The sequence below is a fragment of the Pongo pygmaeus genome, chromosome 1, assembly GCF_028885625.2.
Source record: "Pongo pygmaeus isolate AG05252 chromosome 1, NHGRI_mPonPyg2-v2.0_pri, whole genome shotgun sequence".
Classification (NCBI taxonomy): Eukaryota; Metazoa; Chordata; class Mammalia; order Primates; family Hominidae; genus Pongo; species Pongo pygmaeus.
This window is the reverse complement of record NC_072373.2, coordinates 167089305-167233483: the sequence shown is the minus strand read 5'-3', so window position 1 is coordinate 167233483 and position 144179 is coordinate 167089305.

Sequence of the window (144179 nt, the reverse complement as noted above, 5' to 3'; positions counted from 1 at the left end):
CCGCTACCAGCCCGCGCTGCCTCTGCCAAGGGCCCGCTGATGGAGGCGAGGGAATTAGCTGGTTTTGCAGAAGCAGATAGGAAAAGCCGCTGCCATGGCTACCCCGCCGTCTTCCCGGGTTCCTGCGTCCCATATTGAGCCCGGATACCTGCACACACGCTTTATATTGGTCTAGAACCCTACAATTTCATTCCATACCACCAGTAGGTGTTGACTGAGTTTCTACTGTGATAGAGAGTTGCTCGGCCCTTCCTTCTGCACACCTGGGCAGAGGTAAGGCCACACCACATCCCCAACCACACATGCATTCCTTTCATAGAACTGTGAGCCTGCTCTACTAGAGACTCAGACCCAGGCCACAACCTCAAAGAGCTGGAAGTTCAATAAGGATACGCTCATGTGGACAAGTAATGACAATATAGAGCACCAGAGAGCTGGGTACTGGGTGCCACGATGGCACACAGGAAAAAGTGGTTAATTCAGGGAATAAGCAGAGCGTTATGGAGGAGGGAACGTTGGAATTTGATCTGATGGAGGGAGTAAAATTTGTCTCCTCCTGCCCCCTCCAACAATAGAGCATATATTTTGCTAACATTTTCATCAGCCTTTTCACAAGGAAGGCATAAGCTGAGATGACATTGTCAGTACAACTAAAATTCCAAGATTTATTTCTTCTGCTTAGTGACTCCAAATCAGAATTTCCTTTAGGCTCTCAATGGGTGAAGATTGGCCCATTTACATGGACAATTCTGGGACAGCTCAATGGTTGAACTCAGAGTCCTTTTTGGCAGTGGCCAAAGAGGCTTCTGCCTTGAGGTCCAGAGAGGTAGAATGATGGGGGTCAGGGACAGTGAGGTGCCATGGAGACAGAGACAGAGGCTACACTAGCAATCCTGAGGAGTTCAGGCTACAGGAACTAGAACTCTCCCGGTGCATGGTGAGGTGGTAGAGCATGGGGACGTTTCTCTGCAGTGCAGCCAGAGCTATCTACCCAAAGTTACAAGCATCACTGACTCACTCTCCTGACCAGAAGCCTTCTGTGGCCCTAAATAGCCTTCAAGATAAACACAAGGATGTTTGTGATTGAATCTGTCTGCTTCTCCAGCCTTATTTATTTCCCTCCTCCCTCCCCATCCCTAACACACATGGCCATCTGAGTACATTCACCAACATGTGCACACCACACACTCTGCATACATTTACTCTAGCCAGACTGACCTATTCGGGAGGGCCATATGAAAAATTGTCATTTGTATACGTCAAAACCAGCTGAATATCAGTGATTTTATATGAGTCAACTGAAAATAACATATTTGTCATCTTTGGCTCTTCATCTTGCCTCTCTACTGAAAGCACCTTTCTTTGCCTGCCAAAACCACACTCACCCTTCAGAAGTCAGTGTATCTAGACACTCCTTCCTAGAAAAGTCCTCTTGGACATTCCCACCATCTCCTCCACTTTCCACCTGGGCTTCACTTTGATGACACTCTTCTGTATTCCCAATGTACCCTCCACCTGCTTTCTTTTTGATTCTTGTTGCACTACATTATAATGGTTGCCTTACCTTTTATCCTCTCTAGTCTGTGGCCCCTTGAGGGCACAAACGATCCTATTTGAACATGTATTCCTAGGACCTCGCCCAGGACTGGCATATTGTAGATTCTCAGTAAGTTTGATGAATGAATAAATGAGATGAATGAGAAGACGGTTGCACAAGATAACAGGGTAAGGGAAAAGAATCATAGACAGGGGAGCTGGGGCCAAGATTTCTATGGTAGCCAAGGAGGAAGGAGTTTTCATTTTATTAGGAGGTGCATAGGCAAGATGTTGGGAAGTACTTCAGGGGTTCTATGAGATGCTGTATTGACCAAAGACATTCTCAGTCTCTGCTATTAAAAACAAAACAAAACACCTTTTTCCCTAGAATATATTTTTGTGGCATAGAGTAGACCCTCAATAAACAAATAAATAGTTATTGAATTTTAAAAGTGAATATGGAAGGACTATTTAAGATTAGTTTTACCTAAGGGTAAAGCAATTAACTAATAAGAATAGTTTTTTTTAACTGAGTAGTTTTATTTTACATTATTTTATCCCTACAACTGTGAAATTTGAAAATGAGAAAATTGAGGCTCAAAGAATTGTGTTCTATTCAGGATCACCCAGCTAGTGAGAAAGAGATTCAAACCCAGGTCTCTCTTGCCCCAAAGCCTGTGTTCATGCCAACGATGCTACTGCAGGCTCTCCATCCCCAGAGATCTTCTTGAGCTAGAAATAACCATATTGTCTCAAAGATTTTGAAATAGCATAGTTTAGAATCAGGGCCAATCATATGTGACAGGAGTATCTTCCAAGTCAAGGCTTTTATGATACTTCCTCTTTAAAGTATGATTGCTTCCTCTTTAAAGCCTTAGAGTCTTTTAAAATGATGTTTGGAGATATATATTTGTAGGGTTTTGGTAGGTTAATTCAGTCATTCAACAAATCTTTAGTAATCCCTTACTGTGTGCCACGTCTCATGCCAAGCTCTGGAGATACAGTGTTGAATAGGTGTGTTCCCTGCCAACCTGGAGGACTGCTCAGATTCTGAAGAGACAACATCAAGCCTGCAGGTGCCAGATGGGCATCTTAGCTGAGAATGAATCAAGCAAAGATGAGGGAACAAGACCGACTGCCTCCATGTTTTGAGTTTGAATGCGCTTTAATGACAAGCATAATGAGTGTTCCGATCCTCCTGCTGTTACTGACAGCCCCAATCTTATAGGTGAATTGAATATCAAATATAGGAGCACACACACATGCACATACGCAGAAGACTAACATGTCAAAAAGAGATACAATCCTGAAGATCTATTAATCCATTTATTTATTTGATCTTAGCACTTTGAACACCCACATGAGTCAGGCCCCATGCTGGTGCCAGCTACCACACAACTACCAGTCTCTGCTCTTTAGGGGCTCACAGAACAGTGTGGGAGATGGTCTGGTGTGTAAAAAATTATACTTATTTATGATCAGTACACTAACTAAGGGAGGAATCAAGTGTTCCAGAGGAGAAGAGGGAGCAACTAGTTCAGGCTTTGGAGGGTGCAGGAGAGCATGTAGATGAGAAAGGGTTTCCCTAAGACAGCATTGTGTTAGCTGGATGCTAAAGGATGCATGGGCCTTACAACTGGAGAAGGGGTGCAAGACAGCCTCACCCATGGGAAAAGGAAGATGAAAAAAAGACAAATGCCCAGTGACTAGATGCTAAAGAAAGACTATTGGTTAAGTGGAATCATTCATTCATCCATTCATTCAGAAAACACTGAAGCCTACCATGCTGTTACAGACTGAATGCTTATGTCCTTCCCTGCCCCCTCTCAATTACTATGTTGAAGCCCTAACCTTTGTGTGGCTGTGTTTGGAGTAAGGAAATAATTAAAGTTGAATGTGAGGCTATAAGGGTGGGACCCTCATCCAACAGAATTAGTGTCCTTTTGAGAAGAGCCACCAGAGAGCTCATACACACTTTTTCTCTGTGCACAGGCACTGAGGAAAAGCCATGTGAGGACACAGCATGAAGGTGGCCATCTGCAAGCCAGGAAGAAAGCTCTCGCCCAAAACTGACCTTATAGGCACCTTGATGTTGGGCTACTAGCCTCTAGAACTGTGGAAAAATAAATTTCTGTTGTTTAAGCCATCCAGTCTATGGTATTTTGTTATGACAGCTCAAGAAGACTAATATTCATGCCCCTAGCACTGTACCAGGTTTGGAGTAGTCAAAGACAAATAAGACCACTCACTTCTCTCAAAAGCTCATGGCTATAAAGAGAATATGTTGATCATATTCTCTATGATCAACAAAGAAACAATGGCTACAGTAAAACGGGTAGTATATTAAGTGAACACCTGCTTGAAATCATCATGATTTATTTTAAGTGAACAATTTTATCTGGTCTTAGTTAAGCATGTTGAGTACGATTTAAGGATTTGATGTGGGAGCCACTCATGATGTTTACCAATATTTCAATTTCTTCTCATCCTCAGCAAATTCCACTCCCACACCCCGGCAATTAAAGTTAGTTGGGGCTATGTGATTTGCTTTAAAAAATGAATTGTGAACAAAAGTGACAGGTATCACTTGCAGGCAGGAGCTTTGAAGAACCAGTGAGTGGTTTGCCAAGTTCTCTTCCCCACATAGCAAACATCAACATTCCAGGTGAGGGAGGCTCCATCAGTCCAGATCTGAGTGAGAAAATCAGGAGCAGAAGCCTTAAGACAAACAGGCAGCATGAGTAAGAAATGAAGCTTTAGTGTTTTAAGCTACTGAGATTTGGGGTTTATTCATTATTGCAGCACTGTATAGCCTAACATGACAGATAATAAGTAAAGAACAAGATGTTACTCATTCTGACCCTGGTAGACATTTTGGAATATTAGTTTTGCCACTTGAAGCCCTAAGAATGACCCACTATCAAGAGACTGGACTTCCAGTTTCTACTCTGTGTGGGTGTTGCATTCATCTACCATCAGGTTATAAAATACATTAATGGATTTCCTTATAAGCAATGAGCAGTTAGGATTTTACTTCCTCATCTACCTTTGCAGTGTTACATCCTTCAACCTTCATATAAAACCTGTTAGCAAAGAGGCTCCTGTGTGAAGCTCTGTCCTTTACAGACTCAAACTGTAAAAGAGTATGGTTTTCTAATCTTCAGAGGATTTTTGACCTTTCATGTCCTGTTTGTAGGCCCAAGAGCAACAGACTCTGGAATCAAGTGTTCAGCTTTAAATCCTGGCTGCACTACTTTCTAGCCATGTGTCTTGGAAATGTTACTCGATCTCATTAAGCCTTCATTTTCTCACTTGTACAATGCAAATAACAATAGTACCTATCTCATAGGGATGTTTTGTGAATTGAGATAATGCACATAGAGCTTAATAAACAGTAATTATTATTATTATTGTTGGTGTTATCATCATTATTTTACCATCAGGATAGGCTTAAAATAAATGTCAAAAATCTTTATCACCAAAGCCATGACTATTCTTAGAGAGTTTACTTACAGATTAGCTGGGAGATAGGGGTTTGCAGTAAAGGAACTTCCAGCTTGTGCCCAAAGTTTTTGATCCTCCAGCCACACAGAACTTCTTAAGGGTGATCAGAACCTCTCAGAAAGGTTCTATTCCAGTGGGAGTCCTGCCATGAGAGGACCCGAGTTAAAGCAGGTGTGGACAGAGGGTATGCAGCTTCCAGGAACTCTGGGAACCACCCTGCTTGTATGGCTTCTCTTTTGGATATTTAGCAACTGACCCTTTGGAGAAAGATTATCTCCTTTTTGAAAGTAACCTGACCACCTGTGAAAACTGGATTTGTGAGAGGAATGGAGAGGCTAGCCCTGGGCATTCTGGCCAGGCTCTCACTTGGGTCATGACACTGGCAGGGGCTGCTTTACTCCACATCAACTTGGCTTCTGGTCCCAACCCCCTTCTGAAGCTCTGATGATATGACCGAAAGAGCTTCTGGGATTCTCCCAAGACAGCCAAAGAAACAAGAAGTGTGATTGACATAGAAGCTCTGTGATGATCACTGTGATTAGGGAAAGGATCTTCTATTTGAGGAAAAGTGGCAACCAAGAAAATAAGAAAAATGGCAAGGGCACTAAAATTCTGCCCTAAGTCCTTTCTGTCACTGACAATATTCTTGATCACCGGAATTTAAAATAAAATGATTTGATAAACTTCTAAAGGTGTTTACCACGTGCAGGCCATGTGCTGTGGACGAGTGGTACAATGATTCTTGAGGCCTTATCTTTCTCTACAAGGAGCTCATAGTCTTTCAATAACTCAACGATAGATTCGTTCAATACTTTTACTGATGCCCACGGCATGCCAGGCACCACTGTACTGGGTATATAATGGTGAACAAAACTGAAAGCTCTCTGCCCTTATGGAGTGTAGAGTCTAGTGACATATCTAGAAACAGTAAGCACAAATAAATAAACAATAATGTATTAATATTATTTTTACGTCAGCAAAGGAAAACAATGGGTAGCATAACAAAAGACATGTGATGAGATTGGGGAACAACATATCAACCAATACCAGCAGTGCACTGGGAAAGACACACATACAAAAGGCTTTCAGAGTACGAACATCGGTGTACCTACACTCCTGACTGCAGGCGCAGACTGTGTGTGGGGAGATGCTCAAATAAAAACCCAGGTACTCAGGAATATACCAACACACATACCTCCTGGAAGTATTTTCTCAGACTACAAACCATTAGGGATGTAAATTTCTGACAGTGAAAATTTTATTTTTTTTTTCATGTTTCTGTAACTGTATAGATACATGAATTATTTTGTAGTTCAGTTATTCTACAAATACTAAACTGTTTTACAGCATGATTCTTATTGAAGTAAGCAATTAACACATCTTGCCTCTTCTTGCAAGCTCTCTCTGACCACCCACCTACACCCTCCGTGAGTCTTCTGTGATTCTCTTCTATATTCCATTATTCCTTATGCATGCCTTTATCATCACGATTTTCACACTTTTATAATCACTGATTTGTTTTGCTTTTCTAATCTTCTAGATTGTGAACATCTTGAAGCCAGAGACTGTCTTAATTTTCTCAATATGCCTAGGGCTTAGCTGTCTTAGTTTGGGTTTCACGAAAAGCAGACCCTGAGAACAGCATTCAATTGCAAGCAGTTTATTTGGAAGATGGTCCCAGGGACCACTAGGAAGGGAGTGGGGAGGGGACAAGGAAGGGGGCAAAGCTCATAAGGAGCGTTTTATTAAGCAAGTTACCAGGTTCCCTCTGGAGAACTCTGGGAAGCCACATGGACCATGTCTCAGCATTATTGGGGTATTTCTCCACCTTCCCATCTGTTTTTGGTTGAGGCCTGCTCCCACGGGTAAGAACCTTCCAGCATGTCTGGTTTGTTTTCCCCACAGGCCAGGCATGCTTGTACAACCTGAAAAATCCCTTGGGCAGAGTCACAGGTGCTTTCTATAAGCAACCTTCGGACCATGGAGGTGAGTGCGAAACGATATGAATGGGGTGTTGACTAGTACCTGCTGGCACCCCATGGCAGCTTGGTAGGCTTTGATGGCTCAATATAAAAAAATAGCCAAGCAGAGCACATTGTTAAGGGATAAATTTTAGTGTGGGCTCCATGGGCAAATCTCATGTTACTGACATGGTGTTAAGCCAGCAGTGAAATGTTAGATCTGGAAGCAGCCTGAGATCATTTGCTGGGGATGTTTGTTTGTTTGTTTGTTCCTTTTTTTTTCTTTTTTTTTGAGACGGAGTCTTGCTTTGTTGCCCGGGCTAGAGTGCAGTGGCATTATCTCGCGATCTCAGCTTACTGCAACCTCTGCCTCCCGGGTTCAAGCGATTCTCTTGCCTCAGCCTTCCGAGTAGCTGGGATGACAGGTGTGGACCACCACGCCGGGCTAATTTTTTTTTTTTTTTTGTATTTTTAGTAGAGATGGGGTTTCGCCACGTTGGCCAGGCTGGTCTCGAACTCCTGACCTCAGATGATCCACCCGCCGCAGCCTCCCAAAGTGCTGGTATTACAGGCGTGAGTCACCATGCTGGCTGGAATGTTTGTTTCTGCAGCCATCATGATCAGAACTACTTTGAAGAGCAGAGTGTTATTTTAACCCCCCCACTCGCCTTGGACTGGTTCACATGTAATGAAATCTCCTGTTAGTGCTGTGATTCCATCTGTGTTTTCTCACCTGCAGGTGTTGGGGGCTCAATTACCATACTTGCTAATATGTTGTTACTTTCTGAAGATGTAAATTATAACAGGTGCTACTTATGAATTATATTTAATAGCAATGCATCCAGCTCATTTGTTAACTTACACACAGTCAGATGAGGCCTCTTCATTTGACCCTCCAGAGAGAGGACGACCAGCCTCCTTGGGGCTTCCATATTTTTGGAAGTCTCTTCTGGTTACCCTTTGTGTTTAAAAGTGATAGTGATTATACTAGCCCAGGACTTCACCTGAATTTGAGCTTCTTGTGGCAAAGTGTACATGAACAACCCCATTCAGGACCTAAACCAATAAAATATTACTCAATATATCCTATGCCTTCAAGAAATAGGACTCCAGAAAAATAGCACAGTAATTCCAGTGTGTCCAGTGTTTTCATTCCTGTGACTTTGCTGGAGCAGTATAATGTAGTGGATAAGAATACAAACTGCCTGGTTTCTGTGTCTCCATTTCCTCAGCTGTAAAATGGGGATAATAATAGTTCCCATCTCTTAGGGTTGAATGAAGATTAAATGAGTTAACACATGTAGAGAATTTTGAGCAATGCACAGCTCTTTAAATAGTTCCCAGCACTATATTAAGCACTGACCCAAGAATAATTGATTCATTCAATAAGTTTTTTTTCTTTTTTGAAACAGGGTTTTGCTCTATTGCCCAGACTTGAGTGCAGTGACACGATCATGGCTCACTGCAGCCTTGACCTCCTGGGCTCAGTCCTCCCACCTCAGCCTCCTGAGTAGCTGGGACTAGATGTATATGCCACCATGCCCCTAGTTTTTTGTTTCTGTTTTCTCTAGAGATGGGATCTCACTATGTTGCCGAGGCTGGTCTCAAACTCTTTGGTTCAAGCGATCCACCTCCAATCTCGGCCTCCCAAAGCGCTAGGATTAAAGGCATGAGCCACCACACCTGGCCTCAACAAATACTTTTGAGTGCCACCTCTGTGCCAGCCACTGTACCAGGTGTGGTGATACAATGGGGAACTACATAAACCTGGCCTTAGAGAATTTGCATTTTACCTGGGGAACACAGACTACTACGATAGGCAAAGACCCCCAGCTGACAGGGAAGCTTCCTGGATTTGAGGACTACACCAAGGCCCTGGAGACTGGTTGTAGCCAGGCAAAGGGTGTGCCAGGAAGGTGATTGCATGCACCAAGTTCTGGAAGTATAAGATGGCATAACAGAGACAGAGTAGTTCACTGCGGCTGTGAGATGGAGAGAAAGGGATGGTGAGAGAGGAGGTAGGTCACAAAGGGCTTCTTAGCACCATTCAAGTGCAGCTGTGTCTCCTGGGAGCAATTGAGTGGGAAGGAGAAAGTAAACGCCCCATGCTTAGACTTGACTACTCTTTTGACACTTCTCCCACAGGGCCTTACATTGTAATCTCTTACAGCACAAGGTACATGTGTACTTTTTTCCATTCACATTGTGAATTCCTTGAAGGCAGAAACCACGGGCCTTTTATTTCCTCCAACCCTCCCTAGCCACTGGCAGCTTTGTTGGTATTTGAGCCCTCACTACCCATCTCTTAGCCCCTCTGGCATAATGTGATTCCAGATCATTCTTGATTACTTGCTGAGGACCCCAACACCCTGTCTTGCTCTTGTGAGACCTCCTCTGCACTCTGTCCTGAGGTTACTACCAAAGTTTCTGATGGTCTTCTCCTGGGACACCTCCTCCTGATCTCCCATCCTCATTCCCTGCAGCAATTTTGTTCTCACTCACCAGACTTTCCCTCTCCCCTCAATGTGAATGGCTTGTCTAGCCCAGCTGTTGTGATTTTTCTACTCTCTAGATGCAGTGCAATGGACCAGCAATGGCTTTGGAGCCACCCAGATCTGAGCCTGAATCCCACCTCCTAGATGTGTGGTCTTCAGCAAGCTATTTAATCCTTCTGGGCTTCATTTCTCTCACTTATAAAACGAGGCTAATACTACTTAGCTGCAAGGTTGTTGTTGTAAGGATGAAGTAGTGGTTATATAACTAAGACGCTCATTAAATGATGATACCCACGTCCCTGCCTATAGGGACAGGCATAGTTTCCAAGTCCTAAACTCTCCACGTCTGTACTTTCTTGTTGTGGTAACTGATTCAGTTCCCAGAAATCTTGTGAAAGAGTCAATTAGGGTTAATGAAAGATAATTCCTTGGCACAAAGTACTTCCTTTTCAAGAACATCCTGCATGTAAGTTACTTTCATTCTAGGCTGTTAAGACATTTTTCAAACTTACCTGTAGACAGTAATCTCAGACCTAGGAGACACATCAACAGTGATAATGAAAAGAGAGCAAGCGATTCTGAAGTTGTTTTTCTCTAGAGTAACATGTGTACAACATCCAGAACAATTAGACCCTGATTGCCAGGCCAAATTTCCATCATGACACTGATGAGTTACAAACCCCTGGAGCATTGCATCCAGGAAACAGCAGCAGCATCCAAGCCCTTTGTTGGAATCACAACCTTATAATTAGTATAAGTCCATTCATTATCATGGGTCTGGGTGTGTGCATACCAGGGGAGAAGAGTGAGGGACAAGGAAACAAATTAAAAAGCATAAACTGAGAAAGGAAAAGAAAAAAAAATACTCACTAATATAATTATAGGATCTTCTCAACTACTGAAGTTTGGGAAACCCAAACTGATTTCAGGGAGACACTGAATATAGATACTAGCTGCAGGGCTGTCTTAGAACTATGAGGTGAATCATGTCTCTCTTCCTGCCCTTTGCCAACTGTCCGTCTGTCCCCTTTCTGTGTTTTTGCAACCTGGGCATTTAAGAGTGAGGACGAGAAGAAAGGCACAAAGGAATGGAAGCAGGAGGTAAGGAGAGGGAAAGAAGAGAGGGAGACTAACGATTCCTGGAGCACCGTTTGTGATACGTGCCCAGTGCTCCGCCGGCTGCTCCCTATCCATTAGTGTGGTGTCAGGAACACAGGCATTGGCAGCAGACAGACCTGGTTCAGAGTCGGCCCCTGGCTGTCTTGGGCAAATGGCCTCAGTTTCTTTATATGTAAAATGTTGAAATGATTGGGGGCGTGAAATAAGATAATATATATGAATCCCTTAATACACAAAGGACATAGTCAATTGTCTCTTAAAATTATTTCATTTTTCTCCATAAAAGGGTAAAGTGGGTCTATTTTCCTCATTTTATGAATAAAGACACTGGTGGTAAGGGACACCCAGTGGATCATGAGCTCCATGAAGGTAAGGACCATGCCCACCTTGGTCACTGCTACAGCCAGCACTAGGCAGTTAGGCCAGGAAGGCTTCACTGTGGTTGGGAGGGAGTTAAAGTTTCACCCATCTGGATCCAAGGCCAGGATCCTTCCCAGTGCCATGTTGCTGGCCCCAAATAATCTCCTGTCTCTGTGGGTAGATGTAGAGTAGTAAGAACAGGTTTGAGGACAAAACAGCCAGGGTACAAGTGCCAAGTTAAATAACTTGCTTTGTGGGCCAACTATTTATATGTTTCTGATCCTCTTTATGTCCTCCCTATCATGAAAGAGTCCCTTAGTTTTCTTGATGAAAGACTCTCAGAGGGAGCTGAAAGAAAAGGATTATTTTAGGGCCAGAGCCCTAAAGAAGAGTCCTATCCCTGCAGGTCAGTATACTAGTGACAGAAAAGAAAAACCTCAGGGAAAGGGTTAGGATGGTTTGTCTGGGGTTTGTTTTTTCAGATAGGAACGGAAAAAAAAAAAGAAAAAGAAATATGGAGAGGGAGCTAATAATTATTGAGCAACTATTGTGTACTCATTGTGTTTGGTGTTTTATACCTAATGTCTCATTTAATCCCCATAAAAGTTCTGTAAGAAAGATTCCCATTTTACAGATAAGAAAACTGAGGGTTAGAAAGGTTAAGCACTTTGGCCAGTTTAACTGATCTTGTTAAATGGCAAAACAAAACTTGTTTCCAGGTTGGTTTTGCTCCAAAGCCCATGTTCTTTTCATAAGTACAGCTACTTCTCTTTAAGGTAAAAGAAAATAAAAACAGATTTGTCAGGCTCTTAGGTTTACCAAAAAGTTTCATCTTCTGTTGAGTGTCCACTGAGAAGTGATTTATCTTTGTTTGGAAACAACACCCACACCTGTGCTCTGCTCTCTCTTCACCTGACCTCTTTTAAATGCTACCCACCTATCAATGCAATGCAGAGTCCGCAGGTGCCTGGTCCCTGGAATTTTATTTCATGGTCAGGCTAAAATTCGTGACTACTTTTAAAAATAATGATTTGTGTTCAATGTGAGTTTTTGTAGCAGATATATAAATAAACATATTCTTTCTATTTTAAAATACAATATTGATTCTGTTTCTTGTAATAATACAAGAGAAAAGCAAGTGAGAAGTCAGAGTGCTGGCTTAAAAATTAAACCCTGTAAAGTTTACAGGCAATCTACAGTGAAGGTAAATCTAACAGCCATGAAACAAAAAATAGCACAATCACTTTACAGGGGTTTTCCGGGCAACTCTGGAATTCAAGTGTTCAAGTTCAGCCCGTGTAATAAAAGGGAGTTTATGATGGTTTTGCAATTGAGGCAGAAGGTGGAGAAAAGAACACTTGTATTAGGTAGGGAGCATCCTAAAACCAAAAGCCTCATGAAGAAAGTTTGCTAGGTGTAAAAATTTTGTTTTAAAGAGAAGGGATATGAAACCATAAGGCAAACAAAATATCTCATTAACCCAGGCAGCCCTAGAAACATTTTGCATGCATGCATTCATCACTACAGCAAACTTTTATTGGGTGCCTACTAGAAGGACAAGTAGTATGTCCAGCACAGAGGATGCAAAGCATACAGGCATACTCCCTGCCCTCAAGAATCTTATCGTCTGAGGGGTGGGGCAAATATGTGAGTAGTGATTATGGCACAAATACTATATTTGAGATTATATAAGAGCAATCATAGCTGATATTTGTTAGGTGCTTACGACAACGCCATACTCGCTTTTAAGCCCTTTCTATGTTATTAACTTAATATTCCTCACAAGGGCTCTATGAAGTAGGTACTGTTATTAATACCATTTTACAGCTAAGGATGGGTAAGGTAAAGGACTTGCTCAAGGCCAGACGATAACCAATGCTGAAAGCACCATAAGAGTATGTTGGAGGGATTGATGGGCTTTCCCTGAAGGCAGAAAGATGCATGCAACCTGGATCTTAAGGAAGGAGGAAGAGGAGGAGTTTTCTGGATCTTAAGGAAAGAGGAGGAGTTTTCTGGATCCAAGGTGAAACAAGGAAGCACGTTCTAGACACGGGGAGCAGCATGTGCCTGAGTGTGGTGTATCTGGGGAACTGAGAACCTCCATGCGTGACAAATGCAGGACCCGCGATGCATGGAAGTCAGAGATGGGACAGACTGAGAGGGGCTTTATGAGTCATGGTAAGGAGTTTAGGCAATAAGGGTGCAAATGAGGTTTTTAAATAAGGGACTTAAGATAGCTTTGGAGTTAACTTTGTCAGAGTGTTCTACAGGTGAGAAGATTTGAGGTAGGGACATTAGATAGGAGGCTAAGCTAATATCCAGATGAGTGGTGGTGGCCTGAACGAGGCCAGTGATTGGGAGGATTCTTGAAAGGGAATTTGAAAGATTTATGAACAACGCACTTGTATTTCTGTAATTATTTTTCTGCTTATATTTCTTCATACTATGTGGGAAGTATCAAGACAACAATCCTTGGATTGGTGGGTACTAAAGAAACTTGTCAAATGACTTTATTGAATGAATCTGGACTCAAGCATTCATTCTTACCTAATAACAGTAGTACATATTTTTAAAGGGCCTTCTAAAGTACCTGGTACATAGTAGATACTCAAAATTACACACACACACACAATATTTTAGAAGCCTAATAATTTGGGAGCCACCCTGAAACCTCGAAGCTAAAAGTCATTTATTTAATTGAGCACAATTTTTACTAAGCTGTAAGGTGCCATCTTGATTTACTTGTAAAGAGTTGATTGTGTTCAGTTTTAAGGCAAATGAGAGTTAACTCTTTCTTTGGCATAAAACATTACACCTCACCCTCTCATTGTGCTTAATAAATTACCTCTGCCATCCCCTTTTATTGACAGGAAAACTGGGCACCAGAGGACCCAAGCCGCCTGCCCAAAGCCACACAGCAAGATGATGTAGAAAAAGTAAAATATTTACATATCCACCTTGCGGCCCCCTCTAATGTTGCTTCTCCTCCACTTTAAGAGAAAGTTAGAAAATTGTGGCTATAAAGGGAAAGCCAATTCTGCATAAAAGAAAACATTTTTTAAAAATACAAATGTGGCCTAATTTAATTTCCAATACATGTCTCCACCTTCGGCTTTGAAAAAAGGTTAAAATGCAATTCTCCAAAACGAAGTTATTCGATAGAGGAATATTAACCTCCTCGCCCCTTGTACTTCGACTCGTTTTATCTCCTTTTCATTTTTGTTTGTGGGTCTATTCATTTTGGTGAGGCCAGGCACGTTGCTAGGTAACGGGCCCATCACGGGCCAGCATGTTAGTTTGCCTGGGTGGCAGACTTCCCTAGCGCTAGCTGCCGGCAATGCAGTCTCTCACAAAAAGCATTTATCACTGGGCAGGCACAGTAATGGCCACTCAGTGGAGGGGAAATTGAGCTGACCCGAAGGCCAAAGCTGTTAGGGAGACTGGTGGGAAGGGTAAGAGGGTCACAACACCCTTTTCCCACCCACTTAGTGGGCAGTAAGCGGTAGAACAGCCCAGCCACTGTTTTCACTAACATATCCTGAGGCTTTGCACCTGAAATAAATGTTTGCTTGACATTAACGATAAAAAAAGAAGAGGCAAAAAAATAAAATCGGTTTGTTCCAAGAACAATGAACTGAACAATGAACAGTGTGATTTAAAGTTAGCCAGAGTTTCCTCAAAATTTGATTTTGGTAGTTATGCTGAAAGGGAGACTTGCAGAGAAGGGGGGTCCTAAATAATGAGTATGTTCTGATAGTGGTCATCCAAACGTTTATTTATCTAGCTCCTTGAATTTGAAAGGAGAGAAGACTAAATATGTGTGCTTTTTGATTTTTTCCCCATGAATGGCATCGGTTTTACAAGTACTAATGTTGGTCATCACCAAATTGATATTAGTTTGGAAATATCCTTTCAAATTTCTGTGTAACTAAATAATGACACTTACCTTCCATATTTATTTATGCTTAGCATGAGATAAAGTTTAACATGCAAACCAGACATTTAAAAAATGTACTTAAATATACTTTTGCAATGTTGAGTAACAACATGTATTTGAATATGATGCTTACCTATACAATGTTATGGATTTGTCTGGAAACATGATTCAGATTCTATTGCCTTTTTTCAGAATTATTTTACATGAATGAATACAAAACAAAGAAAAGTGTCATTACAAAAACAAGAAAAGCATAAGTAATTCATGGAAGGATAAATATCATTGTAAACAGCACGAAGGTTATACACAAAAATATTTTATTTTAACAGTGTAGAAATCTTGGCAAGATTCAATTGTGGAAGAAAAGAGAAATTCCTTCCCTAGACCATTTATTTTTTGCAATCAACTATAAGTCATGCCATTTTGTGTTAAAACTTGAAAAATTATATGAGGGGTTTAAATGCCCTTGTATTAAAAAGTAGGCACTAAATATTATTTAGCATTTCATTTAAAATTATCTGTATTATTAAACATTATGCAGTTCCAATATTCTACTTTACTTGAGTGCAAACTCTTATTTTCCAAATGAAGAACACATAACCATCAGAAATCCTCATTTCAAATATTATATCAATATTTTGACCAAATATTTTGCTCTCTCTAAGCCCCAGATTTCCCCCAGAGGGGAAGGTAAAATGCACCCCACCTACCTCCCTGAGTAATCATGACAATCAGATGAGATGTTAGCTGTGAAACACCATACAGATGTAAGACGACTATTTTGTGAAAAATAAAACTGTTTGGAGAAACTGAAAGAATGAGAGGTAGGTTTTCAATAGCACTCAATATTCTCTCATTTTTTACAGAATTAGGCTTCTTGCCTCTGTGCAATGCCAAAGTTATAAGCCCATTAGAACCAGTGTGATTTTTTTTTTTTTTTTTGACCAGTTAGCCTCACTTTGTACATAGACAAGAGGAATTGCTGCAGCTTTTCTTCAGAAATGGAGCAGAGTTAAGAGCACAAGAAGAGCCCTTTTCTTCACTCTGGCTCCACTGCTTTCAAACAACAATATTTAACCAACAAAAGAAGAGACCAAGTCAATCTCAGTTTTAGTGATTCCCCTGAAAGTCATCAAATAAAAATGTGAACTTTAAAATTGATCAGGATTAATTTCACTGACACTGTATCATAACATATACCTCTTTAGAGACTCATTTGTTGGGCTGCAGATGCAAAGAAAGTAAGGAAAGAAATAAATCAGAACACAATAAGGCAATTAGACTTTTGCCATTGATAGAATACTAAAAATGTCTGATTTATCAAAGCATTAACAAACAGAAGTAAACACAAGACTTATATTTTCTTACAAAATACCTAGAGAGAGGAAGATTAAAATAATAGCCAAGACCATGTGTATCAATAAATTTAATTTATAAATATTGCCCCATTGCCAGATGATGCTATTTCATTTGCTAATCTGAAGAGTGCAACAGCGAGGGATGATTTATCGATGCAAGTGCCATTGGTAACTGCTGATGGGTAACTGCTGTTCTCAACTCTGTGGACACCTTCTCATGCAGATGAGAGAGTTTTAGTGAATCGGAAGTACAGTTTAATAAGAAAAGTTATTTAAGCTTTCCCTGTAGTTGTTACCTTAATCTGAAATTAAACAAATATTTTTATAGTATTTTTCTTCACAGTGAACTCAATCCCAGGGTGATTATAACAAGAAAAATAGTTACCAGCGCAGGTCATCACACTAAGTGCTTATAAATGTTATCTCATTTAATCCTGACAATAACTCTATTAAGTGGATATAATCATCTCCATTTACAGATGAGAAAAGTGACTCTGAGAAAGGTATGTCAACTCGGTGGTTTTGTTTGTTTGTTTGTTTAAAGAGATAGAGTTTCACTCTGTTCCCAAGGCTTGAGTGCAATGGGGCAATCACAGCCCACTGCAGCCTCAAATTCCTAAGCTCAAGTGATCCTCCTGCTTCAGCCTCTCAAGTAGCTAGGAATACAAGTGCATGCCACAATGCCTGGCTAATTAAAAAAATTTTTTTTTTTGTAGAGACAGGGTCTTGCTCTGTTACCCAGGCTGGTCTCGAACTCCTGCCCTCAATGATTCTCCTACCCTGGCCTCCCAAAGCATGGAGATTACAGGTGTGAGCAACCACACCTGGCCTCAGCTTGGTTTTAGTAAATGTCAGAGTCAGCATTTGAACCTGCTCAGCTCCAAAATATGTGCTCATAATCACAATCATATAATTACTTCAAAATATGTGCTTGAAAGTCTTGGGAATCAAAATTCTTTTAAGACAAACTATGATGTTAATTACAGAAGCTGTATAATTTAACATGTGCTAATATATGGAAAGTTAAATTTTGATCAAGAATTTTAGCAGTGAAAGAACCTCAACAGCCATCAAAATCAAACCTTCATCTCTGAGATAAAGAAGCTGAGACTACACAGGATGTGATGTACCTAGAGGCACATCTAAGGTTATTAAACAGGCACATGATTGAGTGATTGTTCCACCAAATAAGTCACTGCAAACTTGCCTCAAATGGCTAGTATATTTAAAATATCATTCACTACACAACATTTCTACCTACACAAAAATGTCAAGGAAACACATCTGCTGCAAGATGAGATAGAGCTGTATATGCATACCTCAGAGATATTGCAGGCTTGGTTCCAGAATACCGCAATAAGGCAACTATGGAAATAAAGCAAGTCATAGGATTTTTTTGGTTTCCCAATACATGCAAAAGTCATGTTTATATTATCCTTTGTTGTCCTCTCAACAATGGTATAGCATCTTCACCAGAAGTAGATTCCATCTCAGAAACCACTTTCTTTGCTCATCCATAAGAAGCAATGCCTAGTTTGTTCAGGATTTATCATGAGATTGCAGCAATTCAGTCATATCTTCAGCCTCTACTTCTAATTCTAGTTCTCTTGCTATTTCTGCTACATCTGCAGTTCCTTCCTCCACTGAAGTCTTGAATCCCTCAAGGTCATCCAGGAGGGCTAGAATCAACTTCTTCCAAACTCTTATTAATGTTGATATTTTGACCTCCTTTTGTGAATCACAAATGTTCTCATGGCCCCTAGAATGGTGAATTCTTTCCTGAAGGTTTTCAATTTACTTTGCCAGATCCATCACATGGTTCACTATCCATGATAGCAATAGCCTTATGAAATGTGTTTCTGAAATCATAAGACTAGAAGGTGGAAATCACTGCTTGATCCATGGGCTGCAGAATGGATGTTGTGTTAGCAGGCATGAACACATTTATCTCCTAGTACATCGCCATCAGAGCTCTTGGGTGACCAGGTGCATTGTCGATGAGCAGTAATCTTTTGAAAGCAATCTTTGTTTCTGAGCAGTAGATCTCAAGAGTGGGCTTAAAATATTCGATAAACCATGCTGTTAACAGACGTGTTATCATCCAGTCTTTGTTGTTCCATTTCTAAGAGCATAGGCAGAGTAGATTTAGTGTAATTCTTAAGGGTCCTAGGATTTTTGGGATGGTAAATGAGCATTGGTTTCAACTTAAAGTCACCAGCTACACTAGTCCCTACCAAGAGAGTCAGTCTGTCCTTTGAAGCTTTGAATTTGGGCATTGACTTCTCTCTAGCTATGATGGTCTTAGACGGCATCTCCTCCTAATAGAAGGCTGTTTCATCTACATTGAAAATCTGTTGTTTAGTGTAGATCATCAATGATCTTAGTGAGATCTTCTGGACAATGTGCTGCAGCTTCTACATCAGCACTTGCTGCTTCACCTTATGCTTTATGTTACAGAGATGGCTTCTTTCCTTAAACCTCATGAACCAACCTCTGCTAGCTTCCAAATTTTCTTCTACAGCTTCCTCACCTCTCTCAGCCTTCATAGAATGGAAAAGAATTAGGATCTTGCTCTGGATTAGACTTTAGCTTAAGAGAAGGTTGTGCTGGTTTGATCTTCTATCCAAACCACTCAAGCTTTCTGCATATCAACAATAAAGCTATCTTGGTTTCTTATCACTCTTGTGTTCACTAGAGTGGCACTTTTAATTTCCTTCAAGAACTCTTCTTTTAAATTCAGAACTTGGCTAACTGTTTAGCTCAAGAGGCCTAGCTTTTGGCCTGTCTCAGCTTTCGACATGCCTTCCTCACTAAGCTTACTCAAATCTACCTTTTGATTTAACATGAGAGATGCAGGACTCTTCCTTTCACTTGAATGCTTAGAGGCCATTGTAGAGTTATTAATTGGCCTAATTTCAATATTGCTGTGTCTTAGGGAATAGGGAGGCCTCAGGAGAGGGAGAGAGATGGGGGGAATGGCCAAGTCGGTGGAGCAGTCAGAACACACATATTTATGGATTAAATTATCTGTCTTATATAGACATTGTTTGTGTGCTCCAAAACAATGACAACAATAACATCAAAGATCACTGCTTACAGACCACTGCAACAAATGTAATAATGGTAAATAAGTTTGATATATTGTGAGAATCAGTAAATGTGACATGAAGTGAGCACATGCTGTTGAAAAAATGGAGCCCATAGACCTGCTTGATGGAAGGTTACCACAAACGTTCAATCTGTACATCCACAATGTCTGCAAAGCACAATAAACTGAAATGCAATAAAACAAGGAGGTATGCCCGTGTTAGAAATCGGGGGAAATCCATCAGTTTCATGCCCTGGCTTCCCGTATGTCAGCCCCTATACTGGGCACTGTGACACCAAGATGAAGAGTTCTTAGTCTAGGCTTTGCATGGTAATAAAAATAACACAAATTCTTATGAATTTTAAGTAATACACTCAAAATTTAATTTTGAAAACTTACAGGAAGGCTGAGGTTAATCTAAGTAATTTCTATGTACACTAAAACAGATACTAATCTGAGTGTGGCAATGCTCAGTCCCATAAGCAAAAAGAGACTGTGTCTGAGCCATGTTCCTCTTGGAGGTAGGGATGGAAGCAAAAGTACTTAGACTATATTGTCCATTCCGAAAAACAGTCTACCAAAGAAAATATTGAACCACCTTGTGGTTCTGTCCCCAAATAGCTAATCAAGCAGGATTTCCTATAGACCTTTTCTAATCACATGAGGTAGGCATCAGAAAATCATGAAGTCAACCGTATTTGTATATAAAAATAAATTTTAAAAACAGAAAGTGGAGTAATTCAACAAATCTATAAGAGATGGAAAGAGAACTTCTTATCCTATCAATATCAGTATGCATAAATTCAACAAGTGCAATTTCCTGGTGAGCAAATCCAGATAATTTTGGGGTTTTGCCAAAGGTCACACAGCTTGATAGGGGCAGAGCCAGGTCTAGGACCAAGAGCTCTTGACTGTGGGCCTATGCTTTTCCCACTACATCAGATTACTTGGGCAAATGTCAATGCACAGTACACACACGAGAAAGATAGGAAAGAGTAGAAAATTGGCATACTCACTTGATTATTTGTATCTCCAACATGGAATAAAATATACAGTACAATTTCAGACCAATTTTGATAACAAAGCTACCAGTTCTAGTTTCAAAGTTACTTTGAACTTGTTAACAAAAATATTTTTATAATATCCACATAATGCGACATACGGTCATAACAGCCATTTACACAAACATGTGAGCATTTAAATGTAAGACATAAACTGTTCAGTATACTGTCTCTAGTATCTAATATGTTACTCCCCACAGTGTAGAATGCTCCAAATTTGTCATTAGCTTTATAGGTCGCTCATTGTAAATGCCCTCAAACTTTCAAATTACCCTGCTGTACCTGATATGTCATGAAAAGTCAAAAGAAGAAAACACAAAGACTGAAAATATTATGATATTTTGAAAGTGACAGTTTCTTTGGGGTTTGACTTTCTGTACTCTAAATTCCTCAGGATGGAGATTTGCTTCTTAATTTGGCATATTCATCAGCTGGCACCTGTTACATGACTATGTATAATAGTAAGAAGAAATCGTAAGCACATAGGACAGATACTGACATATAGTAAGAAATTCAATAAGACATTTGTTAAATGAATGAATGAATGAATAATTCTTATTTTCTTTGACCACTTCCCCAATGATATCAGGCAAACTACATTTACAAAAAAAAAAAAAAAAATGGCAATATCACTTTAAACAGGTAAACTTTGAGCTTTTTTGAGGAGAGTAAATTCTCCATTTCTATTTTGCACATTCCCAAGTCTACTTTGAAATATTATAATTCTATGTTACAATAACATAACTATTACTATTATATAAAGTTGTTGTGTCACACTTTTTTAAATAGGATTTAATTTTCTTTATGCTACTTAATGAAAAAAATTTCCCTTAAAAGAGCACAAACTGGAATTTAAAACATTGTTGGAAATACTTCTGGGTTTTAGAAGAGGCTAATCTTTCCATAGACTGAAATAGAATTATCCTACACCTCCGTAAAATATCAACTATTAGGACTCCAGTTACAGTCATGCACTATGTAACAATCAATGACAGACTGCACATGGACAGGGGAGCCGCCCTATACATATATACTATTTTTAATCTTTCGTATCATATTTTACTGTATCTTTTCTATGTTGAGATATATTTAGATACACATATATTTACCATTGTGTTACAGTTGCCTACAGTATTCAGTACAGTAATGTGCTGTCCAGGTTTGTAGCCTAGGAGCAATATGCTGTGCCATACAGCCTAGATGTGTAGTGAGCTACTCCATCTAGGTTTGTGTAAGAACACTCTGTGATGTTTACAAAATGATAAAATTGCCTAACAAGGCATTTCTCTGAAGATATCCCTGTTGTTAAGTGATGTTTGACTGTACTTTTAAAATCTTCACTATAGGAATGAAGTAGATATTTAAGGAATTAATTCTTTAAAAAACTGTTTTTTATTTTTTAACTTTTTTGTAGAGATGGGATCTTGTTGTGTTTCCCAGGCTGGTTTTGAACTCCTGGTCTCAAGCAATCCTTCCGCCTTGGCCTCCCAAAGCACTAGGCTTACAGAAGTGAGCCCACTGTGCCCAGCCTAATTCTTACAATTCTGGCAAAGAAATAGTCATTAAAGTTTACTGTACTTTGATATGGCATTCTTGGGCAATAGTTCAGTTCAACAAACATTCCTTGGGTAGCCACGAAGTCCCATGGCAAATTTAAAAATTAATAGTACCTGCCCTCAGAAATAAACTCTGCACTATTCCAGTGAAAATAAAATAAGTATGATGACATATATTATAAGAATTAGTAAGGCAATGCTATACCAAGGGATGGGGATGGACAATGGGAATGGTCCACCCCAGGTACAAGCACCATCTGCAGAAAATGTAAAAGCCTGACCACATCTTGGTTTACTTCTTATTATCACCATGCAGTAGCAACTCTAAATGACAACTATACTGGGTTGAATAGTGTCCCCCTCAAAATGTGCGTCCTTCCCCGAACTTTGGAATGTGGCCCTATTTGGAAACAGGGTTGTTGCAAATGTAATTAGTTAAGATGGGATCATACTGGCATAGGCAGGGTCCTTAATCCAATGACTTGTGTCTCTATTTTGTAATGGTGTCTTATTTCTCCAAATGAAGAAGAGGAAAAGAGACAGAGATAGACACAGACAAGGAGAGAATGCCATGTAATGACAGGGACAGAGACTAGAATAAGGTGTCTATAAGCCAAGAAATGTCAAAGATTGCCAGCAACCATCTGAAGCTAAGACAGCAGCATGGAACAGATTCTCCCTCAGTGCCTTCCAAAGGAGCCAACCCTGTCAACACCTTGATTTCAAACTTCTAGCCTCCAGAACTATGAGACAATGGAATTTCTATTGTTTTAAGCCATCCAGTTTGTTGTACTTTGTTATGGCAGCCCTAGGATATGAAAACAATGACCGTTCCCAACACAGCACCTTCTTGCTACATCACTGATAGTAAAAATATAATGTGGTCATTATTAAAGTATATATTGTAGCTTATAGTTAGTAGACTAATAGTCTGGAAGTGGAGACAGACATGTAAATATGGATTTCAACACAGCGTGGTAAGTGCCATGATGGAGGTGTGCACAGGCATCTGTGGCTCACAGAGAAGGTCAGGGTTCAAATACAGCTGTCCAGAGCAGTGCAGATGGTGCATTCAGAAAAACACAAATGAGTCCAGTTTGGCTGGAACAGATCATTGTGTGAAGGAGAAGAAAAGAGTGGAAAGAAAGGTGAAGCTCTGCTCATTGAAGGACTTTGAAAAATGGACATTGATATGGTGCTTTAGACTCTCACTCATCAAAGTGTAGTCTGTGGACCAGTAGAACTGGCATTACTGGAAGCTTGTTAGAAATGCAGACGCCACTCTGGGAAACACTGTGTAGTGCCTTACTCCTTCAAGTGTGGTCCTGCAACCAGCAGCAGCAGCAGCAGCTGGAGGCTTGTGAGAAAGCCAGCCCCACTCCAGACCTGCCAAATCAGAATCTGCATTGGGCAACAGGATGCCCAGATGATTTGCTTATACACCAAAGGTGAAAAGCACCATTCCAGGGCATGTTAGCCCTCTGCTGAGCCATAATGACAGGAAGTAAGTGGGTGAGAAGATAGCTGAGGTGGGAGGTTGCAGAAGGTGGTGAAACACTATGGCATGAGGGAACAGTGTGAGCAAAGACATCAAGGTGTAAAACTGCAGCTCAGTTTTATTGCACCAGGTACTGTGCTACATGCTTTCTATGCACTCATCTTTTGATCTCCATAGTCACCCGGTGTTTTTATTCCAACAGATGGAGGGGTAGAAAGGTGGATAACTGCCAGGTGCAGTGGCTCATGCCTGTAATCCCAGCACTTTGGGAAGCCGAGGCAGGTGGATCACTTGAGCTGAGGAGTTCAGGACCAGCCTGGGCAACACGGGAAAACCCCATCTCTCCAAAAAATACAAAAGTTACCCGGGTGTGGTGATGTGCACCTGTAGTTCCAGCTACTTAGGAGGCTGAGGTGGGAGGATCATTGAGCCTGGGAATTGGAGGCTGCAGTGAGCCATGATTGCACTACTGCACTCCAGCCTGGGTGACACAGTGAGACACTGAGAAAGAAAGAAAGAAAGAAAGAAAGAAAGAAAGAAAGAAGAAAGAAAGAAAGAAAGAAAGAAAGAAAGAAAGAAAGAAAGAAAGAAAGAAAGAAAGAAAGAAAGAAGGAAGGAAGGAAGGAAGGAAGGAAGGAAGGAAGGAAGGAAGGAAGAAAGAAAAGAAAGAAAGAAAGAAAGAAAGAAAAGAAAGAAAGAAAGAAAGAAAGGAAGGAAGGAAGGAAGGAAGGAAGGAAGGAAGGAAGGAATGAAGGAGGAAGGAAGGAAGGAAGGAAGGAAGGAAGAGAAAAGAAAGAAAGAAAGAAAGAAAAGAAGGAAGGAAGGAAAGATGGAAAGGAAGGAAAGATGGAAAGAAAGGAAAGAATAACTAGCCCAGCACCACTGGACACGAGGTGGGGATGTAAACTCAGGATTCCTCAGCATCCTTGAAATACCCCAAGCCTTCATGCCTTGCGTAGCAGATTCCCTCTACAAGGAATTGCCTCTTTATCTGTTAAATCTCATTCATTCTTCCAGATCCAGCTCTAAAAGTCACCTCCTGTGTGACCTCCCACCCAGTTTCTCCCGTCATTAGTTGCATACTCTGTGATGCTCCTGAACATCTCTTTCATACCACAATGATAGAATTTGTCATGGTCTGGCTTATTTGGTGCTCGCCTCTGCCCTGTTCAACCCCAAATAGAAGGTGATGTTTTTGGAAGTGGAGGAGGCATGTCTTATAAATCTCAGTCTCCCCAGTGCCTAGTTTGGTGCTTCATGCCTAGTAAACACGAATATGGGTTTATTAAAGGTGGACATGGGTGCCAACTCTGGCTGCATTCCTTACCAGCTATATGACCTTGAGCACATTCCTTAACCTTTCGAGCTTCAGTATTTGCATCTATGAAATGGTGATCATGAAACCTACTCATAAGGTTGATATGAGATATGTAAAAACGCCATGCACACTGCAGGGCACAGAGGAAGTATGTGATAAATATCTTTTAAGGGATAGAGTAAATGAGTAAGGTGACCTGGTGTAAAAGCAGATGGTAACAATAAACTACTACCTATAGAGTCAGTACCAGGCACTATTTAGGGTAGATTATGTATATTACCTCCCCATCTTTCAGATGCCACCTATTGTTATCAATATCATCATTTTATTTTAATAAGTAATTAAACTGAGGCCTATCTAGGTTAAGAAGTTTCCTTAAGGTCAAAGAGAGAGCCAGACTGGGACTCTGATCCAAGTGGGTCCAAAGTCTAAGCTGCCAGAAAAAAAAAAAAAAAAGACCGAGACATGACAAAAGAACCTCCCCATTGATACAGTGGCCCATCCAAAGATCACACCACTGTACCTTTAACCTCCAGAGATAGAACTGTTTTATCAAATTTGCACCAAAACCTCGAAAAAATCTGAGCACTTTTAAAATTAGATTCCTCAATACTAGAAAAATACAGCTGTTAGCAATCACATGAGAGCTGGCTGTTCTTCATGAAATACAAGCTGTGTTAATGGGAGGTATGTTAAAGCTGTTTGTTGCTGTACAGCACTGTGTGTATAACTAAAACAGTCAGGAGCTAGCTTCCCACGTTCAATGAAATGTTTACAGACAGACAAGTTAATAGGCATAAAAACTATATCCAAAGCATGAGTGATATTCTTTTGATGTTAGCTCCATGGAATCCTTCCTGTTACAGTAGTAAGAATTTTTTAAGGAGATTATATTATAGAATTAGAAAGTGCTTTTCTTTACTGTATGCCATTCCTGTTTCTCAGTTATAATGGAAATGAATTTAGAAGTTTAAAAAAATCAAATTGTTTATCTTAGTGTTCCCTGAAGTTTGCAAACTGCTGAGCAATGTGGTGCTTTGCCCTGCATTCTCCTCATTGAGTCTATCTGGGTAAATTAATTACAAGACAATCCTTAGGAATTAAGTGTATTTTAAGTTCAGAGGCATCTGCTTAGAGACTTCTAATACCGCTAAATAGTCCCTTTGGAAATGCACTCGTTAGTATGAGTGGTATAATTTTCATTTCCGCTGGCACCATGGCATATGACTTCTTCAGTTTCAGCTACCCTCTGATTGACCTGTCAAGGGCATAAACCACTCTGAAGATATTCCAGCACCATTTGTGCTTCTCCAGTAGGTATAAGAAACTGGATTGATTTGCTCTACATCAAGGAATAATTTAAAAGATAATTTTTCCTGGTTTTAATGTGATACATTCTCTGTGTAAACACACAGACACACACACACACACACACACACACACACACACACACACACACACACTAGCCTGAACTTATAATAAGCTTATTGGGCAATAGAACAAAACAAATAAACATTTTCTTAGATAACAGATATTCTATATGTCCTAAGGACATGAATTAGGAAAAAATCCATGGTGTGATTAATCCATTATGTAAAATGAAAATGCATTTTTAAGTCGAATGCCAATAAGATGTTGGCAGGGGATGGAAGGGGGGGTACTTGGAACACAGAGAACTGAAATTTACATTTGGGATTTTCTTTCCTCCCCTCTGAAATGAGAATGTGGTGAGTTTTATCACTTGATTCTTGTGAATCTGCTGTGTTCTGGTTTGGAAGAATTCTGAATCAGGGTGATTTTAGGACAGCTGCTGTTTCCCAGGCTCAAAACAGATAGAAGCAGAGTGTGGCCAGCTCTCCATAATTCCCTCAGTTATCATCAACATGGCTCTGCAGGGGCATCCCTAGGAAGACACAGGAGAGCCACTCACCATTCAGCCACCGTGTCAACAGATCTAATTTGGAAGGATCGGGTGTAGAGAAAAGAAAACAGTTCTTTGAATAAAACGGAGGCCAAAAAAAAAAATGCACAAAATAATCAGAATTTTTAGATGTACACAGAGCTGGCGTTCAGTTACCTCCAGAAGCACAGTTGACCCTGTGGAATGTCATCAGGTCAATCACTTTCTGATAATGATAGTAAACGGACATTTATACAGTGCTTTAGTGTTTATAAAACATGTCTATATATCGTGTATATCATTTGGACCCAATAACAATCCAATGATGAAGGTTATTATTAGAACTGTTAAGAACACAGTCTTTGGAGTCCCGAAAATTAGGTTAAAATCCTAGCCCTCAACGTACTAACTGGACCACCTTGGGAACTTACTTACCTTCTCTGATGCTGTAATAAATGAGAATAGGAATAAAGGAGATCACATAGGGAAAACATTTTCCCAGTGCTTGACACTTGGTATGCTCACAATAACTGGTAGTAGTTGTTGTTGTTATTATCTACTATATTGTGTTGCCTGCTTCAGTGATTTCAAAAGCTCATTCTTTTCCAATCCAAAAATATATTTCTCAAAATGTGGCTTGGAAACCAGTTTCTGAACCTTCTTAAGCAAATATATGTATACATTGAATGAATGAATGAATGAATGAATGAATGAATGGAAAGAATTCTAGCTCAGGATCAACCAGAAAGAGAATAATGCATTGGGAAGTATTCTATTCATTCAGCAAACATTTATGTCTGAACTTAGTATGGACCAGGAACTATCATAGGCCAGCACACTTAATCTTCTTAGCAATTCTATGAATTAGGCATTGTCTTCTTCACAGATTACAAAAACAATTAGTCCAATAACTTAGTTAACTTGCATAGAGACACACAGCCACTACATGACAAAGCCTGGGGTTAAAACCGGGTCTTTGGATTCTTGGTCCAGTGCTTATTCGCAGCACCTTGGCCTCTTGATCCATCGCAGGGATGACACATCCTGTTCATTTCCACATGAGCAGGCTCCACATTGAGGCACCATTTTTTTCTAAGCCTAATTCATTTGGCTATTCAGCATGACTCTTAGGTATATAAAGCTATGTCATATCTGGTGACATAGTAAAAATGTTGATACAATTAATAAACCTTTATGTAAAATATAGTGTCAATCATGGCATACAGAAAAAAATAAAATAAAGAGCTGACATGAACTCCCTCCATGATCCCCATTCTCATGCTTTCATACAGCCACTCCCCACACCTTGCTTACAGATTTAGAGGAAAAGGAGGAAAGAAGATTGACAAGAAAAAAGGTTAGAAAAGGAAATAGCTAACACCCATTCAGAACTGAGAACAGGTAATTAAAACCTTCAAGAAAAGAATGGAACCACTGCTCACCAACTCCAGCTCTGAGTAGGACATATTCTCTCGTTGGCCATCTTATGGGACCTTCTACAACCTCATGGGCAAAGTGGGCTGTTGCAGTGGGCAATAGATTAAACAACTAATTAAGGTATAGTTGTTTTATAGTTGCTTTAGCCATTGCCTCCCAGTCACTTGCTTTACCTGTGTTAATTCATTCTTTCATTCCATCAGTATATTTATGGAGCATCTTCTCCATATCTGGCATATAGTAAAAGTTAATAAATGTTTGCCAAATGAATTTAATTCTTCCCATTGCAGTGAGCCAGATAAACCAATCTCTACCCCCAAGGGACTGACAGTCTACTTTGGATAACAAGTATCAAACAAATAATTACACCAATAATTATTTTCAATTGTATTAAGTGCTTCAAAAAAGAAGTACAGTATGTTAAGAGAGCAAATAATACATGACATTATTCTAGACAGGGCATAAAGGAAGACTTCTATGAGCAAGTGACATTTAAGCAAAGGAAGGGCACCAGCTTTAAGCAGAGAGTAGGGGCCAGGTCATTCCAGGCACAGGAGCAGCAAATCCTATCATGGCCTGCAAGGCTCTGTGACCTGGTCCTAGCTTCCTTGTGACCTCATCTCTTACCAGTCTCCCTTCAGTCACCCTTCTCAGTTCCACTAGTATTCTATTTTTAAAATATGTCAAATTTGTTCCTATCTTATGAGGCTTTTGCATTTGTTATTCCCTCTGCTTGGAATGCTGTTATCCCAGCTCTTTACATAACTGGTTCCATCATCTAGATCTCAGTTTGACATGTCCTGCTCCTAGAAGCCTACCCCATCCACCATATTGGATGCAGCCCCACTCCTACTCCACCAGTCACCATCTACCATATCTCAATGTACTGGTTAACTCAGAGCATTTCTCAGTGCCTGATGACTTGCTTACTTGTTTATGTTTCTTTTCGCCAACTAGAAAATAAGTTCCATGGGAATCAGAATCTTGTGTGCCTGACACAAAGTAATCACGCAATAAAAATTGAATAAATGAATAAAGATGAGCATTTATGAAGACTCTATGTTGGAAAGGGATGTGACACCTTCTGGGACAGAAAGGTCAATGTGGTTAGGAATTTAATGTTTAATTCAATAGTAATTGTTTTTCAAATGTATACGTCTGTGTGTACAACATATATGTAGATAATTTCTCCCCAACCATATTTTAATCAGCTTGACAGTAATCACAGGTGTCTTCTTAGACATTGTACACATCTTGCATATTGTAGCCACTCAACAAACTTTTTTTTTATTATACTTTAAGTTCTAGGGTACATGTTCACAACGTGCAGGTTTGTTACATACGTATACATGTGCCATGTGCTATTCAACAAACTTTTGACTAATTGGAAAAATAATTCTAGTCTGTTAAGGCGCCACTATGTTATCTTTGCATATCAAATATCAGCTTAGAAAGTAGCTTCCTATCATTATCTCAATGGATCATTCACTAATTTAGCCTTGCCAATGAACAGAGAGCTGATTGTACCAGCCCTAAAGGAGTGCACTTATCTCTTTACAATTTGGTTCTGGGATTTAGACAAGGCAGGGGAAAATACCCCTTGGTAACCCCAATTTTATACAGTGTGCCCTAAAGACTCAAAATAGAACTAGAATAAGCTCAGCAAATAGGAATATATGTTTTGTTTGCTCTCTGAATTCTTGGGTAGGAAGGTATTGTTTCTCAGCACTAACAGATATTTTCCAACCTTCTTGCTTCAGCTGTTTGCCCCAGAAAGTAAGTGCTGGTGGGAAGACTGATAGTTAAATAATTAGGAATAGCAAAGTGTGGAAAAGGTATTTCATGTGCATGAAACCTTCTCCCCTCCAGGAGCAATTCCAGAGCTCCCTAACATACCGATTTTGAAGCCCATGTGGTTTGAAAACAGAGCCTCGTAGGGGAATTTTACTGTAAAAGATCTCCCTGGGTCCCTAGGTCAGCTTTTTCCTGTTGGGCCCTCCAAAGCAAGACAGAGAACTAAGAAGTAATTGTCAGGTAGTTCTCATCCTTGCACATTCTACACAGGCAAAAACACTCCATATGTTTAAGATGGCTGTCCAGGATCAATTATTGGATTAATTTTGGGAGGAGAGATAGACAATCCACACAATCCTAGGACCTACAAATTCAGGTCCAAAAAATAAAATTTTCCCTCTCTTAATTATAGAAAAACTGTCCCTGGTAAACCTAGACTAGTTTGGCTAGAAATCCCTTAAAGTCAGGGACTATGTTTAAGTTTTCTTTGCATTAATCAATTAGCACAGGTCCTGGAAAGTCATATTTGGATAAATAATAATGAATGGTCATCAAAAATCTATCTATCAATTTCTGCAAGATTACGGTTTAAAAACAATCCAATCACACTAATTCAATGTCCTCCTAAACAGGTCTATTAGATTGAGGAAAAATTGCAGAGGTAATAGATCTTGTCTTTATCAAGCTTTTGCAATTAGTAGCTTTTGACATTGTTGTCAAGAATTAAAAAAATTAATCACCATGTAGATGAGCAAGTTTGTTAGGTTCTTTGGTTGTAAGCAAAAGAAACTCATTCTGATTAATTTCAGCAGAAAAAGAATATACTGGAAAGGTACAATGTACGGAGAATCTACTGCATGGCTAAGGAAGCAGGTTTGGAACAGAAGGGCAGCTCCAAAAGTCTCTGTAGCAGGCTGTCTCTCAAATAAATGAATGTCAACCATTTTTTTTTCTGTTCTCACAACCCTCCGCTCAAGATTCAGAGTCCTACGAGAAACAGACTGACTGCCCTAGTCTAGGTCATGGGCAAACCAAGGGGTAAAAGGGAACCTTGATTTACATCCCCATCAACAGTCTACACAATGAGAGAGAGGTAATACCCAAAATAGATATGGGGGAGGCTTTATTCAAAAGGAGAATGCTGTGAGGCTGAAAACCCACAAATGTCCGCCATAGTAAATGAAGAAGAGAAAAAAGGAATTAACATTTCTTGGGCACTTGTATATATCAAGCACATCGTGTGTGAATTACCTTATACATGTATCTTATTTCATCCTCAGCTGTTCTGAAAGATGGGCATTTTATCCTCATTTTACAGATAAAGAAATTGAGGCTCAGAGAGATCAACTGACTTGCCCAGCACCACCCACTTAATAAGCATTGGACTGAACATTTGGACCAAGGTTTATCTGATATCTCCACTATACTGCATGTCTCAAGCTTAAATAATAATATGCGTGGGTTGTTGTCAGCCCTGAGGGTATAATAATTTTGACATTGTTGTCAAGAATAAAAAAAAATTAATGGGATTCTAGAATGAGATTCTAGAAAGGCTGATTCTTACAAGAGAAAATTTAATGCTTTATTTACTGACTTGGTTGGTGAAATAAAGTACATTTGCAAGGTGTGGTTAGTGAGAGAACACAGGACTGAGAATGGGAAACACGGAGTTCCTGTCCTGGCTTTGCTACTTTATAGTCATGTAACTCTGGGGGTCTGAGGTGTGGGTTCTTCAGCTGAAAGTGGAGTACAATATCATCTAATGAGTACACATGCACAGGCTTTAGCATTTCTACCAAGTTTTTTAACCTTTCTCAGTCTCTTTTTTTTAATGCAAGATAAGGATAATATATCATAGGAATTAAATGAGACAGCATGGATAGATCTTGAGTGCAAGTTACAAGTGCACAATAAGTGTCATTTCCTTTTCACCCTAAACGGTTCTCATGAGGATCAGAGAAGATAATGTACCCAAAAATGTTTTAAAAGCTGTGACATGCTATATAAATGTTAGTAAATATAACCAAAATGCTAATAATATCAAGTTAGGTAGGACAATTTAAAAACCAAACCACAATTTTTCAATGGTTTGAAAACGACAGCATGGATATTCATTTGGATAGAAATTAACATTTTGTAGAGACGAATACAAAGTGTAGCAGAGCATGGTTAACTGTTCACTAAACTCAATTCCTCTTCTTCTCGGGTACATAGCAAAACAAAAATTTCCAGGTCTCCTATAGCTAGATACAGCCATGTCACTGAGTTCAGCAAATGAATATGGGTGTAAACTTAGTCCATACAAATCTCCCAAGTGCAATTCTTCATAGGCTTTTTTCCCAGCACATTTGGAAACCATGTATTCAGATTTCAGAGCCACAAGGTAAAAGGAGCCTGGGTCTCTAAATCCCTGCTTGCAGGAGACTATTGATCAAGGACATACGTTTTGACTTTACATAAGGAAAAACACAAGCACCCACTGCAGTAAATTACTGAGTTTTAGCATTTATATATTTAACATATGCATGATGTAGCATTACATATATGTTAAATATACATGTAATGTTACAGCCAACATTACATTAACTTTGGGTTTCTCAACCTCAGCATTATTGACATTTTGGACTGGGTACTTATCTGCTTGGGGGGCTGTCCTGTGCATTATAGGATGTTAGGCAGAAACCCCTGGCCTCTACACTCCAGATAACAGCACCATCCCCCTTCTCTGTGGCAATCAAAACTGTCTCCTGAGGAGACATTTTTCCAAATGTCCCCTGAGGAGAAAAATTGCCTATGGTTGAGAACCACTACCTTAACTATACTTAAAAATTAATTTACTTATTTAAAAAAAATCTCCACAAGACCATGAGATTAAAGTAGAGGAATGACTTTCTCCCAAAGTAACAGTAAAACTGCTAAAGACCTTAGCCTAGCAGACTAGTGGTTAAAACTGTGTGTCCCTGAGAAAATTTGTTGAATTGAATTCTAAAAATCAAAATTTCTTAACAAAATAAGTTTCCAAACCTGCCAGTGCTCTGCAACCAGATCGGAAACACCATCATCAAAGACAACACCTGGCACATCTGGCTACTCTGAGATTCTCAACTTCTGCAATGCTATTTCTCCAGGTGCTTTTATTCCTGTTTTTGGCAATGGCCCTGGAAGAGAAGTATCTTGGTCTTTTATCAGAGTTATAGTCTCCTGCTTGTCCTCAGTGTATAGGAATATAATGATCTCATAGTGTAGATGATTTAACATAAAAATCCTCCCACTGCACAGCTTTCAGAAATCATTTTGGCGGAGTAAAAGCCAAGTAGCAATATATGAGCACTTTCTCTTAAACATTTTATTCATCATTCTAAAAAAACTCATAATGCAAAATTTTTCAACTTATAAAATGTCCACAAGATAAAAATTTGTTTCATTTTCTTTCTCTTTTTCCCCTCTTTCAAAACGTTTCCTTTCTGAATCACTGTGCTAAAAACATATTAGGCAATCCACAAAGGCCTGCTGACCCGATTTAATCTTGGCATTATTCTATCGCAAATGAGCATAGCACACAAAAAGATGTGCTAATTTATTTGAGGAGGCATTTCCCTTTCAACTTTGATAAGGACAACATATTCAAATAAAAATATTAAAACATAAAACAACAAACTTTAAGAAGGGATATTGCTTTTCCCTCCTTTTCCTTGGTTTTCACAGCAACATCTATCAACCCATATCCAACAGTAATATATGTATACTGAAAGCTGCAACAACAGAAAAAGTCATGCTTACAATGAACAAAATCATGAACTTGATGGAAACTTGGAGTTTTCTGTGAAATTCAAGTTTTCATATTTTCCTTTTAAAAACCCTGAAATTCATAAAGGCTATTCATAATAAATCATTTTAACTGTTCTTTTTCATTTTTATATATTTTAACTCTCTTTTTGAAAGTGTATAATAAATTCAGAACTGAGATAGGAGGCAGACATGTGTGAAATTTTGGAATTTATTATTAAGATATGAATACTGATACTTCAATTTTTTTATTTCTAAAAAGTACCACATAAGACATAATTTAAAATCTCAAAACCAAATATGTATATAAGTGATATATCTCCCTATTGCCAATAACTATTAATTTGTTGCTTGGAGCCATTGGCCTCCTAACAGCATAGGCAGGTATAAGCTGGCTCTCCTTAACTGCTACTTCTCAAGGGACAACATGCCAAATTGGGAAGAAAAGGTACTTTGTTGTATGTGTTTTGATCTGAAAAGAATTACTAGCATTAACCAGTCAAAGCTCCTGGGAAATCAAAGTATCATCACTAACTATGAGCAGAAACCCCTAAACTTCCCATACAAATATTGCCTGCCACTGCAAGTAACCTTACAGCAGATAAATGGAGCTGCTCTTGAGTCCTCTTAGTTATCATTATATTATATTATGATTTTAGTTAGGTGATTCTGTGCATACACTGGAAATACATATGTACAGTAAATCTCTTTCTATAGCTGCATTAATATTCAGCATATATATGATAAGCTAGCAATAGCACAACATCATTCATTTTCAAATCTGTGTGCATTCTTGTTAGGCATTTGCACAGAAAGCCCATGAGTAATCCTTCAAGGAAAAGTTAGCAGAAGCTGGGTTTACTGTGTGAATGGGAGGAGGAAACATCTCTAAGAACTCAAATTACCTCTTTGTTGTGCTCATTGGAATCCAGAGAAAAATGCACATCAGCTTGCCAGGCTGCACATTTTGCTGTAGCCCTGATGGAAGCGGTAAGTCCAGAGCCTGCTGCCTAGGAAGAGTTTTTCTAGCTGGAATTTGGGAATCGACTAAAAAAGTCCTTCCCCTGAAAGATGGATTAAATTGATCATTTTTTCCTAGACATAGTGCACTTCAGGCTCATTTTGCTTTGTAATTAAGAAGAAAGCCAGAAACATCATTTACACATTAAGAATTTAATAGATATATTTTTCTAGCTTTATGCATTAGCGCAGGACAGCCCATTAATGAAATAAGTCTTCCTTCAGGGTCAATTTAGATGGCTGTAATCTTCTGCAAATATATTGCAAATGAGGATCATTTAATGATCTTAAAACTAACTGCCAGAAGAGGATTGTTATAACTCTCCAGACAACAAAAAGAGACTTGGCATGGCACGCATATCCTTTCTTTAATTTAACAAATGTTTAAGTTTCTGGCCACTACATTTTTAAAAATTGCAAATGTTATCCTCTATTTAGGTTAGTCTCTGGCTTGCTGACCTGGGAGGCTAAATCTGACTATAAAAAGCTCAAGCCTGCATTAAATGATCAATTAAAGGATAACAGTGTTGCACTGATAAAATATATCTCTTGCCTTGCTGATATGCCCATGATTGTCAAACTCTGCTAAGCTCCCCTTGTTCTGGTCCAGCTCATCTTTTTCTCCAGAACTTCTTTGCCTGACTTCACTAATCCCTATCTATTGATAACCACTGTTACAACAATACTTAGCATGTGTGCAGCATTCAAGTATTTTAAAAATTCGTTCACATGTGTGATCTTATTCATTCCTGAAAATAATATCACATACAGGTATGGAGCATGCCATTTCCCCTTTCATAACAAGTAAGGAATCTGTGGTTCAAAGAGACTGAATGCTGGGCTCAAGCCCACTCTCTCATTCTATTTCCCCTACCTTCAGCAAGTAAGAACTAAAATTCAGGTCCTCTGATTCCTGATTCAGTATTCATTCATATCAACCTGTAACCCATGGTACTTGGAAAAGTACGGACCTAAAAGCTATGGAAGCCTGGAGGGAAGATTTGGTACAACACGAACACCTCTATGCCTTCAGAGAATGTAGTTGGAGAAACAAAACATCATCCTTTAAAAATATAGCATATATATGTGTGTATGTGGTGATTATTACAGGGATGAAGTACATAGTAAGTGTTAAGAAGTTCATGGAAAGAAGAAATTCCATGGGATATAGAAGTCAGAGAAGATTTTTTGGAAAAGGTGGACTTGAAAGAAGGGCAATAACTGTATATGAGAAGTGAGAACCGTCTGGCAAGAGGCAGCACATACTGGGCTCACATCCTGGCTCTGCCATTTATCAACTGTGCAACTCTGATCACGTTATTCAATTTCTCTGAGCCTCAATTCCTTGTCTGTAAAATAGGAATAATTATTAGCACCTACTTCTTAGAGTTGTTAATCATAGATGAGAAAATGTATGCCAAGAGCTTAGTATAAGTGGCTGATACAGCATCAGTGTTCATTACTAAAATCGCTTGAGCAAAGGAATAGAAATGAGATCTAAGAAGGGCAACAGCTAATGTATGCTGGGCTTCATACCTAGGTGATGGGTTGATAAGTGCAGCAAACCACCATGCCACTTTTACCTCTGTAACAAACCTGCACATCCTGCACATGTATCCCAGACTTAAAATTAAATTAAATTAAATTATTTAAAAAAGAAGGACTGCCAAAAATAATGACTAAATTAGTCAGGTCTGAGTAAACTTTGGTAAAAAAAGAATAATGAGAAAATATTAGAAAAAATTCAGACTAGATTATGGAGACCTGTAACTGCCAAGAAAACGAGTTTTGCCTGGTGGCTTTCTATTTCTATTTGCAATTCAGCCTACTTTCTAGAAACAAAATCTTATAGTCAATATGTAAAAAGATACAAGTAGAACTGCCCTAGTTGGAGCTGGTGTCAAGATTCCAGAGCCCTACCTGATAAGTGCTCTCCCTACCAACCACAGCATCCCCTGAAAGACAAGTTGAACACCAAGTGTTTTGATGACAGGACGCTATTGAAGTCTTCTGCTCAGGGAAGTGGTATGAAGAATATTTACCCGGCAGCAGTGAACAGATTCCAACAGCAGACAGAGACACCAATGACTACTTAGCATCCTGTTGTAGTTGTCAGGTGATGAGGGTTTGGAACAGAATAGAGCTGTGGCAGTGAGAACAGACAGAGAGGGACAGGTGCCAAAGACATTACAAAAGACAACTTGATAGGTCTTTGTGAGTTGTCTAGGTGGGGAAAATGGGGGGAAAAGGATCAAAATTGAGTCATGGGCTACAGATCTAGGCAATCGTTGGTGAATTCCTCAGTGCCACACTTCAATTTCCCAAAGACATCTTTTTGTTGTTGTTGTTTACTTGAGGAACAGCCTGTCCAAGGACATCTTATTAAACTCTACTATAAAGTAATGATGGCTAAAGCCATTATTTATGATTTCACAAAGTTCTGAGTCATTTAGAATGACAATACCTAAATTATTGATTGGGATTATAATGAATATTAATTGGTAGGGGGCTAGAGTGAGAAGTGAGGTTCCTGGTCAAAAAAATGTAGAAAACACTGAGTTGAATAAAGTTAAACAGGATTTTATTTTATTATGTTTTGTTGTTGTTGTTGAGATGGAGTCTGGCTCTGTCACCCAGGCTGAAGTGCAGTGGCATGATCTCTGGCTCACTGCAACCTCTTCCTCCCGGGCTCAAGCATTCTCCTGCCTCAGCCTCCTGAGTAGCTGGGATTACAGGCATCCACCACCATGTCCAGCTAATTATTTTGTGTTTAGAGATGGGGCTTCACCATGTTGGCCAGGCTGCTCTCGAACTCCTGACCTCAAGTGATCCACCTGCCTCAGTCTCCCAAAGTGCTGGGATTACAGGCATGAGCCACCGCGCCCAGCCACAAACTCCTGATTCTTTAATATTCTGATGGGCAGTTTGAACTCTTACGCAAAAAACGGAATCAGAGGCTTTCCCCAAACTTATTTGACCAAGAACCCCTTTTTAAGAAACATATTTATGGGATTAATGTTTCTTGGAACCCATTTTGGGATATGCTGTTCTGTGAAAGCCAACAAAGGACACCTGAACTAAGATTCATCTCAATTATCACTCACTGGAAATATACTATGTGTCAGGTACAAGACTTCTGTCCTCAAGGAACTCAAAGTCGAGTGGGGGAGGCTCACATATACCCCATATTATATACCCACAATATATACAAAATGCATGATGTGTTTTGGGAACAGCAAGTGGCTCATGTGGCTACAAATAAGAATGTAGATTGAGTAATGAGAGTGGCAGGTGATAAGGCTGGCAAAGCACACAGAAGTAATTATTACTGATGTTATTAGCTACCATCTATTGAATGCATGCTATTTGTTAAGCATCATGCTAAGTATCTTACATGTATTACATTAATAAATCCTCTCTGTAATCTCATAAGGTTGGTACAATTATCATCCACATTTCACAGATGCAAAAACAGAGGTTTAGAGAAGGCTAATAGCTTACCGAACGTCTCATGCTATCTGAATGGCAAAGCCCATACAACCCCAGACCTACCAGAGCCCAGGTCTGTGTGCTTAACCATTGTGTTAATGGGCTTCTTAAACCTTGTGAGCTGTTTTAAGAATGTGGACTCCACCAGGAAAGCCTTGAGGAGGCTTGGAACGTTCTACATCTTTTCCTCTCTTATGACAAATCTTCAAAAATACTTTGAGTCAGACCCATACACAAAACAGAAGAAAACGACACTTGCTAAACTACCAAAACCACAACCGCCTTGCAGAGATGCTCATGAGTCAGAGCCTCCAAATTGCCTGGGGATTTTCCAATGAAAGGCTCTTCTGTGTCTGCAAGGAACTATCCTGCTGGGTTATCTTCTTTAGTCACTGTTTCTTAGCATTGCATTGCTGCACCATGAAAATCTTGCTTCATTTTACCTTCTTCAGAGAATCCGCAGCTCCACATTCTGTCTGTCACGTGGGTTTACTGAGAGCTAACTTTCAAAGTCATGCATTCTGTGGTAAGTGTATTTTAAACCATGCAGCGTCACATTAAAAAGAAATGGCAGTCATTGTGCCCTGGAAACTGTTCCCTAGCATGACATTACTTTAATTCACTGGCTCCTTGTAATCAAGATCTAATAAACAGCACCTTTAAATAAGTCCTACACACAGCCTGCATTGTTACCATCAATTGAACTACTTAAAAAAGAAAACCTCTGGGGCTATCTGGAGGCTGTGCTTCCCTCTGCTTTATGGCACAACCTTAGACACGATGTGTAAAAAGGTCAAGACAGCATGTAGGCTTTTGCATTAAACAGCAGAACACTAATTAGTTTTAGTGACAATGGGGTTCTGTTAGTGTGTTCTAATATTTTGATGCTTAGTTTTGTTTGAAACCTCCAACCATAATACACAAAAGTTCTTCTATCTTCCCGTTTTTCTTATATCTTGACTTTTCAACCCCATCATCTGTTTGAACTAAGCATGTATATTTTCCATTTCTTGATTTCCATTAAAAGCCTGTTCTAAAATTTCATTTCAAAACAGCTCACTTAAAAGATAATTTAATGTGGAACCCAAAATTCATGTGGAACCTAATATTTTTCTATTAGTTTTAACCATGTTTTGAAATCTCACATGTAAATTGTGTTAAAACAGCTGTCAATTGGCTTTAATATTTATGCATATTAACTGTCCAGAGAAGGTATACTATGCTATAAATAGTATAGCATTTATACTATTTATATATATAAACTGCTGAGTGTTAAAATTTTTTAAAAACAGATTTCCACATTTCTGAATTCTATTTTAAATTAGTAGGAGAAATAATATAGTTCTTGAAAACCAAAGTGTTATTATTTTTATGTTTTCTTTACTACATTTGTATCTGTATTCTTATCCTTTTTCTAAATATAGGTAATTACCAAAAACATTCTCCAGGAGAAAGAATGCAACTGAAGAAAATAACACTATTTGACACTTTATTAACAAGTTGATATCTCTTCAAAATACCCAAAACTATAAGTAATTTTAGTACAGTGTACCTTTCTATAAAATAAATGACAAACTGAATGAATTTTCCTCAGCTAACTTAGGAATTACCAGTTCCTTACAAGACAGATTTATGCCACATTTGGTATCATTTACTGTTTTTTAAAAAACAGTTTGAGGCCATAAGCTTACATTGGTCACCTTCTTTTCAAAAGGTTATTGGGCTAATGCTTTAATAATATCTTCTGATGCTGTTCTCCTATGGGATTAAAAGCAATCAAATCTGTAGGTGGGAAAAAAATTCACATTTTTCTTTGTTCCCCTTAGCCGACTTGGCTATGGTCTACAGAAGCTGAACTTTCATTAAAAGAAAATAAAGTTTCTAGCCCTTCATCTTATAAAGATAGCATCTTTATACCGTAAATCAATACACTGCCATTTGGTTTGCTCTCTGGCTAGACAGACCAAAACAATATAGCATTAAGGGAAGTGGGAGCATCCCTTCCAAGCCATTTGTCTTAATGGAGTGTCCACTTCAAAACTGACTTCTTACTGCTTCCATGATACCAATTTAATTGTTATCAAGCCAGACCAAAAGAAACAAATCCAATTATAAAGCCAATTCTTTGTAACCAAAATGGGATATATGTGAGTGTGCTGTAGACTGCTTACCATGTGCCAGGCACTGCACTAAACACATAAATGCATTCATTTATTCATAAATGAATAATTGCCTTATTTCATCCTGTTAGGTAGTTATTATTTCTAATTTCCATTTTATAGAGGAGAAATCTGAGACTCAGAGAGGTTAAGTAACTTGCTAAGGTCATAGAGCTCATGAAGTGGAGTAGCTGGGGTGCGAACCCAGATCTGTCCAACTTCAGATTTTAGCCTCCTAACCACAATATCATGTTGTCTAGCAAAAGCAATAAACTAATTCTTATTTCATTTAGATTCTGTGCAATTTCTAAACAAACATTTCCAAGAATTTGCCCAACAATAACTATTATGAAACAGAATAAAATGGTATCTTTTGGCCCATATATTTTCTGTATGCAACAAAAGTGACACTCAAATCTTGAGGCATCTTTACTTCAAGGAATAGGGAAAAGCACACAAAATGTAGGGTCAAACTAGCTGTGTAACTTGGGCAAGCAACCTCACCGAGATTTACTTTCTCATCTGTAAAACGGTGGTAATAATAGCTATCTACCGGGATCACCATTTGGATTATAGCTAAAAATTGATCAAACACTAACTCCATGCCCGGCACTGTGCAGGAACTTTGCTCAGATTCTCTTTTCTACAACTTTTGTCAATTAAATATTTTTTTAAAGAGTAAACTATATTGTCTCATTTAATCCTCACAATGACCCTCTGTGGATTTACTTATCCTGACACATATTCGTCCATTCATTCAAAAATATTTACACCAACTGCTGGGTGTTAAGAATGCAACATTATTCATGAGAAGCATGGCCACTGCCACCTCGATTGGCAATAATTAATAATGACAACAATACAACTTTGGTGCTTCGGTTTTTCCTAGGTTTTTGATAGGGATGGGAGCCTCAGTTTACAAACTGAAGTTAAGGATTCTCTACTTGGCCTGCCAGTCTTTCAAGCAGTTGATACAGAGTACAACCATGTTGGATAAATGCTGTACTTGAGTTTTTATTATTGTCTGAAGCCTTTTACCTACCACAAGCAACGCTTCCTGATAAAAGCCTTCTCTATTCGCTAGGCTAGAGTAAATTCCTTACCATTCCTCCAAAAACCATCCCACACGCCACCCCCAAATTTGTTTTTTGTTTGCTTGGTTGGTTGTGGTGTTTTTGAAACAGGTTCTCACTCTGTCGCCCATGCTAAAGTACAATGGTGCTATCTCAGCTCACTGCAACCTCTGCTTCCCAAGCTTCAGTGATCCTCTAGGCTCAGCTTCTCAAGTAGCTGGGACTACCGGAGTGCACCACCACACCCGGCTAATTTTTGTATTTTTGGTAGAGCAGAGTTTTGCCATGTTAGCCAGGCTGATCTTGAACTCCTGAGCTCAAAGCCTTCTGCCCACATCCGTCTTCCAAAATGCTGGGATTACAGGCATGAGCCGTGACACCAGCCCTGAATTTGTTAATTGGATACTCTCTGCCTGAAATTCCTTCCCGTCCTTCTCATTTTCCAGATCTACCCATTGTTATTCATTAATCTATTTAACAAATATTTATTGAGTGCCTACTGTCTGCCAGGAACTGCTCAGGGTGCTTAGGATTCAGCAGCAAGAAAAAAAAAAGTCAGAAAAATCCCTAACCCCATGGAGCTTATATTTTTGTGTGATAATTAATCATCCCTTAATCATTCTTTATACACCTGTAGCATAAAATGGCACATTCTGAATATTATATCCTCAGTATGAACTGAGGATAGAAATGGTTGATGGCCACAAGGTTTCAAACACAGCACTAGTAATACGTTTGTCCATATTACTCACTAGAGAAACCCATTTCTCTAGTGAGGACATACACAGAACTCTGGTTTCTGAATAACGATAACCTTGTGAAATGGGTAAATGGACTAAGTCACCCCACTTTTGGCTAAGTCAAGGATAGGGGAAAAACAGAACTAAAGATCCTACCATGTTTCTGCCATTCCCCTTCCAGGCAGCCACCCTGTCTCGGCAACTTGATGATTCAATCCACTTCCTTTCTGGTCCTATGTCATCATCACATGGTGCTTAGTGCCTCAGCCATACTCCCCCTATGGTAAAGGGGGACAGGAAGTGGGCATGCTGAAATATACCTGGCTCTGAAAATCTGGATTGGTTTTTGGAAAAGTCTGGACCACCAACTTAAAAACAAACAAACAAAAACCAAAAACAAAACCCACAAACAAACTGTATTTTAATAGTGACTCAGTAAATTATTTTTCAGGAATGTAACTACTAGAGCATCACAATACCCAATATGTCTTGGTTCCTAACTCAATATTTTTAATTACTTGCCTTTATTGGTCAGATAAAATGTAGAGTCAAGTTTCAAGTAATACCTTTTATTGGACTAATGGTGGAATATTGACAGATAAGCTTTGGGGATATAGAAAACTCCCCTCTAGGTCAGTGAGGCATTGACTCTGAGGAAAGGATTTCTGTAGGCAGAGAAGCCTCTCTGTCAATATTGTACAGTTTGTCCAATAAAAGATATTACTCAAAAGATGGTGGGTGTTTTGCTTTGACATTTAAGAAAAAAAAATGAGTCTTGTGAACTAAAGATGTTATTATGTAGGACGGATCTTATAGAAGTCATCTGATTTTTCTAAACCTCCATTTCCTCATCTTAGAATCTATCCATCTACTTCATAGGGTTATCAGATGTCATTAGCTAATGTTTGTAAAAACATTTTTATAATTGGAAGGTATGATAATATGTGCTATAGTTATTGTTCATCATTAATATGACTAAACAATGAATCCAATAAACTTAATAGATATCAAAGAGATGCTAATACTGAAAGTTACCACAGTGAGAGTCCTTTCAAATTCCTATCTCAACACTGATGATTCATAGTGTTTGTTCAAGACAACAAAATGCTTCTGAGTCCCTACTATGGGCTAGACATTAATGTTCCATCAGCACTTTCATTTAGAGGAAGAAGCTGTTTATAAATAAAACATGTAAAATGTCATGCATGGGGAAAGATAGCATGCATCCTATAGCCTTGTAGCACCTGTGAGGCTCTTTCCTTTGTTACTGTAGAGGCCTTCCTTTTCCAAGTTGTCGGTATAAACAGTTCCATTGATAATCCCTAGTAATCTGAAAAAGAGCATATCTATGGTTCCTCAAGGCCATTCACAAAATACCAACAAAAGCTCTGCATTCTGTTTCAAAAAGAACAGTTGGATTCTAAATAGACTCTAATTTTGGAAAACTCAGGATAACATTAATTCTCTTGGCTTCTTTTGTCAAATCCAAATAAATAAACCAGTACTTGCAATGAGCTATAGGCATCTAGACTTTTCTATGCAGACTGATAAATACCTTATACTTAAAGGACCATCCTCAATCACACAAAACATTAACCCTTTAAATAGCAACTATTTAGACCAGTTTCATGTATTTGCCTAAATCCTCATCTTCCCCAAAGTAATAAAGGGTATATCAGCTATTGTTTCTGCTAGAAAGCTGTTATTTTAAAAACAGGTCATCAGATAAGTGCAGTCAGGACCAGTTAACTACTTCTTGACAGTGTCTTCTCCTATAAGATGCAGTGAGTCATAAGGATGAGTTTTCTAAGGAACCTTACACCACCAGATGGAGATCTCTGAGAGCTCAATTTGAGATCTGTATCTACAGGGGACCATTTGTACTGAATCAGCTGAGGACTTCAATGAAACAACTGGCTTAGGGCATTGTTTTTGCTAAAGGAATCAACAGATTCAAATGTATTGGTGTCTTAGTAAATGAACCCAAATTTACCTAACTTATCTCATTTCTTCAATAATTCATTCAATAACCATTTGCTGAATACCTACCATATGCTGGCCACCGTGGTATATGTCAGGTTGCTCATAGTCTATGAGAGAGGCAGGCATAGTAACAAATGCAATGTGATGGTGTTGGAGACACAGATGTGAAGGGGAAGCAAGAAGGGCTTCCAAGAAAAGACGAAGCTTGAGAAGAGTTGCGAGAAGCAGTACGAGTCAGTCAGAAAAAGATGGAGCTTGTGGAGAGGGGAGTCCAGAAGGAAGAGCATAGGCCAAGCCCAGGGGAAAATGAAATCAAACCTCATGGTTCTCTACTGCAAGATGTCCCTTGAGGACATCTTGTAAGCTTGTTTCAGAGCTGCGCAGGCTGACTCAGGAACCCAGTGAAGTTCTCTGGCTGTCGCTCTGTCAGAGGTTCCTGCTTGGAGCTTCAGGTGATTTGGGTGCCTCAGCAAAGCCTTTCTCTAAATGCAGGAAGGAAGGCCCAGATTCTTCACACCTGAGGAAAGCAAAGGCCTTTTCCAAAAAGATTTGGCATCTGGGAATCCCAGTCCTGGAAGGACAGAGGGAGTCATTGGGGAAGTTGGAATAATATTCTTCAGCCTTAGTATCATACTCAATCCAAAATTTATCCTTGGTGAGAAAACAGGTCTTTATCCTCACACGGAAGAGACCTTGGCTCTCTCTTTCACTTCTCATGTCACCCCAGGCTGTTGTCCAGGGAATTTCCAATCCCAGACAATACTTGTTGTTCAAATGAGAAAAGGAAATAAAGGTAAGTGAAGACAGAACTGGGAGCAGAGGCTTGAATTTTGCTTTAACAGAAGAGTGAAAGGAAGGAAGTTTCCAAACTTGAAATATCAAGAAATCAATAATTCCACACACAAAACTCAATAGTACTATTTTATATTCAGGTCATTCACCCTCTCTGGCTACTATTTGGTTCAAGATGCCTTAAAAAAAGGCAGCAATAACTAGAAGCAACTGTTTTCCTTTTCCATTCTCATTTCACCCAGTGGTTGGACTGAGGTTTGTTGTTTGTGTCCACAGGCAAAGACTATGGGGGCCAATGGGGATCTTTGTAATGGAGTTATACACCTCTGAAAATAGGATTTTATTGCTTAAAAAAATCTAAATGCAACTTTCATTATAGAGACACAAACACAGAATTAAAGGTAATGTTACCTGGCTGGGCACAGTTGCTCATGCCTGTAATCCCAGCACTTTGGGAGGCCGAGGCGGGTGGATCACTTGAGCTTAGGAGTTTGAGACCAGCCTGGCCAACATGGTGAAACCCCATCTCTACTAAAAATACAAAAAATTAGCTGGGTGTGATAGCAGGTGCCTGTAATCTCAGCTACCTAGGAGGCTGGGGCACAAGAATCACTTGAACCCAGAAGGCAGAGGTTTCAGTGAGCCGAGATCGTGCCACTGCACTCCACACTCCAGCCTGGGTGACAGAGCAAGATTCCATCTAAAATTAAAAACAACAACAACAACAAACAAAACCACAAACAAACAAAAAGGATAATGTTATCTTTGGTTAGCTAGATAAATTGAAATATGCAAACATGGTGTCATCATTTTTTGTTCTTCAAGTTCTCACTATCAATTCAGAATACACAAAACTGCTCAGATTTAAGTAAATCAATGTTAACTTCAAGAATGCACTCTTTTCTAGTCATCTGGTAAGTCAGTATGCATAAGGTTGCTTCAGAGAGATGTGTAATTTCATAAACCACCATAAAACTTGTCAGTTTACTTGTGTTTTTTTAACCATCTCTGCTTTTCATTAAAAACGGATAAGATCATTGTCTATGAAAAGCCCAGCCCCAGAAGTACAGTCATCAACAATTAAAGAAATATTTTATTGCTGAATAAACTCTTTCTCCTTCATAAGAAATGTCACAGGGCTATTTTTTGCTTTTGAGAGAAGTGATGTTGTGATGACGTGTCCCTTTGAATAACTGCACACTCTGTTCCCCACTTGCACCCTGCAGAATGTAGCCTCCCTAAACACATGAAACAAGTCGTCCTTAAACCCCCTTTGGGAATCTCTCTGATTAGCTGCAGAGAGAAACTTTCCGGTTCTGTTGTCATTAATTATGTATTCCTTCCATAAATGCTTGCTAAATACCTATGATACTCCAGACAGCGTGAGAAATTCTGAGTTCACAAAGGTGAAAACGATGGACTGGCCCCTGCCCTGACACAGTGTGTAGTCCAGTAGCTGGAGATACAGATAAGGAAAAAGACAATCACATGAGAGTGTGGGATGTATGGGAGTGCTCTAAGCAGGGGCCCTAATCCAATCTGAAGAGTTTGGGACACTTTGCTGGAAGATGGGCCATCTCAGCTGAGTGCTGAGCCAAGAGAAAAAGTGAAGAGATGGGTGCAAAGACAAACAAACAAACAAATAAACAAACAAACCAAAAAAACCCATGACTTTAAGAGGTGGTGTGGATGGCCGGGCGCAGTGGCTCATGCCTGTAATCCCGGCACTTTTTGGGAGGCCAAGGCGGGTGGATCTCCTGAAGTCAGGAGTTCGAGACCAGCCTGGCCAACATGGTGAAACCCCGTCTCTACTAAAACTACCCAAAATTAGTTGGGCATGGAGGTGCATGCCTGTAATTCCAGCTACTCAGGAGGCTGAGACAGGAGAATTGCTTGAACCCAGGCAGCAGAGTTGCAGTGAGCTGAGATCGTGCCACTGCACTCCAGCCTGGTGACAGAGCGACACTCCTCAAAAAAAAAAAAAAAAAAAAAGAGGTGGTGTGATGGCTGATTTTATGTATCAATTTGACTGGGCTAGCTAAGGGAAGCCCAAACAGCTGGTAAGACCTTATTGCTGAGTAATGAAGAAAACAATGAATTGGTAGACAGAGAAATGAAGATTAGCCCTCACAAATGTGGGTGGACTTCATCCAATCCATTGAGGGCCTGGGTAGAGCAAAAAGACAGAGAAAGGGTGAACTTGATCTTTCTTCTCAAGCTGGGACATCCGTCTTCTGTTCTTGATCATTGGTGCTCCTGGTTCTCAGGCCTTCGTACTCAGGCTGGGAGTTATGCCATTGGTTCCTCTGCTTTTCAGGCCTTCAGGCTTGGCCTGGAACAACACCACTGGCTTTCCTGGGTCTCCAGCTTGCAGAGGGAAGATGATGGGACTTTTTAGCCTCCATTATCATGTGAGCTGATTCCTCATAATAAATCTCTTTATCTATCTATCTCCTATTGGTTCTGTGTTTCTCTAGAACTTTGACTAATACAGATGGATTTGGATGAATTTCAACAATGACTTAAAAAAAGCAAACAAGATTGAAAATAAGCAAGCTGACCTTTGAAGCCAATCATTTAGAATGTGTCTGTAAGAGCTTGTCTAGATATATATGGCATAGAACAGTAGGAAACAAACAGGATTTGGAATCAGAAAACTGGTTCAGGTCTAAGATTCTAATTCTTATATGCTATAGGACCCAAGATAAATCACTTAAACTCTCTGGGGTGTGGTTACTTTTTTCTCATCTGTGAAACTAGAATTACAATGTACCTGCTGTGCCATTCTCAGACAGTTGTTAGGCTCAAATGAAATATTGGATGTAAAAATTCTTTTTAAACTGTAAAGCATTACACAAATGTTAGTTATTATTATTAAAACAAAAGTAGAAGTGGGCTAGTAGAATTAATAGGATTTAGATACAAGAAAAAACAGAGATTATGAATATAAAGTGAAAGATAGCTCCCTTTCTTGCTGGGGTAATGGCCAAAATTAATTTCTCAAAGCCTGGGAAATTTGCCAGGAATATGTGAAGGAGGTACAAATTCCTATTTTTAAAAAAGGAAGAAATTTTAAATGTGATTTTAAAAAAAAGCAGTGCTCAGAGGTAGGGAAGCTCTGCTTCCTATTTAAGGTGTCAGAGAGGAAAACAACATGGTAAAATACACTATCAAGAAGGTTCTTAAGAACGTTAATGACCATATAGATATTTTCAGCAGCTAAAGCACTTAACTGAGTGCATAGATTTTAAAGAAAAAGGAAATGTAAGCCTACTGGAGTGAAAATGAGGGTAAAAAGTCAAGTTGAGGTGAAATGACTGTACAAAAATCAGATGACAGAAAGATGTGTAGGTAGAGCAGGGCCGTGAAAGAGGCCAGGAACGTTTCAGCAAGAACACAGACATCCGTTAGTAGCAGCAAACATACTGAGCATTTTCTCTCTGCCAGGCACTGCGCTCTGTACTAGGGGCAGATAAGGTGCGGTTCCTGTTCTCCAGGGGCTCACAAAGCACTTGCAGATTTCAGTGCACTTTAGAAGCGAACAGAAGGGAGAGTGATAATGGGCATAAGGCCTGACAACAGATGGACTTAAGACGGTTCTGAAAGAGAGATCAAAGATACGGGAGTTGTTTATGGAGCTGTTTGAAGCAAAAAAGAAAACATCTACGGCTCACAATACAAGCTGCATGATCACAGATGAAGAGGGGCCGGCCGTACTCTCTCAGGTCTGAGAATTACACTGCCGAGCCTTCCTGGGCCGCATGCATTGTCTGCAGAAACTTCCTGTGCAGCTTTCACTGGAGTAAGGGAGAAGTAGAAAGATGCTAATTAGGACATGATTCAAAGGAGAGAGCGGGCATATCAGGAGCTGTGGCTTCCCAAATATTATCTAAGACAATGGCATCATCTTCATGATTGATCTCTTCATCACGAAAATAATAATTGCCATTTACATGCCAGGCATTATACCACATATTTTATGTATATTGTGCCATTTGCAACTCTGTAAGACATACATCATTATTCTTATGAAGAACCTGAGGTTCAGAGAGGTGAAATAACTTGTCCAAGGTCACACAGCATCTAAATGGCTGTATGATTCTAAAGACCATGATCTTTCCACGGGGAACAGAAACAGGTACCAGGCTAAGTGTTTCACATAGAATAAGAAGCTGATTTGAACATGTGGCTAAGAACTGTGTCTGTGAACAGTGAGAACACACTGAGTCCCCTTCTTATACAACGTTTTATACCTGGGCCGCAGATACAAAGGAACTAGGCCAGGAGCCATTGCCCATTGAGTGGATGGACAGGAAAAACTTGCTTCAAGCAAGTCAGCAGGAGTCCTCATGGTATTATGTGACTGGTCATCCCCATATAATAAAATGTATTCTTGAGTGGAATAAAAATATTAAAAAGGAATGGTAATGTGAAAGCTGTAAGTAGGAAACATCATTTCAGCAAAAACAGAACACTATAAATATTTTCTACCTACATTTTGAAGCCCAGTTCAAATGTCACCTCCTCCCTGCCACTTGTTAGATTCAGAATAATCCTGGCTCTGCCACTTTACTATGTATCCTTGGGCAAGTTATTTAACCAGTATGAGGTTCTGTTTCTTTCTTCATTCATTCATTTGGCAAATATCATCAATGTCTAATATGTGACAAGCACTGTCATGGGCAGGGAAAGGGGCAGAAGAAGTAGACATAGTCCCTGTGCTTAAGGAGCATTTTAACAGGGGATTAGAGACAATGACAAATATATGCGGTTAGGGGTGCTAAGTGATATGAAGAAGAAAAGTAGGGTTTGGGGACAGAGAGTGACAAAGGCGTGATATTGTTTGTGATTATTAGGGAAGGCTTTACTGATAAATTGAAGTTTGAGTAGAGATCCGAATGAAGTGAGGGAGCAAGCCATTCAGAGATTTGGGGAAAGGACATTTCAGGTAGAGGGAATAGCAAGTACAAATCCCTGAGACTGGAGTGTGCACATTGTGTGTGAGGAATAAGGGGTCAGCATGGCAAGGAGGGTGCATTTTGAGGGCAGACTAGTGGGAGATAAGATCTCAGGGGTAATTAGGGCCAAAATTGTGTTGGGCCTTCTTAGCCATGTTAAGCTTTTGACTAACATGTAGCATTGGGATGATTAAATGAGATACTGAAAGAAGAGTGATATTAAGTGCTCAGAAAGTGGTAGCTATTATCATTACGCCTTTCCCGACAATTGCAAGTGGGCGATAAGAAAGGGCATCAGAATTTTTTAATCTTTCTTAGAAATAATTCCCAAATGACAAATGGAAGAAAATCCTAGATCCCAAATGGTACTTCCTGTCCCCAAATTCCAACTCCTTATCACTCTGGGACACTCTTGCCAGCTATGCTGTGTTAGAATAGCTGCTATTATACTGAGCACGAGAGACATAAACGTACATAACGATACACACAACAACCCAAATGTGAGAACCAATGTTTTTCATCATAACTTTTCATTTTGTGGCCACAAGTAACCAATTATTTGGAATCATTTTTAGTAAGTTAAAACTATATTAATATTTTTACTTTTTGTTCCATATATGGATAATATTCTTTCACAAGACCACTCTGCTTCTCAGTGGCTCAAGAATAGTAACAGTTTGAGAACTGGAAAATGATGAGGTAATTGCTAACTTTTCAGTGACTTCTTTTTCATAAGTTCTTTATTTAAAAATAATAAGTGAAACCCACATAATAGAATGAGCAGTGTTAGAAAAGGATTTCTTATATATTATTTCTAGAGGACTTGCAGTTGCACTTTGTGATTCAGAGTTTAGTAGGCACAGAATTTAGAATAACTCTGTTTATCTGCACAAACTTTCCTTAGCCTGTTGCAACTCCCCAAGTCCAACTCTTACACATGGGTGTTGGGTAGAATATACTGAATAAAAAGTATACAAAGGCTTAATTTTTCTCCTGCCTACAAAGATCTCCAAATCTTTACTATTCTGCACAGCTGCCTAGAATAGACAACAGTAGAGCAATTGTCCGTGATTCAAGCTGAGGAGGAGTGAAAATACCATTAACCCTTAAAAACAGAATTATCTTATTCTTTTGATTTTGCTGCACACTATAATGTGTTTGTGGCCATATTTGGATCATATCCGGTTAGAACCAGAAGAACACAGGAATAATAGATATCATTCAGATAATAATTAGCCATGTACTTGCAATAGCGGGATGTGAAGTCAAAGGAAAACATTAAAAATGTTGTTTTTTTGGACCATGACAAAGAGCTTTTTAAATGAGTTTGAGCATTTTTTATGGCTGACTCATGTCTGGAGGCCTCACTGTGGTCACCAATGCTTCAACTTTTGTACTTTCAATTTCTATCTTTGACAATTTTAAATGCTAACTAACACAAAGCTTCTTATTGCCTGCAAGCACATATAATTTCTCTTTGTTTCCTCTGTTTTCTTTTTGTAAGCAAATGCAACAATTTTAGATCACATGTTTTAGTCATTGTTGCTGATTAAAGGAAATTATAATATGTCTTAGGACAATGAACCCTATAATTTCACCACTGATATTTTAAACTTATAAAATCAATTCTATAAATTCTGGCCTACATTTTTCAAAAATGTGGCCTAAATTATGTATCTTTTATACTTGGTAAATTAAAGTTCCAATGACAGGAGAATGAATAACTAAATTATGATAGCATGACTATTTACAGAAAAAAGACTGGAAGGAAATAAAACAAGATGCCATCAGTGGTTACTTTGGGGAGGTGGAAGTATAGGTGATTAATTTCTTCTTTGTACCTTTGCACGCTTTCTAAATTTTCCTCAATGGTCGCATATTGCTTTTATAACCTTAAAAAGGTTTTAAAAATTTAATTGTAAAACACAAAAACAAATCCAGACATCTTGGTAGATGATTAATAAATTAAAATCACCTAAAATGTGCTTCGACAAAAAACAGACCTTATCAAGGGAAAGTAATTAGTTTCAAACCTTTTCTTTCTCAAAGGAATACTTAAGCTTTGATTTGATAACACAATACAAAATTCCACTGGGCCAGATACTTCTTGGTAGCGCAGTACAGGAATTTTATTTCATGCGTATAGAGAAAGAGAACTGGGAAATTCACAGTTAGCTTTGACTTCCCCACCTTAGTTGAGATGTCTTAAAATACCCACCCATTCTTCACTGTTCATGCACCATCTGGACGCTTAAGTCAGAGGAGGGGAAAAAAAAGTACATTGGACCATTTTGTGGCAAAATCTATCTGCATGATTGATACTGGCTGCACAGAATCAATCTGCTGGGCTACGTTTTGGCATTTTAAGCATGGACCCTTTCCCTCCTCCTATCTGACTCTTCAGAGATAAATTTCTAGGTCTAGAGCTTTACTGATTTTTAAAAGGAACAGCCCAAGCTTCCTGCCTCTCAGTTTGACTACTTCTTCTGCCCTCTTGGCAGAGTGGCTACCCCTTGACTCCTCAGGAGAGCCAAGTGACCACTTTAAGACACTCCTAAACAGCTGACCTCCCAGAATCTGGCAGTCTGTGCTCAACTCTGTCCGTTTCCCTAAGTTCTCTTCTGTGGATTGGGCTCCATTTAACTTCAAAGACAAATACTGGGCACAGAAATAATACAGAGAGGGCAGGGGGGCATGAGAATTGGGTCTGGAGCACCTAAGTGCTGAAACAGATTTTCTTTGTTTTTAACCAGTGCCTAGCTAATTGTTGGTGCTTAGCAAATGTGAAATAATAAAAATGTTACTATTAAAGAAAATAGTAGGGTTATAAGCAGAAGGATGTTTGGGAACCATTGTTCATGAAAAGCTAGGATTCTGGCATCATTTCTTTGATCTTTCCAACATTCTAGTTTGAAGAAATTTGTTAAAATATGCCTCCCTTATGGGGTAGAGGAGTATAGATCAAACAGGGTAAAGGGCGTAAAAAGAATTTATCCTAAAAAGCAAGCCTTCGAACATCGAATACAAATGTGACAAACTAAACTTAGAAGACTAATTATTATTCCTGCTCCAAGTTACCTCTTCCCTCTGCCTCAGTTCATTTTGGAGGGTAAATTATCAGTGGAGATGGAATATTAGTCAGTAGCAAGATAAACCTAAGTTGTCCTCATAATGGTACTTTGTTTAAATCTAAAACTAAGAAGGGAAGAATTCTTGAGTATTTCCAATCACTTTATTCTTCCCACTTGAGAGATACAAGAGAACAAGCAAAAAAAAAAAAAAAAAAAAAAAAAAAAGGCATCAACAAGAGTGTAGGTAATTATAAAATTGAGTGACAGGGCATTCATTATGGTATTAGCTTTATTGTTGTATATGGTTAAAATTGTTTATAATAAAATGTTTTTAAAAAGTGAACAGCAAATGATAGGCACTTGTGTCCTCGCTTGGCCACAGAGTAAGCTGTGTGATCTCTGGAAAGTTCCTTAACTATACAGAGGAAGTTTTGGTTAGTGCAGATAATCTATAGGGTGTTCTTCTCCCGCTATTGATTTCTATAACACTTTCTTTTTTCAGTTACATTATTCATAGAATTTTACACTCAGAGATCTGGGGGAGACCCAAGAAATCAGTCAGTAAGATCGGGACTTAAATTCCAGGTCTCATACACACTTGCTTTGGATAAGTCACTTAAATGCCTGAGGCTCAGTTTAATCCTCTGTAAACTAGGAATAATTGCTATTATTTTTCAGCAGTTGGTAAAGACAAGATATGGAATGCGCTTAAACGTAGAACGTAGACCCAGCACCTTGCAGGCACTTGATAAATGTAAAGAATTGCTGTTTTTGTGGTGGTGGTTTTTGTGGTCATGGCCATTCTCTTACATCCTGCAACATTTGTTCTTGATTTACCTTTTCTGACTAAAGAGCAGGGGAAAAAGAAACAAACGATGAAATGAAGTTAGAAGTGGCTGCTGGTGGATCTTGGTGATGTATGTTTTTTGTTGAAAGACTGTACTTGCTTTACATAAAGTGCCAAGAAGTCGAAGTAGAGTACCACACTCCTACACATGATTTAGACACCAGAGTTCCATGAAGTTTTCTTTCTTGGGCTGTGACTTTTTTTTCTCTAATAGGTGTTTATATTATGAAAATTATTTTATTAAAGCAATGTAAGCAGAAGTCTGAGAGCACTCTTCCTGGTTTAATTTGTGCTTTTTCTTTGGAGGTATAAGCAATAGCTCCAGGGATATTAAAGACCTAGATATTTTGTTTAGCAGACTAGTTAACAACCCTATGGATTTCAAAGCTAAAGATCAACTAATATCTAGTCTGGACAAAAATGGCTTCAGGAAAAAAAATAGTCCTAATGATTATTTTACAGAAGCAACAGAATTTCAATCATGCAATAAACCATGAGTTGAGCACCCACCATAAGAATTCACAAGTATTATCTTTATTTTTCAAGAAGCCCTAAGTGACAGGTATTATTAGTCCCGTTATACAGATGAGAAAATAGAGGCTTGGCAAGGTTTAATGGCTTGTCCAAGTCCACAAAGCTTGTATGAAGAACATAAATTCTGCCCTCAGAAGCCACACTTGTAGACCTAATAAATTAACATCATCTTTTCAAATAAAAAAAAGAAAGAAAGAAAGAAAAGAAAAGAAACTCACGGAGACATTTTGCCACAATCTCTGCTCTGTTCCAAAGCAGCAAATGTTCATTACATCTCAGGTTAAGAATGCAATTAGAATACTCACAGTCATTCTGTTTTATGAATTACACCCTGGTCTTTAAAAATCTACCCAATGTAGCTGGACTTTGTCAAATAAAGTTCCTAATGGTCCACATGATAGTGGAGGCATAATCTTTAACATCAACATTTAAAACAAGACTCTTCCCTTGAGGTTAAATCGCATCTGACCATTATCTGGTAGCTTACGAATGAAGCTGGCAGGAATGATTAGGCCAATGCAAGCTGGCTGACAACATGGAAAAGGCTACCCATTCTTTGAGGTAGCAGGAAAGACACTATGCATGGTACAGGGTTTTTAACCTTTGTTCTTTAGGTCTTTACAGGATGACTTTGACCTGGGGAGAGTGCAATAAAACAGACACTCTTGTGACAATGGAAATGTAAACTTAAACAACCATTTAGAAAATAATTGTTAGCAATAGGCTGCAAAAGCCTGAAAAAAGTGTTTTTGCCCTTGGACTCTAATTCTTCTTTTTGAATCTATGACAAAGACATTTTCAGCATTATGGGAAAACCTTACGTCCAAATATGTTCATCACAATGGCTTGCATTTATAATAGAAAAAAATCCAAAACAATTCAAGTGTCAAGTGGTAAACCAAGAGCTAGGTAAATTAAGGAATAAGTAGACAATGAAATAATATGTAGCCATTAAAATATATGTTTACAAAGCCATTACAAATTATGTCAACATGAAAAATGCTTGTGCTATAGTGTCAAATTGAAAAAAACCTCTCTGTGCCTTATCTCTTCATCTGTAAAGTGTAACTAATTATAATATCTTCTTTATTGAATTGTCATAAAGATTGAATGTTAGCAGAGAAGTACTTAGAGTAAGTACTAAATTTTAGCAATATAATACAAATATTATCATCTTTATTTTTATAGGTGACCTCATTTTATAGATGACCTCATCTATAAAAATAAAGATGATAATATTTGTATCATATGGCTATAATTGAGGCATGAGAGGGTAACACAAGTAGAGAGGTGGCCCAGGAGCAAGTAGCAGACTGGACTTGAACCCAGATCTTTCTGACACCAAGCCCCATGCACTTAACCGCTATAGAATACCACCTTCCAGAAACGAGAAAGTCACAAAGGTAAGACAAATTGGAAAATAAGTTATCACAGTTTTACGAAAAAAATGAGTTTGAGATGACAAGTTGTTCAAAAACTTATACCAAAAAGTCAGATCATTATTTTGAACTTCATATTATTTTGTTTCTATTTAGTGTTTTCTAAAGAAAAAATAAACATATCGCAACATCGTTCTGCAGAATTAAATGACAAGTATTTTCTTGAATGGAAGAGGGGCGAGGAATCCCAGGAGAGGAATCAAATGTTTGTGGAATCAAACATTTGTGGAAATAAAACTCACATCTTGAGAAGAAGGATGAAAAAGACAAGAGAAGAGAGGAATTGGAAAATTATTACCTAAAAAAATAAGAGAGAAAAATGGGTGCAGTCTTGCTCTATAAATTCCTAAGGGAGCCTTACACACAAAGAATAACATGGGGGAAGGAGGGAAGCGATCAGAAGCTGGGTGAGGGAATGAATGGAAGATAAACACCCTTAGGACAGGAAGGTATCAGCAAAATAACTGAATTAGTAGAATCTTCATGGTTATAGTTGAGGTTTCAAGGGTAACAGTGGCTTTGAAAAGAATGAAACTCATCAATGAAAAATTGTCAACCATCTACCAGGCATGTGACTCAGTGTCTCAGAACTGCTGTGTATATGTCTTTTATATTTCGTGTGTATAAATAAATATTATATATATAATAGAAATGGGCATAAAGTAAGTGGCCTGAGAAATAATTCCTCAGGGAATTTAGAAAGGAGATAGATCTCACTTTCCTTTATGATTTTTAAAATATTAATATCTAACTTGTTATTCATTTTAAGGATGACACTTTATCTAATTTCGCATAATGTGTAATAGGTCATCTCAGGGACTCTAAAGATTCAGGAGGTTTTTTAGTGCAGTGGTTTAGAATATAGGCTTTAACCTGGGTTTGAATCTCAACTCCAACACTTACTAGCTATGGAATTTTGAGCAAATTATTTAACTTCTTTAGGCTTCAATTTCCTCAGCTGCAAAATGAGAATAAAATAATACCCAAAAAAAGATAAAATATGCATAATAAAGTATGAAACAATGCCTGGCACAAAGAAAGCACCCAGTAAATGTTAGCTGGTATTATTTACAGCAACACATTAAAAGCCTCTAAGCTCTTTGAGGGCAGTGACTGTGTCTTTTTTCATCTTGCATACACACTGCCTCGCACAATTCCTGGGACAAAAGAATCAGGCCTGACTAGTGATAGTTGGGCAGCTGAGTTTTAAAAAAAAATCAGGCCTTAGCTAAATAGTTATGAAATTACAGAAAAGAAGGAAAGGAGGAAACAGAAAAGGGGAGTCAGGGAGAAGTTTACCATACAAGACAATGTAAAATGTCAGATGAACTGTAATCCCAACAAGAGATTTAAGTGGAAAGTGTTTATTCATCCTTCATTCACATCTTCAATTCATTCATTTATTCCAAAAGTATGGAGTGAAGGCTTATACTGTGATGGTGCCGAAGAGACAGAAACAGATTGATGGGACAGAGTCTCTAGCATCCCATTATTTACAATCCAGCAGGGGATACAGACCTTCAGATAATAATTATGGGAGGCAGTGGGCAGAGGGGCTAAATGTAGATTGTTTTGTTTTGTTTCAATGTAGGTTCTGCAGAGTCTAGGAGCAGTGGGTAATAATTCAGATCTGAGTCTAGAAAGAAGAGATCACAAAATTAGTTAATCGCAAAGCCAATGAGAGGGAAAAATAAAGACAACTTGTGTCTCTTGTCCTCCTGCCCCTCCAGAATAGTTTGGGCATGTAACAGACTGGACTTGCACTTTCCTTTGCCTGGCTTTTGCTTGTTGTTTACTTTTATTGTATTTGTTGTATTAACAATCACTTACATAATGGTTGTTCTCCTTGTCAAAGTATAAACTACATGTGACTGAGGACTACATCTGCCATGCTCTTCATAGAATCCCCAGCAAAAGTTTCTGAAAAAGTGTTGTCTGATATGGTAGCCACAGCCACATATGGTTATTGAACACTTGAAATGGGACTAGTCCAAATTGTATAAAATAAACACCAGATTTTGAAGGCAGCTAGGAAAAAATCTTATTAATAATTTTTATATTTATTATATATAATATTTTTAATAATTTGGGTTAAATAAAATATATTATCAAAATCAATTTTACCTGCTTCTTTTTCATTTTATAATGTGGCTACTAGGAGAATTTAAATTATATATGCAGGTTCCATTTGTGGCTTATTATATTTTATTGGACAGAGAAGATGCTCCAGAAATTTTTGCTGGATGAGTGAATGAATGAACAATCAAGGAGGCATATAGAGTGAAACCAGCCTGTTTCTTATAGAAAGATGCCTGACATCATGATGACATACACAATCTCCTTACTAATAAGAAAGTCAACAAGGGTGATCTGGGTATTATATCCCATGTTCCGTGGTAGCTAAACCAATAATAGGGTTTTGTAAGGCATAAGGACTCAAAATACCCTATATTTTTTCCTGTCAAAAAAAAAAAAAAAAAAGGAAAGAAAAAAAGTGACAGTCAAGTGTGGAAAAGCAGAGAAGATTACAATCTTATTACAAGATTAAAACTTCATAACAGAGTACACCCAAGCAAGCCAAACCAAAAAGGATATGGAGAACATGCATTATATTAAACCATGAGTTATTTTATGCAGGCCTGAGACTGTGAGAAGGAAATGAGAAGGAAAATTACAGAGGCAATAGAAGAAAACGGAATTTTATAGCATTTGGAGATAATCTTTGAAGAAAAATACTAAAAGTAATGCTTTTGATGAGAAGAAAAAATGCCCAAGGAGCCAATAATTTTCTAAGCTGTCTGAAATCACCCAAAAATCTATGAGAGGAAGAAAAAAGGAGGAAAACAAGGAAGAAAGGAAAGAAGGATGGAAGGAGGGAAGATAGAAGAAAAAAACCCACAAACTGGAAACTTATATTCCAAAATGGCAACAGTGATATTCTCTAGATGGTGGGATTGCAGTGGAAGCTGTTTTGATTTTTCAATGTGCTTATTCTTCCTTTTCTAAAATTTCTATAACAAAGCGCTGCTTTGTAATTTAAAAATGTAATAAATTTTTTGTTTCTAATTAAAAGGATAAAAAACAGAATGAAGTTTGGCATAGTAATGGAATGACAAGCCAGAGAGAGAATGGGGAATCTGGAACCAAAAACCATCAGGTGGCTGGGCACAGTCTGACATGTAGAAAACTGAGAAGATCAAATAGCTGCAAGAATGATGGAGTGGGTACCAGCAGGGAGTAGGCCAATGAAAGACCACATGCAAGAAATCAGGACCCAGTCTTCGAAGCTTGAGGTGACAGAGCTAAGGGAACAAGACAAATGAACGAACTTTCAAAGATAAAATGATGATGGATAGACCAGGGATCAGCCGAAGCCTAAAAAAGAAAGAAAGGTCCTGAAAAAAGTCCTGAGTTTTATCAGGTTCTTTTCCTGAGGTTGCCAGAGAAAGCAGAGTGTGATCTCATTAATTGGATAGTACCTGTAAAATGTTAAGCTGTTCAAACACCACAACCTACTGAAATGCAAGGAGAGGTATGGAGACTTTGGTCTCTTTCTGGTAAGACTGCCTGTACATGAGCTTAGGGAATTATTCATGCTACACATACTTATTGAGAACGTACTCTGTTCTAGGGGCTAGGAGGGAAAGGACTAAAAGAGGAACCCAAAAGTTCGGAAACAATCTCTGGCTGCTCTGGTTTCCTGTACTTTTGAGCTAAACAAATGGAATGGACATTATACGACAGGATCCAAATTATCAAAGCATAGAGTACTGTCTTGGTATGAATGTCTGAAGACATTTTTAAAGTTCCTGGTGCCTAGAATATATTAGATATTCAATAAAAGTCTAATCCAAAAGAGTTTGGGACCACTGAAGAAGCTGTAAATGATAGTATGGTCCCTACAGAATACGCATTTTTATCAGATTCTCTTTTTTTTCCAACTACAAAGAAACATCAGAGCTTAAGAAGACCAGTAGAGTATGCAGTTTTCAGTCATGCTCATGTAAACTCATATAAGTCAGAAAAAAGGGGAAAAGTACACTCAAGCAGGTAAATATGGACCTAAATACCATACACTTTCTAAATAGTACTGTCAAATTTAATTGTGTTTGTTGACATACATCTCTTTAATCCATATTTAAATAATGTAGCTTTTTAATAAGCATCCTTCAAATATCTAAATCCCTAAATCTCCTTCCTGTAAATTGTTCATGTGACTTCCTTGGCAAACCTTCATTTTGTTTATATGATATAAGCTGTATCAGATAAAAGTTCAACAGTAGTGTAGAGATCATCATCTTACAATCATTCACAGACTTAGTAACAAAGCACCGTAAGGATGAAAATTCAGGAAAACCCAAGACACTGAGTGGATACATCTCAAGAAAGAATGAGAATCCACTCCTGGATAGCATGACTATCAAATCTCTTGAGGATGACCCCAAGACACACCTTTAAATAACAGAATAGCCACATCTTCCTTTTTCTATTAATTTTAAATTATTATTTATTTATTTTTGCTTAAAGAAGAGTTTTGTCCATTAAGTGGTTAAAACTTAAGGTTATCCATCCAAGGAGTAGGAAATGAAGGTTCTTAGTTTGATGGACAACAGCTCAGAGATCCCTGATGTCCCAAAATATTAGGTTTCTCTTCTAATAATGTTGGAAATATTGCCTACTGTCATGATTAATCTGAGCCACAGCACAAGCTGATTGTAGGTGACACAGTCACAGAGCAGTGCCCGTGTTGGTTTCCACACACCGTCAAATCTGCTACAAATGCAGGGGTGAATGGGAGAGAACTGTGATACCAGGTTTCCTGGTGGCTAATAGATTGTGACATGAAAGAAGGAAACCTTTATTTTAATTCAAAAAACAAAAGCCAAATAGCAAAACTTATGTACGTGCTGAACTTTTTTTTTCTTCCTCAAGTGGAAAACATTGACTTGCTAACAACTCTTGGCTGGCATCAAGGGAAAGTGGAGGTATTTGCAGATGTGGAGGAAGACATACAAAACATTTTTCAAATAAAAGGCTTGAATTATTGCACTGGGTTCATGAAGTTTCACAGGCATCTAGACACACCATTGTTTTCACCCTGGAACAAGCTGCCCTTTCTTTCAAGAAAGAAAACAACCCAATGTTTCTTACAATCAGATCTGTATGTATCAGGGAGCTATCTATATTTTGAAATTCTTTGCATTGTCTGTGGAAGGGTGTGCTGTTTAGACCTGACAATGGTAACATTGATTTTAAGATTTTTGAATTTTGGTTGTACAGAGCAAACAGTGAAAGAAAACTGCTGGCTTTCAGAACTACAACAGTGTTCTTACACAAACTTGCTTCTCTCCTGGCTGTTTTACATAGCCAAAGATCAATACTGCTCATTCAGCCAATGTTATTAACCCCATTTATCAGCTTCTCTTTAAAAAAAAAAAATTGAAAGGATCTTGCCGCCAAAGTTATGTCATCTTCCGCTCGTTCAGTTGCAGAGTGGATAATTCACTTTGTTGTGCACCCCCAACAATTGAGCCTTGTTTATGAACTTACATTTATTAAGTGAAAGTATTTGGAAACTGATGGTACATTCAAGCTTGGTTGCCATGGGCAGTAATCATGGCAGAAAGTCATGACCTCCCTGTTATGCAGCGAGTAACTAATTGAAATGATACAAATTACTCCGATTCTCTGTCTGCCAATTTAGAGCCTGGTTCTGGTCAAGGGTCAAATGAGCTCCTATTCATGAAACTATGTTTGAAGTAGCTGCTACCATAGCAAGGGGGTTTGGTGTAACCATTGCTGCTCCTTTAGACTTTACCACATACTGTGAGGAGGCAGTAAAGCAGTAAGTTCCAAAGCCTACCTTAGCCAACACATCAAAAGCTTGCTGTTGTCACTCGGTTTGTGCTACTTGTCAACAGCACTGGACATGGTTTGCTAAACTTTACTGGCCAGAAATAAATGTTGTATTCAGAAGCCACTTAGGGAATTCATCCTCTTTAGCCTGCACATTTCATCAGCTCTCTGATATGCCCTTGGCAGAGAAAACCAAATGCCATAAACTCAATATTGAATGATTTTCAACTTATCAATTCCCATCAAGTGTCATCCTTTCCAGCTTCTCTCAGCCCCAGCACACATACACATACCTGCCAAATAAATAAGATAAATTAAAAGCCTAAAAGGTATATAACATGCAAGTTCTTTCTTCAAAGCATAATTAGGATGATTATTTCTGTTTGAGAAATGACACTAAATGTTAATCTAATTGAATCTGGGAAATGTGGCAATAAAAAGTTAATAATTTACAGAGAAATTGTTCTTCAGAAAATTCTAAGTGAATGCCCCCTAACTGAATTTCAGGAATTTTGCTCAAAGGCTTATAGGGTATGTGGCAAATCCAATGGCTTACTTCAAATATGTTTTTTACACTACCAAAACTATTTGCTTTAAAGAAGCATGCCAGCACATGTGTGTGCATGGAAGCACACAGACTTTGTCTGCAAAATACCTAGAAAAAACATGGAAAAATATCTCCTTAAGCCAGCTAAAAATATGGAGAGGAAGTTACCTGAGTGTTTAAACTTTAGCCTAAAGATTGCCTTCAGGGGATATACCTCACACCATTTCTAAAATCACGTGTCCCTATAATATAATTAATGCATAGAGAAAATGTCTCATTGATTCCCCTTGAATTCTGTCTTCTTTTTTTTAATAGCAGATATTTCACATATAATTTTTAAGGTGTATAAAATTTATAAAGCAAGAAAGTGCAAATTTAGGCTGGACATCCACTGTAACCAATCCATGCTAGCACCCCAGCTAATCCCACCTAACTTAAAATATCTCCCATCTCCAATCTCAGCAATCTCAGAGAAAGGCAGAACTTTGCTGAATCCACACCAACTCTGCCACTTACTATGAACTATGGGCAAATAAACATCTTAACACAATGTTTGGCACAGAGTGAGTGCCCTTATCAATGGTAGCTCTATTATTACAGAAAGAAAAGATTCTTGCTAAAAAATACAAACTGGAATAAAATCCAGAACTTAAAAAAAAAATCAGTTAAACATTCCCATCAATTGGGTAGCTTACTATTATAACAGATATAGAAATTCACAAATATTTCATTGCAAACATTCTAAATCTCAGAAACAAATTTCATTATTTATTTATTTGTTCATTAGACAAACGTAGGCCCTGGAAGTACAACAGTGAGCAAAACCAACATTTCCTGCCCTCATCTAGCTTATAACCTAGCAGGTGCAAAAGCCTCAAACCATGTAAATCACAAACACAGTGAATGTCGAAATAGAGAATGTTGAAATATGAGGTGTTATGGGAGTTCAGAGCATGGGAGCTAATCTGTTTAATTATGTTCTGAGTAGAGTTTTTACCACTATTAACTAGAAAAAAAAAAGAAAGAAAGAATTTGCGTTATGAGTTTTCCTCCAAAAAGCCTTTTTCAATTCTAGAGTAACTTTCCCCAGGAACTAAGCAAGGCAGGTACATTGAAGGTTCTTTCCACAGTGCCCAACCAACTCTCCAGTCTTATTTCAAGTTGGGCTACAGGCCATTCCCTGACCTTTTCTCCTCTGCTTTTCCTCAAGCCATCTCATTTCCTCTTCCAACCTGTGGTACTCTTCACTATTCTTCTATCCTAAAACATCCCAGTCCTCCAGACTAATTTTCTATGCCACCTCCTCCTTTCCCAATTCCCCAAGCAAGATGTTGTCTTCCCTTCCTCTGGATTTCCCAGGCTCATGAATTGGGAACCACTGTCTATATCACTCTCTCATTATTTGACTTCTGAGTATCGTCCTTATATAGATAGATCCCTGTGTCTAATATCTCCAGATAGATTCATAAGCTGCCTGTGGACAGCAATCAGGTCTCATGCCCAAACACCTAGCATAGTGCCTTGAACATGGGGGAAATTTAATAAATGTTTGATAATTATGATGATACTCTCTCTTGTTTCAAACTTGGAGTTTTCAGATGACCACCTCAAGGAACTCAGCACTAAATCACCAGGAACAGTTAACAGTCAGTGATTCTCCTGATTCTGAAAGAAATAAACAGATGACCAGCATTAACAGAGCTACTTCACTCCTTCTAATAAAAACCACACATCAACCAAGTCAGTCATTCAGCAAATACATACTGAATCTCTATTATTTACCAGAAATTGTAGCAGAGCCTAGGGATGCAATAACTCATAAAGTCTATAGTCTTGGATGTAAGACACACGTTTAAAAATGATTAAAACTACCACACCCCCAATTTTTTCTTTTTTCTTGTTTCTTTTTCTTTTCTTTTTTTTTTTTTTTTGACAGAGTCTTACTCTGTCACCCAAGTTGAAGTGCAGTGAAGGCTCACTGCAATCTCCACCTCCCAGGATCAAGCCATTCTCCTGCTGAGACCACCCGAGTAGCTAGAATTACAGGCACCCGCCACCACACCTAGCTAATTTTTGTATTTTTAGTAGAGATGGGGTTTCACCATGTTGGCCAGGCTGGTCTCGAACTCCTGACCTCAAGTGATCCACCTGCTTCGGCCTCCCAAAATGCTGGAATTACAGGCATGAGCCACCATGCCCAGTCCAAACCCCAAATTTTTAAATAGACAAAAGACTTGAGCAGATATTTCACAAAATAAAATTTACAAATGTCGAACAAGCCCAACATCATTAGACATCAGGAAAATTAAAATTAAAATTGTGATATACCACTGCACATGCATTACAATGGATAAATGATAGACAAGACCTAGTGTGGATGAGGATGTGGAAAAACTGAAACTCTTGTATACTGCTGGTGAGAATGTAAAATGGTACAACCACTTCAGAAAAGTTTGGCAGTTTCTTGTAAAGTTAACCATACTGTATGACACAGCAACTGCCCTCCTAGGTATTTACCCAAGAGAAATGAAAATATATATTTACCAAAGACTGCACTCAAATGCTTATAGAAGTTTTATTCATTTAACTAAAAACTGAAGCAAGCAATCCATATTTCCATTAGCAAATACATGGATAAACAAATTGTAGTATATCCATACAGTGGAATATTACTTATCTATAAAATGGGCAGACTACTAAAATACAACATGGATATATCTCAACGTTATGCTGAGCAAAAGCAGCAATGCACAAAAGAATACACATAGTGGGATTTCATTTATATGAAATTCTAGAAAGAGCAAACTAACCAATAGTCCCAGAAAACACATGGAATTGCCTGTGGCCAGGTGTCAAAGGGAGGGATAAACTGCAAAGGGGTATGAAAGAACTTTGGTATTTGACATAAATGTTTTGTATCTTGATTGTGGCAGTGTATAAATTTTTCAAAACTCTGAATTGTATACTTAAAATGGGTGCAGTATGTTACATGTAAATTACATCATAAGACTTGATTTTTCATTTTATTTTATTTGATTTTTGGAGATTGAGTCTCACTCTGTTGCCCAGGCTGGAGTGCAGTGGCATGATCTTGGCTCACTGCAATCTCCGCCTCCCAGGCTCAAGCGATTCTTGTGTCTCAGCCTCCTGAGTAGCTGGGACTACAGGCGTGCACCACCATGCTCGGCTAATTTTTTGTATTTTAGTAGAGACAGGGTTTCACCATGTTGCCCAGGGTGGTCTTGAACTCCTGAGCTCAGGCAATCCACCTGCCTCAGCCTCCCAAAGTGCTGGGATTACAGGCATGAGCCACCATGCCCAGCAAAGATCTGATTTTTCAAAAACTATCATGAACATTGTCAAGAAGAAATACAGGATGCATTGGGAGATGAACTAGATCTTCAAGCGAGTAAAAAAGTCTAACTATCAATTACTTGGTTTTAGTCCGATATTATCTTTTAAAAAATAATTCCCAGTATGTGTTTCTTCCATAACTAAAATATCACCTCTGTGAGGGCATAAGAGGAAAGGAAATTTGTGTTTACTAAATATTTTCTATAAGGCTGGCATTGCACTAAAAAATTTATGGAGGATATCTCACTTAATGCTAACATTAATCCTGAAAGGTATTATTATCATCACTTTGTAGTTAATGAAACTAGGTTTCAGAGATTAAATTACTTACCCAGTTTGCAAATGGGGGAGCCAGAATTTGAACCCAAGTCTGTCTACCTCCCAAGGCCAAACTCTTTCCCATGAAGCTCCCTGAGTGGCCATGGTTGACATTTTTCTGTGACTGTGCTTCTTCTACTTTTCCTTCCCAGAACATCCCTCTACCTCTTCCTTTCCGTCTGATTTTTTTCCTCATCCTTCAAGATCCAGTGTAGGGACCCTATCCCCCCAAAATAGAGACCTTACCTTCTTCTGAAGTTCCAGACAAACAGCCACCTGTATGACTCATTTTAACATTTAATCCTAACATGCCTTATTTCAACATCTAATTATTTTATGGTCTTGTCTCCCCAGCCAGCCTGCATTTTTTTTTTTTTTTTTTTTTTTTGCAGGCGGGAACTATACTTGCTGTAGTTACATATAGATGCTGAAGTCACAGTAGCTTAAATTAATTTCCCACTCATGCAAAGTCCAACAAGACATGGTGGAAGGAGTTCTCTGAAATGTTGGCTTAACATGGTCCCATAGGTCTAGCTCTCTTCATTGCACATATGCTATGTACTATCCCTGAGCTAGGTGTGTCACAGATATTAGTTCTTCTTTTAATTCTTTAAAAAAATATTTTAAAACGGATTTACCAAGGTATTATTTATATACCCCAAATTTGCCCATTTTAAGTGCATCATTCAGTAAGTTTTAGTAAGCATGCAGTTAATTGTGCAACCATACTCCAGGATCCTGTTTTAAAACATTTTCATTATTTCAAAAAGATCCTTCATATCTATTTGTAGTCAATCCCTCTTCTCATGCTCAGCTCCAGACAACCACTAATTTACTTTCTCTATATATAGATTTGTCTTTTCTGGACACTTCATATAAATGGAATAATATAATATCTGGTCTTGTGTATCTCACTTCTTTCATTTAGCATAATGTTTTTGAGGTTCATCCATGCTGTAGCATGTATCAGTAATTTATTCATTTTCATTGCTGAATAATGTTTCATTTATTGCATGGGTATACCACAGTCTGTTTATCCAATTACCAGTTAATGGACATGTAGACTGTTCCCAATTTTTGGCTTTTATGGATAATATTAGTTCATCATATCTCTGAGATAGGTACTCTGATCTTCACTTTACAAATGAGAAAAATCAAGGCTTGGAAAAGTAATTATCTTGCGCACGGTCAAATAGCTGGTAAGTTATAGAATCCAATCTTTCTAACCCCAAAGTCCTTGCTCTAAGTCAGGGTTTTCAGATTTGGAAATTTTGCTGACCTAAATATTTTTTAAAAAACTATTTTTTAGAAATATGAGAATAAACCTAAACGTACCATCTTTTGTATTTTGTAAAGGGCATTTTTAAAAAACCAATTACCCAGCATAGTGCCTATAGCTAACAATGTCATATTGTACAATTGAAATTTGCTAAGAGAGTAGATCTTATGTTAAGTGCTCTTACGACACAAAAAAATAAGGATAATAATAATACAGGGGGTGAGAGGAAATTTTGGAAGGTGATGGATATGTTTATGGTCTTCATAGTGGTGATGGTTTCACAGACATACACTCATCCCCAAACATATTGAGTTGCATACATTAAATGTGTATAGCTTTTTACATGTTGAGCATACCTCAATAAAGTGGTTTAAAAAATAAAATAAGATAAAAAATATAAAACTACCATCTACCATCAGCGTTGCTTCATAAAAGGAAGGACATTTTTAATACCTAAAGTAGAAGAATAAATTTGGCTTTATAGAAAACTTGCTAAGTTGTATTTATTTTTCTCATTTTTCTGAAAGAGTTATTGAAAACAAGCTCTCATTTAGGAACCACCGTGCCTAGCCACTAGGCTACCTAATTAGTAGAACACAAAGAATATGTACTAAACTCAATTAGACAAAATACTTCGAGCCCCTTTAAAAAATATTAGATTACAAAGTCAAGGCCTTATTCACTTTATCTCAGTTGTGCACAACAGATCCCTCCAAAAGGACACGTTGTTTTTACAACAGTGTAGCACGGTGAGATGGTCTCTCCTCTCCAGGAACAGAAGTTTTGAATCCCATCATACATCTAGCAACAATTCCAGTACCTTGGAGCAGAGAGTCCTGTTCCAGAGATCCAAAGACCAATCATTCAGTAACCATGCACCAGCCAGGTTAGCTTATATTTTGTTTCCCTGAGAACTAGAAAGTATGTAAAGGCCTTGGATGGCGATTTTAAATGGCATGGCGATTTTAAATGGCATGGCAACGTATTTAAATCTAGATTTCATTGAAACCCAACCTTCATGGGTACTGAAAGAAATGTGAAGTCTTGCTGACATTCATTTCGTGGTTTCCATCCAGGTCCAGTGGAACAAATGCCATAATTAGGCCTCAGAAGAGAGGCCAGAGATTGACTATGAGGTCCCTTCAGTCATGCCTCCAGGCCTTACTAGACTGGGATGCTCACACTGTCGCTCTCTGCTTTGTAGCTGTTTGTGCAAGAACAAAAGGACTTCAGTCTCCCTTGCTATTAATCCAACTTCACAAGCATGAAATTTACAGACACACACAAGAATTCATCATTGAAACCTTTTCCCCTTGTCATGTTCAGCTGCTGAAAAGTGGGCACACTCTTGAAAATGAATGTTAATAAAAAAAGAAAAAAAAAAAGAATAGACAAGCTTTCTGAATCAGCTCCAGACACCGTCTACCCCCCGCCTAAACTACAGGTCAACATCTTGGGATATAGTTTTGTAGGATGACCTTTTGGGGAAATATTTGAGTCTTTCCACAGCATCTAGTTTGGGAATATTTTGTTAAATTTTATTATCACTCCGAAAGTCAACTACTTTCCCTTAATAAATAAAATACATCCATAATGTAAGGCCAATAATTCAATCTGTAAAGTAAATGAAAAAAAAGAATAGCTTTAAAGAGTCATAAAATGAATACTATTTGATTAGCTCCAAACCAGTGGTATCAACTGGTTTTGCTCATTTAACCTGTCTCCTCATCATCATACACCCATCATTTAGCTGCAGGGTGGATGTGTTCACACTGAACTATTAATCTGTTTCAAAATGCCATAACATTTTCATGAAGAACTTCCTAATTTTTTTTTTCAGAAATTAAATGTCTGTTTAAAGTTCATTCCCTCCTGCTGTAACTAATTGAAATGAGATTTGGTTTATCTTTATGACATGGAAATGGGATTGAGTTTCATAATAATAACAATAATGATAACTCGATAGATTTTAGGAGTAGAAGTTAATAATTACAGTAATATGGGGGAGATTAGACTGGTCTACTGCCACCTAAACAGGCCCCCATTATTTGTGGAGAAGTGTGAATGGATGTTGCCTGATCTAACCACCCTGTTCCTGATTTTGTATTTGTTTTTAGCATACACTGAATTTTAGAGCAGCACCATAATTAAGAGGGGCCTCAAACAAGTATTTCCTTTACAAATCAAAGAAAGCATTAGCACACCCCTGAGATATATGTTGAACTATATTGCACTTATAATAGAAAAGACCTGATCTGGGGAAAATACAAAGAGGAGGCCCTTTCTTAGGATCTTTTTCCATCAGTATACCCAAGAGTAAGTAAACTGTAGCACTTCAGAAGTTAAAATTTCCCACAAATCATTTCATTTGACCCTCACATCAGCCTTTTGAGGATGAAGAGTATTATTATTCCCATTTTACAGATAAGGTCATTGAGGTCTACAGAGGCAAAAGACTTGTGCTAGGTCACAGAGTTAAGAAGTGTCAGACTTAACACTGAAAGCCAGATCTCTCTGTCTCCAATTTCAAATTCTTTTCCTTTATCACCCTACCGGGGATTGTGTATATTGGGCTGAGAAGTCAAGAAAGAAAATATCTTTTTATCTTTCCCTTAAACACCAACCCAAGTCAGCCTGCTACCACCACCATGAAGCTTACCTTACCCAGAAGATAAACCAATGACACCAACTTTCAATTGGTTTAAGGTTAGGAACTAATTGATTATTACTACTGTCATGTATACGGTTAACAGCCATCATTTATTGAGCACCTACTCAATGCAAGATGCTGTGAATCATATTTTGTCTTTATGGTGCAGATAATTTACATGGCTTCAGGCCCTGTGTGATTTAACCTCTACTTACCTCTCCAGACAACATCTACCTCATCCTCTTTGTCACATCATTAAAGGCCCCAAACTCTCCTTTGCTCAAGCTGTTTCTTCTACCTGGAACACCCTTTGTCATCCTAGCCCACCCCACCTTACCTGCTATTTTTCAGGCCTCAGCTTAAATGACATTTCTTAGATGCCACGATTTGGTTAGACATTCCTTATGATCTGCTCTCATAGCACTCTAAGCTCTCCCTCTCCAAGCATCCACTGTACCTTATGAGAGTTTCCGGTTTAAAGTCTGCCTTTCTGCTAGATTGGAAAGCACCATGAGAGCAGTGATTGCGTCTGTCTTATTGATCAATATTTTTCAAAGTATAAATAAGAACATCAACATAATACAACAAATATGTGAGGCTCAGAAAACTTAAGCAATGTAGGTGGCTTAAAAGTAAGGATTCCAGGCCAAGCTGGGATCACACCTGTAATCCCAGCACTTTTGGATGCTGAGGCTGGCGAATCACATGAGTCCAGGAGTTCCAGAGCAGCCTGGGTAAAATAGTGAAACCCTGTCTCTACTAAAAATACAAAAATTAGCTGGGCACATGATATGGTTTGTCTCTGTGTCCCCACCCAAATCTCACCTTGAGTTCTAATAATCCCCACGTGTCAAGGGTGGGACCAGGTGGAGATAATTGAATCATGGGAGTGGTATCCCCCATGCTGTTTTTGTGATAGTGAGTGAGTTCTCACAAAATCTAATGGTTTTATAAGGAACTTCCCCCTTTGCTCAGCACTCATTCTCTCTCCTGCCACCCTGTGAAGAGGTGCCTTCTCCCATGATTGTAAGTTTCCTGAGGCCTCCCCAGCCATGCAGAACTGTGAGTCAATTAAACCTCTTTTCTTTATAATACCCAGTCTCAGGTATTTCTTCATAGCAACATGAGAACAAACTAATACAGAGTGGTGGCACATGCCTGTGGTTCCAGCTCCTCGGGAGGCTGAGGTGGGAGAATCACCTGAGCCTGGGAAGTCGAGGCTGCAGTGAGCCATGATTGTGCCACTGCACTCCAGCCTGGGTGATGAGAATGAGGCCCTGTCTCAAAAAAAAAAAAAAAAAAAAAAAAAAAGAAGAAGAAGAAGAAGAAGAAGTAAAGATCCCTTCATTCAAATGCATCTGAATGGAGCTTAAAGTAAAAATGAGGGCCGGGCGCAGTGGCTCACACCTGTAATCCCAGCACTTTGGGAGGCTGAGGTGGGCAGATCATGATGTCAGGAGTTTGAGACCAGCCTGACCAATATGGTGAAACCCCGTCTCTACTAAAAATACAAAAATTAGCCAGGTGTGGTGGCTTAAGCCTGTAGGCCCAGCTACTTGGGAGGCTGATGCAGGAGAATCACTTGAACCCAGGAGGCAGAGGTTGCAATGAGCTGAGCTCGTGCCACTGCTCTCCAGCCTGATGACAGAGCGACACTCCGTCTCACTCTGTCACCCAAGTTGGAGTGCAGTGGCATGATCTCGGCTCACTGCAATCTCCACCTCTCGGGTTCAAGTGATCCTCCTGCCTCAACCTCCCAAGTAGCTGGGGTTATGGGTGTCTGCCACCACGCCTGGCTAATTTTTGTATTTTTAGTAGAGACAGGGTTTCGCCATGTTGGTCAGGCTGGTCTCAAACTCCTGACGTCATGATTTGCCCACGTCAGCCTCCCAAAGTGCTGGGATTACAGGTGTGAGCTACCGCGTCCAGCAAAAATGAGATCCTTTAAGAAGCATACCATGATCTCCCTATTTAAGACTGTAAACCATGCTCTGTAGGCCTCCCAAACTCCTTTACTCAGCTTTATGCTTTATTTTTTTTCCACAAAACATATCACCTTCTAACATACTATTAGTTTATGTATGACTTCTACATGCATATAATTTTAGTTAAAATTTATTTATTATGACTATTATTTATTATTTGCTCTTCTCACTAGGATGTCAGCATCATCACTAGAGTAGGCATTTTTGTCGTTATCAATCACTCACCGTGAACAATGCTTGCCATATGCCAGGTGCTTAATAAATATTAGTTGAACTGAATGGAGGGAATTCTTAGTGTCTAGATTTTCCTTAACACATATTAAATAAAATACATTTGTTTTAGATACCAAAGATGACAAGTTCATTCGTTGTATGAGATGGGATGTTGTGTAATCCAAATTTTCTTCTGGGCTTCCCTACTGGTCAGCTAGTAAGACTTCCTCCCACCCTTAGGCTGGTTTCTCAATTATTAATATAAAAAGGGTCATGATCCTTGTCCCTCCATCAGCAGCGAGGAGTCAAGAATTTGTCCTAGTCCTGAAGGAGACCAGCCCTTTTATAATTTTCTAATGGGAAAAAGAAATAGAAGCAGCTTATTCACCTCAGAAATTCTGCAAAAAGGACTGGAAACCTGGGGATTCAACTGGCTCGATTTGCAAAAATGTACAGAGGTGATATTTATTAAGTACTTGACACTCCAGAGAGAACACTGCTGTACAAATATGTCATGCTGCTTTGAACACAAGCAAAGCAGGAATCAGATTCTATCTCCTTGCTGTATCCCAAGCCAAGGTGACTGTTGTAGTTTCATCTCAATGTATTTATATCTCATCACCAATACTGATCACCAAGGGAGCCAGCCCTAAGCTGAGCTGTAAAGATTGTGTAGGGAGTATTGCTCAGATGCACTGTACACCATGCCTGACTTATACCAATGAGTTTCAAGGCTCATGCATTCCAGATGAGCATCATACTCTGTGATGAATAGTAAGAACAAGAATTCAGATTGCAATGAAGACAAAAAAAGTAAAGAAATGCTAAAATTATTGAGTGAGACTCTCATGTGGGAAGCTGTCCTCTCTTCTCCATCTCCAATGCAAAGACCACAATTCATTCTTATCATCTCTTACCTTAATTACTATAGCAGCCTCATCACTGTGCTCTATACCTATAATTGATCCTGTATATTGCAGACATAAGAACCTTTCTAAAATGCCTACCTGAACTCATGGCTCTCTTCAGTGGCTTCCCAGCTATCCCAGGAAAACTCCACAGCATGACCCATAAGTTCCTCCATGACCTGACCGCTGCCCATCTCTCCAGCCTCATCACCTTCCACTCCTCCACGCACACCCTATGCTCTAGCTATACTGAAGTAGTTGCCCTAATGTACTCAGTACTTTCATGTTTCTCTGACTTTGCATATGCTGTTCCCTCTGCCTAAATATTTTTCCTGTGCTTTTGCCTCCTCAACTCATTCATCATTTGAGATGTGTCTCCACTAGACAGTTTCCCTTGATATAATCCTATCCTAGTCTGAATTAGGCAAATCTTTCACGCAACAAATGTTACTGCATACTTACTAGAGAAATAACAGTGTGGCAGTTCTTTAAAAATAATGGCTATAGATTCGTTGCCATTCCTCCCATTGAGAGGCAGGGTCCATGTCTCTGAAATCTGTGTAGGCTTGAGGCATGGACATGATGCTCTGTGACTTCCACGGTGAGATCTTAAAAGGTCCTGCTGCTTCCACCTAATTTATTGACATATTCACTTTGGGATGATCCATTTAGGGACACTTTCTCTCAGAACCAGCTTCCATGCTGTGAGAAGCCCAAGTCACATGGAGAGGCCACACGTAGGGGCCTCTGGTCTTCAGTCCCAGTGAGCCTACCCTCTGAGTCCTCTCTGACCAGGGGCCAGAAAATTGAGTGAACATGCTCACAAACTATTCCAGCCGTCAGTCATTCAACTTTTTCCATCCGGGACCCCCAAGACATCATCTGAAGCAGGGATAAGACATTCCTGCTAGTGTAGCAAAATTCTAAGATTGTCCCCAGAATTCACCCCCCATTCATATCCTGTGTAATTCCTTCTCTTTTGAGTGGGGGGTGGGAGGACGACGACTATGATAAGATATCACTCCCATGGTTAGGTTATGCCATATGGCAAGGTGAAGGGATTTTGCAAATATCATTAAGGCTCAAATTAGATGGTTTTGAGTTGACAAATAGGAAGATTATTTTGGGTGGGCCTGGCTTAATCAGGTGAAAGTCCTTAAAAGAGGTACTGGCCCTTCCTGAGGAGAGAGATTCTTTTGCCAGCCATGGAGGCTGCCATGTTGTGCAAGGGCCACATGGCAATGAACTACTGGTAATCTCTGGAAGCTGAGAGGGGCCCCCTGCTTACAGCTGGCAAGAAAGTACGGACCTCAGTCCTACAACCTAAAGGGCCTGAATTCCGCCAACAACCATGTGTGCTTGAAAAAGGTCCTCAGCTCCAGCAAGAAATGAAGCTCGGCTAACACCTTGATTGCAACATTGTGAGATCCTGAGCAGAGAAGTCAAACTGTGCCCAGACCCTTGACCAACTGAGATATTAGATATATGATATTTTACACTGCTAAATGTGTGGCAATTTATTACATAGCAATAGAAAAGTGATATACCTATTGGGCCCTGTCTGAATTCCTAATCCACAAAATCTGTGTGCATAATGAAATAGTTATTTTATGCCACAAAATTTAGGGTTGTTTATTTGGCAACTCAATAGATAACTGAAATAAGCAGTTACTGAAAAAGACAAAAGTCCCGTCCTCATTGCATTATCACCCTTTGTGAGGGGGAGAAAGACAATAAAATAAATAAGTAAAATATGGAGCATGTAAAATAGGGACAAGTGCTAGGAGACGAATGAAGCAGAAAGGAGGGGTGATGATTTCTGGGGGTGGTTTCAGTTTTCGACTGAAATGTTCAGTCTAGATATTCAAAATACTTAACTACAGATGGCCAAGAACCCCAATCAGGCAGAACAGATACTGACCATGGTACTAAAACAGGCCCCAGAGGTCCCCCGCTATGCTAGGCATTCATTGCTTAGTGTGAGGATCATGTATTTATATGTATATCCCTCAATGCAATAGGAATAAAAAGTCCTGGTATGTAGCATCACACCTCATTCATTAATTCACTTAACTATAGGCTAATCCAATGTTAATTGAATGCCTGTTGTGTTAGGCCAGGCAGAGATGTGGAACTCCATGAGCACACCCTACTGAGCTCTAAGGTTTTATTGTGCAGCTGAGGAAGTGATACATACATGAAGAGTACTGAGCTGCAGCAGTGCTAAGTTTCATGTGTACTATTCTATTTCTCTGCCTCACCTACAATATGGTGGCTCCAGGAATAGGAAAGAGAGAGAAGCTGAGATATCAGAAATGCTTCCGGATGTGTTGGAAATGGAGCTGAATCTTGAAGGATGGGTATTTCCATTGGGGGCCTTATTCATCTTTGATTGCCCCCTAGTGCCCAGCACAGGGAATGTAAATGTGAGGAATGTGTGCCACCACTAGCCCCAACAGCAGACACAGCTAACTGATGATGGCTCTGTTGCCAGCTGAACCCAGACTCAGCCTGAGAGTCCTTCTCAATACATGTAGCCACTACCAAAGGATCAGAGATGACACGGGAAATAAAACCTGAAAGCCGTTTCTGGGAGCTCAATGCCTTGGGAGGGGTAGTTGCTAGTATTAATCAACAGTACACCTGGAGAAAAAAAAAAATCTCTAGAAGCAAAAGCTACCCTGGTGAGAAACAGGATAGTCTAGGAGGAAAGTTTTGTACCATATGGAAGCTCAGGTTTATCCCTTCACCCATAAGCCTCCTTCATGCACAGAAAGACAGTCTTGGTTTGTGGTTTGAAGTCAGACTGAACGAGGTCCAAATCCTGATTTTTTCTTTTTGTTTATAATACGTATGATCTGAAGTAAGTTAATTCATCTTTTTGAATCTCAGTTTTCTCATTTATAAAATGGGAGTAATAATACCTATCTTGTATGGTTGTCCTAAGAATGTTTAAATCAAATAATCTATAACATATATAAATGTTTTTCTACAAATTTAGGCAAACAATAAATGACATAATATTTTATTAAAATAAATCCAGCTTCAGGCTGGAAAGAAATTCAACTTTGTCATCATAGGGACTCCACTTCACACCCCCATCTCCATAAGGGCACAGAATCACAGTAACTTGCCCTTCACAAGGACGACCCGCACAATCACAGTAACTTACCCTTCACAAGGACAAGCAGAGAACTTTTCTTCTGTCACTTTTCAGCCCTATCTCACAGCTTGAGGACAGCGAAAACCCAATAGCCACCTACTTGGAAGCAGGACCAGAAAAAATACAGTGGAAATTAAAACTAAACTAATATCTCAATGAACTGTCTTGCTACACTAAAAAACCTCCAACATACTCCTTGACACATGGCATATGCCAATTGTTTTTTCAGTTATTAAAATATACTTACAAGTCTCTATCATTTGCCAGACACTGTTTTTGAACAGAGGGTTTCTCAACATCGGAAATGTTGACATTTTGAACTCCATTCTTTATTGCTGGGGATGGGGAGGGATCCTGTCCCGTGGGCTGTCAGATGTTTAGCAGCATCCTCGGCGTCTACCTACTAACAGCCAGTAGCAAGTCCCACCCCAGTCTTAGCAACCAAAAATGTCTCCGGACCTTACCAAATGTTGCCTGGAAAAAAACTGCCCCTGGTTTAGAACCCCTGAATGAAATAAATGCAAGAAAATTCCTACCTTTATGGACTTTACATTCTAGTGGGGGAGATAGACTATAAATAAATATAACAATTTCAGTATGAAGGGATGGAGGGGACTGATAGTTCCTTTCCCCTCTGCTTCTCTGGATAAATAAGAGCCAAGAACCATTCTGAAGACAGAAGCACAGGCATCAGTCCCTGATGAGAAGGAATTTCGTTGGTAAGCAAAAATCAGACAAATGGAAATTGAATTATCTGAAATAACATTAGAAAGAAAAAGGATAATCATTTACATAACCATACTGAAGTATCAGTATTCTTCTCTTTTGGACATATTTCTGTGCATGAAAAGATAACCTCAGGATATCCACACACTAAAGGGAAAAATTTCTCCTCCCTTCTCTCCAGCTTTGGGCTATTATTTTGAACACTTAGGGAAGAATTTAAAGAGTGCCCCCATTCAATGAAGCTTTACATTATGAAATAAGGCAGGAGCACATAAGAATAAAGAGTTATTTGGAAAATCACTGAAATAATTTTTATCATAATGTCACTTAAATGCAATAAAATTTGGTTTTAAACAACTAGATTTAAAAATCCCTTTATGTACATAGCTTTTGTACAATTTATAAAACCAGAGCAAATTTACAAATTAAATATAAGCAAACCACATGGCTAATGAAGTTCAAATTATATAGTGGCCGTAGTTTTGCTAAAACTAGCTTGCCATTTGAAACATCCCCAAGTTTTGTGTAGCATACCAGTAGCCCTCAATGCTATGAGATGATTCGGCTCTCCCACCTGTTTTTCTCTTAGAATTGCAATGAAACCTTTGCCCTTAGATGTGCAGTAATATAATTTGACCTTCCTATAGTGTCAACACATCATTTTCTTATTAGGTCTGCTTCTTCCATTCCTTCCTCATTAGCCCACTAAAGTCATCTAATTTAAACACAAATGCCTTTACAGAGAGGTACCACAGAGCAATATTAGGTTATAAGGTGGTAATTTGAGTGTTCAGAATATGCTTCTACTGCAGTTTTTCTCTTTCTTTCTAGGATTATCATTAAAATGGAAGCCCTAAATTTAAAAGCTCTTCTAGAAAACTCTAGGACCCCTATTAATACATCCATGGAACCCTAGACCCTAATTTGAAAGGTACTGCTATAATGGCTAAAGGCATCAGAATCAGAATGTCTATGACTCAAAATTCTGGCTCCATCACTTATGAGCCACATGATTTTGAGTGATAAATATACAATATCTCCTATGACTGCTGCATAAAACACTTTAAACAGTGCCCAGCACTTACCATATGCTCAATAAGTGTTAGCTATTTTGACTAGTGACTATTACTAAGGAACCACGTGTCACCCAAGATTGGCTCCCACTGAAATTTACAACTGAACAAAACAGTCCTGGAGCAAAACTGTGAAGTTGTTTGTCTCTGCTTCCCTTCCCCTGCCTTCTCAATGCCTCTCTTGCCCCCTAGATTTCTAAACATACAACCACCTGAGACACCAGTCTAACTCCCAGTTAACCATCAGCTCATCCTTCTGCCTCTCTTCATCCCACCTCTATTTCCTTCCAAAATAGGGTAGAATGGTTATTGGTAGACTTTCAAAAATCATTTATTGAGCAACTACTATGTGCTAGGCACTTTGAATACTAACTTTATTTAATCCTCTCAATAAGTCAGCAAAGTAGTCATTGCTGATCCTCAACTGCAGAAATCACTGCATCTCTAATGTCAAGCACAATCTCTTGGAAACAAGAAAATCTCAATCAATGTTCATTGAATGAAAGAATGTCACCTTGCCTGAGGTAATAGAGCTAGTAACTAGAAGAGATGGGCTTCAACCCCAAAATGGATTCCATGGTTTTTAATGCTCTTTCCTCTGCACCAGAGGTCAATACACTTTCTGTAAAGAGCTAGATAGTAAACATGTAGGCTTTTGGTGCCATATGGAATCTGTTACAACTGCTCAACTCTGCTACCTTAGCACAAAGCAGCCACAGACAATACGTAAACTAATGAATGTGACTGTGTTCCCATACAACCTTATGTATGAATACTAAAATCTGAATTTCACATGATGTTCACATCATGAAATATTACTCCTTTTGATTTTTCCCAACTATTTAAAAGTGTAAAAACCATTCTTACCTCATGAGCTGTACAAACACAGTTGACTGGATTTGCCCTCGGGTCATAGTTTGTCAACCCCAGCTCTATATCAGGTTGCCTTCCAAGCTCCCAACTCTCATAAGTCCTCCCCTTGACCAGGTGGAATGAATGGAACTCAGTTAAATGGGATCAAATCTTTCAACCGCTTCTGGAGCTGTGCCATGCAGGCAATGGGCCACCTCCCAGAAAGCCTTCCTCACATATAGAAACCTGTGAATTCTCCTCAGTGCCCAGTATACACAGTGTCTTTTCTTTAACCAGACCTCTGCAAACCAAATAAGTTCTGGATTATTGCAGGATTAAATAAGGTGCAAAATAATAAAGTTGGTCTGTTCCAAGAGGGCAATTATCTAATCTGTTAATGAAAGAGCAGTCACATATCATAGCAAAATTTCATCTGGAATATTCATTACAGGCAAAATTAAGATAAGTGAAACTTGCTTTATCCCCTTATTAAGTCAGACAAATGACTACATATATTTTCCAGATAAGAGACTGTTTAGAAGAACGAACCTCTATATTTTACTAATGTAGTTTCCATTTTCTTTGGACCAAGGAAATTCAGAACTTGCCTTGCTGTAAATCACAGTAGCTCTAGTTGTTTTTTCACTCTCCAAATGAGACATTGCCTGACATCTAACATGTGGCAAGATCTGAGAAAAGTTTCCACAAATTGGTAAAATTCTTTCTACATGAATATGTAATGTAATCTTCTTGTTAAATAAGAATAGATAATCTCCCCCAAAATGAATGCAATAAAGGGGCATAGAAAGAATAAATAATTCTAATACTGTTCTTTAATTCTGCTTGTAATTTTCCAAATTCCAGACTGATGGCAACATAGTGGGCCTATTCTACTAGACACTCTTTCAAATGTTCATGCTCGTTAGGGAAATCTACACGGACAGTAGTTCTAAAAAGCCCCAAAATGCAGTAAACTTGCATCATCTTATAGCAAAAGAAAAGGTCATTATTTTGTCATACTTGTCTATATTTGTCTCTATTATCTATGCCTGTATTCAACAAACATTTATTGAGCACCAACTATGGGGCCAGGCATTGTGCTAGATGCAATAAGGGGTCCTATAAAAATATCATCATTGTCCTTCAGGAATCACAGTTTAATTGGAGAAGAGATGATAATGATGATGAGATTGATCATGTTAAGCACATAATTGTTGATTATGTGTCTGGTGTTGTGCTAAATGATCTTACATAATCTGATTTAATGTCCCCCATCCCAAGAACATATAAGATAGATGTTATTATTATTATCCCCATTTTACAGGGAAAGAAACTGAGGTTTAGATAGGCTTACTCACTAGCCCACGATTGTATAGCTGATAAAAAGGTGGGTCTGAGATATGAACCCAAAAAACTGGCTCTGGAACTTGCTATACTGGAAGTTGTACATAAGTAACCATAATACAATGCTGAGAGTGATAGATGCTCTAGGAGAGGGACAGATAAAATACCACAAAAGTTAAAGAGAGGGAGAGGCAACTTTTGACTAAAACACTCGAGGGAAATTCCATGGAGCTGAGACAGCGAAAATTTGGAAATGGAGAGATGATTGGAAGGAGATTCCAGGCAGAGGTAACATCATGAGAAATGGCACAAAGGTGGAAAAACATAGGACACATTCAGGAAAAAGCAGGAAGTCCAGTTTGGTGCCAGCTGCCCATTATTGAATGAAGCAGGAGATTACGGAGAAAGACAAGTGAGAAAATACTCACAGGAGGTCATTAAAAGCAAATATTTATGTGATACTTTAGACTGTACAAGATTCATGAGACAACTATTATTTTCATTTGACAAATGAAAAACCTGAGGTTCAGAGAGGCAAAGTTACCCACTCAGAAGCATGCAGTCAGAAGGTTTCACATCTCATTAATTGATTCAAAGAATACTTGTGGCAGGGCACACTGGCTCACGCCTGTAATCCTAGCACTTTGGGAAACCAAGTTGGGAGGATTGCTTGAGCCCAGGAGTTTGAGACCAGTCTGAGCAACATAGGGAGACACCACGTCTACAAAAAACATTTAAAAACTAGCCAGGTGTGATGGCGCTTGCCTGTAGTCCTAGCCACTTGGAAGGCTGAAGCAGGAGGATTGCTTGAGCCCAGGAGGCTGGTGCTGCAGTGAGCCGTGTTTGTGCCACTGCGCTCCAGCCTGAGTGACAGAGGGAGACCTTGTCTCAAAATAAAAGAAAAGGAAACGGAAAAAAAAAAAAAGATACTTATTAGGTCAGGTGCTGTGCTAGGCATCAAAGACAACCACGAACCAGGCAGACATAGTCATAGTCTTCACAACACCACCACTAGGTAAGAAAAGCACCATTATAAAGAAATCATTACAATCAAGTATGGTGTGTGCCACACGGAAGAAGTACAGCATTTTTTTTGTGAGCCCAGCAGCCCAGGGAGACCGGGAAGATTTCAAGAATTAAGTGGCATTGAAGCCCTAAAGATGCAGAGGAGTTAGCTTGATAATGGGGGGTAGGGTGGGGATAAAATATGGTAGGGAATATTTCAAACAGAGCATTCCAAGTACATGCAAAGGCCCAGAGGAGAGAGAAAAATGGGGCATCTTCCAGGCAGTGAGGAGCTTAAAGGACACAGTCAAGAAAGCAAAAGCTGGAGAGGTTGGCGGATGCCAGGTTCTGAGAACAGAGGGTAGAATGGAGGTTGGAGGGTGCAGCAGTGGTGACATGGCTAGGTTTAGGTAGCAAAAGAACAGTAAAGCTATGAAAAAGAGATAGGATTAGATAGAATAGAAATGGGGCCAGATCGAAAGTGTTTGGAAGCCAAACCCAAGACTATTTGACTTGAAGATTATGGGCTCATCACTTTCCACTCTTTCTGGGGCAGCAGCAGGGAATCCCTGAGGTTTTGGAGGAGGTGAATGATAGCAATAGAGCTATGTATTGGGAAGATTAGCCTTGGGACTGCATGGAGGGGCAATGATGACTCATTCACTCTTTTGTTTTTTTCATTCAATAAATACTTGCTGAGTACCTAGTATGCGCTAGGCACCATGCAATACTTTTAGGCTTGGAGACTGGAAGGATGGTGTGTCATTAGCAGAGCTGCAAACACATTTAAAAAGTCTCTTCTCTAATAATCCTTTAAGACCCAATTTGGAAGCCCTCATTCGTAAAGCTTTCCCTTCCAATACCACTTAAAACTTTCCTTCCCATAGCCACTTACTCTGTTCCATGACATCACGCAGCCTTGTTGCTGCTATCTCAGACTCATTCACTAATCAACACTACACATCTTATCTCAAGTGTTCCTCAGGACTCTTAACCTGCATTATTTTTAAGTTCTGGAGTGCCTCATGTAGTTCTGGACACACAACAAATAATTAGCTAAGAGGGCTGAATGATTGGACAAATGAATGAATGGACAAGATTTGCATGAGGACGATCTTTGAATGTTTGCTGCAATGTTATGTTTTATCATGTTGGATTCCATTCATTTCATACCATGAAGACACTAATAGCAAACACTTCTTTTTAACTTATAAAAGTTTAAACATCAGTCCTTAACATACCATAATATCATCCCCTAGTCATTATAATTTTTGCCTTATATAAGGTGTATTGAAAGTCTTGTGGCCTGGTTTATAAACAACAGGATATTCAGTGTTGTAAAAGTGCAAGGTAATTTAGGCAAGAAATATATATCCCCAATATTTACAAAACACCTACTTTGCATCTCCTGATGACAAGCTACAACCAGTTACTTTCTACAGGGAATTGGGAGCATGCATTGAACACTTTTTATGTGCCAGTAAATGTCCTAGGAGTTGTATTTGCATGATTTCATTTGTAGGCTTCATAGTAAAATGGGATATACGCAGAGATTTCTTCTGTTCTAGTTTGTACTTGACTACTGGGTATAACTTGATTGATTAAGCAAGGAATATGTTTTTGCATCATGTGGACTTCAAATTGTCACGACACAGTTGTAACAGGGAATTGGCGCCTCACCCTCTAAAAAGCTGGTATTCCAGTAGACCAACATCTGGCAGCTTTGTTAGGGAAGCTGGTTGACTTCTGTTTTGTTGTTAACCATTTGTAGTTATGAACTCTGACACTGTTTATTTTAAAGGCCCAAGAACCCATTGCTTTTGATCTGGTTTTATATTTTCTTCATAATTTGGGGCTTTCAGGTTTGTTTCTGCTCAGTTTTGATCCCTTAATTTACGATTTTTAGCCTATGATAACAAAATATACTTGTTATTCATTTCCTAGGGTTGCCATAACAAATTACCAAGAATTTGGTGACTTAAAACAACAGAAATTTATTCTATCATAGTTCTGGGGACTCAAGGTTCAAAATTAAGGCATTGGCAGGATTGGTTCCACGTGGAGGCTCTGAGGGAGAGCCCATGTCATACCCCTCTCCAGCTGCTGGAGGCTGGCTGCGAGCCTTGGCTTCCTTGGCTTATAGCTACATCAATCTAACCTCTGTCTCTGTCTTCACATGGCCTTCTCCCCTGCGTCTGCACGTCTTTCCTCTTCTGTCTTTTATAGAAATGTGTGTCACTGGATTTAAGGCCCGCCCTGTTAGTACAGGATGACATCATCTCCAGATCCTTAACTTAATGACATCTGCATAAAACTCTTTTTTCCAAATAAGGTCATATTCACAGGTTCCTGGTGGGCGTATCTGTTGGGGGAAGGAGAAGGTACCATTCAACCCACTACAATACTTACAGCTATCTTTTTCAAAGCAAACTTTAATATTGAAAATCCCACGGGAAAAATTAAAATGGTTGTCATGACAAGTCTGAAACTTTCTAGCTTCTAACCCTTTTTTCTCCACTGCAAAAATTGCTTTGTAATGAAACTTTCATTATAAATGAAAATATAATTAATATAAATGAATAAATAAACCACACTTTCTTAGGATTGTAATTATAAGTGGGTTAGTATCTGTAAAGCAGTCAAAATAATACCTAACACACAATGCATTGTATGTTAGATAAATAATAAAATAAAAGTTATGTTCTAGAAGAGTAGACTGTACTATTGTTCCATTTTACAGATGAGGGACTAGGAAGTTCAGTGAGGTTCAGTTACCAGGCCAAAGAGTGAAAGGCCATGGTTCAAACTCGCATTGTCTGACTCCAAAGCCACGTTCTTTCACTGCACCACAGTCCCAGTGGGAAGCTGGGAGGAAACAGCCTGAAATTGCCATGGCTCTGTTCCAAACGGCCCTGAACCCTGGTCGGAGTTGGCCCACTGGAGAGGGGACGTTCATCAGAGAAAGTTCTGGGGGCCAAGTCAGAGGTCAGTTACTCAGAGGTCAGTTACTATGAGATTCGTCTGAAATTTGCTGAGGTATAGGAGAGATGATGGTCCATGAGAAGAACATAAACAAAAAGGCTGGTGGAGTGAAAGAGGGATTCGATGCAAAAGAGAGAACCCGGTGAGGTCCTAGTAGTTGTGGGGAAGTAGGATTCCATGAAAATAGAGAATGTGCAGTAGCTGAAGCATTTGGGGACCAGGGCTCCCTGCAGGACATACCTGATAACATATCCTTTATAAAGGCTGAGTGAGGAGACCCCCTACCATGTTTGAGGGATGGAGAAGGTGCTGTTTCTCATCACCCTCACAGTACAACACACAAGAATAAAAGTAGAGAGGGAAATCAGAGAGGTTAGGTGTCAGAAAGAAATGCGAATGAAGGCCCCTTAAACACATCATCTAGGCAAAAGAGGATCATAAGTGCTTTTTTATAAACATGCACCCTCTTCTACTTTTCTAAATTTTCCAAATTTTCTAGGCACAATATACTCTCATTTTATAGTAGAAAAACTAACAATAACTTTTTTAGAAAATTTTATTTTGTATATATTTTTTGAGACAGTGTCTCTCTGCCACCCAGGCTGGAGTGCAGTGGTGTGATCATGCCTCACTGCAGCCTGGCCTTCCCAGGCTCAAGCAATCCACCCACCTCAGCCTCCTGAGTAGCTGGGAATACAGATGCACCACTATGCCTGGCTAATTTTTGTATTTTTTGTAGAGACAGGGTTTTACCATGTTGCCCAGGCTGGTCTCAAACTCCAGGGCTCAAGCAATCCTCCTGCCTTGGCCTCCCAAAGTGCTGGGATTACATGCGTGAGCCACCGCGCCTGGCAACAATAACTATTTTAAAGTCACTCTACTGAAAATCACACGTTCTTTGCAGGCCACACACTCTGATGGGAGCTCAAGCTGTATCAGCTGAGGACTGTTAGAGGTCAAAGAGATAATATGAAAAACATGTAGAAACATCAAGATAAATAATAATAGTAATAAAGCATCCATGGCATTTTAGTAAGGTGACTATGTCTGTTATGTTAGGGACTTTCATTAGGAGAAAGAGAATGTTAAATGGAATGATGGAGGAGAGGAGCGGCTAAATGAATACTTTGAATCAGTATTTATTGAAGAAGACAATGGGGAAATTCTTGTTCCAAGGACACATTTTATGGCAAAGCAGAGAATGGCCTTGTCAGAGATTCTTCAGTCTCTTAGGAGAAAGGTATGGAGCAACTTGAGGGACTCTGTGCAGTAAATCACCAGGACCAGATGGTATTCATCCATGGGTTCCGAATGAGATAAAGTGGGAAATCACGAGTTCAGTGACAAGGATATATAAGAGATGCTTAAAAACAGCCAATATCCCTGAAGATTGCAAAGTCATTAATGTGGTATCAAATATGTGTGTGGAATGCGTGTGTGCACACATGATCCTTGAGTACTCTGGAGCCTTTGGAGGGGCTGGGGTGGGGAGCAGGGTTGATTTTCTTCCTTTTTAAAAAAAAAAAAAAACAAGAAAGACTCCTTAATGAAACAAAGGACAGAGGAACTTTAGGTAGCAGAAAGATTATCAAAAAATAAGAGGCCAAATTTAAGAGCTGTTTAATAACATTGAGCAGTTATTTTCCAGGCACTCAGGGAAACACTAGGATATAAAGACGAATAAACATGCCCTCTGTCTAATGCAAGAGTTTATAAGCTAATGACTTTGGTTATTTTCATGGTCCTGCTACTGGCTTTGATGGTAATTGGCAATATAGCACCTCTGGCACCACCAGTGGATGTAAGAAACATCTGGTAATTTTTTCTCACTAACAAAATCATAAAGAAAGTTTCAGTTTGTTTGGCAGAATCTGGGGACTTGGAAAGTAGAGACAGACTTTCACCTCTATCCCATAGGAGTCAATCTCTGGATCCTAAGAGTTATCCATTTGGTAATAATGGTAATAACAGAGTAGCTAACATTTATTGAGTGCTTACTAAGTACCAGGCTCTTGCTTGATTCTTTACCTGTATCTCTAATTTCATTCTCTAAACAGTTAATAAATAGAAGACCTAGAATTTGAACTGTAGTAGTACAATTCCAAAGTTCATGCCTTTAACCATGACTCTATACTACCTCTCTATATGTGTGTTTTATTCATAAAATGGAACTAAAAGTTTCACAAAACAATTCTTACCCTTATTGCAGATGATTCTCTTCTGTTTTATTAAAAGAATGATGCTCTCAAACCCCCAAACTGATTTCATGGCCCACCAACAGGTCACAATCCACAGAGTGTCTAGAGAAATAAGAGTAAGTAAGTAACCACATCCTTTTCGACACAGAGGAACGCAAAGCTAAATGAAAGCCCTGGTATTTAAATCTCAATGCATTCGTAAAGGTAATCAGACCACTTTTAAATTGTCTTGGACCATTTCAAGGTGCTTTTAACATGGGGGCAGCTGCTATGTTCCTTCCACTCTCCTTGTTTTAGAAGAAACTTAGAAAAGTGTTCATTTCTTCACATTGAATCGTTGGGAAAGAACCCTAAGAGTTAAAAAGCTATTTCTTACTTTGACCTGAAATCTGACAACCTGAAACTTCTACCCACTAATTCTGGTTCTACCAATTGGGACACACAGAATATTCTAATAATTTTTCTACCTAATATCCTTGAAATATTTGGAATGCATTAGTGTTCCTCTTGGCTGTTTTCCCCTTCAGCATAAACATTTCTAGATCTATTAACCACGGGTGAGTAAAAACTCAAAAGCCAATCCAAACTGGCCTAAGCAAAAAGGGGCTTCACCAGCTTATATAGTAGAAAAAGCCAAGGATTGTCCTAGCTGCTGGCACAGCTTGATCTGGGACCAAATTAATGACACCAGGAAAGACCAATCTCTCTCAGTATTATTGCCCACCATGTTTGTTCTGATCTCCCTTGGAATATGGCTGAAGCATATTCCCATGAATAAAGTCCAGCAGGAAAGTTAATTTCTTTCCCAGAAGTTTCAGCAAAAAATTTTGTTCCATCTCAGTGGCTCTGAAGAGGCAATGTGCTCAGTCTTCCAGCTCTTACTGTGGTCAAATGCACTGGATGCTTTGATTAGCCAAGCTTTAGTCACATGCCTAGCTCTGGGTTGAGAGGGCAGAGAGGCAGGGGAGGAGTCTGGGATAAAGAGAGGCTGGATAAGGAAAAGGCAATAGATGTCCATTAGAAACTGTTGCTCACATTTCAGTTGTAAACTACATCATCAAAGCAGCCTACCAAACATCAAAATAAAACACACCGGTTAGCCTTCAAAGTTCCCACAAGCTGTGGGGAGACAGATTGGGGCTGGGCAATAATGCCACAGGTATGCCCACCCATACACTGAAACGATGCCCCAGTAGAATAGTAACTCCTTATTCCTCACCTGCCATTTCCTCTATGTAGCTTTTCCTGTTTCACACCCTTCATAGAGCTCCTATTGGCACTTCTACTATATTGCAGTTATTTGTGTTGCAGGCTATGTTCTTCCTGACTGTGAGTTCCTTGAAGATGGGGATTATTTTATGAATATTTTATGAATTATTTTATGAATCTCTATATTCCTCACACCTAGAAAATGCCTGACAAAGAGGCATATAATGATTGCCATGTGAATGAATTGCCCTGAGACCATCGAAGAGGATACTCCATAGCAGCTCTTTGAGCGTGGGATTAACCTGCATCTTTCTCAAGCTGCATAGATTTCAGTATCCACCCTGATAAAATCAACAGAAAAAAACTGCTTTCAGATTCCCTGGCATCCTGGGGCATGGGTGGGTAACACAGCAAAGCTAAGCAGGAGAAATAGGAGGAAGACAGGGACTATCAGACAGATGGGCTTGAAATTGTAGACCATGATTACAAATTAGAAAGCTGAGCCCAAAATGTCACAAATGTTAGAATTAGCAGTCCATAGGAACTGGGTTTAGGACTGACTCTCTTTACTCTGCTCCTTTTTGAACTACCAGAGGTGCTGGGAAAGGGAAGAAGGGTAGGGATGAATCTGGAGAAAACAAGCCTTAGCTATGGCCAACATGAGATCTGATTTCCTACCCTCAGTTAAAGTGGGAAGAAAAGGCTCAACATATGTATACATGTGCCATGTTGGTATACATACGTAACAAACCTGCATGTTGTGCACATGTACCCTAAAACTTAACGTATAATAATAATAATAATAATAATAATAATAAAAAGGCTCAACAATAGGTATTTACCAAGCACCCTGTATGGAAGGACACAAACACGGTTCCCCATCACTAGGTTCACATGCTATTGGCAAGAACTGCAAGAAGGACAAAAAACCAAACACCGCATGTTCTCACTCATAGGCGGGAATTGAACAATGAGAACACATGGACACAGGGAGGGGAACATCATACACCGGGGCCTGTTGTGGGGTGGGGAGACGGGGGAGGGATAGCATTTGGAGATATACCTAATGTTAAATGACGAGTTACTGGGTGCAGCACACCAACATGGCGCATGTATACATATGTAACTAACCTGCACATTGTGCACACGTACCCTAAAACTTAAAGTATAATAAAAAAAAGAATTACTTACCTTGTCTCACATATTATTTAGGACTGAGGCAATACTTAATGCCTCTACAAAATGGCTTAAGCTCCTCAGATAAAGGAAGCTATAGAAATGAAGAAACATTTAAAACTGATAAAACTCTTCTGTTCAAAGCATGAAGTAGGCTGAAAAAAATTTAAAAAAAACTGTTATGTTGATTAATCCTTCAATGCACAATGTAATGCCAACAGGATGCAGATGATGCAGATGACATAAATGTTTTCCCTCACCTCAAACAGGGAGTCAAGTCGGAGAAGCAAGCTTGAAAACAGAAACTAACCTTAAGTCAAAGCACAGGCCCTTAGCAATATTACTATATGCTCACCAGTCACCTGCCTGTGGAAATGAAATCATAACCATTCCCCTTTGCCCCGCTTCGTCTGTCACCCATCATGGACAGTGAGTACTGTCACAGGGGTATGAAACAGCAAATAATGATGCTGATACTTTTCTTACTGCCTCTTAAAGACAATCATTATTCATGGAACAACAGTTTGTAAGCTCAAAGTAATGATGGACAAATTGATTAAGAGATGCTTAATCTAAGGTTTAGCGTTCAGCCAAATGCTGCTTAACATAGCCAACAAGGATTCAAAAGAGGAAACAAGCTGTGTTGTTCAGGAATTTGTTTGTAATAAAAGAGTAATTTTTTGCAGGAAAATTCGGCCTTAGTAAATTCTTTAGCATCTCTTTCTTGTTGGAATTCCCAAGCTGGAAACTTCCTGGGATCAATATTCTAAAGACATGGTTCCTGGGTCTGACGGGGAGGCGACAGCACTATAGAACATCAGAGAGTTCTGGGCTCCATCCCTTCGTAACAAAGAAGCTGTCTGAATTCTCTTAGCCTTGGACATCCTATCCACAAAATAGGGCTGATAAGCAATACCTTACAGGGGTTGTTGTGAACAATAAATAAGCAATCATACATAAAGTTTCTAGCACTCTACGTAGGAACTAAGAGGTTTTCAATCAATGTTTGTTTCTTGCCCTCCTTCCCTCGTCTTCTAGGACTTCCAATATACTGTTTTAAAGCTACATTTTTGGCAAGAGGAGCAAAACTCTGTCTCAAAAAAAAAAAAAAAAAGCTACATTTGTTAGCCACTAAACTGTTTAAGGTAAGTAAATGAAGCATTCGCTTTTTTTCAGAAAAGGAATCTTTTTTTCTTTCGTTGTGTTTCACATCATGTAAGCACCTTTACCAAAAAGCCTAAGAATGATGATGAGAAAAACAAAAAGCAGTGTGAGTATTTGTGTGGGTTCTTCCTGTAAATTAAAGTCATTCTTTTAGTAAGTTGAGGAGGGGACAAGAAGGAAGATGGAAGAGACAAAAATTTAAAAATTTAGGGATATCTATTATGTGATAGGCACTTAGTAGCCATGTTATATAACATTATCTTTTTGTTGTTGTTTTTGTTGAGATGGAGTCTCGCTCTGTCACCCAGGATGAAGTGCAGTGGCACAATCTCAGCTCACTGCAACCTCCACCTCCCAGGTTCAAGCGATTCTCCCACCTCAGCCTCCCGAATAGCTGGGATTACAGGCACCCGCCACCACACCCAGCTAATTTTTGTATTTTTAGTAAAGACGGAGTTTCAGCATGTTGGCCAGGCTGATCTCAAACTCCTGACCTCAGGTGATCAGTGCTGGGATTACCGGCATGAGCCACCACACCCGGCCAACATTACCTCTTTAATAAATATGACAGTATCTTGACCCCTCTATGACATCAAACCTCAGCTCTGCTCCTTGATAGTTGTGTGACTTTGGGCAAGTTACTTGACCTCTCTGTACCTTAGTCTCAACATTTGAAAATAAGGAAAATAATAGTGCATACCTCATAAGATTGTTAAAATTAGATGAGTTAAAACATATGAAACTCTTAGAACAGATCCTGGCACACAGTAAATATTGAATAAACATTAGTTGTTAATAATCATAATGATAGTGACAATATTTTAAAGCCCTTAACATCAATGATGACACATAGTAGATGCTCAAAAAATACTACCTGTTATTACTTAGATAATAAAAGTAAAAGATGATTTCTTTTACAAAAAAAGCATTCTCTTTCATTAAGTTTATTCTCTATAGGAGCTGTCTCTATACCAAGCAGAAATATATGAACATCCACTCTTATTTTATTTTATAGATAATCAAATCAGAAGATAAATTTCTTGCCTCTTTATACAAAATCTCTTTTGGAGCCCATAGTGAGTTGGATAAATGTTTTGATTATCAGGCAGAATTTCCAAGGATAGCAGTTCCTTAAGTCTCTCTCTTCCCTTATGCCCACTTACCCCCCAAAAATACCCACTCGGTGCCTAAGGGCCGCCAGGGAGGCGTCTTCTCCATTTCTCACAGCCCCATCCTCTCTGTCCCTTTCCTACCTCTCCAGCTCTTTACATGTCATTCAGTGCACACTAAAATTCAGAAAAGCAAACAACATGTGGAGCCCCACCCTCACCATGCCTTCTCTCAGGTTCACTAACGTTGCTTTGTCTCTCTGTGCCTGAATTGATCTGTCCTAGACCACAGGAGGCATTCAGTACAAGTTTACTGACTGAAGGATACTGAACTGCAAAAGAATCTGCATACCAAAGAAACTGTATGCCATTCAGACCTGGGCTCACCACAAATATTTACTCTTTAATCATTTCTGCTTGTGCCTTCAATTAGAGGAAAATAATGCATGTGTCTTAAACAATTTTCAATATATGACAGCAGAAATAGTTCCAGATCACCATATAAACAGACACAAAAGCAGCAAATCTCATGACATTGATGTGGAAGGCATAGAATTGTCTAGATACTTAGAATAATATTGAACATGGAGTCTTGATTGAAAATGGACTTTTTCAAACTATTTAATTAATTAATTAATTTATTTATTTTTGAGATGGAGTCTCGCTCTGTTGCCCAGGCTAGAGTGCAGTGGCGCTATCTTGGCTCATTGCGACCTCTGTCTCCTGGGTTCAAGTGATTCTCCTGCCACAGCCTCCTGAGTAGCTGGGATTACAGGCATGCACCACCATGCCTGGCTAAGTTTTGTATTTTTAGTAGAGCTGGGGTTTTGCCATGTTGGCCAGGCTGGTCTCGAACTCCTGACCTCAGGTGATCTGCCCAGCTCAGCCTCCCAAAGTGCTGAGATTACAGGCATGAGCCAATGCGCCCAGCCTTTCAAACTATTTTATAAGTAACTCATCTACCAACCGAAGTGCCCACAATCCCAGGTGCTGTGACAAATGCAAAATATATGATAGATCTGCTCTTTGCCCTCAAAGAACTTATAATACAGTTGTGGAAGGAAAAGATACATGGGAGGGCTCAGAATATTTTAATGCTAAACTGGTGGTACTGAGAAAGCATCTCTTTAATTCTGAGAAAATGATTAGTTGGAGCTAAAATGAAAAAAGAATATAATAAAAAGTTTGGGTGCTCAAAGTACAAAAATACTGTAAAATTCACTTTAACCAGATTAATGACTTTCCCCCAAAATTTATAATTTTATACATTTTTCATGCAGGCTATAGAATACTTAAGCTATGCTATACTATATCCTATATTCTTATGAATACTATTAAAAAATACATATTCACATGAGCTACAAAGCTGTAATTCAACATTTCAACACCTATGACTTTCAAAAAATTCTAGAATTTTAGACCTGATCGTAATCATTTCCAAACTCAAACAGAGTCAAACTCTTCTATTTCCTTTTCCAGAAAGTTAAAAATACCTAATACATTGAAAACATGATTAATTTTTAGTTATTTGGGTTATCTACCTAGTCTGTGGATTATTCAGCTTTCTTTCCTTTTTTTTTCTTTCTTTTTTCTTTGAGACAGGGTCTCACTCTGTTGCCCAGACTGGAGTGCAGTGGCACCGCAGTGGAGTGCAGTTGGCTCACCGCAACCTGCGCCTCCCGGGTTCAAGTAATTCTCCTGCCTCAGCCTCCCAAGTAGCTGGGATTACAGGTGTACACCACGACACCCGGCTAACTTTTGTATTTTTAGTAGAGGTGGGATTTCACCATGTTGGCCAGGATGGTCTCAAACTCCTGACCTCAAATGATCCACCCATCTCGACCTCCCAAAGTGCTGGGATTACAGGCGTGAGCCACTGCGCCCGGCCCTTCTTTCCTCTTTATAGAGAGCGTGCCTCACTTCTGCCCTTTATTTGTAAAGCACTTAGAAGAGTTCTTGGCAGGTAGTAAGTACTCAGTACCTATTACTACCATCACTACTGCTGCTATGACTATGAATATGACTACTAGTACTACTGTGGCGTCTGCTACTGCTCTTACTAGTTCTACTCTTATTACTACTATTACTATTACTGCTGCTGCTACTATTCTATCTTTGTTCACTAGCACTTCCTTTACCAGAGGATTGGCAACATAAATAAAAGAACATGAGGCTTACCCTAAACCTAAGGGTTCTTAACTTGGTATCCAAAGACCCTTGAATATGTGAACTTGAATGGGGAAAGTTTACTTCTTTAGTTTTACTATCTGCTAATGTAATCACTGTAACATTAACAGTATCTATGACTTTGTCACTCTTAGAAATCACAGATATTTTCATCTCACTTTATAATTAATTGTTACAGAAATAGCACTTACATTCATCAATACTTCTCACCACTAGATCTTGTTATTTAATGCATTAATAATGAAGGATATATATTACTATATCATATCTTTGAGATTTTTATCTTTTGATAGCCATATATAGAATATATAACTGGTTCCCTTCATAGTCTTATGTATTTCATTTTATTCATTTAAAAACATTACGTTGAGAAGGGTTCAGTGGGCTTCACTAGATGGCCGAAGGGGTTCTAGCACAAAAAAGGTTAGGAACCCCTGACCTAACCATTCACTCACAAAGCTTTGATTCATCCTATCCCTCTGCCCCAAATGCCCTACCCTCCTTTTCCTATTGATTCCCCCTTCACAGCTTGTACAATTTTGCCTTCTTTATGAAATATTTTTCTCTCTCTCTATCATTCCAAAGAAATTGTTCATTACACTTACTTCCTGAGTTTGAAGCTCTCTCTTACTAGTTATATGATCTTGGACAAGTTTTTTAACTTTCTCAAACTCATTTTCCTCAATTGTAGAATGAAAATAATAGTAGTAGATATAATACTTAGAGCGGTTGTGAGGATGAAGAAAGATTATATACATCAAATGATTACTAGGACATCTAGAATAGCAAATCTCAAACTTTTTTAGTTTCAGAACCCTTTTATTCTCTTAAAAATTTGTAAGAACTCCAAAGAGCTTTTACGTGGGTTGTAGCTATAGATAGTTACAATATTCATATTTTAATATTTCTTTACTAATTTATTTTAAAATAACAATAATAAATATTGTTATATGTTATACAAATTGTGTATTAACATAAATAACATTTTTATGAAAAACTTTATCTTTTAAAAAAGGCAAGAGGACTGACTTTGTTTTCCGTATTTGTATGTCTCCTTAGTGTCTGTCTGGCTTTAATATCTATTGCAGTATCTTGTTTTTATTTAAGAATCAGAAGAAAATTGAGCCTCACATAGACATGTAGTTGAAAAAGAGAGGAGTATTTTAATAGTCTTTTCAGATAACTGTGGATATTTTTCTTGAATACTCTATCAATCTGACAAGTAATATCTGGTTAGTTAGATAAGTTGAGATGTGGAATCTGAAACAATATCAATCAACTTTTCATATTCTGTTGTATTAAAATACAGTGGCTATCTCGCACTTTGAGTGGGCCTTTCATTCACATACAATTTTACACCATCATGCCTTGGTCATTTCGAATAGTGTTGGTTCATTGGGTTATGCAGATCTACAAAACATTGACATGTTTCATTATGCAACATGGAAAAAAATCGCACTCATTAATAGCATCACGTCTCATCAGAAAACTCTTTAGATTTGGGGAAGCTGACAATTTCACAGTGATGCATAAAAGTCCTCCAGAATTCTAATTTTCATATGAAAGTTCAAATTTTATCATTGGTAACAAACATTGTCAGTCATTTTTCCTCAAAGTGACAGGCTCCCTTCGTTCATTTTTGAGAAAACATCAGCCAAAATTCCCATGTCTAAATAAATGTAGTCTGCCTGTCAGTTGTTCTTTTCAAGTGAAAATGTGTTCCATGAAAAAAAGTGGCTACTCACTCATGCAAGTGTTTTTCCTCAAGACAATCCTCATGCTTTGGTGTGTATCAGAGTGCTTTATGCATATTTCCATGGTGTCATATAGAAGATTGAATGGGTGTGGACTCAAGGGTCTATATTTATTAAAATTAATAATTTTTACTGCTTCATCAAAGCATTCTTAAGTGAAACTGGCTTTTTCCCCCTGAGTGCGCACGGCAGTGATAAATACAACAATGTATTAGTGGCAGATTCTGCTGCCATGCTTCAATTCATGTTAAGTCAACAACAGTTTTGCTCACCATTGCTTTTACGCTATTGGAGCAAATGCTAACACAGTAAAAATGCAAATAGTGTCTTAGTATTATTGTGAAAATTGTTTTGACATTGTGGACTTACCAAAAAAGTCTTGGGGAACCCAGGGGACACATGAACTTCAATTTGAGAACGGCTTGTCTACAGCGTAGTATGTGCTTAATCAATGATGGACTGATCACATATAAAACAGGGGTCCCATGAGATTTTAATGGAGCTGAAAAATTCCTACCGCCTGTTGACATGGTAGCTGTCATCTGTCATCATGTCATAACACAATACATTACGTTTTCTTTCTATGTTAAGATATGTTTAAATACACAAACACCTACCACTGTGTTACAACTGCATACAGTATTCAGTACAGTAGCATGCTATACAGGATTGTAGCCTAGGAGCAATAGACTACACCATGTAGCCTATGTGTGTAGTCGGCTACACCATCTAGGTTTGTGTAAGTACAAACTGTGATGTTCACACAACAAAACTGCCTAACATATTCCCGTTGTTATGCAACATGTGACTGCAATTAGCTATGAGGACTATGCTTTCCTAATAAAAATGTGAATTATAATACCCAAGATGATCTACATATAAATAGGTAATAGGAAAAGGAGACTATCCCCCCTCAAATCATTTTTGCTCTTTTTTTCATTTTACCTCATTTTATAGTTAGATGTATACACAGTATCCAAACATTATGGCCCAGGAGTCAGGCCTAAGTCAGAATCCCATTACTATCACATTTACCTAAGCCAGTATTCCAATACCAGCACAGTACTTTCTATAGAGCAAGTGTTTAATAAATACTTGTTAAATAAATGAATGAATGAACAACTAAGCAAATTCCAATCAGTCCATTCTGGGCTGATCAGCAACTCTGGTGAAAGGACAGAGACTGAAGTGGAAGATGGTTAGTTTATTTATTTATGTTCGTTTGCTTTCAAGGTAGGCAATTTACCTGTCCGTACTCTTGTTTAGAAAATTAAATTTGTTTAATAACCAAACAACATTACTTTTTCAGGGAAATAACATTGACTTTTCTTCTTACTAAGAAGATAACATATGATTATGGTGGAAAGTGCAGACAAAAAAAAAGGAAGAAAATAAATTACTGGTCATTCCAGCATCTGGAGATAATCTTTATTGGCAGGGCATGGTGGCTCAAGCCTGTAATCCCAGCACTTTGGGAGGCCGAGGCGGGTGGATTACTTGAGCCCAGGAGTTCCAGACCAGCCTGGATAACACGGGGAAACCCCATCTCTACAAATGCGTGCCTGTAGTACCAGCTACCTGGGAGGCTGAGGCAGGAGAATCACTTGAACCTGGGAGGCAGAGGTCGCAGAGAGCCAAGATCGCACCACTGCACTCCAGCCTGGGCGACACAGTGAGACTCTGTTTCAAAAAGAAAAAAGAGAGATAATATTTATTGAAATTTTATTATCCTTTTTCTAGGCATATAGGTGAATTTTTTTTTTTTACCTCCTGTTTGTTGCCTCCTGTTTTCATCTCATATCATATAATGAATGTCTTTCTAAATTATTATATGTCTTTCTCTAACATATTTCTTTTCTTTTTTTTCTTTCTTTCTTTTTTTTTTTGAGACAGAATCTTGCTCTGTCGTCCAGTCTGGAGTTCAGTGCTAGGATCTCAGTTCACTGCAACCTCCGCCTCCTGGATTCAAGCAATTCTTTGGCCCCAGCCTCCCAAATAGCTGGGGCTACAGGTGCATGCCACCACGCTCAGCTGATTTTTTGTATTTTGGTAGAGATGGGGTTTCACCATGTTGCCCAGGCTGGTCTCAAATTCCTGAGCTCAGGCAATCCACCCGCTTTGGCCTCCCAAAGTGCTAGGATTACAGCCATGAGCCACCACGCCCAGCCTCTAACATATTTCTTAATATATACATATTCTATATTATTCGAATGTACACAGAAATAGAGTTTTTAAATAAATATTATTTTTTATTCGCACTATTCCTGTCCCATCTCATCATCAGCCAGAAAAACTATGAATCAGAAATAATATAGAAGGAAACAGTAAGTAAATTCGAAGGATCTACCAAAGCACTTTTACCTTTCCTTCACTGTCACAAGCACCATGGCAATGAGTAACATGCATGGCAGAAACAGTCCTGAAAACAAGAAAGACATAGAAACTTAGAATGCGGCCGGGAGCGGTGGCTCACGCCTGTAATCCCCGCACTTTGGATGCTGAGGCGGGGGGATCATCTGAGGTCAGGAGTTTGAGACTAGCCTGGCCAAGATGGCAAAACCCCATCTCCACTAAAAATACAAAAACTAGCCAGGGATGGTGGCAGGCACCTGTAATCCCAGCTACTCGGGAGGCTGAGGCAAGAGAATCCCTTGAGCCCAGGAGGCAGAGGTTGCATTGAGCCGAGATGGCACCACTGCACTCCAGCCTGGACGACAGAGTGAGATTCCGTCTCAAAATAAATAAATAAATAAATAAATAAATAAATAAATCTAGAATGCCCACAAATAAGATATTTTAAGATGTGTCTAGAAAGAAATAAACCTAGATCATGTAGCCAGGGAGAAAGAATTTCCCTCTTGGGAAGCTGCACAGGAAAAGTGCTCAAGGATGGGATGTATGTAAACAGTTCGGATGGTCCATTGAAAGTTAACTCAGAAGCTGCAGGAAATGAATGCGGAGAGACATAAAGCAAAAAATAAGTAAAGATTGAAGAATAAAGAACTCTGCTACTGCCTAGCTAAAAGGGACTTTTAGGTGGAGGTTAAGGGCACTTCATTCTAAATTCCCTGCTTCAGTTCTTCGAAAGTCATGTCTCTATTTTGAACTTCCTTCTTAACTTCAAAGATAGTATAGTCTGTTGAATAAAAAGGAAACATCCAATTGAGAAGAACACTGCCAAAGAGAGAGAAGAAGTCAACAGGCAACAGAGCAAGATTACAAATAAGAGGGAGATGAAGTGGAACTGGATGGTCCCAAAGATGTATTCTTTCACTCTCCCCTGCCTCTCAGAATATCTCCTATAACCTAATGTATGTACCAAATCAGGAGTCTGGGAACAGCAAGTAATTTCTGAATTTTAGTAAGATTGGAAAGGTCATTTTTACTCAACATGGTTCAGTGGCTTAACTAAGATTCAGAGAGTTCCAAGTTCTAGTCTCAGCTCTTTCAATAACATATTGAAAAAAACCTAAGCTCCTCAGACCAGCGTTCTATATCCTTAGTTTACACTTAATTTAAACTCCTCAACATCGTTATTCCTTCAATGTCATTCATCCAGTGAAATATGTCCACTCCATCCAAGCCAATCTCACTACAAATCTTTGAATATATCTTGCTAAAAAAGCCTGCCTCCAAGTACTTACTTATGTAATTCCTTCTTTCTCCCATTTGTTCCTTCAATCAGATCAAAATGCCCCTGCCACCCCTGCAATGTTCCTTAAATAATCCCCCTCTGTTTTGATCATCCGGTTATTCCACTCGTTTTAAAGAACACTGGAAGTGTGGACAAAAAAAGAATTAGAAAAGCTTATTCACACTATCATTGGCATATTGCTCTCAAACTGTTTAATTTGGGCCTTTTTTATTCCTTGATCGGATTGTAAATTTCCTCAGGGGAGGCACTATGGCATCTAATTTTTTTTTTTCAAGACAATGGAAAATAGAAAAAAGAAAAAAGGAAGGAAGGGAAAAGAAAGAAAAAAGGAAAATGGAGAAGGGACAAGAAAAGAAAGTAGAGAAACAAAAGATAAATCTGAGAAGTTCTATTTTCTAACATATAAAATGAAAATAATGACATGGAGCTGCTTTGTGAAAGTCATATTGACATAAGTAGATCTAATTCTAATGACCAGTCAATTTAAGGTTGAAATCAAACTCCCCCAACCCCCACAACCTGCTTACTTTTTCTTTTATACACTTATCACCTTTTAACACACTATATAATTCATTTACTTATTATTTATATTTTATTATGATCTCTGTACCCCTACCAACTTGAAGCAAGCTCTATGGTGGCAGGGATCTTCATGTTTTCCTCATTGATGTTTTCCTCCAGCCCCTGGTAAACTCTCACTGAATGAAGAGAGTTCTCTGAAAACGTCATATATAAGCTCTGGAATGTTCGCAAATGCCCACAACAGAGTCACAATGATCAATGGAAAAATACTCCCTCATTAATGCCACATACCAGCATTATCAACCACCTAAAAGATGAATGATTTAGACCCCAACTAGATTAAACACCATGAAAAGCATATGTCACAGAGAATCAAGCAGAACTTAACAGAGAATGTGGTAAGTGTGGACTTCAACACAGGCCCCCTAAGGGGGTAGGTGTTAACCAAATGAAATGGTGATAAGGGTAACCGGAGTCCAGTCTGACTTAGGGACCTTAAATGCTCCCTCCTCACTCTTAGTGAAAGCCACAAAGTGCCTATAAAAGGGCCTGGCTGTCTCCAGAAATCTCTCCAGGCAAGTCTCATATTTCCCCTCCAGAATCTCACTCCAGCTGGTTGACTTGATATAGGCTCTCTGCTTCCAGCTCAGTTGTCATCCCCTGCCCTGGCTCTTTGGATGAAGCCCTGGATTCAGTAGACCTATTTGATTCTAAACTAATTGATTATAGTTTCCCCTGGTTCAACTCCAGTCCCTTGTTTGTTGAGGGGAGAAGTTTATAAAACCTTTAAAAGACATTTCAGGAAGAAAGAATATGAAAAACACAGCCTTGCCTCAACCTCAGTAATTGTTTTCAGTGTAGCCAGAACAGTCAAGTCAGCAGACAGGGATTCAAATACTGGTTCTACCACCTCCTATTTGATTGATCTATGAAAAATGCATGACTTTCTCACACTAGGTTTCCTAATCTTCAAAACAGGTGATGGCGTTCAGGACACACCACCCCAAATATGGCACCTTGGTATTTGAGAAAACAGCAGAAGCAGGAGGGTCGCTCTCCTCTTCTCCCACCTTTCTCCCATGAAACAGGCTATAAAAGAATTATGTGGCTTTCCTTTAAAGTAAGACACAAGGGCCAGGCACAGTGGCTCACGCGTGTAATCCCAGCACTTTGGGAGGCCAAGGCAGGCAGATCACTTGAGGTCAGGAGTTCTCAACCAGCCTAGCCAACATGGTGAAACCCTGCCTCTACTAAAAACACAAAAATTAGCAGGGCGTGGTGGTGTGCACCTGTAACCCCAGCTACTTAGGAGGCTGAGGCAGGAGAATAGCTTGAACCTGGGTGGCAGAGGTTGCAGTGAGCCAAGATAGTGCCACTGCACTCCAGCCTGGGTGACAGAGCGAGACTCCATTTCAAAAAAAAAAAAAAAGTAGGACACAAGGACCTCACTCCAAAGGTATCCTCGCTTACCCAGAGGAAAGGAATGCTGTTATCCCTGAAGATATGGAGACACAGAAAAAAATCTGAGCAAATGAGCCTTGCTAAGTTCCCCCAGCTTATTACAATTATATCATAGTCTTTGTCCTCCAATCATACTGCATGGCTCTCCATAAAAATACAGTTTTCCCAGTTTCTTTGGGTCTTCATTTCTGAAAGCAGCCATGTCACATAAAATTTATATAGGCATGCCTCAGAGATACTGTGGGTTTTGTTCCAGATCGCTGCAACAAAGCAAGTATCACAATAAAGAGAGTCATGAGAATTTTTTGGTTTCCTGGTGCATATAAAAGTTATGTTTACACTATACTGTAATCTATTAAGTATGCTATAACATTATATCTAAAAAATGTACAACATACCTTCATTTGAAAATACTTTATTGCTAAAAAATGCTAATGATCATATCAGCCTTCAGCAAGTCATCATCTTTCTGCTGTGGAGGATCTTGTCTTGATGTTGATGGCTGCTAACTGATCAGGGTAGTGGTTGCTGAAGGCTGAGGTGATTGTGGCAATTTCTTAAAATAAGACAACAATGAAGTTTGCCTCATCATTTAACTCTTCTTTCATGAAAGAGTTCACTGAAGCATGTGATACTGTTGATAGCATTTTACCTGCAGTAGAACTTCTTTTAAAATTGGAGTTAATCCTCTCAAGACCTGTTGCTGCTCTATCAACTAAGTTTATGGAATCTAAATCCTTTGTTGCCCTTTCAACAATTTTCACAGCGTCTTCACAAGAAATAGACTCCATTCCATCTCAGAAACCACTTTCTTTGCTCATCCATAAGAAGCAACTCCTAGTTCATTCAAGTTTTATCATGAGATTGCAGCAATTCAGTCATACCTTCAGGCTCCACTTCTAATTCTACTTCTCTTGCTATTTCTACCACATCTTCAGTTCCTTCCTCCACTGAAGTCTTGAACCCCTCTAAGTCATCCATGAGGGTTAGAATCAACTTCTTCCAAACTCTTTTTAATGTTGATATTTTGACCTCCTTTCATGAATCACAAATGTTCTCATGGCATCTAGAATGGTGAATTCTTTCCTGGAGGTTTTCAGTTTACTTTGCCCAGATCCATCACATGATTCACTATCCATGGTAGCTACAACCTTATGAAATGTGTTTCTGAAATCATAAGACTTGAAGGTTGGAAATCACTACATGATTGATAGGCTGCAGAATGGATGTTGTGTTAGCAGGCATGAACACATTTATCTCCTAGTACATCTCCATCCGAGCTCTTGGGTGACCAGGTGCATTGTCGATGAGCAGTAATCTTTTGAAAGGAATCTTTGTTTCTGAGCAGTAGGTCTCAACAGGGGGCTTAAAATATTCAGTAAACCATGCCATAAACTGATGTGCTGTAATCCAGGCTTTATTGTTCTATTTCTAAGAGCACAGGCAGAGTAGATTTAGCATAATTCTTAAGGGCCCTAGGATCTTTGGAATGGTAAATAAGCATTGGCTTCAACTTAAGGTCACCAGCTACATTAGCCCCTAACAAGAGAGTCAGCCTGTCCTTTGAAACTCTGAAGCCAGGTATTGATTTTTCTCTATGAAAGTCCTAGATGACATCTTCTAATAGAAGGTTGTTTCATCTACGTTGAAAATCTGTTGTTTAGTGTAGCCACCTTCATCGATTATCTTAGCTAGATCTTCTGGATAACTTGCTGCAGATTCTAAATTATCATTTGCTGCTGCATCTTGCATTTTTATATTATGGATATGGCTTCTTTCCTTAAGCCTCATTAACCAACCTCTGCTAACTTCCAACTTTTCTTCTGTAGCTTCTTCACCTCTCTCAGCCTTTACAGAATGGAAAAGAGTCAGGGCTTTGCTTTGGATTAGGCTTTGGCTCAAGGGAAGGTTGTGGCTGGTTTGATCTTCTATTCAAACCACTCAATCTTTCTGCATATCAACAATAATTCTGCTTTGGCTGTTTTGCTTTCTTATCATTCTTGTGTTCACTGGAATAGCACTTTTAGTTTCTTTGAAGAACTTTTCCTTTAAATTCACAACTTGGCTAACTGTTTGGCTCAAAAGACCTAGCTTTTGGCTTATTTTGGCTTTTGACATGCCTTCCTCACTAAGCTTAATCATTTCTAACTTTTGACTTAACTTGACTTATCTTGAATGCTTAGAGGCCATTGTAGGGTTATTAATTGGCCTAATTTCAATATCGTTGTGTCTCAGGAAATAGGGAGACCCAAGGAGACAGAGAGATGGGAGAATAGCTAGTTAGTGGAGCAGTCAGAACACACACAATATTTCTTGAATAACTTCACTGTCTTATATGGATGCTGTTCATGGAGACCAAAATAATTACAATAGTAACATCAAAGACTACTGATCACAGATCACCATAATAGATATAATCATGATGACAATGTTTGAAATACTGTGAGAATTACCAAAATGTGGTATAGAGACATGAAGTGAACATATGCTATTGGAAAAAAAAAATAGGGTTGCCACAAACTAATTTTTTAAAAACGCAGTATCTGTGAAGTGCAATATAATAAAGTATGCCTGTATTAAATAAGTCTGTATGCTTGCTTTTTTTTTTTCCTGTTAACCTGTCTTTTGCTATAGGGGTCTCAACCATGAACCTAGCAATGGGGGAGGAAAGAAATCTTTCCTCCACTACACAGGCAAACTTTCTTCTCCGTGTTAGTATGCACACAGGCTCCTTTCTCTCATCTCTAGAGCTAGACTAATTTAACTTGAACTTTAAAACGTTGATTCTGTGTCCTACATAATATATAGTCTCAAAAAGCTTACAATATTCATAAAATATGTTTATAAGTCCCAAAGAAAATGTTTTGGCAAGGTGCAGTGGTTCATGCCTGTAATCCCAGGACTTTAGGAGGCCAAGGTGAGAGGATCATTTGAGATCAGGAGTTCAAGACAGCCTGGGTGACACAGCAAGACTCTGCCTCTAAAAAAGAGAAAGAAAGAACAAACGAACGAAAGAAAGAAAGAAAAGAAAAGAAGGAAGAAAGAGAAAGAAAGAAAGAATGAGAGAGAGAGAAAGAAAGGAAGGAAGGAAGGAGAAAGAAAGAGAGAAAGAAAGAAAGAAAAAGAGAAAGAAAGGAAGGAAGGAAGGAGAAAGAAAGAAAGGAAGGAAGGAAGAAAGGAAGAAAGAAGGAAAGAAAGAAAGAAAGGAAATTTCTATTACACCTGGAAACACCTGGGCATTGCAGTCAAGTATGAATTAGCACAGCTACTTTCTAAGATGATCTTTGTTAAGATACTTTTCCTCATCTATAAAACAAGTATACAATTAATATTCACAAACTTGTTGTAAGGATCAAAACTGATAATGTACATAGAGTGCTTGGCACAGCTTGGTATATTTTGGGGGCTTAAAGTCTAATCACTATTATTATTAATATTAATACTACAGCAGGGCATGATGGCTCACATTTGTAATCCCAGCGCTTTTGGGAGGCCGAGGCAGGCGGATCGCCTGAGGTCGGGGTTCAAGACCAGCCTCACCAACATGGAGAAACCCCGTCTCTACTAACAATACCAAATTAGCCAGGCATGGTGGTGCATGCCTGTAATCCTAGCTACCTGGGAGGCTGAGGCAGGAATCTCTTGAACCAGGGAGGCAGAGGTTGTGGTGAGCCAAGATCACGCCATTTCGCTCCACCCTGGGCAACAAGAGCGAAACTCTGTCTCAAAACAAAACAAACAAACGAATATATATATACACTAGATATGGCCTAATATATTTTCTAATGAGACTAGTGCTGGGATAAAAGAGACCTGGGATACTTTCCTCGAAAGCTAGGTCTGAGTCTTTCTTTCTCTGAGAACACGGTACATGGTAGGTGCTCAATTTTTACAGAGTAAGTCAATGAATGAATGAACAACATAATAGAAAGAACACTACAAAGGAATTCTAGAGTCCTAGCTACTTGACTTACTTCAACCACTAATTAAATAATTGAGGACTTGTGGATTTTAGATCCCCACTATCGTCCCTTTTGTCTTTCACACTGCTTGATTCTGATGTGATTTGAAAAGACCAAAATAAACATGAGAAAAGAAAATAAAACTCTCATTCTGTCCCTGAAAATTGTTCCTATGGACTGAATTTTGTCCCCTCAATATCCATATGTTGAAGCCCCAACTTCCAATTTGGCTATATTGGGAAACTGGGCCCTTGTGGAAATTATTAAGGTTAAATTAGGTCATAAGGATATGTCTCTGATCCAATAAAATTAATTACTTACAATTGCAAAAATATGGAACCAGCCCAAATGCCCATCAATCGAGTGGATAAAGAAAATGCGAGATATATCTATATCTATATCTATATCTATATCTATATCTATATCTATCTATATCTATCTATATCTATATCTATATCTATATCTATATCTATATCTATCTATATCTATATCTATATCTATATCTACATCTATATACACACACACATACACCATGGAATATTACTCAGTCATAAAAAGAAACAAAATAATGGCATTTGCAGCAACATGGATGGAATTGGAGACTATCATTCTAAGTGAAGTAACTCAGGAATAGAAAACCAAACATCACATACTCTTACACATAAGTGGGAGCTAAGCTATGAGGATGCAAAGGCATAAGAATGATACAATGGGCTTTGGGGACTTGGGGGGAAAGGTGGGAGGGCTGAGGGATAAAAGACTACACATTGGGTACAGTGTACTCTGTTAGGTACACATTGGGTACAGTGTACACATCTTCTTTAAAAAAAAAAAAAAAAAGAAGGAGAAGAAGAGACACTAGCACCTACAGCCTCAGCTACTCAGGAGCATGAAGCAGGAAGGATCCCTTGAGCCCAGGAGTTCAAGGTTGCAGTAAGCTATGATCACGCCACTTCACTCCAGCCTGGGAGACAAAGCAAGACCCCATCTCTAAGAAAAAAAAGAGAGAGAGAGAGAGACCAAAGAGCTTACTCTCTCTCCACCATGCAAGGACACAATGAAGAGGTGGCCAACTGCAAGCCAGGAAACGAGCCCCTAGCCAGACGCCAAATCTGCTGGTACCTTGATCTTGGATTTCCCAGGCTCCACAACTGTGAGAAAATAAATTTCTGTTGTTTAAGCTGCCCAGTCTGTGATGTTTTGTTATGGTGGCCCACACTGAGACACCTGTTATATACCATATCCATTAGAAATATCCAATTCTATATTCAGAGTTCTCTAAGAATATCATTTTTAATCTCCACATTGCTCCTCATTCCAAACCCCTGTAAGTTTTATATCCAGTTGTTCCTTAAATGAAATTACTGCATCACAACAACAGATAGGAAATTCTAATAAACTACTCATTGAGTTGAATTTATAAACACTTAGGTACTACACTTCAGAACATTATCATATTTGTAAAGCTGACATTCTTTACTCCTTTGTTTACTTGACACATCGAACAAATTCATGTTTGTTAAAGAAGTTTAAAGAAGTATTCGATGCAAAGTTTCTAAGGTACTAAAGTAAATTTAATCATCAATTTATCCTAACAAATTGAATTCTGTCATAGCTAAAAGAATGGGGAAATTCCCGGCTGGGCGCAGTGGCTCACGCCTGTAATCCCAGCACTTGGGGAGGCCGAGGTGGGCGGATCACGAGGTCAGGAGATCGAGACCATCCTGGCCAACACGGTGAAACCCTGTCTCTACTAAAAATACAAAAAAAAAAACAAAACAGCTGGGCCTGGTAGCAGGCGCCTGTAGTCCCAGCTACTCAGGAGGCTGAGGCAGGAGAATGGCATGAACCCGGGAGGCGGAGCTTGCAGTGAGCCTAGATCTGGCCACTGCACTCCAGCCTGGGCGACAGTGCAGACTCTGTCTCAAAAAAAAAAAAAAAAGAATGGGAAATTCCCTTTCATTTACCAAAGGAAAAATGAGGCTTTTGACAAATTCTAAGACCAGCTAGAGTAGAGCATGGCTTCCTGGTGAAGTTGAAATTTCTGAATAAACAGGTCCCACCTGGGAGATATTTATAGCTTCCAAACCTATGCTGCTCCATATGGTAGCTACTAGCCAAATGTGACTATGGAGCACTAGAAATATTGCTAGGACAAATTGAGGTGTTCTATAAGTGATATGTCTCATTAATAATCTTTATATTTATTGTATGTTAAAATAATAACATCTTGGATATATTGGGATAAATACAACACATTATTAAAATTAATTTTACCCTTTTTAAAACTTTTTAGTATAGCTACTAGAAAATTTAAAATTATATATGTGGATGGCATTATATTTATATTGAATAGAACTGTTCTAATTAATTCCTTATCACATCTGAAAGTCTGTAGTTAAAGTGAAGTATAAGGCAAGGACTAAATACAACCAACAAATATGTTTTATTTGGCCCACACAATTAAAACAATTTGTAATTGATTGGCAGCATTTAAACATTGACAGATTTCACATCAAAATGCAGGCTCTCACCTTCCTTTGAAAAGTCAGATCAAGAAACACTGGACCTACATTTCTGAATGGCAACAGAAGGAGCAATGGCTGAAACTGATTAGTAGCTGTCCTCTTTGAGAAAGACATGAGCTTTGCAGTTCACCCTGGCCTATTCCCCTTTTCTGTCAGGTTCCTGTGGAATTTTGATGTTTGGCTATAGAGAAAGGGGCTTTAAACATGAGTGGAGTGAAGGGGAAAGTGCATTTTTCAGCCTTGTACGGATCTCTGACTGAACTCCAGTTCAACCACGCAAATGGCCCTGTGACTTTGGACAAGGTACTCCATTGATTTCTTCATCAGTAAAATGGGAATGATAATAGCTACATTGTAGAAACTACTAACAATTAAATAAAGTAAAATATATTTGGGAGTTGCCTCACAGTAGTTGTTTAATGAATTATTATTTCTCTCCTTTGGCTTACTCAATATTTTTTGGGGAACTGGGGGTGTTGATGCAGTCAGATATAGCAAGATCCTAAGTGGTTTTTACAATGCCCAGTATCTACAAAAGTGTAGATGCTATTTCCCTAGAGTGCAAGGCAAAGATCTTGGGAGAAAGGAGATCTTTCAACCTTTTTCTTAGGAGCCACACATAATTGAAATGCTCTTATTAACTGAAGATGAATTTTTATTTCTCAATTAGAAATGAAGACTTTGGATGTTTGACATCTATGCAGGTTTATCAAGTCACACCGAACCCCAATAAGGGCAGGTTTGGGGTGCCATGGTTCAGCTTTGTTTCACATCCCCAGTAGCACACATAAATTGCACAAGCCAAACTTTTCATACCTGTAGATACTATAATTTACTATGACCAAAAGACAAGGAGAAAAAACACAATGAAAAGGATGCAAAAGATTAGAGAGCCAGGCATCTGATAAGGGATTAATATCCAAAATATATAAGAAACTCAAACAACTCAATAGTAAGAAAACAGATAATCCGATTTTAAAATGGGCCAAGGATCTGAACAGACATTTCTGTAAAAAAGACATGCAATGGCCAAGAGGTATATTAAAAAATGCTCCACATCACTAATCATCAGAGAAATGCAAAATAAAACCACAATGAGATATCACCACACACCTGTTACAGCAGCTATAATCAAAAAGGCAAAAGACAAGTGTTGGAGAGGATGTGGAAAAGAAGGAACCCTTGCACATTGTTGGTGGAAATAGAAACTAGTACAGCCATTATGAAAAACAATATGGAGGTTGCTCCAAAAATTTAAAAAAGAACTATCATGATTTAGCAATCCCATTACTGGGTATACATCCAAAGAATATGAAATCAGTATGTCAAAGAGATAGCTGTGCTCTCATGTTCATTGCGGCATTATTCACAATAGCTAAGAGGTAAAATCAACCTACATACATACATACTATGTATGCGTCTTTGGCCTTGTATGTATACGTATATGTCATATATGTATATATACATACATACATAGTATGTATACGTATATACATATGTATGTACGTATACATACTATGTATGTGCATATACATACTGGACGCTTCTTTGGCCTTGTATGTATATGTACATGTCATATATGTATACGTATATAACATATACGTATACATATAGGTAGAATCAACCTAAGAGTCCAGTATGTATATACACATATATACACATATATATAGACAGAGAGAGGGAGAGGAAGAAGAAGAGAAAGAGTGAGAGAGAAGCATATTGGAATGGAATACAATAGTATATACACAAACAATGGAATACTATCCACCCTTTAAAAAGAAGAAACTCCTGTCATTTGGAATAACATGGATGAACCTGGAGGACATTATGGTAAGTGAAATAAACTAGGCATGGAAAGATGAACACTGCATGATCTCATTTATAAGTGGAGTATAAAAAAGTTGAATTCCTAAAAATAGAGAGTAAAATGGTGGTTAGAGGGGCTCAGGGCATGAAGGACTGGGGAGATGTGGGCAAAGGATACAAAATTTCAATTAGATGGGAGAAATAAAGAGATCTATTGTGCAACACGGTGACTATAGTTAATAACAATGTATTATATTCTTGAGAATTGCTAAAATAATAGACTTTTGTAATGTTCTCATTACAAAAAGGATAAATGTGAAGTAATGCACATTAATTAGTTCAACTTAGACATTTCACATATAGTATACATATTTCAAAACAACATGTATACAATAAATATACACAATTTTTGTCAATTTAAAAATAAATTTAAAAAATTAAAGAAACTCAAATGAACTATGGACTATAGTTAATTTTTTAAATGAGAGAGCAAAAACTGATGAAAAAATTTCCTATTTTACAGAAGCTGGGGCACAAACCAGAATGATTTGTTCTGTAGACTTGCCGCTCTTGGCATAAAATTTGTATCTCATTTGAGTACCATCCTGTTCAATAATAGCCGCTGACTGGACTCAAATGCCTGCCCTTCACAGTTCTTACGTCGTGATTCATATACTCACCCAGCTCTTTTTGACTGCCCGCAATTACTTGCGACAAATGATTCTTCAGTGTATTGTCTCCTTTACCTTTTCCAAATGTTTCCATGGTTCACAGATAAGTCATCTGGTGTATATTGTACTGTCTCTCCAACAGTAAATCCAGGCATCGAGGGGCTCCTCCCAAAATTCTATTGTATTCTGCAAGTTGGCTACTCAAACTAAGAATCCTTGTAGAACACACAAATAAATTTCATTTGAATACTTTAGTTAACCATAAGCAAACAGATAAAAACTAGAAGAAAATATAAGTTATTAGTTACCTGTCTCAGATTGGGCAGGACTATCCAAAGTAATGGTAAAAATTCCAAATAATAGGTCAAAATATTTGATGACACAAACATGTTGTAATTTAATTTTTTACAGCTTAAACAGGAATCTGGAAAAAATAAATGAATAAACTGGAAAAATATGTTACAAATATGAGAAAGAATAATTATCTTTCATATGTGATGAACGCATAGATATTGATAATGGAAAAAACTAAAGATCTATTAGAAAAATGAATAGGCCTGGCACGGTGGCTCACGCCTGTAATCTCAGCACTTTGGGAGGCCAAGGTGGGCAGATCACAAGGTCAGGAGTTTGAGACCAGCCTGTCCAATATGGTGAAACCCCGCCTCTACTAAAAAATACAATAATTGGCTGGGCATGGTGGCATGCACTTGTAGTCCCAGCTGCTCAGGAGGCTGAGACAGGAGAATCACTGGAACCCAGGAGGTGGAGGTTGCAGTGAGCCGAGACTGCGTCACTACACTCCAGCTTGGGCGACAGAGTGAGACTCCATCTCAAAAAAAAAAAAAAAAGAAAAGAAAAATGAGTAAAGAAAATGAACAATTAATAGAATCAAGGGTAAGAAATGGCTAATAAAGCACTAGAAGTACTCTCAACCTTGCCAGTAACCAAATAATTTTGAATTAAAATAAGAAATATTTTTTTTTACCCATCAGATGAGATCAAGTTTTGTCTAAATGTTAATACTCACTTTGGTACAGGATATGGTAAAATGAACAAACTCATTCACTGCTATATTAGTAACTTTCTGGAAAGCAAAATCTTTAAAAATTTCCAACATCTTTCAACTTTCCTGTAAAACTGAAATTTTTCAAAATAAAAAATTGAAAGATAAAAAGAGGAAAGACTCCTCTTAGCAAAACCAATACATATTTTCTTTCTTTTCTTTTTTTTTTTTTTTTTTTTTTTTTTGAGACGGAGTCTTGCTCTGTCACCAGGCTGGAGTGCAGTGGCACGATCTCGGCTCACTGCAACCTCCGCCTCCCAAGTTCAAGCGATTCTCCTGCCTCAGTCTCCCAAGTAGCTGGGAATACATACAGGCGCACCACCACACCCGGCTAATTTTTGTATTTTTAGTAGAGATGGGGTTTCACCATGTTGGCCAGGATGGTGTCGATCTCTTGACCTCGTGATCTGCCTGCTTCAGCCTCTCGAAATGCTGGGATTACAGGCATCAGCCACCATGCCCGGCCCATATTTTCTTAAGAAAATACTTCGAACATATTGTATGGGAGAAAAGATATCTTACACCTCGCTAGTTATGGCTGAGTCACCCTTAACAAATGACAGATTAACAACAGAACAGCATACATATATAAGTTTTACATGATGCAGAAGTCTTCAAAAATGAAGACCCAAAGAAACAAGGAAACCTGTGCGATTTTGTGCTAAGTTTGATGAAGAAGTGTATAGCTGTGGAGAAATATGATTGCACAAAGCGGGTATGACCTAATGGTGATAAACTAGGGGGAACTTAGAAAGGCCTATTTATTCAGATTCTTCTCTGTGTCCTTGTGTCTTCGGAGATAAAGATGCCCCTCTCCTCCAGGTATAGGCAGGGTACTTCTCCAATGAGAGTTTTACAACCTGCTTCAGAGGAGAAGGATGGCATAAGGTCAGAGTGACCTTCCTGTTTCTGGTGTTTCCTTAAATGCTAGGGTGCCTTATTTGGGGGCAGCATGCTTTGAATCCCATCTTATATGTCATATATATGTAATTTTAAAAATTATAAATCTAACCATTCTTTTAAAGGGATCTAATTTTTTCTCTAAAGTGGTAATTCTCAAAGTGTGGTCTTTGGACCGCCGGCAAAAGCATCACCAGGAAATATGTTAGAAATGCAAATTCTCGCACTCACCCAGCTTTACTGATCCAGAAATTCTGGGGGTGTGGCCCAGCAATACGTGTTTTCACAAGCCCTCCAGGTGATTCTGATGCACACTGAGGTCTGAGAACCACTGCTGTAAAGTTACAAAAAATACAATGGATAGGATAATGTATTAAATAATTATATGAGAACGCAACCAAACAAAACTAGAGTGTGGGAAATTCTATGCAATCAATTCTCCATTTTCTTCAACAAATAAATGACTTGAGAGAGGAAAAAAAAGAAAAGGAAAATACTAAAGGTTGAAGGAAGCTTAAGAGATATAACAACCAAATAAATGTGTGGGTCTTATTTAATCCTGTTTCAATTTTTTTAAAAAGATGTTTTGAGACAATTAGGAAAAATTAAACATGATTTTAAAGAATTATTATTTGTTTTACTGTGTGTGAACATTATAATATGATTATGACTTTTAAATGGTCCTTTTAAAGTTCTTACCAGTTCGAGATTTTAAGACTAGTTTTCTTAAATTGATTTTTTTAATTTTAAAACTAGTTTTAAAAATAAATGAAGTAAATATAGCAAAATATTAAAAACTATAAAACCTAGGTTATTAAAAATTGGAAGTTGAGTTCTTTCTACTTTTCTGTTCTTTTAAAAATTTTCATAGTAAAAAATAGAAAGAAACAAAAACTTCAGATTGTTTAGCCAATAATTTCAATTTTAGAAATTTACCTTAAGAAAATATTCAGTCTCAGAAAATGTTTTATTTTTATTTTATTTTATTTTATATATTTTACAGCCTGTAGCACCTGATATTCCCAGATGTTCTCCCATTCAAGTACTAACCAGGCTTAAACTCTGCCTCGTCTCCAAGATCAGATGAGATCAAGAGAAAAGATTTACTTATAAAGACCTTTACGGGTCTGACGCAGTGGTTCATGCCTGTAATCCCAGCAATTTGGGAGGCTGAGGAGGGCAGATCACTTGAGATCAGGTGTTCAAGACCAGCCTGGCCAACATGGTGAAACCCTGTCTCTATTAAAAATACAAAAATTAGCCGGCCGTGATGCGCTCCTGTAATCCCAGCTACTCGGGAGGCTGAAGCAGGAGAATCGCTTGAACCCAGGAGGCGGAGGTTGCAGTGAGCCGAGATTGTGCCACCGCACTCCAGCCTGGGCAATAGAGTGAGATTCAATCTCAAAAAAAAAAAGAAAGAAAGAAAGAAAAAACTAAGACCTTTATGACAGCATTACTTATACTAGCAAATAATTGTTAGAACAAACATAAACAGCCAAAAACAGTAGAAAGGTATAATAAATTATGAGACTTTCATGTAATATAAATATAATACAGTATCTTTAGTAACATACTAAAGATGTTTTTTTCTTTAAAAAAAGTGAGATACAACAAAACACATACAATATGATTCTTGTTTCGTTAAAGTAAAAAACATATCCAAGAAAAAAAGAAGAGATGGATTTTCAGGGGCCAATTTAAAAAAAAAATTTTTTTTTTTATTTTTAAAATTCAGTTTAATTAAAGTGTTTATAAGTATACATGTTGATGTTTGGCTAATTCTTTTTCTGCACATAAAAACAAAATCGCTTGAATTTTAAAATTCTATTAAGGTAACTAAACACACTGATTGGTTTTGAAATGTTGAACAAACCTACCATTAATGGAATGATCTCATCCTGACTGGAACACTTTACTGTTGTTATATTTTGTTAGATTCTGTTTGTACATCTTTTCTTTAGAATTTTCACATTGTGGTTTTTATGTTTTTTTTTTTTACTATTATACTTTAGGTTTTATGGTACATGTGCACAATGTGCAGGTTAGTTACATATGTATACATGTGCCATGCTGGTGCGCTGCACCGACCAACTCGTCATCTAGCATTAGGTATATCTCCCAATGCTATCCCTCCCCCCTCCCCCCACCCCACAACAGTCCCCGAAGTGTGATGTTCCCCTTCCTGTGTCCATGTGTTCTCATTGTTCAATTCCCACCTATGAGTGAGAATATGCGGTGTTTGGTTTTTTGTTCTTGCGATAGTTTACTGAGAATGATGATTTCCAATTTCATCCATGTCCCTACAAAGGACATGAACTCATCATTTTTTATGGCTGCATAGTATTCCATGGTGTATATGTGCCACATTTTCTTAATCCAGTCTATCATTTTGGACATTTGGGTTGGTTCCAAGTCTTTGCTATTGTGAATAATGCCGCAATAAACATACGTGTGCATGTGTCTTTATAGCAGCATGATTTATAGTCCTTTGGGCATATACCCAGTAATGGGATGGCTGGGTCAGCTGGTATTTCTAGTTCTAGATCCCTGAGGAATCGCCACACTGACTTCCACAATGGTTGAACTAGTTTACAGTCCCACCAACAGTGTAAAAGTGTTCCTATTTCTCCACATCCTCTCCAGCACCTGTTGTTTCCTGACTTTTTAATGATTGCCATTCTAACTGGTGTGAGATGGTATCTCATTGTGGTTTTGATTTGCATTTCTCTGATGGCCAGTGATGGAGAGCATTTTTTCATGTGTTTTTTGGCTGCATAAATGTCTTCTTTTGAGAAGTGTCTGTTCATGTCCTTTGCCCACTTTTTGATGGGGTTGTTTGTTTTTTTCTTGTAAATTTGTTGGAGTTCATTGTAGATTCTGGATATTAGCCCTTTGTCAGATGAGTAGGTTGCGAAAATTTTCTCCCATTTTGTAGGTTGCCTGTTCACTCTGATGGTAGTTTCCTTTGCTGTGCAGAAGCTCTTTAGTTTAATTAGATCCCATTTGTCAATTCTGGCTTTTGTTGCCATTGCTTTTGGTGTTTTAGACATGAAGTCCTTGCCCATGCCTATGTCCTGAATGGTAATGCCTAGGTTTTCTTCTAGGGTTTTTATGGTTTTAGGTCTAACATTTAAGTCTTTAATCCATCTTGAATTGATTTTTGTATAAGGTGTAAGGAAGGGATCCAGTTTCAGCTTTCTACATAGGGCTAGCCAGTTTTCCCAGCACCATTTATTAAATAGGGAATCCTTTCCCCATTTCTTGTTTTTCTCAGGTTTGTCAAAGATCAGATAGTTGTAGATATGTGGCATTATTTCTGACGGCTCTGTTCTGTTCCATTGATCTATATCTCTGTTTTGGTACCAGTACCATGCTGTTTTGGTTACTGTAGCCTTGTAGTATAGTTTGAAGTCAGGTAGTGTGATGCCTCCAGCTTTGTTCTTTTGGCTTAGGATTGACTTGGCGATGCGGGCTCTCTTTTGGTTCCATATGAACTTTGAAGTAGTTTTTTCCAATTCTGTGAATAAAGTCATTGGTAGCTTGATGGGGATGGCATTGAATCTTTAAATTACCTTGGGAAGGATGGCCATTTTCATGATATTGATTCTTCCTACCCATGAGCATGGAATGTTCTTCCATTTGTTTGTATCCTCTTTTATTTCCTTGAGCAGTGGTTTGTAGTTCTCCTTGAAGAGGTCCTTCACGTCCCTTGTAAGTTGGATTCCTAGGTATTTTATTCTCTTTGAAGCAATTATGAATGGGAGTTCACTCATGATTTGGCTCTCTGTTTGTCTGTTATTGATGTATAAGAATGCTTGTGATTTTTGCACATTGATTTTGTATCCTGAGACTTTGCTGAAGTTGCTTATCAGCTTAAGGAGATTTTGGGCTGAGACAATGGGGTTTTCTAGATATACTATCATGTCATCTGCAAACAGGGACAATTTGACTTCCTCTTTTCCTAATTGAATACCCTTTATTTCCTTCTCCTGCCTAATTGCCCTGGCCAGAACTTCCAACACTATGTTGAATAGAAGTGGTGAGAGAGGGCATCCCTGTCTTGTGCCAGTTTTCAAAGGGAATGCTTCCAGTTTTTGCCCATTCAGTATGATATTGCCTGTGGATTTGTCATAGATAGCTCTTATTATTTTGAGATACGTCCCATCAATACCTAATTTACTGAGAGTTTTTAGCATGAAGCGTTGTTGAATTTTGTCAAAGGCCTTTTCTGCATCTATTGAGATAATCATGTGGTTTTTGTCATTGGTTCTGTTTATATGCTGGATTACATTTATTGATTTGCGTATATTGAACCAGCCTTGCATCCCAGGGATGAAGCCCACTTGATCATGGTGGATAAGCTTTTTGATGTGCTGCTGGATTCTGTTTGCCAGTATTTTATTGAGGATTTTTGCATCAATGTTCATCAAGGATATTGGTCTAAAATTCTCTTTTTTTGTTGTGTCTCTGCCAGGCTTTGGTATCAGGATGATGCTGGCCTCATAAAATGAGTTAGGGAGGATTCTCTCTTTTTCTATTGATTGGAATAGTTTCAGAAGGAATGGTACCAGCTCCTCCTTGTACCTCTGGTAGAATTCGGCTGTGAACCCATCTGGTCCTGGACTTTTTTTGGTTGGTAAGCTATTGATTATTGCCACAATTTCAGCTCCTGTTATTGGTCTATTCAGAGATTCAACTTCTTCCTGGTTTAGTCTTGGGAGGGTGTATGTGTTGAGGAATTTATCCATTTCTTCTAGATTTTCTAGTTTATTTGCGTAGAGGTGTTTGTAATATTCTCTGATGGTAGTTTGTATTTCTGTGGGATTGGTGGTGATATCCCCTTTATCATTTTTTATTGCATCTATTTGATTCTTCTCTCTTTTTTTCTTTATTAATCTTGCTAGCAGTCTATCAATTTTGTTGATCCTTTCAAAAAACCAGCTCCTGGATTCATTAATTTTTTGAAGGGTTTTTTGTGTCTCTATTTCCTTCAGTTCTGCTCTGATTTTAGTTATTTCTTGCCTTCTGCTAGCTTTAGAATGTGTTTTCTCTTGCTTTTCTAGGTCTTTTAATTGTGATGTTAGGATGTCAATTTTGGATCTTTCCTGCTTTCTCTTGTGGGCATTTAGTGCTATAAATTTCCCTCTACACACTGCTTTGAATGCATCCCAGAGATTCTGGTATGTTGTGTCTTGGTTCTCGTTGGTTTCAAAGAACATCTTTATTTCTGCCTTCATTTCGTTATGTACCCAGTAGTCATTCAGGAGCAGGTTGTTCAGTTTCCGTGTAGTTGAGTGGTTTTGAGTGAGATTCTTAATCCTGAGTTCTAGCTTGATTGCACTGTGATCTGAGAGATAGTTTGTTATAATTTCTGTTCTTTTACATTTATTGAGGAGAGCTTTACTTCCAAGTATGTGGTCAATTTTGGAATAGGTGTGGTGTGGTGCTGAAAAAAATGTATATTCTGTTGATTTGGGGTGGAGAGTTCTGTAGATGTCTATTAGGTCTGCTTGGTGCAGAGCTGAGTTCAATTCCTGGGTATCCTTGTTGACTTTCTGTCTCATTGATCTGTCTAATGTTGACAGTGGGGTGTTAAAGTCTCCCATTATTAATGTGTGGGAGTCTAAGTCTCTTTGTAGGTCACTCAGGACTTGTTTTATGAATCTGGGTGCTCCTGTATTGGGTGCATATATATTTAGGATAGTTAGCTCTTCTTGTTGAATTAATCCCTTTACCATTATGTAATGGCCTTCTTTGTCTCTTTTTATCTTTGTTGGTTTAAAGTCTGTTTTATCAGAGACTAGGATTGCAACCCCTGCCTGTTTTTGTTTTCCATTTGCTTGGTAGATCTTCCTCCATCCTTTTATTTTGAGCCTATGTGTGTCTCTGCACATGAGATGGGTTTCCTGAATACAGCACACTGATGGGTCTTGAGTCTTTATCCAATTTGCCAGTCTGTGTCTTTTAATTGGAGCATTTAGTCCATTTACATTTAAAGTTAATATTGTTATGTGTGAATTTGATCCTGTCATTATGATGTTAGCTGGTTATTTTGCTCATTAGTTGATGCAGTCTCTTCCTAGTCTCAATGGTCTTTACATTTTGGCATGATTTTGCAGTGGCTGGTACCGGTTGTGCCTTTCCATGTTTAACGCTTCCTTCAGGAGCTCTTTTAGGGCAGGCCTGGTGGTGACAAAATCTCTCAGCATTTGCTTCTCTGTAAAGTATTTTATTTCTCCTTCACTTATGAAGCTTAGTTTGGCTGGGTATGAAATTCTGGGGTGAAAATTCTTTTCTTTAAGAATGTTGAATATTGGCCCCCACTCTCTTCTGGCTTGTAGGGTTTCTGCCGAGAGATCCGCTGTTAGTCTGATGGGCTTCCCTTTGATGGTAACCCAACCTTTCTCTCTGGCTGCCCTTAACATTTTTTCCTTCATTTCAACTTTGGTGAATCTGACAATTATGTGTCTTGGAGTTGCTCTTCTCGAGGAATATCTTTGTGGCGTTCTCTGTATTTCCTGAATCTGAATGTTGGCCTGCCTTGCTAGATTGGGGAAGTTCTCCTGGATAATATCCTGCAGAGTGTTTTCCAACTTGTTTCCATTCTCTCCGTCACTTTCAGGTACACCAATCAGATGTAGATTTGGTCTTTTCACATAATCCCACATTTCTTGGAGGCTTTGCTCGTTTCTTTTTATTCTTTTTTCTCTAAACTTCCCTTCTCGCTTCATTTCATTCATTTCATCTTCCAGGGCTGACACCCTTTCTTCCATTTGATCGCATCGGCTCCTGAGGCTTCTGCATTTTTCACATAGTTCTCGAGCCTTGGTTTTCAGCTCCATCAGCTCCTTTAAGCACTTCTCTGTATTGGTTATTCTAGTTATACATTCTTCTAAATTTTTTTCAAAGTTTTCAACTTCTTTGCCTTTGGTTTGAATATCCTCTCGTAGCTCGGAGTAATTTGATCATCTGAAGCCTTCTTCTCTCAGCTCGTCAAAGTCATTCTCTGTCCAGCTTTGTTCCGTTGCTGGTGAGGAACTGCGTTCCTTTGGAGGAGGAGAGGTACTCTGCTTTTTAGAGTTTCCAGTTTTTCTGCTCTGTTTTTTCCCCATCTTTGTGGTTTTATCTACTTTTTGTCTTTGATGATGGTGATGTACGGATGGGTTTTTGGTATGGATGTCCTTTCTGTTAGTTTTCCTTCTAACAGACAGGACCTTCAGCTGCAGGTCTGTTGGAGTACCTGGCCGGCCGTGTGAGGTGTCAGTCTGCCCCTGCTGGGGGGTGCCTCCCAGTTAGGCTGCTCGGGGGTCAGGAGTCAGGGACCCACTTGAGGAGGCAGTCAGCCCGTTCTCAGATCTCCAGCTGCGTGCTGGGAGAACCACTGCTCTCCTCAAAGCTGTCAGACAGGGACATTTAAGTCTGCAGAGGTTACTGCTGTCTTTTTGTTTGTCTGTGCCCTGCCCCCAGAGGTGGAGCCTACAGAGGCAGGCAGGCCTCCTTGAGCTGTGGTGGGCTCCACCCAGTTCAAGCTTCCTGGCTGCTTTGTTTACCTAAGCGAGCCTGGGCAATGGCAGGCGCCCCTCCCCCAGCCTCGCTGCCGACTTGCTGTTTGATCTCAGACTGCTGTGCTAGCAATCAGCGAGACTCCGTGGGCGTAGGACCCTCTGAGCCAGGTGCGGGCTATAATCTCCTGGGGCACCGTTTCTGTCGGAAAAACACAGTATTCGGGTGGGAGTGGCCCGATTTTCCAGGTGCCATCTGTCACCCCTGGAAAGGGAACTCCCTGACCCCTTGCGCTTCCCGAGTGAGGCAATGCCTCGCCCCTGCTTCGGCTGGCGCACGGTGCGCTCACCCACTGACCTGCGCCCACTGTCTGGTACTCCCTAGTGAGATGAACACGGTACCTCAGATGGAAATGCAGAAATCACCCGTCTTCTGCGTCGCTCACGCTGGGAGCTGTAGACCAGAGCTGTTCCTATTCGGCCATCTTGGCTCCTCCTCTCCAAAAATTTTTTTTTTAAAGACTAGAAGGAACTATATGAAAATGTTAAGTGGAGTTGTCTCTTAACATTGGAGTCACAGATCATGTATATCTTCTTCTCTGAAACTTTCCACATTTTCCAAATGATCTATAATGTGTATGCACTCTTCAGTAATATAAAAATATTTTTAATAAAAGCAAAAGAACTGGGTGCAGTGACTTATTTCTGTAATCCCAGCACTTTGGAAGACTGAGGTGGGAGGATTGCTTGAGCCTAGGAGCTCAAGACCAGCCTGAGCAACATAGTGATACCCCTCATCTCTACAAAAAACTTTAAAAAATCAGGGCTGGGCGTGGTGGCTCATGCCTTTAATCCCAGCACTTTGGGAGGCCGAGGCGGGCGGATCATGAGGTCAGGAGTTCCAAGACTAGCCTTACCAACATGGTGAAACCCTGTCTTTAATAAAAATGCCAAAAAAAAAAAAAAAGAAAAAGAAAAAAAATTAGCCCGTTTCTTTATAAAGATGAACTTTTTAACATTAGATCTGTTCAAAGTTGCATTTGCCTCAGGAGGCAAAGATGCTTCCTTCTCCAGAAATATTCAAACACAATGAACTACCAGAGGGCAAGGATGCTCCAAAGGGAGTACAAGTGTCAGATGGTGAGTGAGGTAGATGACCTGTTATAGTCCCTTACATCATTTAATATTCAACAAATACTATTGAGTAATGAACAAGACCAAAATCCCTGCTCTTCTGAATTCACAATCTTGTCAGCACCTGAATAGCTACTACAAACCTACTAGATTGCCAAATAGTAGATGCTAATTAAAAAGCCAGGAACCCCCCTTCTTTAGAAGTGAGCAATTTATAAAGTCATTCATATGTTCCTCTACTTCTTAGGAGACTTTCGTATTCATATTTAATCTCCATTATCTGGTATAAAGATCTTTACTAATTGTTGACAAATACATTATCTTGAATAAACTCCATATTCTCTGGTATTTCTTCAGCCCCTAACCTGGCATTTAGTAGTTAATTATGTTGTTAATAGAAAAGTGAGTAATGCATAAACACAAACAACAATCACAAACCGAAAACGTATTTACAATTAATTTGGTTCTTTTTTTTTTACATTAAACATGATCCTGAGACAATGGCATTGATTTCAAGTTAAATATTGCCTGTATTGAAATTGCCAAAAGGAATATCAATCTTTATTTGCTCATATATTCCTTTTTTTAAGGTTAATCATGTGTTCTTAGTAGGAGTCTCCACTGGTTAAACAGGAGATCTTTTAAGTAATAGTATCTACAAACAATAGAGTTAACCAATTGAATATTAATATTCAAAGAGTAAACAGACCACATACCCGTGGGGAAAAAAAAATCAATGTTTACCATGGATGTATTTGCTAGAATGAGAGGACTTTTTAAAGAAAGTTGATCCTTTTTCACATAACAGTCCAGTGAAGGGATTCAGGTCAGCGGTAGCTCTCCTCTACATGGTCATTCAATGGCTCAGCTGATAACAGCTCTGCCATCTTCAACACACAGCTTCCAAGGTTACCCTGGGCATCACTACTCCAGTCAGCCAGAAAGAGGAAAGGGTATGAGGATCATAGCTGGAAGGTTTTAAGGGCCAGACTTGAAAGTGTTACAGAGCACCTCCCCTCACAGTCCACATCACAAAACCATGTCTAACTTCAAGAGAAACCAGAAAATATAGTCAAGCTCTGGATCCAGGAAGAGAAGACTGTATTTTATAGACTATAGGTTATCGCTGACATAGTAGAATTGTAAATGAAACCTTAATTCTCTAAAATGTTCTTCTCCCTAGAATATTTGCCAGTGGTTAGCCTCCAAGTTAAATGTGCATACTAGAGAAGACTCTTACAGAACATGGCCTCATAGTCCACAATTTATGAAGGGTTTGTGTTGCGCAAGTTCACTTGTGAGTTTACTAAAATATATTTTCTGATAGAAGAATAATAATAGACCAACTCACTTCATAAGATAAATTATTTATACTACGTAATTTATCTTATGTAGACAAACACTATGAAACCTGCTGAGTTTTGGACACAGTATAGAAGAATGAAATTTCCTCCTCTACTCATGGGGAAAACAAAAAGGTTGACCTTAAAAAGCAAGTATTTTAATTCAACACCTTATTATTTTGTTACTCTCCTTTCCCGAGGTGCCTATCCCTTTCATACTATGCCAAACGTCTCATGCAAGCTTATCCTAGTTTCCATTTCCCAGTCATTACTCTCATCAATGTTGCCATCGTTTTTGTTTGTTTTTTTTTTAAGGCTAGTCAAGTGAAGCAGTGGGAGTGGAGAAAAAAATGCTGCCATTCTTATCTGAATGCTAAAGTAGAGGATTTGTATTTTTAAAAGTACTTTCACAGATAAGCTTATAATAGTTAACATTTATTGAATATTTATCCTATACCAAAACTATGTTCTCCAAACTTCATTTTGCTCATTTACAAAATGGAGATAATAATGTTAACACTGATCTCATGAAGTTATTGTAAGGATGAAATGAGATAATGCCTGTAAAGTGCCTAGCACCTTGCCTGATGTTAATAAATTTACAAAATAAATGTTAGCTATTATTTTCCTAATTAGTTTATTATTACTCAGTGAGAGGGTGAAAGTGTGAAGAGCTCATTATCATTCAGCTCTGCTCCCTTCTGCCCCAGCAATCTCCTATCCTTCCAACTTACAAAGGAAATGACAGTCACACTTTTTTCAATGTTGACATTGGTTCTCGATGCTAATGTACCTGAAGTGCTTGCTAAAAATGTAAATTCCCAGGCCTCACAGTCAGAATTCCCCATTCAGTCAGAGGTAAGCACTGCTGCCACATTGAACAACACCAGGGGGCATCATTCACATGGTATTGCATATAAATGGTGCTTCCTGAAGTTTTGCAAATTTGTAGTTCTGAAGTTGAAGGCCAGGAAATTATATTTTTAACAAACACAACGGTGATACAGACAATTCTCCTGGGATTGAGACTTTGAGAAAGACTGTTCTAGAGTGACTGTTTAAAGTTCAGGGACCTGAGAAAGAACTTGTTCCACTGGCTAGTTCAGTGTCTAAAAGTAGCTGTATCCAAATATCAACAAAATAACGTTTTAAAAGCCTGATCACAGCTTTGTTATTCAGAACTCTTATCAGTAGCCGAATTCACTGGAACTAGACTTTTATCTGTAATCTCCTTCCAAAGGCTTCACATGGCTCTCCAGACATTATCTCATTAATCCTCAGGACAGATCTATGAGACAGGTGGCAGACTTTTCATTACAGGTAGCTTGAGGCATGAGTAGGGTTCCTGGTCCCAGAAGACCGCATCGGTACCTGGATGGGTCTTTTGCAATCTCCCCAGTCTTCATCTATGAAACACTGAGCTTCTACTTTTTGCTGGGGAAATCTTCACCAGTTCCTACATAAGAAAGATTGTTAAGAAGGTAAATTTCATACATCTGTCGATTCCATTAATTCACACATATTTAATAGCTACTACTCAACAGACCTAATACTTTCTGGACATAGATGGATGTTGAATCATAAATGCACAAGTAAGCAACTATATACTGAGCAAATCTCTGTGGGACCCTAATGGATAAAGAAAACACATTAATTGGGCATTAACTAATGAAGAAACCCACTACTGTCACAAGAAGAGGCTCTTGGCTCGTTCTACAAGACTCCAAGAAGTATATATTTGAGACCAATTGTCAGAAGCTTCAGAGAGACAGATTTTGGTTGGAAATAAAGAAGATCTTAAGAACAGAGTGATCCAAGTGTTGCCTCTGGAGGAAGAGAATTTTTCTTCTTAGGAGATGTGTAAACATAGGCTAATTGCCACTTCAAAGAGACACTATAGATATTATTCCCTTATGCCAAGAATGTTCTCTTGTTCTTTGCTAAACATCTCATTTCTGCTTTGACTTCAGATTTCAACCTAAATATCACTTCCTCAGAGACATCCTTTCAGATGCTCCACACTAAGAACCCCCCATTTACGTATTGCCTTAGCTCCTGTATACTCTTTCGTAGTGCTTATAACTTTAATTAAATAACTAACTATGAAATTAATAATGGAATGTAAGTTTTTACAGGGCAGAGACCTTGTGAGTTTTTTTTTTTATCCCACCTGGTGCCCACCAATGTCTGTCATGTGTTAGATGCTCAATAAATATTTGTTGAGTGAGTGAATGAATGTTGATGGATGATTGGACCAGATGTGGATTCTCAGAACAAATCCAGCTGAAGATGTAAACTTCACCTGCTAAACTGACTTGAAAATTTTAGAGCTAACCCATGTTCTTGGGGCCTTTCATCCACCTGTTAAAGCATCCACTTTGTTGCAAACTCATTCTCACTTTACCTATTCCTTTGTTACCAAGCAGCTCAGTGTCAAAACTTCAACCATGCTGGTCCATCCTTATGCTGGAAACTGCACAGCAAGGACTAGCATTCATTTCCAACACGCTTGGCTTCTCTGCACCAATTCATTTCATGTTCATCCATGGGCTTTGGCCTACCTATCTCCCTTGTCCATCTGTTTGGACAGCAATGTGTCTGCTTGTGGGTGGTTAGATCCTTGGCAAGGGATAGAGACTCCAAACAATGCAAGAGGTTTACATGGGCAAGCTCCACTGCATAGTCAGAGACATCTGTCTTATGAGGAGGGTCTTCTATCTGAAAGCCCGGGTGACACATGCCCCCTTTATACTTGCTTATACCAATAGACATGTAGATGCCCAAACCAGAAGGAAATCAAAATTCAAAAGGAAAATAAAAAATAAACACAAAACATTCATTTGACAAACATGACTGACAGCCTATTCTGGGCTGGGCAGTGTGGTTAAGATGCTAGGGGTATATGACTTACAAACCAAGAAAGAGCAATGTGTTCAATGTGGCATAGAGGAAGTTATGAGAGCACAGAGAAGGGATGAGGATGGTTGATATACCTAAATAGTCACTGGAAAAACTTAATACATATAAACAGAAAACTGAGTTTTCTGCATGTTGTATTCTATTAGGCAGCAGAGGAGAAAAATGAACTATGAGAGAAAACAGCTGAACCCAGAACCCAAGATGTAGCCATGCCAATCAGTGGCAAGCAGGCAAATGGGCAGGACTTAGTGAGAGCTATGCCAAGGAGATGCAGCCTCTTTCATTGAAGAGAAAAATAAACATTTTCATTCTAGTTATTTGGGATAAAAGAAATGTGGCAACGTGGGTATGAGGAGAGGTGAAGTGCTCTGAGTAGGCATGGCTGCTTCCAAGAATAATGTCAATACCTACACACATTCCCAGATGAGTGCACACACACAACCCCTACATGGCAAAGCAGCACTGTCTGCCATGGGCAATGTTCATAGAATTCTAAGATGGGAATGAGCCAATTAGTATGGCATGTATAATTTTGGCCAAAAAAAAAATTGTTATTTCAATGGGGTTTTTGAATGAGCCAGGGGCTTTCAGAATGTGAAATCCTGTGTATAAAATCACACAGCGCTTTTAGAATGACCAAGACAGCAGGGCCCTATGAACTCCACAATGAATTAAATCATAAGGTGGTAAATGAAAATGGGAATGAAGAAAGTGTAAATTAAAAATCATAAAGGAGCAAGAAAAAGGAGAACATTACGATGAAGACTAGAAAAACAGAAGCTGAGATAAAGAGAAAATAATGCCCCGACTTTCATATGCTTTTATTCATCAGAGGGAGACAAGCAACAATTACAATAAATAAGTAAATTAACAAATGAATTGTATAATTTTCAGAAGGTGGTCAAATTGGAGTATGGGGAGGCAATCTTAGGCAGATGGCCAGGGAGTCCCTATCTGTGGAGGCGACGTTTGAGCTGAGATCTGAATGATGAGAGAGCCATGCAAGTACGTAGGGAAAGAGCAGAACAGGCAGAAAGAAGTGAAAGTGCAAAGGCCCTGAGGCAGGAAAATACTTGGTCTGTTCAGAGAACAGCAAGACCAATGTAGCTGGAGCACAGTGAACAAGGAGGATGTGGCAAAAGGCAAAGCTGGAGTGAGGTAGGCAGGGGCCAGGCCACAGAGGGCTGGGCAAGCCATAGAGAGAAGCTTGGATTTTATTACCAGTAAAATGGAAAGCCACTGGAGGATTTTAAGTAAGGGAGTAATGTGATAGGATGTGCATTTTTGAGAGACTATGCTGTCTGTGACGTGAAAAATAAACTGTAGGAAGGCAAGAGTAGAATCAAAGAGACCTATTAGAAATGTATTGCAACAGTCCAGGCAAAGGTTGGTGGACGGTGGTGAGAGATGGTCAGATTTAGAACATATGATGTATAAAGAAATACATTTTATATCCTTAACCACGATGCCACATTTTTTACTTACTACACATTATTTTATACTCTCTATCATGCTTTTTGGCCTGATCTCCTTAGACTGTGGAAATCATAACTTATTTATAAAATTCTATGTATTATGATTAATTCATTTAGTTAGCATTTATGTGCACCCCAAGTGCTACAGTAGTTCTTAGGTAGACAAAAATTACAAAGCACTTTTTCACAAAATGCATCATCTAATACAACAATCTTATAAGGTAGCTAATGAGGATAATATTAATGCTTTTTTTTTTTTAAACAGAGTCTTGCTCTGACACCCCGGCTGGAGTGCAGCGGCACAATCTCGGCTCACTGCAACCTCCACCTCCTGGGCGCAAGCGATTCTTCTGCCTCAGCCTCCCCAGTAGCTGGGACTACAGGCGTGCGCCACCACACCCAGCTATTTTTTGTGTTTTTAGTTGAGATGGGGTTTTACCATGTTAGCCAGGCTGGTCTTTCACTCCTGACTTCAGGCAATCCACCTGCCTCGGCCTCCCAAAGTGCTGGGATTACAGGCGTGAGCCACCGCACCCAGCCTATTAATGTTTTTTTACAGATAAGAAAAGTGAGGCTCAGAGAGGTTAAACAATTTGCCCAAAGCCATAAGGGTAGTCAGAGGACAAAGCTAGAACAAAGCCAAGGTTCCCTGACCCCTAAATCAATGTCTTTCTACCATACCATGTATCCTGTGTCTTCCCTGCTTTGAGCCCACAGCATTGTACCATAGATAACAAGTGTTTATGCAAAGTAGATGATCAATAACTGTGAAGATGAGGATGACGATGCTATCTCTCTGCCTTCGATGTGTTGATTTGTCTATTTGTGTAGTTAATGTATTTCTCACCATGCCAAAATTTACCTTAGACTTATCCTACGTAGATTTTACCAAGAAATTAAAAGTTATAAAAGACTAGGGCTCAATTTTTTGCATTTGGACAGGTTAGTCAAGATTTAATTAAAAGCTATCTTACTGAGTACCTACCATGTGCCATAAATTTTTACTGGAAGAATGAATAATCTTATGTAGAATTATATAAAATAATAATCTTGTGTAGAATAGTCCTGATAATAATCCTATTTAGAATTATATAAAAGTAAGCTGCTGGCCGGGCGCGGTGGCTCACGCCTGTAATCCCAGCACTTTGGGAGGCTGAGGCAGGTGGATCACGAGGTCAGGAGATCAAGACCATCCTGGCCAACATGGTGAAACCCTGTCTTTACTAGAATACAAAAAATTAGCCGGGCGTGGTGGTGCACACTTGTGGTCCCAGCTACTCTGGAGGCTGAGGCAGGGGAATCACCTGAACCTGGGAAGCAGAGGTTACAGTGAGCTGAGATCACGCCATTGCACTCCAGCCTGGGGACAGAGCAAGACTCTGTCTCAAAAAAAAAAAAAAAAAGTAAGTTGCTATTATCACAATCCAGTTGGAGAAAAAAGGTCTTATTTTATGAGACCATAAAATAATATGTAATAAGTGCAGCACTCTGGCATAGTGGTTAAGAGCACAATATGCATTCACCTTTTTAAGGTTCAGGGGATAGAAGTGAAGAAGACAAAATGATTCCTGCTGTCATGAAGTTTCTACTCTGGCCTTCTCTCATAACTGTGACTCTTACCTTAAAAGCCTTGGACACTTCCTAAGGTTCTCCATAACTAATAATAACTGCTATCACTTACAGTATGCTTACTAAGATTAGTGTGTTTGATCCTCTCAACAACCCTATGAAGAAGGTAGCATTACTGTCAACCCCATTTTCCAGCTAAGAAAACTAAGGCACAGAGAAGATCACACAGCTAATAAGTAGTAGAACTGGCTTTGTACCCAGGCAGTCTGTCTACAAAGCTCACATGCTTAGCCAATATGTGGGAGGATATCCAGGTCTTGTGGGACATGAAGCTTATATAATTCTAGAAGCTCTCTTTGAGAAAAAAGAATACAACACTACAAACACAAAATTAGGTACAGGGCCTTGGAAGGGGCCCATGAAAGATTTACATTTTATAAGATTCACAGTAAATCTGCCTTTAGCTTCACGGTAAACCCATCTGTGCCTCTATGCAATACCCTAAGCATGAGCTCTGTTGTTATAATAAAGACTGCCCTAACCCAAATACCTAGAAGATGGCTGAGTGAAGACAGCATGAAAATAAGCATTATCATTTTCCAAATGTGAAACTGTAGATAGGACTTTCTGGTGCTCCACGCCAAGTCAGTGAGCATTCATAAAGCACCAGCTGTATGCTAAGCATTATGCTAATATGCTAACCTGCAGAAATTACAAAAGCCTATAATCCCAGCATCCTGGCAGGCCGAGGCCGGTGGATCACCTGAGGTCAGGAGCTCGAGACCAGCCTGACTAATATGGTGAAACCTCATCTCTACTAAAAATAGAAAAAAAAAATTAGCCGGGTGTGCTGGCGTGCACCTGTAGTGCCAGCTACTCAGGAGGCTAATACAGGAGAATCGCCTAACCCAGGAGGCAGAGGTTGCCGTGAGCCAAGATTGCGCCACTGCACTCCAGCCTGGGTGACAGAGCGAGACTCCATCTCAAAAAAATATATATATATACATATCTGTAGATATACTCTCAAAGAGCTAGTTTATGTATCCAGCACTATATAAATGCAAAATGAGACTAATACAACAGTAGCTGCCCTTGAGAAATTGAAATAACAAATAAGCCCTTAATGTTTATTATGTAAATGGCATTCCTATAAGCAGATTATAATTTGTGAGTTAGATACTAATATTACCATCATCCTTATTTTACAGATGGAGAAACAGATCAAGCAGTGGAAAAGCTTGGATCTGAATTCAGATGCACTCATTCTCAAGCCATATTCTTAACCACTCTGCTACTCTTCTCCAATTGTTTTGGAAACATGAAACAATTGGAGATCTGAAGCTTCAAAACTCCTACCAAGCAACATCTCCTTCATGAAGCCTTCCGTGCCCACCCCAGATGGGTCAGGTTTCTCTCCACATAGCTTTCCACATTCTCCTCTCTCATAGCTGTGTTAATAAGTCCCTGTTGCCTCCTTTCTTAGACCATAGGCTTCTTGAAGGCTATGTCCCAAGAACCTGGTAGGTAACCAACAAATATGTGAGAAATCAATGAATAAATGAGCAACACATATTAGGGTATGGTTAAGTGGTCTGTTGGTTCTATGGTAAATAATTTACCTGCTGCAGGTTTTAAGTGAGACTTGAGCATGAAAGTAAGATTAGAAAAGTGGAAGGGAAAGGAAAATATTTCAGGGGATGGAAACAGCCTGAGCACAAGAGCAGCAATGGGAACGATCATGCCATGAGAAATGCATTTGTTTCCCACTGCTTCTGTAATGAACTACCACCAAATGAGTGGTTTAAAACAACACATATTTAGTCTCTGATAGTTCTGGAGGTTAGAAGTCTAAAATCAAAGTATCAGCAGGACTGTGTTCATTCTGCAGACTTCAGTGGATAATCTGTTTCCTCACCTCTTTCAGCTTCTGAGGCCACTCGCATACCCAGACTTGCGGCCCCTTCCCCCCATCACTCCAACTCCTTGCTTCCGTAGTCTCATCTTCTACGACTGCCTCTGACTCTCCAGCCTCCCTCTTAAAAGGACTCTTGTTATTATTACTATTGGGCCCACTCAGACAACCTAAGATAACCTTACCGTCTCAGGATCCTTAACCACATCCTCAAAGTTCCTTTTCCTATGTTAGGCGATGTATTCACAGGTTCCCTAGGTTCTGGGGATTAAGACGTAGACATCTTTGGAAGGCCATTATTCAGCCAACCACAAAAGGGAACAGTAAAAGCACAGTGCAGGCTCGGCAAAGGTTCTGTCTCTGTGAGGCCACAGGGTAAATGGATAGAACGTGGGCCAGGCTTCTTTCCAGGCTTAAGCGTCTGGACCTGTTCTAATAGACAACAGAGAGCACCATAGAGTGTTAAGAAGGATCAAGTCACTAAGAAAATGATGTTTTTAAAAGATTTATTTGGCAACTGTGTTGTTACTTGCTTCAATTGAAGCCATCTTTTTTCAACATGGTAATAATAACTGATTGCATATAGGGTTTTATTTTTATAAAAGTGTCACATATAAACCTATCTAGGAGGTATTATTATCTCTATTTTAAAGATGAGGAAACTGAGCTCAGAGCAGTTGAGTGACTTTTTACAGAAGATTTTATATACATACCCTACACTTGACAGAACAGAGCTAGATAATTTGAGGAGGCAGTGTTGTGCCTGCGGTAAGTTTCTGCTTACCCCTGTAAGTACAAAAGGCTTTGGAAACTGACCAGAGTCCAAATATTAATTCTGCCCTTTACTCACTATGTGACTTTGACCAAGTTATATCACTTCTCTAAATTTCATTTCCCTTATCTATAAAATGTGACTAATAATAGTGCCTGCCTCACAGGTTTTATGAGGATTAAATAAGATAATGCTAGTAAAGAAAGTACTTGGCATAGAGCAATCAATAAACAGTAGCTACTATTATTATAAATACCACCTCCTTTCTATAACATCTCTCTCAGATGAGACCATCTAAGATCATACTTTAGATCAGCTTATATTTCAACACAGGAAGATTCAAAACTGAATTTAAAAGAAGCTACTGAAGATAGGTTTCACAGTACCATCTAATACATGAGCTTTCTAGTTCCTCTCAATTAAAAAAAAGTAAATGTCTTCATAATATGTATTAGACAATGCCCTAAAAGTATGTTAATAATTTAAATTCCAACCCTCTGTTGTTTTCAATGTAATATTCTGTAAACCATAGTTATTCTTCAATCAAGGTCTGATTTTGTTTGGATGGGTTACATTGTGAAAGACCAAATAAGGTACATAGAGTTTTGCGGTCAACCTGCATGAATTGGTTTGTAAACTTCAGTGGACAAGCAAGCACTTGCCAAGTGGTCTGAATTAACCTTTACTTTGTGCCCATCTCTAGGAGGAATGAATGAACACCAGTAGTCTGCTGGCCTGCCTGGTCTGCCTGGTGTCTGGCATCCAGAGACTTTTCCTGGCTGACCTTTTGGAGAATGTCCAACACTGAGAAAATGGAATCCAAAAGAAGACACAGAACCAGGCTCCATGTTTTCAGAGACTGCACCACATTGGTCATTGGAGTTAAATGTGTTCATATCCATCGGCTCGGTGCTCTGTCATGCAAAATATTAAAATGAAATGCTAGGAGAACAGTTTGAAGCAATCCTTCCTGTTCTTGAAAATCACCTTTAGCTGCTGAGAACGCTGGTAATCCCTTTGTAGCTTACTGGGGGCACATTTATCAGTGAGGCAGCTAAGCCAATTGTAGCTGCATTCACAGGTGACCGTGTTGTCTGCCTGCCTTCCCAGAGATACAAGAAACAAAACCAAACTGATAGAAAGGATCTGGCACTGCAAATTCACCCAGGAGAGGAGCCCAGGCCAGACTTCTGTTTTTATGGACAGGAACATTCGGTCCTCAGCAGACTTGCCTCTGAATTCACAGGCTCCTCTTACAATGCAAGCCACAATTCTGAAAAATAAAAGGGGATCTCAAGCAGAAAAAGAGATTACAAATAAGGATCATTCAACAACAATAACCAAAAAATAAACCCTGGCAGCCACTGTGCTAAGCAGCCCTGGCGGATGCCAGTCTTGCCTTCTCAGTTCCTGCTCTGATCGGTAGCACAACAAATTATCTAGTTTCCTAAATCCAGTGGGCTCTGATCGCAGACACAGGAGAGCAAGCTGCATTTAAATGTGAAAAGCTGTTACTGATAGAGCCCTCCTGGCAGTTACAAAAAGTACTTTTTACATATAAAAAGCATGTTTGGCAAATTCCGCTGTTTTTGCTGCTAAGTTATACAACGTTGTAACAGACAACAAAAAGCAACAAATTAACACCCATCTTCCCATTAACAAATGACCCCATCCATCCCTTCATAGTTTTTAGATTTCCTTTAGAAATCAGAGAATTTGAAATGAAAAAAAAAAAAATCCCATTACTGTTCTGTTGCTCTTAAAACACCTCTTTTTTAAAAAGCAATAACTAAAAGCATTTTTTAAAAGTCAAAATCACAATAAACTGTTAGGCTCAGATCACATGTATAGTAATGTGAATTATTTCCCTTCTCTTAAGACGTTTACCTTTTTCCCCCCATTTAGTCTGTTTTTTTTACAGTTCGATACATATTTTTCCAAGCTCCACTTGCCAAACAAAAGAGTTTAGCCTCAGTGTTACTCCTCTGACAAATATCCTTATGGTCTTGCACATGTGAGAGCCATTGATAAACAAATTAAAATTCTGTCCCAGCTCAGAGCTCAGCTGGCCCATTTTATCTTGCAGTATGGGTTTGTAAAGGTTTGGGTGTCTGTCATCCTCCCCTAACCTTGTCTTTGTCAAAGGGATACAAAAGCCTGCCCGCTCGGGGCCCTTACGATACTGATTAGTGTGAGTGACAAAGTGGTGCTGCAAGTCCACTCAGCCTTTCATAATAAATCTATCAAAGAGTAATAGAATTCCATCAATCCTGCATCATCCCCGAGGGTCGCTGGGCTGGGATGGAAAGTGTGTTCCGTTGGGATTGTACAACTGTTATTATTCAATTACACTCTTTTCTTCCTAGTTAAAGACCATGATATCATTATCACTTAATGAATACATATAATTGGATCTGGACTCTATGTTTGGCTGATGAATACCACTCACTATTCATTCAGTCTCAGCTCATCTTCTGACCATTTATTATAGACTTTTGGCTGAAAACCATGATGACAAAGGGAATTTGAAATTAGCTGCGATTTTATTCAATGCTCAGTTAGACACAAAGACAAAATAAAATTTTGATGCCTAAATGAGTTGAGAATGAATTAAGAAGTTTTGCCTAAGTCAGCAGTCTCTGATTTACTCATACTTAATACACACAACATCCACAATCTCTCTCACACGCATATATACACACAGAGTTAGCAAAAAAAGTGTTTAAAATGTTCAATAACTTCTAAAAATGAGTTTTATTTTTGAAAATCCTGAAGTGTTTTAATGTAATGAAGGGAAGATTTACTATTTTAATCTCATTTAAAAACATGTATTAGCTGTAAAAGTGTCAACACACATACACTTACACTCACACACACATGAAAATCTTCAGTTCAACCCTAGCCACCAAACACAATTTTATGATTAAATAATATTTAAATTTGACAAAGCAAAACTGCTTCCAATACAGTATATTTATTACACCTAATATCAAGTCCATCATTAAGTTTCATCATACAGTGTGCCCCCAAAGGAAACTAGCCCTCCTATTCATATTGTTGGGAGTAAATGTAGCATACCTCCTTTGGATCACTGGTGAACAGGCTACCTCATTAATCCTAGTTAGTAGATGCTGCCGGGCATGTGGAGCCGCCAAATCCAGATGCTACCCACAGAGGCTCTCCAGGCAGTTAGGGAATCACGGAGTACCACCTCAAGCCTTCCATACATCACTGCAAATTAAATTTACATTAAGTGCTACTCCATCAGAGCTGAGAGAAGCTGACATCTTTGGAAAATGCAGATGATAATCCATTAAATCCTATTATATACATGTCTTCTAATTTTACTTAAGCCCATGCATACCAAAGTATGAGTTTGTGTTAAAAATTAAAGACCCTTTTACTAGAACAAAAGACTTTATGAACTGTTGACTTTGGGAGGTTTTATTACAGGGGCAGGGTAGTCTATCAAGACAAGTAGACTTTTTCTGTACAAATTCTAGTTAAATATTTCTTCTGAGCATTTGTGTCGGTTTTTGTTTTAAAACACATCCTCTTTCCCCCTTCTCTGTCATCCCCCAGGCTCTCCAAATAACATGGTCTTTTTCAACCTCCATACAGTGTCCTAATAGTGTCTGCGTTAAGTGTTATGAATGAGACGGTGGAACGCATATTGTCTCCTTTTGCAATTAAGAAAATATTTGCTGGCAGCTTCCAAACTGGCAACAACAAGAAGATGCTATAAAATCATCACAGTGAAAAGCTAAGGTTTAATTAGCCTATTATCACATATGTTAATTCCTTTATATTTTCATAGTCCTTAGTCACAGCTACTTTTACTTTGATTAGTCTCTTCTAATTTCATAGCAGTGATCTTATTATTTTTGATCCTAAGCTCTTAAATTTTTACATTTAGCCGCAGTCTTTTATGTTGACATTTCTGTGTAATTTGTTTTTCTATAGCTAAAACCCGAAATAATCTGAAATTGGAAAATATTCAAAAGACCATGAAAATCGATGACTATTTGGACAAAAGATTCTACAGCAAGCCAGAAAACTTCTACCCAGAAATAACACACACACACACACGCACACACACAATTAATTTAAAAGCTATTTATCAAACCTTTTAAATTTTAATCACAGTTTGGTTTCCCTACACTGGATTTTTACACATTAAAGCCATTTATTTAAGAATGTGCCACTGTATATGTCTATATTTCAATAAAAGTGCTCTTTATCGATAAGAATTAGAGCCCTTCACTCAAGCCTGAAGTTTTTTACATCTATCACTTTTCTCAGACAATATTCAATTCATGTCTTTGTTGGCTTTTATTTATGGCATTAAAAGATTCCACAGGTATCAGTTTAATCAAAGTTTACTTATAGCAAAAATCCTTCACATATATACTATTATAATTCTTGTTTTTTAAACAAAAAGTGAGTCCCCAAAAGGTTAAATAATACAGAATAATAAAAGTATCTACCTCATAAAAGGTTTGCAAGGATTAATATTAATGTATGTAAAGTGTATGGTATATACCAGGCTTTCTATTAATGGTTGCATTTGTTTTTATGTATTGAATAAAAACTCCTAACATATTTGGGATTAATTTAGTGAAATTTTTACTTTAACATATGTAAATAATTGTTCACAACTTTTACCACAATATTTATTAAACACTAGACTCTGCTCCCTTGGATTTAGGAAGGATACTAGCTAAGGCCAACATTAGGCACAACAGAATGAATATTAAGCTGATACCCTTTCCTACACATTTCCAAGGTTAAAAGCCCAGATCCTTGACTAAATGACCAAAAATGCATGAAATTTATATTAATAATCACTGATTATTAAACCCTGCACTATTATCTTGTGCTCACTTCCAAGGAGCCACTTGAAAACAAGTATGGGAGGTTTCACAGAGAATTATCCCAACTCTGTCACTTTCCTTTTTGCAAGTTCCAAATCCCTATCAAAGAAGGTCAAAGGGAAGATAATAAACAAGACTCCATAGGGATGCATAGAGGAAAAACCAATCTGATTCCATATTCTGGAAGTCCTTGAACAAGTCCTAGCTTCACAATCTCCTATATCATGTTGCGTGCTTGACATTTCCACTTAGACATGTTGACCTCAACTGTCCAAAATCAAACTCTTGATTGCCACCCTGCTTAAGCTTGCTCCTCCCTCAGCCATCCACATCTCAATGGTACCACCATCTACCCAGTTGCTCATCCTAAAAATGCAGGAGTCATCCTTGATTTTCCTTCTTCTCTCACAACTCCCATACAATTTATTATGAAATCCTGTAGGCTCTACTCCCCACTCTATTACAAATACATTCTTTCCTGCTCTAACACAAGCCATCATCGTCTCTCACCTGCATTGCTACAAGAACCTCCGACTTCCGTATCTCCACTCTTTCTCCACACAGCAGCCAGATCTTTTTAAAAATGAAATAGTTCACACATATAAAAAAGCAAAAAAGTGTAAATACTCACGGGTCCATCACCTAACTTTTAAAAATATTATCAGATTTGCTTCGGTCTTTTTCTTTAAGAAATAAAATATAACTGAAGGATCTATGTATCCATTCCCAGTTCCATTCACATTATTCTCACTTTAGAAATAATAATTGTCCTAAATTTAGTTAATTTAGTAATTTTTCTTTCTTTCTTTCTTTCTTTTTTCTTTTTTGGTGAGATGGAGATTTACCCTTGTTGCCCAGGTTGGAGTGCAATGGCGCGTTCTTGGCTCACTGCATCCTCCGACTCCCAAGTTCAAGCGATTCTCCTGCCTCAGCCTCCCAAGTAGCTGGGATTACAGGCATGTGCCACCACCCCCGGCTAATTTTGTATTTTTTAGTAGAGACGGGGTTTCACCATGTTGCCCTGGCTGATCTCGAACTCCTGACCTCAGGTGATCTGCCCACCTCGGCCTCCCAAAGTGCTGGGATTACAGGTGTGAGCCACTGCACCCGGCCAGTAATTTTTATTTTTATAGATGGGATTTTACTTTTATTACAAATTCATGAATATCATCTGTGATTGAGTTAACCTGCATGTAACAGAAAACCCAAACAATAGGGGTTTATAAAGAAATGGGAGTTTAACATCTTTACATAATTGAGAGGCTTGGGGTAGGCAGTTGAAGCAATGAGCCTGGCTTCATGTCTCAAAGACTAGGGCTAAATCATTTGGGATTTTCTTGGTTTTCCCTTAATGGTTGCTGTAGCTTCAATCATTTGTGACCCCCCTAAGAGAAAGAAAGAAGGGCTGATAGCAAAAAATTACATTAGCTGAGTATCTCCTACCTAACAACAACTTCTTATTTATTTATTTATTTATTTTTTGAGACAAGCTCTCACTCTATTGCCCAGGCTGGAGTGCAGTGGCGCAATCTCAGCTGACTGCGACCTCCATCTCCCCAGCTCAAGTGACCCTCCCACTTCAGCCTCCCGAGTAGCTGGGACTACAGGCACACACCACCATGGTTGGCTAATTTTTGTATTTTTTGTGGGGATGGGGTTTCGCCATGGCGCCCAGGCTGGTCTCAAACTCCTAGGCTCAAGTGATCTGCCTGCCTCAGCCTTCCAAAGTGCTGAGATTACAGGCATGAGCCACCACGCCCAGCCTCTTAGCCTCTGCTTATATTCTTTTTTCAGAACGATGACATGACCTATATCTGCAAGAGAAGCTGAAAAATAGTTTTCCACTTGGACATATTCCTACCACAATAAAAGTAAAGTTATGCCATTATGGAAGAAGAGGAGACTAGATATTTGGTAGGCAACTCACAGTCTTTTCTACAGTATGTACCCTTAAGTAAGATATTGATTTGAATGACTTTAAACTTTATATAAATAAAATCACGCATAAATTAAATTATACTGTATGTTAGTGTTAAAATTTTCTCCTTTTGATCAACATATTTTTGAGATTTAGCTATATTGATATATATAAAACTAATTTATTCATTTCACTACTTCAGCATATGCCCCTTATGAATGTACCACAATTTATCAATTTATTAATCCATTCTGTTTATGTACAGGGTGTTGTTTTAAATTTCCCAGTGAACATTCTCTTATATGTCTCCTTCAGAGTAAAAATAAATCAAATTTCATTTTTTTCTTCTTAAAGTTCTCCAGAGGTTTTCCATTACATTAAAATAAAATCTAACCTTTCATGCAGCATTCTATATGAACCATTCCCTACTTACCTGCCCAATTTCACTTAGTTCTGCTCTCTCTTGTGCTCATTCTGCTCCATACATAGTGATCTCCTTTCATGCCTACCATTTTCCTTCCTCAGAGCCAGGGTCTGATAAAGGTTTTGTAGGGCTTGAAGCTTATTCAGTTTAGGTACAATTATATAAAATTAAGTGCAGGGTGTTGGATGGTGCCAAGGCAAGTGAGATGCCCTGGTACTTAAGCTTCATTTATCTTCATGGAAAACCCACCTCTGCTCAGGGTCATTGAAATTCTATTCTTTCTGCTTGGAATGCTATTGCCCAAGTTGCTCTTCCCCTGGCTCCATGTCATTATTCAGGTCTTAGCAGAGACTTCTAGTCCTCCAATATCTATTCTCCCCTTCTGCCATACTAATAGAATATTTAGCTGAGTACATGATTACTCAAGTAAAAATTACATTTCCTAGCAGGCAACTAGATATAGCCCTATTATTATGTCCTGGCCAATAAGATGAGAGGAAAATGATGTGTCTAGTTTGAGGGTTATTCCCTGAAAAGGAGTACATTTTTATAAAGGGATACCTTCTTTTTCCCCCTTTGTCTTTCCCATCGGCTGGAGTGTAACCCTGGTGGTTAACCATGTTGAACCGTGTGTGTGGCACTCAAAGGACAGTAGAACAACAGACAGAAGGACTCTAGGCCCCAGATAACTTGGTGAAGCAGAACTTGGTGAAAAACTTTGTGAGAAAAAAAGTTGATGTCTATCTGGTTTTAAGCCTCTATTATTTTTAAGTCTGTCACATTCAGTCAATCTGTATCCAATCCATGGCCTCGGTTCAAATATCGTTTCTTCGCCAAGCCTTCCCTGACTACCCTATCTAAAGTAGCTCCATCCTCACATGTACTATGTCACTCTCTAGCACAGGGGTCCCCAACCCATGGGCCACAAACCAGTACCAGTCTGTGGCCTGTTAAGAACCAGTCTGCACAGCAGGAGGTGAGCAGTGGGAAGGAGAGCAAAGCTTCACCTGTATTTATAGCCGCTCCCCATTACTCACATTATCACCTGAGCTCTGCCTCCCATCAGATCAGTGGCAGAATCAGATTCTCGTAGGAGTGTGAACTCTACTGTGAACTGCGTATGCGAGGGATCTAGGCTGCATGCTCCTTATGAGAATCTAATGCTTGATGATCTGTCACTGTCTCCTGTCACCCCCAGATGGGACCATCTAGTTGTGGAAAAACAAGCTCAGGGCTCCCACTGATTCTACATTATGGCGAGTTGTATAATTATTTCATTACATATTACAACATACTAATAGAAATGAAGTGCACAATAAATATAATGTACTTGAATCATCCCAAAACCATCTCCCCAACTCCGGTCTGTGGAAATACTGTCTTCCTCAAAACTGGTCTCTGGTGCCAAAAAGGTTGGGGATCACTGCTCTAGCACATAAGTCTATTTTATTTCCTTTATTGAATTTATCCTCACTTGAACATATTGTGCTTATTTGTTTACTTCTTTGTTTACTATCTGTCTCTCGCCACTAAAAAATGAATTTTATGGAGAAACCTTGTCTGCCTCGATAACTGCCGTATCCCCATTGCCATTACATACTAGAACAGTGTCTAGTATATAATAAGTACTCAATAATTATTTGCTGAATAAATGAAAGAATGAAACAACAGGAAAAAAAAACCAATTTGTGTCTACTAGACTATAAGCTGTAGGAAGGTAGGGACAATGTCTGTTTATCTATTGTTAGGTCAACAGAAACTAGCAAATTGCCCAGTACACTTTTGTAAAATGAATGAAGTGATAAACAAATGAATAAGAGTGAGTACATTTCAGAGGGCTATTCTAAAATAAAAGTCAATAATAAAAGTTCAATCATAAGTATAATTTTATTTTTAAGGACACTTTAGCTTCCTGGGAAAGTCATTTAGCTTCCTGGGAAAGTCATTTGTTCATTAGGGAATAAGAAAAATAGCAATACTCCTATACATACTAAACATAAAACGTTCAAAGAAAGAAATTTAACTTTCACAAAAAGCTTAATGTGATTAATTTAAAGTGTAAGTACCAATAACATTAGCTGATATTTATTAAGGAGTTTTTTTTTAGTCTTTATTTTAATTTTTGTGGGTACATAGTAGGCATATGTATTTACAGGGTACCTAAGACATTTTGATACAGGCATGTGATACATAATAATCACACCATGTAAAATGGGTATCCATCCCCTCAAGCATTAATCCTTTGTGTTACAAACAATCCAATTATACTCTTTTAGTTATTTTGAAATGTACAATTAAATTATTATTGACTATAGTCCCCCTGTTGTACTATCACCTACTAGGTCTTATTCATTCTTTTTTTTTTTTTTTTTTTGAGACAGAGTTTCACTCTTGTTGCCCAGGCTGGAGTGCAATGGCACAATCTCGGCTCCGCCTCCCGGGTTCAAATGATTCTTCTGCCTCAGCCTCCCGAGTAGCTGGGATTAAAGGCACGTGCCACCACGCCTGGCTAAATTTTCATATTATTAGTAGAGACAGGGTTTCTCCATGTTGCTCAGGCTGGTCTCGAACTCCCAACCTCAGGTTATCCACCCACCTCAGCCTCCCAAAGTGCTGGGATTACAGGTGTGAGCCACCGTGCCCGGCCTTATTCATTCTTTCCAACTACTTTTTTGTACCCATTTACCATCCCCACCTCCCTCCCACCACCTGCTACCCTTCCCATCCTCTAGTAACCCTCCTTCTGCTCTCTATCTCCAAGAGTTCAACTGTTTTGATTTTTAGATCCCACAAATAAGTAAAAACATGCAATGTTTGTCTTTCTGTGTTCAGCTTATTTCACTTAGCATAATGACTTCCAGTTCCATCCATGTTGTTGCAAATGACAAGATCTTCTTTTTCATGGCTGAATAGTACCCCATTGTGTACAAATACCACATTTTCTTTATGTATTCATCTGTCGATGGACACTGAGTTTGCTTCCGAAGTTTGGCTATTGTGAACAGTGCTGCAAAAAAATGGGAGTGCAGATATCTCTTCAATACACTGATTTCCTTTCTGGGGAATAGGGATATATACCCAGCAATGGGATTGCTGGATTATATGGTAGATCTATTTGCAGTTTTTTGAGGTACCTCCAAACTGTTCTTCATAGTGGTTGTAGTAATTTACATTCCCACCAACAGAGGGTTTCCTTTTCTCCACTTTCTTATCAGCATTTGTTATTGCCTGTCTTTTGGATATAAACCATTTTAACTGGGGTGAGATGATATCTGATTTTAGTTATTAAGGACTTATTATATTCTGGGCCCTGTGCTAAATGGTTCCCATCTATTATCTCATTTAATCTTCATAACAATGCTACAAATAGGTAATAGAATAGAAGTCCATGATCTCGTATCTGAACCACTTGGAAGCCAGATATGTTTTGGTGTTCAAACTCTTCAGAAAATTAATAGAGCACATATACTATATGTAACACCTCTAGCAGGATCTTGGGCAATGCCCCATAGTCAAATACATTAATATTTTTACAGAGAAGCATATTCACTAGTGGGTACATAAAGACTGTAAATAACCACATATCCATTTAAGTTAGATTTATGAGTTCAGACCAGGGCAGGTTTTTCCTGACAAATAAGTTACAAAAACTTTTGGTTTTCAGAGATTTTGGATTTTAGAATTGTAAATAATAAATTGAGAGTTTATTTGATCATTTCAGTTTAACAGTGAAGAAACTTAAGAGCTTGTCCAAGATTAGAGCAGTATTAGGGAAGAGTAGATTTAAACCCAGATAATCTGGTTGAAAATTTATCATGCTTATCCATTTTACTATAGTACCTGAAAATTCCATGTTACTTAGGTGTTCATTCTGAATCACGGGAGATGTTCAGTCTGAGGGGCTCAACTCTGCCCTGCAGAGGAAATGTACACATCAGGGTGATGGATAAACTAGGTAGCCCTTAAAGTGTCTTCTCATCCCAAGACTCTATTATCCTTTGAAAACATATATCTTATGCTAATTCTAGTTCACAGACCACATTTGTAAATGGCCTTTTGTGGTGGTTCACGAAACTGACACTTGTTTCATTCATTCACTTAACAAATAAGGTACTAAGCATTCACCCTATGCTAAGCAATGTAAGGCGATGTGAAGACTTGCTGTACATGGTCCATGATCTCATAGAGTCTGCAATCCAGGTGAAGAGATGTGACATAAAAACAGAAAATAATTAAATAACCTTGTAAACTGTACTGGTTACAAGCCAAAGTGAGAAAAACCGAAGGGATGAGGCAGACAGTAAATGTTCCCAGAGATGAGAGATAGAGAAATCACTATGGGCTAATGGAATTAAGCAAGGTTTCATGGAGAAGCAGCAGCTGGGCCTTAATGAATAGGAAGAATTGATATGGATATAGAAAAGGGGGGTGGCATTTCAGGGACAGGCTGTGACCCACAACTGTGTATCACCTAGTAAAATGTTGTATTTACAGTCAACATATGCACATGACTTGGGAGACATTCATTTTAAATGAATGCACATAAGACAAATAGTAGGCACTCTCAAATGTGTCTTTCAGTTTACATACATTATGAAGGATCCTCGCATAAGCAGTTTTATAAACCTTGAGAAAGTTGCTTTGTCCATTTTCAAGCAGGTAGTATTCCAAGTGATTTTGGAGTGAAAGAATCAGCCTTAAAATCAATCAGGTACCTAAGAAACAAAAGCTGCCTCTAGGACAGAATATTCAAGTGAACTCTCTAGGAAAGACTACCTTCCCCACTATTCAGCAACATATCTTGAAGCACTGAATTGATTTACACTTCCAGTGTCCTTCAAGATTCCATAACTTTAGGGTATCTACATAAATATGTCTTATGACAAATACATACTACTGTATAAGTATAATATAACCAGTAACATCATATGCATTTATAAATATGTTGATAAAGCTAATATTTATGTATGAAGAGAAAAGATACAGAAATTTTACCCTAAATTTAAAAGTGAATTGTCACTTTTCAGTACATTCTCTAAAACAAGCTTACAAATCTCTGACATTATTTCTTTTTTAACGGAATGTCACTAAATTGAATTTAAGCCCAGAAGTTATGTCTTCTTGCCTACAAAAAAATGTATAAATAGAATGGCATATATTTTTTAAATTAATGTGATGTTGAGTTGCGCCACTTAGGTACATATTAAAAGGACCAGCAGAACCAAGTGGCAATTACCAAGCTTCCCTTGGAATATCAGAAAGGTGATGACACTGCTTTCTCTGTCTGCTTTAGGAGAGCAAAAATAAGACGTGGTTTCAAAGGAAACCAGTACATTTCTTGATGAGTTCATGCCATTTCAAGTCATTCCTTTCATATTTTCCACTCCATGGACCAATAGTGATTGAATATCAGTAATGTGCACAAAGATGGAACACGTTCCCTTCCACCTTAAATTTCAGTCTGCATTCTTTTTGGAATCTTTCTTTTTCCATTCTCATTCATTCCCTGGGACACTCTCAAATGTTTCTTTTGGTCTTTTAAAAGTAAATACTCACTATTGTGATTAATACACCAACGACAGAGAATAATCATAGGGAAATATATATTTTAAAAATACATCTGCAGGAGAACACTTTAAATATTACTCAATAATTTTTGTTCTCAAGAAGTCCTTTATTCTTCTACCATTAAAATGAAAGCTTGGTGCTAAAGCTTATGTACTCAAGGGAAGGTAAAATCCAGACAACAGATTTTCTCTTTGTTTGAAAAACAAAAAAATGGGGTGGGGGGAGTGGGGAGGGATAGCATTAGGAGATATACCCAATGCTAAATGGTGAGTTAATGGGTGCAGCACACCAGCATGGCACATGTATACATATGTAACTAACCTGCACATTGTGCACATGTACCCTAAAACTTAAAGTATAATAATAATAATAATAATAATAATAAAAAGTTCTTAAATTCCTGACAAAAATAATCTTAAAAGCCTACAAGTGCTCTACTTCATTTTGTTGGTAAGGTTGGGTGCTTGTTTTTTGAGAGAGAGAAAAGGTTTTCTTTTAAAAGAGAGGAGGGTAAACTTCTCAGAATATAAAGTCTGTTGTTAAAAAACAAAATTGGAAATAAGGCACGATGATAGAAGATCCATGTTTGAAAGTTAGGCTGAAGAAAGATGAGAGAATGGAAACAAGAGGAATGAAATTTGCCACTGATGTGAGTCTCGAAGAAGGGAGCCTGTGCTCTGGTTTCTCCAGGCCCAAGCCTCAGTGGAATGACAATAGAAATCTCAGAAAAGGGCAGCCAGGCACAGTGGCTCATGCCTGTAATTCCAGCACTTTGGGAGGCCAAGGCAAGTGGATCACTTGTGGCCATGAGTTCAAGACCAGTCTGGCCAATATGGCAAAACACCATCTCTACTAAAAATACAAAAATTAGCTGGGTGTGGTGGTGGGTACCTGTAGTCCCAGCTACTGGGGAGGCTGAGGCACCAGAATTGCTGGAACCCAGGAGGCAGAGGTTGCAGTGAGCCGAATCACGCCACCGCACTCCAGCCTGGACGACAGAGCAAGGCTATCTCAAAAACAGAAAAAAAGAAATCTCAGATAGGTTTGGGAGACTTCAAGAAGACATTTGTGCTTTGCTTCCTGGCTAAAGTCCAGAAATACAGCAAGATTCTTAAAGAAAACCCCTGTACCAGAAGTATCCTGAAGGATAAGGAGACACCTTGGCCTAAGGCATGGACTATACGAACTGCAAGTCATGGTAGGAAAACAGACACTGAAGCAGATATGAGAGTGACTAATGATTAGCGGAGATTATAGACCAGATTTTTCCTTCTCCTCAGAGCATGGCAAATTAAATCCCAAGGAACTTAAATGCCACTGTAGGGAGAAAAAG